Below are 144179 nucleotides of genomic sequence, written 5' to 3'. Positions count from 1 at the left end.
ACCCAGCTGTGTTTGCTGTTCCTGAGAGCAAGAAGATCTCTTTGTTCTGATGTTTTTCTGAGGAGATCTCAGCAGGGAAACCTAAGCACCCACAGCCCAGACTGTCCCCTGAGCCTGTGCCTGTATCCTGATGACAGTCAGTGAGACTGGATAACACTGGCACAGGTTTCCCAGAGAAGCTGTGGCTGCCCCATCCCTGGAAGTGTTCAAGGCCAGGTTGGACAGGGCTTGGAGCAACCTGGTCTAGTGGAAGGTGTCCCTGCCCATGGCAGGGGGTGGAATGAGATGAGCTTTAAGGTCCCTTCCAACCCAAACCATTCTGGGATTCTATGATTAAACCAATTTTTTTTCTGTCCAGTAAGTCAAAGCTAAGCAAGGCTCCCACAGTGGTGCTGGGCTGGCAGAGGCACTGCCAGAGTTGAGCTGGTTGCAGAAAATTGCCGTTTTTGTTTGTGGAGCTGCAATATCATCCCTGTCTCTTTCTTCTTTTTTGTGCTGTGAAGGTGCAGAGCGGGAGGATTTCACTCTGATTATATTTCAAGCATTTCAGGAATTATTTTTTGTGCATGGCCATAATTTGACACCTGAGCTTTGCTTTGTTCTCGTGGCAGTGAGTCCAGCTCTCCAATGCAGGTGGCGTTGGGCTCGTGCATCCTTCACAGGGCTCCCAGACCCTCCTATGGGTCGGCATCCCCCCAGCATCGCTGCCGCTGCCCCAGGTGTCCCCTGACCCACACACCCACTCCTCTCCTGGCCAAGGTCAGGACCATGGAGGAGGCTGCAGCCATGCTGTGTGTACGTGTATTTAGCAGAATTAATTATCTCTAATCTCTCCCAGCTGCAACCTGGCCAACACCGACTGGTTCCCTTTGGTTTTGCTCCGGTGGTGTTTTCTAGTTTGCGTTTTTTAACCAAGAAGACAGTGATTGTTATCTCTAGCACAAATTGTTTGCTGCTGATCAGCACCATGGTTTCCGATGGTTTCCGTGGGCTCTGCAGGGCAGCTGCTGTCGGGGATCCAGCAAAACCCACCTTGGCACAACAGGGCAGGGGCCGGACACGGTGTGCGGCGTGTTCCGGAGGGCTCGCTGCTCTACGAGGGATTGCTGGCAAAGGAGAAGAAGAAAAAAATTCCTCCAGGTCTTCTGCCTAAAAATACAACCCGTGCTTGTTTTCCTCGGCGTGGAGCAGTCCCGGCTTTGGCAGCCCTGTGCCGCACTCCCAGCCCTGCTGCCCTGCAGAACCCCCTGGGAACTGGTCCCCGGTGCTCACCATGGTGGGCTCTGTGCCTACGACTTCAGGAACCCACCAAGGCACCCGCATGGGGTGGCAGATCCCCCAGAAATGTGCTTTTCCTTGGGTTGTTTTCCTGGTTTCCCCTGAAGGTGCAGCCGGCGAGGAGGCTGACGCCTCTTGGCACAGCAGGTCTGATTTCATCCCCATGGCAGCTGTTTATGCTGCTGTCTGGTAACTATTCATTTGCTTGATTTATGTATTGCTTCCAGTAAGTCATTCTTGTCCCGGACATTCTGGAAATTTCCACTAGCCACTGAGGCCTCTGAGATGCTCTGCTCTCGTATGCTCCTCACCTGATTTGGCTGCCAAAAGCAAACAGGGAGCATTCTCTGAGCCAGTGTGCCCCGGACCAGGCAGTGATCCTCATTGCTGCCTTCGGGAATGCCATGTTTTTGCCCAGTGCCTGTTTTTGCTCCTTTTGGATCACGGCACTGCTGACCCCTGGGCAAAGCCCTGGGAGTTCGGGTGACCCAGAGGATCTGGGTACTCCCATAGGTAGCAAAAGGCAGGTCACATGGAAGGTGACTCCCTGTAGGCACATGCTGCCTTGCTGGAGATGGGAGAATCCTGTCTGGAGCTTGGCTGTCCTGGTTCAGGCTCATGTCAGGCTCCTGCCATGCTTTCTTTGCCCGTTTTTCCTTTTTCCCTAGTTGGAAATAGGTGGGCTTTAAGGTCCCTTCCAACCCAACACATTCTGTTAGTTCCATGATTGTATGATTTGTGCTTTGGAGCCAGAGGTGTCAGAGCCTCGTGGGGCACAGCAACACCTTTGGTTTCCCCTTTGCTCTCCTCTACCTCATGTGTTTTGGTGGAGGAGCTGGTGATGCTTCCACAGAGCCCAAACAGCACAGTGTGCCCTGCAGTACTCTGTACCTGCCTTCCCCTTGCCTGCTCTGCCTTCCTTTTACTTCTCTAGTTTTGTTTTTGAGACTCTGCAGAATTAAAAAGAAAAACCACCACAAAAAGCCCTGTAGGTGTTCGCTGGGTTTTTGGGCTTGACTTCCTGTAATGTTTAAATTAGCTATCTGCGTCTGCTTCTGCAAATGAACTTTTAACCCCCTCAGCCTGGATTGTCCATGGAACAGCTGTGTGTCTGCTGGTAGCATTTCCTTCCAAGCTTCTCCAAAAGGTCCTTATATTTTCTGCAGTCTCCCCAGTTTTTGGCTGAAGAGGAATGAGCTCTGGAGCCTGCAGCACCTCTCGTTAGGTTCTTCCCACACAAGACTCATGTCTGTAGGTATGATAATGGGGGTCTTGGACTAAAGCTGATGTCACCAACCTGGCATGATGGTTTAGAAGCTCATAATGCAGCACATGCCAGGTTTGCTGTGGAGCTTCTGTGGTTGAACATGTCTGCTGAGCTCCCACTTGATGCCCGGGATCTGCAGGAGCAGCACCAGGCATTTTGCATTCCTCAAGTGAGAATGCTTGTGGGCTTGTGTTTGAACATGGTGTGGTGGGATAGAGGTTGTTGATAGCACATAATTATAGCTGGATTCTTTTTAATTGTTTACCACAGTGAAACTGAAACTGTGTATGGAAACAGATTGAATTGAGAGTGAGCAAAAGATTTCCAATAACTGGCTGGTCTTTCCCTGGTGGTGTCTGTGCCGTTGCCTCAGACAGAGTGGGATGGAGACGTCTTAATGAGCACATCCCTTGATTGCTCGGTATGAATAGACCCAGCACTGAACCAAACTCAGCGATTTTTAGTCCAATCTTTTTTCAGCACAAGGAAGGAGACCAGAAATCACCAGCGCCAAGATATCTTTGAGCTGCAATTTTCCCCAGGATCTCCAGCTCACAGAATCACAGAAAAGTTTGGGTTGGGAGGGACCTTTAAAGCCATATTGTTCCAACCTATATATGTGTGGCAGGGTACACAGGACCAGGGGAATGAGGGGTGTTTCCAGTCATTGAGCAAAACCTTTTCCCACTGGCAAAGGTGGGACAAGCATTTTTCCTGCTTTTTTTTTTTGCCATGACTTATTCTGCAAAGCTGGTTATTCCTGTATTCCCTTTCTTCCAAAATTGTTGTTCTGTGAAATTCAGTATTTTGGAGGAGTGGGCACTAACCTTTCCTTTGTGAAGCAAATGTGCTCCAAAACACCTCTAAGGGGGGAAAAAAGTCAACCCCCCTCTTTGTTCTCCTTCCCCATGGCCACTGCACTTGTGTGAATGTACAGGTGTGCACCAGGCACCTCCTGCGTGTGGCCCCACGACCTGTCTCCAGCTGGGAATGATTCTCTGCAGGGATGGTGGGAGCTGCACTTGCTCACCCCAGTGCCAGTTCCTGACAGGAGGCTCCCAGGGAGCCCGTTTACTTTGGCTGTTTTCCACGCAGCAGGTTGTAGACTTCGGCACAGTGCTTACCGTGGTGGCAGATCTTTCAAAGGATTGTTTGTAACTTATACCTCTCCTTGGGGCTTTCATTGCCCTGCTGGCTGTGTGGGTTTCTTATTGCACTGTGACAGCACCAGAGAGTTCTGTTTTTGAAGGAAAACCTGCCTGTTCAGCAGGGGCTTCGCTGGGGCACTGGGACTGGGGATGGCAGTGGCACAGGGGATGGTGTTTGCGGCCGTGGCAGCCCCTATTCCACCCTTTCCCTGGGGGTGTTTGAGGGTGAGGCCCCTTTGGCTGCTGTATTTGTGCAGGTGGAAACCACAGTGACATTTAACATCAAGTTGTGGCCGTGCCTGTGGCTTTCATCAGGGTGTTGATGGAAACCTAAAGTGCTGCTGATGCCGTGATGAGGTGCAGGGAATGTGCCAGCCCGGTGCCACTCAGCCCTGGGCTGCGGGTCGGTGAGCAGATCAGAGATCCCTCTGAGATCCCCCATCAAGCTCAGCTTGCCCAAAGCCAGAGAGGACGGAGAGGATGGCTTTGGAAACCACGTTGGCTTGGTCTGGGAAGCCTGAACCGGAGCAGCGTTGCAGGTCCCTGCGTGTTTTCCTTGCAAGTTGCAGCACGTTTGGAATTCGCACTGATCAGACTCGCTGATACTGAACCTCACATTTGGCCTCGGCATCTTCTCAGTGCAACATGAGCCCTTTTTTTTTTTTTTCCCTGGGAGTGAACCCAAGCATCCAGCTGTGGCCAGATTCACCAGGAGAAAGAGTCTTGTTGGAGCAAGTCAAAGCACCCAGAATCAGTGCAGGCACAGGTTTGATCCTTGCCTGAGCAGGAAACCCGAGAGCAGCATGGCTGCTTGCTGAGACCCCTTTAGTCCTCAGTGTTGCCTCTGAAGGTTTTTGCTTTCAGGAAGTTTCCCCTTGTCATTCCCTGGTGATCTGTCCTCCTTCTGGATCCGCTGGCCTCCATCTACATTCCTCAGGCTTGGCTCTCCTCTCCGGAGCGGCGGGGCTAGGGAGGGTGCGGAGCTGTGAGCCTGTGGCCTGCGGAGCCTGGGCTGCAGGCAGCAGGGTTTGTCCATGTTCCAGATGTTCCCAATTCCCACAGATGTGGCTGACTGAACCCAATGACCTCCTGCCACTCCAGACTCCTCTGGCCCTCGCAGAGCTCCCTGCATCCAAGAGCAGCCCAAAGAGTGCAGTCATGTCCAGAGCCTCAAGAGCAGGATAAAGAGGCGGTTGTGCAATTTGGAAGTGTGGCAGTTCTGTGCTTGTGTGCTCCAGCTTGGGAATCATGGAATCATGAATATTGGAAAAACTCTCTAAGGTCATTGACTCCAGCCATTACCCCAGCACTGCCAAGGCCACTACTCACCCATGTCCCAGGTGCCTTTGGAACAGGAGATGAAGCAGAGCTGGCCAGGCTCCTTTGAGGTTCTCCATTGGTTTTCCCAGCAACCACTGCAGACCAGTGTCCCTGTCACCTCCCATGATACACATAGCCTGTTTAGGAATGTGTGATTGACCAGTTTAGCTGCCTGGGACACCAGTGGGTGCTGCTACAGGTGGAATTGCACGGGTGGTTTCACCAGCTCTGCGCTGGGCGCCGCGGTCACAACATGCCTGTAATAAACACCTGCTGTATTCCCGGCCATTGGACACGTTCCCAAGGCTGGGAGACCCACCGTGGGTTTGAGCAAGAGTGAGTCATCCCCAGGGAGCTGCAGGGCCACCATCTCCTGGGGCACAACTCAGCCAGCCCCTCGGAGAGGGGTGAAGCCGAGTGGGGGCCAGCCCGGTCCCTCACCCACTCTCCACCTACACACTCATGCACTGCAGCCCAATTAAACTCAATAATGTGCAGGGATGAGTTAAATGCACCCAGGAACATTTCCCAGAACTCATTAGGTTGTATCTGATAAATACCAGCAATTGTGTGCGCTCACAGCCGCCTGTGTCCGTCTGTCCATTCCTGAGTGAGATCCAGATTAAATGGCTGGAAGTGGGGGCAACTGGGAGCAGGGAGCTGTGAGGTTCCACCTGGACAAAGCTTGGCTGTGCTGAGCCTCCCTGAGCACGGGCTGTGCTGCCCCAGGGGGGATTTCTGGTTTGTGTCCAGAGACAGGCAGCAGAGCTGGGGAAGGGTCTGGAGCACCAGGAGCAGCTGAGGGGCCTGGGGGAGGCTCAACCTGCAGAAAAGGAGTGTCAGGGAGGACCTTCTCATGCTCTACAACTCCCTGACAGGAGGATGGAGCCAGGTGGAGGTCTGGTCTTTTCTCAGATAACAAGCGACAGGACAAGAGGAAACGGCCTCGAGTTGTGCCAGAGGAGTTTTGGGTTGGATATTAGGGAAATTTCCTTCATGGAAAGGGTTGTCCAGCCCTGGCACAGGCTGCCCAGAGCAGTGGTGGAGTCACCATCCCTGGAGGGATTTAAAAGCCATGTAGATGTGGCACTTGGGGACATGGGTTAGCGGTGGCCTTGGCAGTGCTGGGGGAATGGTTGGACTCAATGATCTTGGAGAGCTTTTCCCACCTAAATGATTCTATGATACTATGATTCTTTGAATGAACTGGGTGGGAACTTAGCTGCTGCCCTGGTGGGCTCTCACTAGCATGGGGTAAGAGCAGTTCTGCCACACGCCAACACCCCACCCAGGATGGTGGATCCACAGGTCCCCCTCAGATCCCAGCGTGCTGCCTCCACTCCCTCTGCTTTTTACCTCTCAAGCACATCCAGATTCAAAGGTGAGTGTTTAATTTCTGTCAAACTACTCAGAGCAGCTTAAATAATGTTGGGAATTGCTGGCCTCTGCGTGACTGGCTTTTCACATTAAACAGCTCTATTGGTGATGGCAGACAGGAGATGGATTTTTACCTGTAGCAATAGGAATTAGCTGCATTATTTTCCATCCTCTAAGGACTTGCTAGGCCAGCCACAACAAGCACTTTGTTTTCAAAGGTTTGTCCCAGGCATGGAAATAGAAACACTCCAGACTTTGCCTTTGTTCCCTTCAAATGCTGTTTGCTCAGAGATTTTGTTCTGAATCAGGGAAGATATTTGAACTAATAATGGCACTTTTGGCTGATACACAGATACATGTATTTTATAAATAAAATACATACACAAAAAAAAAAATATATATATAATTTTATACACATATATAAAATACGTACACAAAGTATGTATTCCAGACACAGGAAACAGGAGTTCTGTGGGGAGCAGAGCCAGGTGCCCCCATGGCGTCCACTGGAGCAGCTCCCATGGAGCTCTGTGGCTCTTGGTGCCCAGTGTGCTGGGCAGGGGCTTGGACCATGTCCACCAGTGTCAAGTGATCCCACTGGTGCCAGGTCAGAGCCCAGAAGTCTCATGCTGGTTCATTTTTTGTTGTCCTGGGCCCTGTGCATGATGTTCAGCTGCGGCGCTGGCTCTTACTGGGATGACTGGAAGCACCTGTGTAGTTTGCTGGAGAAGCAAATGAGTTCTTTAACTGGGTCTTAGTGAAAATGAGTCTGAGCCGTTGAGCAGGCTGAAAAGACTAAATTCATTAATCTTGGTAAGAGGAGCGAGGGCCCATGCCGTGCTGCCTGCCCATGGCACTCGCTGCCATTCTCCTCCCCTACGTAGTGCCGACCGCGAGCCAGCGCAGCCAGGGAATATTTACTGTTCCTGTGCTTTCCCTGCGCTGAACCTTGGCTACCAATTACCCTGTATTAAATTGTGTTTGGTCATGGCAGTGATTATACGGTATCTAGGCAACCTGGGCATAATCTAATTTAACACACAACATGGATTTACTCCGCTCCTGTTCTCCTTTGTTTTGCTGAAAGTGAGTGTAAAGTGAGCGGCGTCCACAGACACCCCGGGGAATGACCTGCAGGGATGGAGCTCCCACAGGAGCGCTGGGCTCCCGGCCCGGGGTGTCCTGGGCTCAGTCTCAGTGCCATTGGCTGGGTGCTGGCAGCATCCAGCACGGCTCCAGGGTCAGCACCAAGTGGGTCAGGCCTTCATAGAGCTGCTTGTTGGTGAGGCACTGCTGAGTGCAGATATTCCCATGGCCAAGGACTGTCCCACACTGCCAGGCTGATCCTGGAGGGAGGCATGTGGGAAGCATCATGTGTTGAGAGGAGGAGGCACAGCCCAGAGTCCAAAAGCCAGTGGTAGTTTGGCCCGTTGGGAGCCCCAAGCAGGAGTGAAGAGGTTCTGCGCGTTCCTCCATTAGTTGTTGCTTCTTCCCTGTGCTGGATGTGACTCCTCCAAAGTGGGTATGGAGAGGGAGTGGAAAAAGGACCCATCAAAGTTAATGTTAGTGCAGTTCTTTCAAAGTGCACTGAGGACCGGAAAGAAACAGCAGGTTAAAAGGAAAATACAGTGAATGCTTGGAAACCTTCTAAAAGGCAGCTCAGGAATGGCACTGCCAGTCCCTGCTGAACAGCCCCAGCATTAAGCTCACTTTGGGCTGAGAACATCCCATCTTTAGAAACTGTGGCATTATTTCCTAGTACAAAAGATGATGAAGAGGTATAATTTAGAGTAAATTATCCTGTGGGTAATGGTTGTGGAATTTGAAGGATGTGAAAGGTGAATCATGTTTTGGAGCACAGCTGTGGTGACCCAGTGTGGGTAAGGCTATTGCTGGAAAAGTACCCAGGATGCAGATCAGGAGTTCATGTGCCACTAAGGTTTATTCCAGAAAGGAGCCAGATTGCACAGCTGCAGAATGGCTCCCACACTTCCAGAGGCAAAATAAAACACAGTGGAGTTTGGTGATGGAGGCAAGGGACCACCCATGTGGACATTGCTAAGGCAGGTCTGTGGCTGGTGCTGCAGGACCATGTCCTGCCTGGGAAGCCATTAATAGCTCAGTCTGAAATAATCACTAGGGCCACGCACAGCTGCCTCGCTGTAATGAGCTGGTGACAGTGCAATTTATTAGAGTGATGTAGGACATGGTAACGGTAATGAGAAATGGAGGGACCTAATTTTGTATGACTTAGATCAATTAGGTTGTTTTTTTTATAAATGAACATTGTTTTACTAACTGCAGAAGATCACTAAAATTATTATTTTATTAGTACTTTTCAAAGCCATTTGAATTGCAGCTGTGTTTTTCCAAATCAAGTTAGGAGCACGTGAACGTGTGTTTGAAATGTAGATGTTGCAATGCAAAAATGTCTTTGGGGTTTGTAAGTGTCTTGGTGAGGAGATGGGTGAGAGTGAGGGGAAGGTTTGAATCCTCGTAGAAGTATTATGTAGTATATAATGTTTCTTACTGGACTTCTGCCTTTCTCACTGCTGCACGGGGGTTGTGACTCCCTTAGGAAAGTTTGCTCCCCCTCTCCCGGCTCTGTGGGTCACGGTGGGTGGTGCCAACGTCGCCGTGCACAGCTTGGTGTGCTCTTGGCTGTGGTGAGGATGGGAATGGGAATGGGGAGAGGCTCTGTGCCTGTCTGGGGATGGGAATGTCCAGCCTGGATGGGGTGACAGCAGCCCTGTGGGCAGTACATCATCTCAGCACTGGCAAGGTTGTCATCTCTGTGCCGGAGCCTGTCTCCAGGGCAGCCCATCTCCCAGAGCGCTTACTGACACTGGAGATTTCCCGCACATTTGTGATAAAATATTCAGAGCTTCCTGACAGTGGGGGGAGTTACGGGTAAGAGGGAGGTTCCACCAGCTCCTGAGGGGCTTTGGCCAGGACCTCCCACCTGTAAGCGCAGACTCGGTGGAGGTGACAGCTCTGCCTGTTCTCCAGGGATGTAACATGCACCAAAGTGAGGCTTCTTGCCTGGGCAGTAAGTAGGGCTGATGCTGCTGTTGGGAGAAGCTAGACCAGCAGCCCTGAGCCCTACTCTGTGCTGAGGTCCCCATCTGCTGCCTGAGGAGCTGTATATAGAGATGAGGAATGAGTTCTTTCTGGTTCAAGTGAGATTTGGATGGAAAAGGATGGAAAGCATCTTTTCTTTTTAGCCAGCCTGTGCTTACAGTGTGCTGAAATACACTGAGTATGCCCACAAATATCTTGGCCCCAAGATCAATAGTAAAAGCTCATGACAATGAATTTTTGGGGCAGTCCAGCCTCACTCTGTGCTCCTCCGCTGCATTTATCCATGGAAACAGGAGAGAAAGAGTGAAGGGAAAAGACACTATGAAGGGAAAAGACACTAAAACCCCCTTAGGCTAAAACTGTGTGAGCACACAGCCTGAAGCCGCCGTGTTTCCTGGTTGAAGAGGTCAGGAGAAAACCACAAGAAAGAGATGGGGCTGCGCCGCAGATCCCGGCTGTGCCACCCGCACGCGTGTCCCTGTGTGACTCAGCAGAGTCCGTGGTACCCGGCGAGTTCTGTCCATGCCACAACCAGGCTTGTGCCACGGAGCAGCCGAGCGCCTGGTCCCTGGCATCCATGGTCTGACATGGATGGGGGCTGCTGGGCTGCCTCCTGCATGCAGTGTGTCCTCGGTGCATGGCAGTGTGTCCTCAGGGTGAGACAGAGCACAGGACGTGCCCCATTAGGGCTGGTGGGGATTTGCGTCACTAAGACCAGGGACCAACTGGAGCTGCTCCAAGGTAACCCCTCAAACGCACTGTGTCCAGGGGGCCACGTCCTCAGCGTGAGCTGCTTCACTTTTCTGAACTGGTCTGTGCCCTCTTGTGAACAAAAAAGAGATGGAGGTGGCAGGGAGGAAGCTCGAATATTGGTGGGTCCCTGGGTGAGTGGGTGCTCATCTCAGGTGGGTTCCTCAGCAGGATGGAGAAGGGCAGACGTGGGACATGGGGATCTGGGGGTAAAGACACATTGTTACCTCCCAGCCAGGCTGGGTGACCTGGATGGGGCTGACCTCTGGTGCAGCCCAGCACTGGAATGGCTGAGAAGGAATTGGCCTTTGGAACATATGAGGTCACTCATTGAGTTGGAGAGCAGCGTGTGTCAGAGGTCCAACAATTTGTTTTCAGAAGGGTTTTAAGCATTAATGATTCAAGATGTTTTCCTGGGAGTGGTTTGCAGCATGAGGCTCAGTGGCTGGTGCGGGGTTGGGGTTTTGTGGGATTAGTCAATTCATGGAGGCTGAAAGGTCTCCAGGAACACAACAGTTAAATTTGTACTTTTCCACATGGCTGAGCCTTCAAGGAGCTCACCAGGAGTGTAAAAAATGTAAACAGTGTTGTAAGCCTTGTGCCAGCCACGAGTCAGGGAGAGCAGAGAGGGGGTTCCCTGCGGATTAGTTCCATCACCTACTTCATTTTCTTTCTCTTTTTTTTTTTTCCTCAGAGTTGCAGATAATCACAAGCAGAACCTGATGACTGTTGCTAATCTGGGTGTGGTGTTTGGGCCGACACTGCTTCGACCTCAAGAGGAAACAGTCGCTGCCATTATGGACATCAAATTCCAGAACATTGTGATTGAAATTTTAATAGAAAACCATGAGAAGGTAATGGCTTCCCTGGCTTCTTTCAGTGTTAATTATTTATGGGAAGGAATTGGTCTCTCTTTCCCAATGGGAGCTCCCTCTCCCAGGGCCCCCCTCATTCCCTGTAACCAGCAGCACTGGCAGCTTTGCTGCAGGCAGGAGGGCTGTGCCAGGGAAGGGACAGCTGGCACCTCCCTGGCACTGTCACCAGTGAGGGACACAGCTCAGGGGAGGCACAGAGGTGCCATAATTGCCTGTTCCTGGCCTGCAGTTGGGTAACCAAGCTGTTCCTGGCATCCCAGTATGAGTCAACATGTCTGTGTCTCCATCACAGAAATCCCCTTTCTCCCCCCTTTCCGCAAATTCCAGTAGGAATTTGTCCTTGGTTTCAAGAGAGGTGAGCACTAAAGGAACCAGTGCAAGATGTACACCTTGGCTGGCTCCTGCTTTACTGACTAAATCTGGGTTTATCAAGTACTGGCTTTATCCACAGCATTGATCTCCTGAATCCTGATGCATTTGTGTTTGTTGGCCATGAGGATGTTGTTTGTCGGTGGAGCAGAGGTGGCTCAGTGGGGCCATCGTGCTGGCTGTCCCTCCCAGTTGGCTGCATGGGGTAGCAGCATGTGCTAAAATATACCATTTTCTTCTGAATTCATCCAGTTCCATGATTATACTCTTTTGTTAGTCTGGTTTTGGTTGGAAAGAAGTAACTAATTTGTGCATTTGGGCTGCAAAGGTAGAAGTAGAGACCAGCTTGCCCTGACCGGGGTGGTGGTGCAGGGTGACATCACAGCTCTCACATGGGGCTTTCCTCACAGGCATCTTGGGGGACATCTTGGACAGGTTTGTTGTGTATTCACATGCAAGGCTGAGCCTCTGCTCTGTGTGGTGTGGGCAGCTGCATGGGGCTGCAGTAGGGCCTCAAACGTGCAGCCAGTGGGGTCAGGGAGACAGGATCTGTGATTCTTGGAGATATTGCTTCCATGGGCACAGAAAGGCTGTGGTATTGGTTTTGGATGGAGGAGCTCAGGCATGTTCTCCTCAGGAAGATCCCTATGCATCAAGGTGTTACAGCCCTTGCATTTGTCTTTAAATTACAGCTGCCATTGAGAACTGCTGCCCTTTGGGCCATCTCCCATGGACCTTACACCAGATCCTCTGGAAATGTGGAATAACCTTGGGATGGGAGTAGGATCAGGGCTTGAAGAGGAAGGGACGATGGCTCTGTTTGCCTGCCAGGTGTTGCAATGGAGCAAACAGGAGTCTAAGGAAGCTGAGCAGGAGCCACATGCCCTGCTCTGCTGCCCAGCACTTCCTAACGAACCCCAGTACCACTTTCCTTAACAGGATTTATCCATGAGCAGTTCTCAGCCTTTCCTCCGTGTGTTTGTGACTACAACACATTTATGTATTATAAAAGATATCCTAACTCTCTGTAATGCCTCCTGTGCTGCCCACACCTCTTCCTGCCTCCACAAGAGCAGCTGGAGAGCCTGTGTTGAGAGTGCAGTGCAGGCCATTGGATATTTGGGCTGACTGGGGGCTTTAACAGAAATGCAAAGTTATGGTAAGATCTCAGTGCTGAAGGTTTTAGCAAAATATTTCATAATGATGTTCCAGCTGCATTTGAAATGAGGCTGCTTTTAGTCACTGAGTTCCTCATTGAAGAGCATTTGTATCTTCTCCTATTATAAAAGACTAAAAAAAACCCAAAACCTGAAACAGAAACCTGGAAGTTTATTTTCAAGTGTGCTGTGGGAATTGTTGTGTAAAATGCAATTCATAAATCAATGCTTTTATCTTGCTTGGTTTATATATTTCATTTAATTTCCCAAGTTGAATTTATTACTGAAAAGCAATTTGAAAGCAAGAGCGCATTAAAGCAGGCAGTGGCCGAGCTGGGTGTGGGGAGTGGAGCCCAGGGCAGGCAGGGTGCCCTGGGACTGATTTCAGCCTCTGTGCTGAGGATCCTGCCTCCCAGGAGCTGTATTTAGCCTGCTGAGCACAGGGCTCATGGTGGGGTCCCAGAGCCAGGGAAGGCACCTGAAGCATGTGCAGCTGTGTGAGCCACGAATAGCCCGGCTAACTGGGACTGTGGGATGTGCTGGGCAGGGCTGGTGAGGTGCTGGGGTGGGCTGGTGAGCTGCTGGGGGCTAGAGAGGGCTGGTGGGATGCAGAGAATGTGGTGCATCATCCATGCAAGAGGCTGGGGAGACACAGGCCCCCAGACTCCCAATAGGGAGACTGGGAACCAGCCATTGCGGAGTGGGAATGGCCGTGGGCAGGCGTGTGAGGTGACAACATTTGGTGCTTCTTGCAGAGAGCGTCACTGGGGCAGCCTCTCTCTCCGCTAATCCCTGAGCCCATGAGAAATGTGTGAATGAGCACTGCAGAGCTCCCCAGGAAGGGCTCCATGATCTCTCTGTCTGTCCCACCGTGCAGTCAGATCCAAGTGCTCACCAGGCCGGTGCTGGGTCCTGCACTCGCAGCAGGAGCTGGACACAGGGATTCAGCTCCAATTCCTGTGCCTCGCCCCAGCTGCCGGCTCCAGGGCTGATCCCGAGCCCAGACAGAGAGTCCCTATGGACAGAGAGGCTGGGGAGCAATGTCCTCAGAAAGGCCAGGGAGGGATGTCCTTGGCCATATGGTGCTCGATCCACTGGGAGCGGGTCATCAGCTCCTCTCGAGGGCCGAGCACTGCCCTTCCCACTGCCCCTGTGCACTTTTGGGAGGGACAGGACATTGACATTTTTGACTGAGGCGTCCTGACACTTTATCAGGGATTTGTAGGAATCATCATGGAGGGCTGGTGTATGTATGAAGATGATGTTGTTTCATGAAACAAACCCATTAACTGCTTGCAGTGGCTCCGCTCGCTGGTGGCATGTGATGGCCACTGGAGAGGGCTGATGGTGACCGTGGTAATGGCTGTTGGTGGCCACTGTGATGGCTGCCCGTGACTGTGGCAACAGCCATGTGCTCCAGAGGAGCCACCCCATGCTGCAGCAGTCAGTGAACCATGCCAAAATGCAGTTTTCCTGTTGGGAACCCCTGTCCGTGCTGGTCAACTGTCTGGCAGGGGCAGGTAGGGCAGGAAAGACACTGAGGGATGGGGTTTAATGAGCTCTAGCGATGAAGCGAGACATTGAGAGAGCTGGTATGGAGGCTGCTGTTGTCTGAGCCTGGGGATCCAGAAAAGGAACAATAAATAACCAAATATCAACAACCAACAAAACCGCTTCTCTTTGGGTTCATGCAGTTTTAAAATTCCATCCCCTTGAGAAAAATGTGATTACTCAGTTTTCTGACAGCTGTGGCTGGAAGTTGCAAAGACTTTCCCAAGCTGGCCTGCAGGCGTGGGAGCGTGGGCGCCAAGGCTGAGCTGCAGGGGGCATGGGGGGAGTGATGGCTGGTCTGTCCAGGACACTGGCCATCATCTGCACCCCCAAAAATTCAGCTGAGTGCCAGAGTGTCCGGATTCTTCCCATCCTGCAATGTGCATCTTGGGTGAAAAATAGAGGAGTGCAGACAGAGCAAGAATGTAGAATTTAGGAAATTCTACCTAAAATGTTGCCCTGTTGAACACATGTCTTCCTCAGAGGCTGCGCTGCAGAGTGTTGTAGAGTGGTGCAGCCCAGGCAGGTGGGCAGCTGTCCTGTTCGAAGGATGATGCCAGAGAACAACTTGTTTATTATTTTTAACAGATATTTAACACGGTGCCAGAGACTCCGGCGTCAAACTCACAGCTGCTGTTATCCCGCAAGAAGAGCATGGACTCGAAGCCTCCCTCCTGCAGCGAGCGACCACTGACGCTCTTCCACACACCCCAGCCCAACGAGAAGCGTAAGTGCCCAGCTGCCCTCTCAGCCCTCCATATTTGCCCTAATCATGCCTAACAGATTGTCATTCCCGTGCCATTCCCATGCAGTTCTACTGCTGTAGTGGAAGAGATGATTCCGTAACAGGGTCAGGCTTCAGTTTTCTCCGCTGTTGCATCAGTGGGGAGTGTGAAGCTCTCCTGGCATCTGAACCCTTAACCAGGGCTCGACACAGGGCTGCTGTAGCACGGGATAAAGTGTTGCTGTCCCTTCCCCACCTGACGGGCCCCTGCGTGTTCCCCTTCTCATGTTCCTCGCCCCCATCATCGCTGTCATCAGCTGCCGGGACGCGGGTGCCACACCTGTGCCGAGGGTGGCCACCCGCCGACATCCCCACAGGGCCACCCTTTTGGGATGCCCTCAGGCACTTTGCCTTTTACAGACAGGAAAACTTGGCCAGGAGGTTTGGCATTTTCCTGAGGATTATGTACCAAGGCAGTTTAAAAATGTTGGAGCTCATCTTTCCATTTCTGTCACTAATTGATGCTCCAGATATGTGGGTGAAAGAGCCAAGGCCCCATCCCTGCTCATGGGGTGGCAGAAATGTGTCTGCTCAGGCTGTGGCTTCGCATTACAGCATAAACCCAATTCCCAGCTCTCTGGTTCATCCAGGCCATGTGCTCCTGGAACCAACTGGGAGCTCTCCCAGTTTGATCAAAAAGCAAGAGAGTGTCCTGGTGAGCAGGACAAGCGCGCATGGAGCAAGGAGCAGGGGAGGGCTGGAGGTAACCCAGCTTCCCAGGATGGACAGAGTGGTCACTGTGGACTTTGCTGACTCTCAAAACATGTGGGTTTGTCTGATTGAGTTACTGTTAATTACCAGGCACTGTCATTTCGGAGGGTGTCGGAACAATCCGTGTGAGTTTGAGGAAGCAGTGGTGGCACCAGAGCGTGCTCTGGGAACGGTGTAGCACAGCTGTTGGAGGAGCCTCAAATATCAAAAGTTCCTTTTGAAAAATTCAACCCCAGTGATTTATTTTCTGCTAACTAAGCAGTTGCTTGTCACACTCCAGGGTCAATGGGCTGCTGGAGCCCTTGTGTGCCATCCTCCCCATGCCTGGAAGAGGAACTGAGCTCATGTATTTATTTCTGCATTTATTTATTCCCAAATGAAGCAATGTTTTCACAGTTTTCCTCCAGTGTCTTTGGGAAGCCACTACCATTTTATTCAGTGTTTGCCATCCCTGCTGCACATGTCACTTGAGGAATAATGTGAGGTTTCTTTTTTCTTCATTTCTTCTTCCTTTCTTACTCCTTTCTTCTTCTTCCTTTCTTCTTTGTTTTCTTTCTAACTGGTCCAGAGATGGGCCAAGGCTCAAAGTCAGGCTGAAGCACAAAGGCTTGGGCAGCAGCTCAAACACAACTGAGCACCACAGAAACTGAAAGCTGAAAATTGAAGCTAGAAACATTTAAAAGGGGAACAAGGTGCACATTTTTTAAGACTGAGAATGATTTTACCATAAGAAGTGAAGTGGGACAGTGGATTTTCCATTACTTGAAATCTGTTTATCGAAGTCCAATATCTTTGTAAAATTTTCACTAGAATTCATCATACAAAGCTGTGTGTAAGTTCAAAAATTATCATGTTCAACAGACAGGGTAATGCAAGAGGATGGATTAGATCATTATGATTAATCTATGATTATAGTGATTATTTTGTTGTTAAACATTCCCATTTTTGCCCACAACTGACCCAGGGGGGTCTCAGAGAGAAGTTGCAGGTTTGGTTTATTAACAGAAGCTCTTCTTCTTCTTTGCAAAGTGGCTCTTCTCCCTTCTGCACTCTGGAAGTGCTCTTTAGCTGAAAGGCAGTTCTGCTCTTGTAGCTGTAAGATCAAATTAAATCTCCCAGCAAATAATCCTTCACATAAGCATTTAAAAACATGAACCAAAACACAGTTTCAGCCTTTTAAAAAGGAGGAAATAAAATAAAGCAGCAGTTTCAGATTCTGCCGTTCATCTCCCTTCCCCTTTAGCTGAAACACTTCCAGTTCCGTGGCTGACGGGGACTCTAATTTGATATTGGCTGGTGGCTGGTGTGGAGATTAGGCAGACAATCCACACTGATCTGTCAGGCTTATGGAGCTTATTCCTGGACTTCAGTCTTGGGGAGAAAATGTTTGGAAATAATAAGCTGTAGTGTTAGTCCACACTCTGGGGACTCGGGTCGGCCCTGGGTTCAGCCAGGCTCAGTGTGAGCAATCCCTGGGGGGCTTGGTTATCTGTGTTTAGGTGATCTGTCACAGGCTGCCCAAAACCTGCTCTGGCAGACACAAAAATAGAGGGATTTGGGGTTTTTAGGTCCTTAGGCAGCATAATTTCTCTCTCATTTCATCTGCTGGCTCCCATGTCTGCACGTCGATACTTGTGGAGCTCGCTGCTCTGCTTTTCTTTACTTTTCCATCTTTGTCTTCTGCATGGATAATCTTTTTCATCACAAGGTGCTGGTGCCCTCTGAACCCAGAGGTTTCAACTTTCACAGAGTTGGGGACAGGGAGGTGTCTGTGCTGCTTGTCCCCATGGTGACTCATTGCAGATCAAGATTAAGGAAACCCAATTTCAGGAACATGTTGATGTGTATGAACACAAGTAACACATCCTTGGCCTTGGCTCATCTCTGGCAGATAAGCTCAACCTCAGATGAACCAAGGTTTAGCCCTGTCCTGCTGCCATGTAGGTGCTGATTTTGTCCAGGTATCTGGGAAATGCAGCAGCTCCAGCAAAGGAGCAGGACAAGGAGTATCGGACCCTGCTCTGGACATCCACAAACCTGTGGCTGATGTGGTTTTTACCTTTGGAGCAGTGGCAGAGGTGCCCCAACACTCTGAGACAACACTTCTGCCAGGCTGTTTTACAGGCAGTTCCTTTCTGCTGTGTGCTCAGGATTAACTTTTCACATATCCCAGGAGTTCCTCTTGCACTCTTATCCCTCTTTAAATGTGCGCAGGATATGGATGAATATTGCACGTTCTCCTTGCACAAGCAGAGATAGCAATTAAGGGGGATTGAGAACGAGGATTTCCATATTTCTTTGTGCTTTTTAGTTGTAATTGGACCATGTTATTGTGCACTGGAAAAATAATTTTGGAAAGATGTAGGAACTCTCTGTGTTTTCCAGCAGGTGCCTGTCTTTCAGGAAAGCATCATCTCAGAAGCAGCAGTTCTCTGCCTGGGGTTGCTGTCGTGCCATCAGTGTTGCTAATTGCTTCTCACAATTACAATTACTGCTGTCATGGAAAAAGCTTCTCCTGGAAATGAGTTAATGGGATTTTAGGGGATCTGGGGCAGAGATGAGGAGGGGCCCATGCTGTGGTGTCAGCTTGAGATGCACAATATTGTCAGTGCTCACTGCTGAAGTTACACAAATAATGAGGAAATCTCTTAATGTGATGGAGAGAAACAGGAATCTCTGAGAAGCTCGGGACTGTCAGCAGAGCAATGATCCCCCAGCACTGAGGGATGCCCAACACATCCCATTCCTTTTCAGATCCAAAACCGGGTCTTTGTCCCACCATGGCTCTGCATTTTGAAAGAACTGAACTGAAATGGAGCAGAGACCCCCTTCCCTTTCCCCTTTAGACCTGGACAGGAACGAGCAACAGTAGTGATGTCAAGTATGAGACTGAAGCATTTTTTGCTGAGATAAACTTAGGTCCTTAGGCAGCTTAGGGTGATATGTCCTGTTCTTGATCTAAAGTGTTGTCCTGCTCTGTTGTCCAAACACTTCATCCCTTGGGAGCTGTTTTCAGTAACACAAATCCATTCCTGTGCATAGTTTGCATTTTAATTTCTTTCAGGGTGGGGCATTTTGGATGTCTTTGGGAATACAAAATATTAATGCATTGAGAAAAGTGCATATATTCTTACTAAAAATGGTGCTTATTTAAATGTACCTGCATCTTAAAACCAAAAGAACCAAAGAGTACCTGGTATTTTTTGTGGTTTAATGTATAATATCTCTGTAACTAACTCTGAGCTCTGGGGAGGTGCTCCCAGTTTGCACTGGGGCAGGGTTTGCTGGGAACACTCGATGCCTTCGCAGTCGTTTGCTCTTTACTTTGCCTTCAGTGGCAGCTGATGGTTCTTGGATTTTGGTGTTTTTTAGAGGAGAACAGGAACAGTATCATCAACTCCAGCCTGGAATCCGTCATCTCTTCAAATGTAAACAGCTTCCTCAACTCCAACAGCGCTCCCCAGCCCAGCCTGAACTCAAGTGATCTTGAACTAGAAGTAATTAAACCCAACAGGCCAAATTCCCTGTAAGTACAGTGGTAATTAGTGTTTTATAGACTCTCCATCCTTAATCTTTAATCAGGGTTGTTTCTTACTCGATCCCAGCAGTTTGCTGAAGAATACAATTTAACATTTTAATTTTTAATGGGCACCAAGCATGTGCCCTGCATTTTTAACTTGGTCTGAACGGTGGCATTAGTTACTGTGGGTTACATCTGCCAGTGAGTTCCAGCTCTGGGGGTTTTGCCCATGTGGAATATTTTTGAGCAGAACTTCCAGGGCTGCCCAGCCCATCTGGTGATAACTCCAACACACACAAAGGACTTTTCTTCTGAGTTCAATTCTCTGACTGTTGTCAGTACAGTTGATCTCCGGCCAAATCTGTGCTGTTGCTTCTGCTATTGCTTCCTTCATCTGGAAAGTTCAAGGGAAAAAACAGCGACCTTAGCAATGCCTCCCTGGGGATGGCCGAGTTATTTACGAAGTCCCTGAACTCTCCACAGCAGAGCCCTCGCGCGATGGCGGCTCCGCTGGGGGAATTTCCTTCCTGCCGCGGCTTGGCCGGGCCCGATAGCATTTTCCCACAGAACCTCCCCTCCTTGTCATGTGAAGATCTGCTCAGATCTTCAGGAGCTGAACCCAATTTCCCCCTGGTGCTCCTCGGCACGCCCCTGCGCATCCCTGCGGATGGGCCGGCAGGAATGCTGCTCCCACCACGGCAGCTCATGGCCTCGCTGCACGCAGCCACCTTCTCAGTTCAGGGAGACCTTCCTTCCCACCCCTCCAGTCCTCCCACAGGCCTCAAACACTTCCAGTTCCTGTTCATCCATGGCAGCCCCCGTCCTCTGAGAGCAGACAGGGACATTCCTGATTTAGCTGGATGCTGGTGGAGGGCTTGGCCAAGTGCCAGGGCAGGTGCTGCGGAGATGGTGAATCTCATTGTTGTTGGCTTGGCTGGAACCAGGGTTGGGTTTGGAGGTCTGGGGTCCAGCCCTCACTCCAGCAGGTGGGATGCCTACAGGCCCTGCCCATCCGAGTACTCCCAACAGGAAGGTAAGTGTGGAGCAGCCAAGACAGGCTTCATCCAGCTTCATCATCTGCTCTGCCTCCCTCCTCATCATCGCTGCCACTAAACCCTGAGCTGCATGAGCACCACACCGACCTCTCCTCAGCATTCCTGGGAGCAGGACTGTGAGGCCCAGCCCCACGCCATGCCTGCTCCCTGTGGATTTTCCCACTGTGGGTGAGCTGCCTGGCAGGAGCGCTGTGGGGGCAGGATAGAGCATCCAAAGGTAGGACACTTCCAAATCAAGATCGTGCTTTACATGTGTTATATGTGGAATAAAGATGCATCTCTGTCTCATGCCTGCTTGAAGCTCTGGAGTCAGTCACATCCCATTCCCCCAGTAGGATGGTTTTAGTTTATTTATCCTTTAAGGGGAAAAAAATGGTGTGGCTTATCATAGAGCAAGGTTTGTGAGCCCAGGTCTTGCTGGGACCTGGCAGGGATTATTTGCCACATTCACAGTTTTTCAGATTTCAAGAGTTGCCTCTTCCTAATAATTTCTTTCCTAACAGAAGTTATAAAGAAATTCAGCAGAATAAATCAGTTAAAGCTGTGTGACGCTTTGGAGAGCGGAAGCACCATGCTGTTCCCAAGGGATTAGGTGAGCAGCCTGGCTCTGAACCAGGTGCATGTGCCAGTTCAGGGGCCTCTAGTTCTGCAAAGTAAAACAGGGCCAAGCAGGGCAGCACTGGCAGCTTGTGGCTTTGACAGTGCTTGTGGCATTCAGTGATTTTCCTCAAATCCAGTGATTATGGGATAATTTGTGCACATGCAGGAACACGAGTTTTTGGTCTATGTTGAGTTGAAGTTTGAAAAGTAAGTGTTAAAGTGAATAGTACCACAAGGCAGATATTCTCCATGACCCCAAATATTTGAATCAAATGCCTTTAATCCAATCTTCCAATGAGGCATCTGACTTAATTGTATTGTGATTAAACTGTGTGTACAGACGTCACTCACCCCTCTGTGCCTGCTTGCCCAGGAGCAAAGGCTGTGCCTGTGGTTTTGACAGCTCTGTGGGGTTCTGCCCTCCATGGGCAGTGCTTGTGGGGGGGTGGCTTTGCAGTGGTGAGGATGAGGAGAGTGAGCAGGGCTGCCAGCAGTGGGTCTGTCCCCACCCCTGCCCTGTGGCTGTGGGCTGGGTCGGGGCAGGGTGTCTGAATGGTGCCAGTGTCCAGTGGCTCCGTCCCCGCTGCTCTGTGGGGCTGCCCAAATAATGTCTGTATAAAGCTGCTTCTGTTTTTCCAAGCAGCTGAGTAATCTGGGCTTTGCAGGAAGCCTCGGGCAGCCACACACTCTGCCACAGGCTGTGGCATCTGGTGCTGCCGTGCAAGGGTTTCTGGTGCTCCCCTGGAATTACCAGGCCCACAATTAGGGACTGTGGCCACAGGGAGGGTCTTGGGGTGCCTTGGCCTTTGAGCTCCTTCAAACACTCTGCCAAATTCTCTGCTGGTCCTGGGAGACTCGTCTCTGGGCTCTGCTTCAGGACTTTGGGTTTTTTCTTGCACTCTTCAGTATTTTTTGTAATTTTTCAGCTGTGGACCAGGGCCATCATGTTGAGGCCCCATTCAGGAGGGGTTGGCTCTCCTGGCAGCCCCCACGAGCTGACTGGCTGCTGAGCTGGGAGCCTGCACTCACCCAAACTGGGGAACTGCAGGGAAAGGAGTTGGATCATTTTGGTGTTTTTACTTCTTACTAAGTTGAAAACCAATGTTCTTGTGGAAATAACTCCCGTTGGTCTTAGTGGGAGGCTCCTTGGAGCACAAACGTTGAGGCCTGCAGGTCTGGGGGATTTCTTGTGCAGGGAGCACCCATGTTCCCAAGGTGGCCTTTAAATGTGCAACACTGTAAATTGTGAGCACCATCTGTGAAATGAGAGATGTTTGTTCGAGCTTCTGTTTACAAAAGCCTCTTGGCTCCCTGCTAAATGCTCATGTATCCCCCAGGTCTGCTCCACCGGGAGCTGCGCCAGTTCCTAAATCCCCCTCGTGAGTGTGTGTGTCACTTCTTCCCTGGTCTCTGGGCACGATGGTGTTACAGCAGTGGCTGTGCTGGGGATGAGGTCCCCCTGCCTCGGTGCTGGTACCCCTGTCCCCCTCCCCAGGGGAATGGGGTCCTTCTGACATGCCTTCCCTGGAGCACAGTCCTCCTTCACCAATCCAGAGGGAAATGGTTTTGCTGCAGGGCGCAGGCTCTTCCTTCCCAGCCACCAATCGGGCTTTTACGATGGGAATGCATTTATTTATTAGGGCTGGGTTTATTTTTATGGAAAAAACTGCTCTGGGCAGGAGTTGTACTGGGTGAGTCAGCGGGACTGTCCTGTGCCAGGAGCTGTCACTGGGCTGTGGGTGCCTGGAGACCGCAGCTGGTTCCCGGGGCCACCAAACCCCAGGGAGGCATTTGTGTCCAAAGCAGCAGTGTTGGGTTTCTGTATCCCACTGGGTTTCTGTGTCCCATCAGGTTTCTTTATCCCATCAGATTTCTTTATCCTGCCTGTGTAGAAAACATGGCAAAACCTGAAGGAGAAAGCACTGCGTAGCATAGACACATACTTCAGCTGAAATGGAGGAAGTTTTCAAACTAAAATACATGATCATGAAAATTGAAATATTTAAGACTATGGGTTTTAAACCTTTTAAGAGAAGCACAGTGCTGTGGTGGCTCTGCCTGGCAGCCTGTGGTTTGGAGGTATTGCTGTAGATAACCAACACCTTGATTGGAGTTTGCTTGTGTTTTTTCTCCTCTGTTTTATTTGTCCATTTGTCACCTGTATTGTTCAAAGCCTTCCCTGTGTGAGGGCCCTGCTGTGCTGGGGGTATGAGCAGCTGCTCGGCAGGCTGAGGGCAGGTCAGAGGTGGGTGCTGCAAACAGGAGCAGCAGTAGCCAGGTCATGTTACAGACACAACCTCCTTAAAATCACCTTCTAGTGCTTAAAATAACCATAATGCCTCAGTCTGAATTAGCTGTTGGGCAGTGCTGGGTGCTCCTGGCTGGCCTCCTGTCCCGCTGTTTGCAAACTGAGCAACCTGTGTGTGCAGCTTGGGGAGTAAACAGCAGCCAAAACAGGCTGGAGGGGTCAGTGGAGTCACAGGAATTCAGTGTGCTCTCACAGTCATTTCTGGCTGTGCAGGGCTGGTGAAGGTGGGCTGGGGCCAGCTGAGGGTCAGCCAAGAACTCCATGTGCAAACCGTACCCACGGGCTGCTGCCTTGACTTTTCGGATGGGAGGGAGTGCCAGAGGCACCCAGGGAGGGCTGAGGTGGGTGACAAAGCACTCAGGATTCCCAGCTGGCCCATGGGATGCTTGCCTGGGTCCCAGGATGCCCCATTTCAGGAGTAGCTGTGTACCCCTCTGTCAACTTGTCGTGGGCGAGTGCCAGGATGAGCTGCTCCATCCACCCCTTCCTGCTGCTGCTCCACAGGAGGGGAAACAGCAGTTATTTTATGCCCAGCAAATGGGACTGTAGCAACTTCCAGTGTCTGAAGGGGCTCCAAGGGAGCTGGACAGGGCATGGAGAGAGAGGACAAGGGGGAATCACTTCATACTGCCAGAGAGCAGGGTTAGATGGGATATTGGGAAGAAATTCTTCCCCATGAAGGTGGTAAGGCCTTGTCACAGGTTGCCCAGAGAAGCTGTGGCTGCCCCATCCCTGAAAGTGTTCAAGGCCAAGTTGGATGGGGCTTGGAGCAACCTGGTCTAGTGGAAGGTGTCCCTGCCTATGGCAGGGGGTAAAGGAGATACAACACCAGCCTAATGCCCCTGCCTGTGTTCAGCAGTGTCTCTTGCTCTCCACAGCTCTCAAGGCCCATCAGCATTCCCAGTGGTGGTGTCCATTCTCACCCATGGGCTCAGGGCACTGGTGGCATAGGGACCAGGCTGAGCCCCTCATGCTGCCAGCCTGCCCCACCCCAGGCTGTTTGCTGCCCCTCCTTCACCGCAGGGACTTGGCATTTAGGGAAATAGTAACCTTGGGAAACTCAGATTTAGTCAGTGCATGTCTATTTGCATTTAACTTTATTTTCTCACTGACCAAGTATGGCTATTTCTTACCCTCCATGGGTAGGGAAAGAAACGAGCAGCAGATCTAAGGTCTAGTGGTCATGAAAAAATAACCCAGTTAATCCAAGGAAGAGCAGTTATTCCCACATGCTTTTGATTTACAGGACTGGAATAAATCTTCATTAAGCATCCCAGTTAAAATTGAACATTTCTTCTTCCGTGCCTGAAGATGAGAGAAATTTCAAATATTACTGTATTTGCAAAACAGCCTCCACCAGGGACTTCTCTAAGTGGTTGGGAGGGAGCTGTGGGGCAGTGGGAGAGGGAACAGCACGTCGGAGCCGTGGGACTGGGGCGATGCTGCACCATGTGAAAGGCAGCTCCTTCTTCCCATTGCCCCATCCCTCTGCTCTGCCATGAAGTCCCTCGTCATCCCAAATCCAAGTCCAGCAGGAAACAAACCAGTGCAGAATCATGGAATCCCAGAATTGTTTGGGTTGGAAGGGACCTTAAATACCCTCCGTGGGCACGGACACCTTCCACTAGACCAGGTTGCTCCAAGCCCTGTCCAACCTGGCCTTGAACACTTCCAGGGATGGGACAATATATCAAACAGGATAGGGTAGGGCTGTTTGGAATAAATGATCCCTTAAAAATGCAAATAACTTTGTCAGTTATCAGCTGTGACACACAAAAGCATGTGAGGAGAAGTAAATAGACCTTTAAATGCTGCTGGTTCCTCCCGGGAAGAACTGGATGGAGCCGCAGGAGAGACCAAGCAGTGTCCACTGTGCTGTGTCTGCCCATCTGTCCTCATCCAGAGGGGCTGTGGTGTGCCAGAAATGAGCCCTTAACCTGCCTGACCTCCAGTTCCTTTCCCTTTGCTCCCAGGGCCTTGTTATGCTGAGGTTTCATGGCTCTCTGTTCTCTCGTTCCTGTTGTTTATATTCCTGAAGAATAATGGCAATTAGAGGTGCAGAGGCACAGGAGCAGGTCCCACCCTCATCCTGCCTTCCCAGCAGCCACTTTGGGAATGGCCCTCTGAAATGGTATCTCTGGGACTTCTGTTTAAGGAATCTGCTTATAAATCAAGTGCTCCTGTCCCCAAGGAACCTGGATTATCACCCACTCTTTCCCAACCTGATATTCCGCCCCAGTTTTAATTTGGAAAAAGACCAGGAAAACACACTGGTGTTATGTATTGCCATGTGTCATGATAAAAATGGGATGGTTTGTGCTCAGAAGAGTCCAATTCAGGAAGAATTTCTTTACAAAAGGGTTGTCAGGCATTGGAAGGGGCTGCCTAGGGAGGTGGTAGTCACCACTCCTGGAAGTGTTCAAGAAATGATTGGACATGGCACTCAGAGCTCTGGTCTGATTGACAAGGTGGGGATCAGTCACAGGTTGGACTCAGTGATCTTGGAGGTCTTTTCCAACCCGAATGATTCTGTGATTGTGTGAATTCCTCCTGGGTGGAAGAGCAGGTGCCCAGGAGGGGATTTCAGGGGCCAGAGGCTGGCAGGGACGGGGCTGCCAGCCTGCCTGGGAGGGTCCTGTATTTCTCTGGACCCTAAATGCCACTTGGGTGGTGCCTGCCATAGTAAAGACATTTCTTTTTTACTTCATTTTCTGTTTCTCTGACATGGGTGGAAGCTGCCTGGTGCATTTGGGGTGGAGAACGTGAGACTGCGAGGAAATAGGAACTTGATTAATTGCAAGGCTTTGGGTAAAACAAAGCTGTTTCTTCTTCCTTCCACTGCATTGTGGCCGCCTGGCCGGGAGCCACTGTGGCTCCAGAGAAAGCCAAGAGCTGGAGAGGCGTGTCAGGGCCAGCAGCACAGGGCTGGGGTCCCCCTGGGACCCTCGTCTGCCACTGTGTGTCCTGTGCTGCCCTTCGTCAGGGAAATTGATTCTCTGAGCACCCTTAGGTGGGGTACAGCGAACCCCAGATGGAAACTGGGGTTGGAGGGCAGTGTCTTCCTCTATCCCAGCTCTGTGCAGCCATGCAAAGCTCAGCCCAGACCCCAAAACTCTGGGTTTCTGCCTAATCTGGGTTTGGATCGCTAAGGCCAGCCCCGAGGGGCGGATCTTCAGGCTGCCAAACAATAAATGGCATTTTTTAGGGATTATGTGAAATCTTGTAATCAGAGCTGCTCCGGAAAAGCCTTATCTAAATTGCTTTATAAGAGGAACAGACCTCTTCCCAGCTGCAGTTGTAGGCTGGGACTGGGGGCTTTACACCTGGAATCTGTGGTCCCAGTGGGGTGGGATGGCTGGAGCTGGTGCAAGAAGTGCCCCCAACCCTGGCTCCTCAGCGAAGTTGCTGCTCACAGTGTTGCCTTCCAGGCAGTGTCACGATGCACAATTATTTTTTCCTCCCCTCCCCTTGATACCTCCTCGTGTGGCTTTTTGGGATTTGCATCTTTCCCATCTTCTCACAGAGGTCCGAGGTGCTGTTGCTTTACTCGTGGGAACAAGGAAGAACCCTGGGACACCCCTAAAACCAGATCTGCTCATCATTTTATCTGGAGGGCGGAGTGGTTGTGGCCAGGAACTGTCCCAGCAGCTGAAAGTCAGCCTGTGGCATTTGACATAGAGTGGACTGAAGTTACCCCAAATGTGTTTCCTCTCCTGTTTGGAGTGACAGGAAATATTAAAAGTTTATGAGGAAAGAATAGGGACAGCACAGCAAAAATGAGTTGTCAGGTTCTGCGTCCAAAACAAAACCGGGTTTGCTGCAGTGGCTCATCATGAGCACAGTGAAGGGTGGTTGGCAGCACTGCAGGGTGGGCTGGGGCCTGGGAGAGGGGAAAAGGCCAAATTTTGGGAAGAAAAAGGCAGATGCCCCAGCCAGCAAAGCCAACATCCTGCTCTGGTTATCTGCTGGAGGACCTGGGCATTCCCAGGAGCAGGGATGTTGCAGGTATGGGGCAGGGATGGGACAGAGATGGGGTAGGGGTGGAGCAGGCGGCGCCAGGCACTGGATTTTGTGTCTCAGACAAGGGTTGGTTCGAGCTCAGGAGGAGCAGAGATCATTGCCAGGTTAGAACAGAACCCGCCTATCTCCCAGTCCTCTTAGTTATGAAAAGCTCCTTAAATTCCCAGTCTGCTGCTTGGCTGATTCCAAATGACATAATATTCAAACTATCTTATGACTTATTTATTTTTTTTTGGTGCAGACTGTTTCGAGGGTGTCTGCATGTTTGTTTCTTTTAAAACAGTTTTAGCTTGGGAGTCCTAGATCGTGCTTGTGGTGAGAAAGCTCAGTAAACCAGAGTGATTCAGGGCTCTGGCAAATGTCCTTAAACCTGGCTCATGGAAAACACAAGCAGCAAACTCAGTAAACTCCACAGATAAATATACCTGAGGCTTATTTGCTGATGGCCATATGTCTTAAATTTTCTATATATATATACACATATATCATACAAAGTTTGATCTTGGAGGTCTTTTGCCAGATCTTAATGATTCTATGAATTCCTTCCCATTTTGCATTTAAATAATCTAGAATTTATTTCCTCTATGCTTCCATGAGGTATTTTAGGATGTGTGGAAAAGAAAGATGCTAGTGGGCCACAGGAGCCAGGATTTGTTTTGGGAGGGGAGGGGGGAGTGACAAACTTCCATTGAAGGTGGGATATTTGGGCAAGAGAAGCCCTGTGCCGATGGGATGCCGCCTCCACCAGCCCCTCTGGGCTCATAGGAGGAAAAGATGGGATCTGTTCCTTTGCTGTGTGGGATTCTCACATGCCCTGGAGTTTGGCACAACAACTGTGCAAAGCTTTGGCTCTTTCACTTTTCTGTTGGCTCTTGGTCTAGAAACTTTCCACAAATTGAACTTGAAAATTAAGCCAAATATTCTCATAAAACAAGTCTCCAGCCCTGTGGCCAAACCGATGTGATCCAGTGGTTGTATGTCAAAGTATTTTCTCCAGGCTCATCCATTAAAACAAAGGTAATTTGTCAGACTGAGAGCCCTTCACCAATGGGGTCAAGTGCCCATTATCCCTTCCCCAGCTTTGAATACACTGCCTTGCTGTGTCTGTGGGTGCTGTTTTCCGTGTGGGATGTGTGGGTGGCTGCAGGGGACAGACAGACAGACTGATGGCCTCTTCAGAAGCTCCACACTCCAGGTCATCCTGCAGCTCCTCCAGCCTGACTGCCATCATCCACAGCTTTTCCCAATGCTGCCTCTCAGGAGACTTCTCAGAAGTTTCTGCCTTTGAAGAGCACTGTTCTATTTGGGTGATGCTCTGGGAACATCTAAGGGTGCTTCTCGCAAGCTGAATTAAATTAGATTTCCCTCCAAGAGATCTAAAAAAAGGACCTTAAATTTCAGCAGCAAATGATGCTTAAAAGGCAGCTTTCTGGAAAGCCCTGGAAAAAAAATACAGACCTTGCACTCCCATCGCTTTCCTAATTCCTGTAATTAGTGTGGAGATGGCTGCATAGCGGCATCTTCTTCAAAGAAACTGCCTCAGACAAATATTGGCTACTGGGAATTTTACTTTCAAATGGAGCAGGATTTCAAATACATCCCGGTCATTGTGGGGGGATGGATGGATGCAGGAATCAAAGATGCTGCAGCAAAGCCTTCCCTGGGGCACTTGCAGACACTGTGTGTGCTGAGTGTGTGTGATGAGTGCTCTGCGCTGGTGTGTGGAGCTCAGGATCATCATCCTGCCTTTCCTTTTCTCTCTCTCCTCTTCTGCCTGCCTGCCCCCTTTTTGATTTCAGAGTCCCGGGATGTTCTGTTTGGTCCGGTCTGCTCAGCCCCCTTACCCAACTCCGCTCCCAGCTCTTCGCTCAGTCGGCATCTGAGTTTCCCTTGGGCAGAATCTCAAGTGCAAGCCCAGCCAAAATTTTTATTGAGCCTGCTGAAAGCAAAATGATGGTACATTAGGTCTTCCTGCCACCTATAAATGTCACCTTGGATGAAATATATTAGCGAAACGGCCGAACGCATTCTTTGGTTTCTCTTTCTGTGGGGAGATCGAATTCAAATTCGAGGATGTAGCCCAGACTCTGTCTTGTAAAAGTCTTTTGACGGCTGTGGGAGTGTTTTTGAGGCAGTGCTGGCCTCCAGCAGCACCACACAGGCTCTAGAAGTGCTGAAAACGTCCCAAACCTTCCCAGTGGCCCGGCAGCTCCAGCTGCCAGGGCTGGGAAGGAGCTGGGCTGTGGAGCGGAGCGTGAGCAGGGTTCAGATGGGGACCACCCCCGCGGGGCGGCTGTCCCGGGGTGACCACCCCTCCCGAGCGATCCGATTTCCCAGCAAAGGGCTGACAATTCCCCCTGAAGGGGCCGAGGAGAACAGGGCTGCTCTCTCACAAAGACATCCTGTCTCCTCTGAAAGGAGATCCCTGTGCCTAATTAACTTTATAAATTAGCTGGAGCTGTAACGGCACCGCTTTATCTCACCTGGGGGTAACCCAATCCCCTGGCCGTGCTCACCCCGCTGTGCAGACACTGGTGACAGGGCTGTGCTAAGCTGGGACATTGTCAGGAGCGCAGGAACCGCCGCCAATTCCCCGCCTGCCCCCGCACACTGGCACCGATCCCACTCCCGGCTCAGCACCGCGGCTCCGGAGGGAGTGAGGGATCCACAGGCGTTCAGCAGGGAAGGTGTCCTGGACGGTGTAGCCAGCAGTGGGAAAAGAACTGACAGGAGAAAGGAGCAGTGTTTCATCTTTTGTTGTTGCCTGCACCAGCACTTGCTAAAACATGAGCACCAGTGGCTGTGTCCCCTGCGGAGGAGAGGAAAATCCGTCTGGATTCTGACCACACCAGGCTGAGGGCTGGGAGCAGGGAGAGGGGAGGGAGGTGTGGGCACGGAAAGGGTTGCCTGCTTCAAACAATGCATGGGGATTGCACTAAAGACTGACTCTGTGGGAACCCTGAGGAGCAGGGAAAGTTTATCCCCTTTTTTTTGCTGCAAAGATGCTCTGAGGGTGGCACCCCTCTGCTCTGGAGACAGGCTGGGAGAGCTGGGGCGTTCAGCCTGGAGAAGAGAAGACTCTGGGGACACCTTAAAGCCCCTTCCAGTGCCTAAAGGGGCTCCAAGAAGGCTGGAGAGGGACTTTGGACAGTAACAGAATAGGGAGGAATGGCTTCCCACTGCCAGAGGGCAGGGTTAGATGGGATATTGGGAAGAAATTCTTCCCTATGAGGATGGTGAGCCCATGGCACAGGTTGCCCAGAGAATCTGTGGCTGCCCCATCCCTGGAGGTGTTCAAGGCCAGGTTGAACGGGTCTTGGAGCAACATGTTCTAGTGGAAGGTGTCCCTGCCCATGACAGGAGGATGGAACTGGATGGTCTCTAAGGCCCCTTCCAACCCCTACTTGAGGAGGAGGTTGTATTGGAGACCTCTGGGGGGAGTCTAGGCACAGCAGTGGGTACAGCACAGGGAGATTTGGAAAAGCACAAGGAATAAGAAGTGGAAAAATAACCAACCAAAAGAAGTGAATTGAATGTAATAATCTTTGCTGTATTTTGTTACTGGGAAGGGTTCTCCAAGGATACATGTCCAGCTTGGTTGTAGGGAGAGGAATTGAGGCTGGGCCAGTAAAGTGGGAGGGTTGTGGTGCTCACACCTCCCAGCTGGGCTGCCCTGGGAGGGGATGTGCGACTGGAGGAGGAGGAGGAGAGTTTTGCTGGTGAGAGATGGTGAGGCAAAAATGTTATTACAAAGTTTGGTGTTTTCAAGTGAAAAAAAGGATGAAAAAAGAAAGAACAGAACAAAAATGGGATTTCTTTTGATAAGTATGATAAAGTTGGATCATTTCAGTATTGTGGTTGTTGGGTTTTGCAGTGAAATGCCCTGCTCAGCTTTCGTAACTGATGTTTGCAGAAAGCTGCAAAACAAAGCAGCACGAGGCCAGATGAACAAAAGGAAATCAGGGAAATCAAGTAAATGCAGAAAATTATTATGCAGCGGCTTTACTCATCTGTTATTCTTGAATCACCTTCTCAGGCCCAAATAATCCCCATTGTTTTTCCCACTGTGTGTGCCCTACGTGGGCAGGTGTTGGCTCCTTACGCTGCAGGGAGAATATTTGTATGGTAAAAAATGAGAGTTTGAGCTTGTGGTGCTGATGAGGCTTAAATAAACTGTCTTTGTTTTCTGTTAGGATTTGAGCCTGGAAATGGCCTCCTATCAAGTTATGCAAGGAATATTCCTTAGCCAGGAATGAGTTTTTTATGGTGGGGAGTAGCTGTTCTGGTCATTTCCAGAAATTACTTAAAAAGTAAAGGGAACTTCTCTCCCTTTGGAGAGCTGGCAACACCAGCTCGTGGGGACGGTTGCTGCTGCCGTCCTGAAATCTCTGCTCTCCTTCCTCCCAAAATCTCTGCCCTCCTTGGGTGCTTGCAGAGCATGGCTTTTCCTCTAGGGCTCGTGGGAGAGCCTGAGACCCCCTGGGGCAGAGCAGTCAGCTCCCGGCATCGCTTCCCTTGGGCAATCCCTCCTGGCTCCCTGCAGCGGAATGGCTCTGCCAGCCAAAGGGAGACTTGTTTTTGGGAAATAAAGACCAAATCCCCTTGCCCTGCACTCAAAGCTGGGCTCCCAGGGCGGTGCTGCAGGGCTGGTCCTGACAGAGCCTCGGGCAGGGGTTTGGGGCTGTCGTCCCCCAGTGCAGGGTGATGGTGGCTGGCAGCAAGGACAGCATTATTGCATATCAGTCACCTTCCCTGCAGCTCCAGCTTCCCGAAACGAGGTCACCCTCAGTCACATACCTCAGGTCTGAGCTGCTTATGTCTGGCAAACCTGGCTCAGCATCGGAGCAGGGCTGCCCAGTGCACAGGATATGTTTAGCTCAAATATTTGGTCCTACCAACCCCTCCTGGCTGATCTGGGAGCTGTGCTCCCACAGGGACTTTAATTTCCTTCATTTTCCAAGAATCCCATATGGTTGTTGGGGTGGCAGATGGGAGAGTTTTCTTTTCTGGGGGGTGTATGATAGCAGTGCATTGAATGCCAGGGAGAATGAGAGATTTCTGGAGGGCTGTTGAGCTCTCCTTAATTGTGAACACAATTTGTTGGTGACTAATGCACCCAGACTTGCAGAATTACCTCGTGTTAGAAGCTGCAGCACGATGGAGAAACCGTGACTAAGATGCTGGCTCCTGATTTACCAGCACTTCCCTCCTGAACTGCCAGTTTGGCTTCCTACTGCCACATTACAACTTTTCTATTAATAATTAAGAGCTTTAACACAGTTTGAAAGCACTCAGTTCAACATAAAACCCTCCAGCTTGATTTTTTGTCTGCTGAGAGCCTTTTGGGCAGAGAGGAAGAGTTAGGGGGCATATTGATGGAGCAGAAAATACAGCTGCTGAGCAAATGGTGGAGCAAGGCAGAACATGCCCCTCTGCCCCACTCAGGTGAAATGCCACCTGCAGAGCTGACTCTAGCTCTGGGGTCCCAGCACAGGAAAGACATGGACCTGCTGGAGCGAGTCCAGAGGAGGCCAGCAAGGAGATCAGAGGGATGGAGCACCTCTGCTGTGAGGAAAGGCTGAGAGAATTGGGATTGTTCTGCCTGGAAAAGAGAAGGCTTCAGGGTAACCTAATTGCCCCTTCCAGTACCTGAAGGGAGCCAGCAGAAAAGATGGAGAGAGGCTATTTACAAGGGCCTGGAGTGACAGGGCAAAGTGGAATGACTTCCCACTGCCAGAGGGCAGGGTTAGATGGGATATTAGGAAAAAATTCGTCCCTGTGAAGGTGGTGAGGCCCTGGCACAGGTTGCCCAGAGAAGCTGTGGCTGCCCCATCCCTGCAAGTGTTCAAGGCCAGGTTAGGCAGGGCTTGCAGCAACCTGTTCTAGTGGAAGGTGTCCCTGCCCATAGGAGGGAGGTGGAACTGGGTGATCTTTCACATCCCTTCCAACCCAGGCCATTCTATGACTCTCTATCATGTCTAGGTTGGGTGCTGGGTAGAACCCAAAGCCCCATTAGTGTGGAACTGTGCTTGCCTCCATTCCCCTGCCCTGCCTGTTCCACTTCCAGTGCTGGTCCCACATAAGAGCAGTGACTGGTGGATCAGTAACTTGCTGGTGATGCTGGTAATTCTCTGTTGTAAATGAACTGTGTAACTATTAATGAAATACTGTTCCATGTTAAGATGGCATGATGCTCCCATCACCTGGATCTCACCTGCTGGGGAGGACACCTGTGCTGACACCACGCTGGTCCTGCAAACTTCCTTCCTGCAGTGCCTCCAACGCTTACTCATGCTGAAAACACATCCATTGCTTATTCACTCACTTTCTCCAGCATTAACAGCAGGCTGTAAGCTCCATGCCAGAATTCTGTACCAAACCAGCACAGTCATCACATCCCTCTGCACCACTGAGCACCATCCGGCTCCGTTTGGAAATGGGAATGTCTGTTAAGTGAGACAACAACTCCAGCTCTCCTTCCCAAAGTCAGAACTCATCTGGTCTCTCTCTTATTCCAGTAGAAAAGCTTTTAGATGGTTTATGAAATTACTAAAGCAGGGAAATATTTCTACATGTGGGAACTCAGCCAAGCAGCAAAGTGACAAGACACACCCATGTGCCGGGTGTCACCAGGATTACAGAGGGACACGTCTGTCCGTGCTATTGGAAAGAAGATCCTGTAATCTGTGCTGATGGAGATGGAAATGGGGAACTGGTAAATGGAGATGTGGGGAAGGTCCATGCTGAAGAATTTGAGCTTTTTTTTTGACCAGTTTGGTCAAGCAGTGCTGACCACAGAGCATTTTGGCTGCTTATTTCCCTAAATGTGTCATTGTTTTCACCCAAATGACCATGCAGCAAGATAACTCCTGAGAGAATAACTCTGGAGAGAATTTATCATTTTTTTGGTGTTAAAGTACCAAACAGAGAAAGAACCCTGCCAGTCTGGAGCCCTGTGAGCTGGTGGTCAGGCGTGTCACTGACCCACAGTGCAGCCAGTGTTCAGGAGCTGCTTCCTAGAACCCATCCATCTACTCCAAGCTTTGCGAGGACCTGCAGCACTGCATGAGCTCCATGAGCTTCCCAACCCGATTTCATTTAGGCAACAGAGCCATGTCTGCTGGGGACCTGCAGTCTTGTCGTTGTTTCAGCAGAGTTGAAGTGCCCTGGCATTACATAAAACTGTAATTTTCTTTTTTCTGGTTATCTTTGAGAAGAACCTTATGTTCTGCAGCTTTGTTCTAGAGGAACGGATCAGGGAGTAAAGGGCTGGGTGGTCCTTGATGTATTATGCTGCAGTCAGGTACTGATCATGTCAGAAAGGGAATATTGTTGTTTTTCTTGAGGTGATTTCATGAAAGGGCTTTAATCCCTCAGTGGGCTCTGCCCATCCATAACTGTGAGATGTTCTGTGTCAGAAATAGCCCCGAGTTCCACAAAAATAAACAACAAGTTGTAAACATGTTTGAAGTGGAACTGATGTCCTCTCAGCCCAGAGAACAAAGCAGCAGAAGTTGTCTGGAAACCCACTGAGAACAGTCCTTTAGAGCTGCACATGCCTGGAGGGCCTGAGCTGGGTGAGGAGAGTGAGGCAGCCGGGGCGGATTGCAGAGGAAGAGGAATGAAAACAGGTTAGAAGAGAGATTTTTTAGCTCCAGCAACTCCAGCAGAGTTTTGAAGCAAGAGTTACTGCTTTTTTAAACATGTTTGGGCAGCAAATTAAACATCTGCATGGGAAAGGCAGTGTGTATGGCAGGCACGAGAAGGAGGGAGGAGGATTTAGCTCCTAGATTCATTTCTAAGTACACTGTTTGCTGGAAGAGTGGGATTGCCAGAGGGGCACATGCAGTGAAAGGTGCAGGTGCCCTCACAGAGGCTGTGGCACAATGCCCTCCTCACCCTGCCTGTTCCTGGCAGAGGTCCCTCCCCACAGGGTCTCAGTCGCTGCTTCTGAGTGCACAGACGGACCAGCGGGAAAGGCGAGAGCCTCAGGATGCCTTGGGCTACAGACTCATGGAGTTCACTTGGCTGCTTCTGCTGAGGAAATGTCCATTCCCACCTTGGAAGACTCTAGTTTGAGCCACTTCTTTGTTTGCTGCTTCTGGTGGTTTTGGTTCTTAGCAATTTTCTCTGTTTTGTTTCCACTGTGCACCCAACAGGAAGAGCCCCTCGCAAAGCCCTCCAGAGTAAGAAGAAAGAAAAAAAGGTCCAGATGACATTTGCTGCCTGCAGGCAGCAGCCAGCACTTCCCCCCAGCCTCTCACCACCTCTGCTCTTTTCATGAGAAACAAAGGAAATTGGATCCTACAAGAAAACTGTTTTCCAAAATGCCAGAGATGCTGGGATAGTCCATTTGATCGCATGCGCTGACATCTCCAACGAGACAGGACTCGGGTCTTGCACTTAGATAAGCTCAGAAAGGTGATACTCAAGCAGCATCTTGAAAATAAATACCTGTATTTCATGGAAGGGAGATGAACCCTTTGTGTGCATCATACCCTGCTGGGCTGCAGCTCAGGTGGGTTCTGAGGTATCCATGGGTTCTTCTTGAGGAAATGTGCTGGATGGACTTGCAGAGCTGTGCAGGAGCAGCTTGGCCATTGTAAGACCATGTTCATCTCTTCTGTGAGCAACCTGATGGGAACAGAGTGGTCTGCACATCAGTTAGTTAACAGTTCTCTCCGCTGGTTTGGTGGGCATGGAGAGTGTTTTCTTTGCCGCCAAGGATCCAAAGACACCAAAATCCTGCTCCAAATTATTGATAACTTCTTAGGCAGAGGCTGGCCTGAGTGCCAGTGCTTGCTGTCAGGCTTTTTTACCCACTATTGCAGAGACACCTAGAATCCTGCTGATTGCATTCCCCGCTGCCATTAGTGTAGCGGGTGTGCAGTTGTGGAGTGATGACAGAGCGACTTTAGGGGAAGTGAGAGCTGCATTCTTTTGACATGATTTCATCTCAGAAAGTGCATTGGGAATTTCTAGTCCCAGAGCCCTGTGTAGTTGGATTTTCCTTCTGTCATGCAGTGAGGAGGACCAAGGTCAGTGGTGGAGGTGCTGGCTGTCCCATCGCTGGCACACCCCGTGGGATGTCACGGTGCCTATCCCACACTGACACACCCAGTGAGATGTCCTCTTGCACCCCAAGCCCTCTGCCTGCAGCCACGGTGGGTGCAGTGGCAGGAGGGCCGGTGGGTGTTGGTGGCCGCTCTCAGGGGGTCAGGCCCAGCCACATTTTGGTCACCAGCTCATTGCCCCTCCAAGTTCCACCTTGGCCAGGCTCCTCTTGGAGAAGGGAATTATTGTGCCATCTGTTCACAAGAACTGGTGCTTGAAGGGTTCATTTTGGCAATTTGGGATGACTTGGTGGTCTTGGTAGCACCTCCTTCTGTTTGGAGGTGAGAGTAGATTGAGTATCTGGTAAGTACCAATGGCTGTCAGGTTCGCTAAAGACCCAGGAAAACAGGTAATTACTCATTTTTCAAATGACATACAGTTTTATTGATAAAAAATGCAAAGAGATTGTTCTTAAATAATGATTATTATTAGCAGAACATTTTGAGGATCTCTGGTTATAGCCTGCCTGTGAGCATTCCCTGTTTTCCAGCCTCTGGTGCTGCACTGTCATATCCCATTTCTATACGCGTATAATCCTCTGACATAATAAAGGTGTTGCCTGTAATTCATCAATGTCTGTTGAATCCAGTGACACAGCTCCTACGAGGAGTAAAGCCAAGAGTTTGGCCTTAAGCAGGGATGGTCCAATTTCCAGGGGGAAAATGTCCATGTCATGAATATCCCTGTGCGGTGGCAGCCAGAGGACACTACAGAAGGTTAAATTGTTGGTCTGAACTGCTCCAGCAGGGCTGAGGCTGAGGTTCTCCCACATGTTCTGGAGCCCCCATTCCCTGTATCCCTTCCCTCTCCCCTGGGAGGCCCCAGCTCAGGGGCAGGGATGAGGACATCCTGGGGGTTGCCGGTGGGTCGTGCCCACCTCATCACAGACCTGTGTGATCAGAGGTACTGTCCCTCTCTCAAGGGAAAAAACATAAACCATGATGCTTTTGCAAAACTTCTTGCTTTTACAGAAGCATTTGCAGTGGAGAGATGATTTTCTGTTGTTTTATCAGGGATAGAGTTTATAATCTGCATTGAACAGGGAATACCAATGAGTTCCTAAACGTAGAAACAGTAGATGAATCAGAGTCAAATTGGTATTTTGGTACAATGATTGCTTTTCAGCGAACCAGAGAATGACCTGAATCGAACAGTTTTGAAGGAACCAAACACTTCTGCATGCATTTACCAGTTCAGTAAATTGATTCAGCTTCAGTTGACAGCTGTGTCTTGAAAGTGAAGAACTGTTTGCATGAGGGGAAAAAAAAAGAGTTCTGTGATGTAAAACGTGGAAAACATAATCAATGACATTTTTATAGCACCGACTGCATGAGCACTGCAACAAGTGACATACAGAGGGGGTGGAGGCTGGTCACAGGCATCATTAATGTCCAGAAATACCAGCAGCTATTTCTGGCAGCACTGGGGGAAATACAAGGCAGGTAAGTGGCTGGACTGCCAGCAGTGAGACCCCTCCTCGGCAGAGGGGACGATGGAGCGGGGGTTAATTGGAAGATCCAGCTCTTGTTGTCCAGAGAAATGCAGATCCGGCCTTGAAACACTTCCCAAGGTCTTGGCACTTCATTTCGTAGCTGTGTCTCATGCTCTGAATATTCCCAAGGCACTTGCTATCGTCGGCTGTCGTCTCACTGTCTCTCGGTTGCTGTTTGTTGCTGTGGTTGCACGTTGATAAGGTCTCTGGTTATGTCTTGCAGCCCTCAGAATCCAAGCCCAACGTCACCCCTCTCACCGTCCTGGCCCATGTTCTCCGCGCCATCAAGTCCTATGCCCACCTCCTCTACGTCCAGCGACTCATCCCCCATCAGGTCTGTTGCACAATTCGCTTTGCTTTTTGTTGCTTTTGCTATTTCTGTTTAATTTCCCTGGTTTCTCCCACTTCACTTCCCTTTCCCTTTGCATCCTGCTTGAACCCCTGTGACACAGCTGTCTGCACTCAGCAAGAGAGGAGCTTTCAAACCCTTCTGTCCCAGGAGAGACCCTTTGAACCCCCCTGGGCCTCTGGGGATCTCCTGGCCAGGCGAGCAGGAGCTGGTGCTCACAAGGTCGTGGCCACAGTGCCCGGTGTCGCTGCTGGTCTTGGTGGTTTTCTCTGGCCACTTCAGCTCCTGAGTTGGCTTTACTCTGCTCTGCAACAGGTAAGAAGTGTACTACATGGAGTAAAGAGCCTTTGAAAAGCACAGTCATCCCCCATTTTCTGGCCACTGCTTCATCTGGGATCTGAGGAGGGTGAAGGACATGGGGCAGCACAGGCATTTGCTGCTCTCTGCCCATGTCTGTGTGCTTGGGTATCTCTGGAGCAAATTGGTCCTGGAAGTTGCAGATGGACCAATGGAGGATTCCCAGTGGCCCCTGGAACAGTGGGTCAGGCTGTGCTATGTGCCAGCCCTGTGGAGTCCCCCCGGGGTGCCAGGAGCTGGAGCGGGTGCTGCAGTGCCATCGTGCCGTGGCCACACTGTGGACACAGGGCCTGCACTGCAGGTCCCAGCAGACACTCAGTGTCACTGCTGGGCCATGTGCTGGGTGCCTGTGGATGGAATTCCTCCTGTCTGAGCCCACTCTGGCACAGTGGAGCAAGAGGCTGTTGCCATTCCTGGCAGATCGTGGCTCCCAGCCCTTGGCAGGTGCAGAGCTGGGGCACCAATCCCTGCACTTGGGAGATGTGTCAAATCTCTTCGGTGGTGCCAGGCACAGGCGAAGCTCTTCCCCCACACCTGCAGCCACACAAACACTGCTACCCTTTGGCAGGGCATTGATTTGTTCTGCTGCACGTCCGCAGAGGCTGCCAGTGCGTGATGCCCTGCGAACAACCTTCCTCCTCAGGGACTGACTCAGCATCCCCCAAGTGCCCACAGAAGGGCAGATGGGTGACACTCTGGAGTGCCATGCTGGCCTTAGACCATGCTTGGAGGCAGGAACCGAATGGGAGCAACCATCAGGGTCCAGTGTTTTGGTCCCCAAAAGCCCCACAGGGCTTGACTGGGCACAGTGGCGGCCAGAGAGCAGCCAGCGGGCAAGGGGCAGGTTGGGCCCAGGAACACCAGGCTGCAAGGGTTGGTTTTTGGGGAGAAAACCAACAACTTGAATAATCAAGGTAGTAAACCTGAAAATACCTTTTGTTTTTCATCTGATGGTCTCAAGCACTCCACGTGAGTGGTGCCTCCCCGGCAGTGAAGGACCCTCTGGAGTGGGAGGACTGTTTGCCCATCCTGGGTTTTAAGTGTTTGGGAGCTGTTTGTGTCAGGCAGCTGGAATTTTGAGAGGAGAGACCTTCATTTCAGGGCTCTCTTTACTGCAAAACCAAAACCATGCACAGCTCCCCTGGTTTGGGGTTTGCTGTGAAAGGGAACTGGTTTTGCCACAAAGCACTACTGCTTCCCTGGGCTTGCTCAGAGGGAACTCTGAGGAAGCTCAAGTCCTTGGAAAGATAAAAGCTGGTGAAAGCAGTGACCTGAGGATGGTGACGCCTTGTTCCCCACCCCAGCAGCTCCCCAGGGCACTTCCATCACTTCTCTTGGCCGTGTCCCAGCCGAGCAGCCTGCAGAGTGCTGGATGGAGCCGGCTGGTGGGGTGGCCCAGCGCCTGGGCAGGTTGGCACTGTCACTGCCACCATCACCGTAGCCTGGCAGTGTCCCAACTTTGCACCAGCCTTGCTCCAGCCCAAAGCCAGGAGGCTCCATGTGTGGGAACAGCTTTGTACGCCTGCGCTTTGCTGGGGGGACCCTGAGGTCCCTCATTTTCCCTGCTCTGTCAGTGGATCGCTCCATTCCCGGCTCTCTGCACTCCAATTCCCTCCCCCGCAGCGTGGGCACGCTGACACTTCCAGCAAAATCTAATGGCTGTTAAATCTTTTTTACCTTCAGGTACAGTCTCTAAAGAAGTGCAGCAAATTCTTCATGGACCTGCTTGGTTTTCTGTTTTGAAATACCTTTCCCCCGGTGCTGATTTTTCTTTGAGAAATCTTGTGGTTGCAGCTGCACCCGGGAGTGATGGGTTTGGCAGAGCAAGGACTGGTGACATCTTTGCTCTGTGCCAACCTCTGGTTGGTGATGGCCCCCAGAGACTCACAGAACATTCCAGCTCCAGCCCAGTGCCTGGAGCTCTCCTGGGGACCTTGGCTTGGGCTGCTGCTGTGTGGGCACCAGTCTGGGCTCTAGTCCTGGTGGTGCCAACTGGGGTCAGATTGGGATTTACCTTGTGGTGAAATGTGGCTCATCCCCAAGAACCTTCAGCCTCATCTGGTGTCTTCCTCATGCTTCCCCCAAGCAGTGTAGCCATGGACCCTCACAGAACAGCAGAGGCCTTTGGACCCCTCTTCAACAAGCACGTGGCCACCCCCAGGCACAGCAGGGGGTGCTGATCTGTCTGGGTGGTTTTGTACCAACCTCTGCCCTCTCTTTGCAGCTCCCCGCTGCGCAAAGCCCGCGCGCTCTACGCCTGCAAAGCCGAGCACGACTCAGAGCTCTCCTTCACGGCCGGCACCGTGTTTGACAACGGTGAGTCCTGGGGGTACATGGGCTCATTTTTCAGTGCAATATTTAGGATGTAGTTCCTGGAGTGTTGGGAAAGCGGGATGGCAAGAGCTGTGCCCGGTGCCACCGGCAGAGCAAGGCTGTGTGACCCTGCCAGGTCCCTCCCATGGGTACGGACCCCTCTTCTGAATACGAGGGAGAACCCAGTGAGCTGGGACTGCTCCAGTGTTTGCCATACACAGAGCCATTCCTGGAGGGCTTCTGGGTAGAAGAGATTAGATTCCACGTACCAGCACCAGAAATATTCTGTGCAGTTGCTGTCATGTTTCATGCAGAAGATGGAAAAGTATCATGTGCTTTGTCCCTCTGGATACTGAGCACTGGAATAGGTGGGCTTTGCTTAGTGAAAGACAACATTAATGAACATAGATTTTTCTGTTTCCTGTACCAAGTATCTGTGCCCCATGGAACTGAGCAGCTCTGGCTTAGTTATAATCCCAGTGTAAAGAAAAGATTTTTTACTACTTTGCAAGTAGTTCTTGGTTTTTATATGTTATGCATTGTCATTTGGGAAGCTGCTACCACAGACACTGGTTTTGCCCTGGGATATAGAGGAGAATACAGCAGAAAGGGGAATATAATGATTCCATGTGAATTAAAGACAACCCCTCATCTAAGCAGCTCCATAGTCATCTAATAAATAAACATGGTCTCCCCTTTGAGAGCCCGTGGGAATCAGAGCAGCTCGGAGGGGAATTAGGAGGGGAACAAGTTTGAATTAAATACATTATGTTTGCTGATAAAAATCAATGGATTATTCAAGGGAAAAAGTACACAGTGTGTTCCAGTCACTCAGCAGCGCAGTTGGGGCTCATGTTGGCTGGAGTTAGAACCAGCACAGCTTGGTGGGAGTCTTGCTGTGACCAAGGGGCTTTACAAACCCCAGCAAAGGCAAACAGATCTCAGAAATACGTGCAGACAGGTACTAGTTGGACTTTAAGCTTTGTGACCAAGCAGCAGCTTAATCCAATGGGGACACTGGGGTACTGCTGCCCCCAGTGAGCAACACCCACATGGTCAATAATGGCACATTGGAGAGCTCCGGTTAAACTCGTGTCTTGTCCGGGTTGGTTCCAGGCATGGTGTGAACAGTCAGACCTGCAGAGTCACGGGAGGCTGGGGCAGCTCCGAAACACTGCATCGGTGTAACCCTGGCCTGGCTCCTGCAAAATCAGCGAATTTGCAGGAGTTGATTGAATAAAGAAAGGCTTTTGAGGACTGATCAGGTTTCTGGTTGCACACAATCAGATTGCGGGGTTTGCTTTCCCGCCGGGAGCGTTTGCTAATGCAGTTTCCCTCCCAGACTGGGCCAAGGCCGAGCCGGGATGTGCAGGGTTATGATGTGACTGTGCTCTGCAACCTCAAAGAGATTTTAGCCCAAATCTGGAGAAAGTTTTGAACCCCTGTTTTTATCCCAAATGCTTCACTTCCCTCAGCCCAGCAGCTCCAGGTACTATGTGGACACGCCATCTGCAGCCGAGCGTGCGGCTCACTTGGTTGTGTGGTGGGATTCCCCTGGGGAAGGAAAGGCCGAGGAGTCCCACGGGAGAGCAGGCACAGACAGCTGTCTGAGCCCCTTGGTGTGTTCACAGAATCATCTAATGGTTTGGGTTGGAAGGGACCCCAAAGCTCATTTTTAACTCTGTTAGTTTTCCTTTCTTAAAAATAAACACAAATTAAAGGTCTCACTCTCTTCCAAGAGCAGCTTTGATGCAGTCAGCACACAAGGAACAGCAGCCCCCATCCCCTCCTGTAGTGACCTGCCCTTTCCTTCTCTCCACAGTTCACCCATCCCAGGAGCCTGGCTGGCTGGAAGGGACCCTCAATGGCAAGACAGGATTGATCCCCGAGAACTACGTGGAGTTCCTATAACTGTGGGTTTGCGGCGCCACTGCTGAGTGTTCCATGGTATCCATGGCGGAGTCCTGCAGGCCCCTGTGTGACGTGGGGTGAGGACATCCCTGTGCCCGCTGCGATGGATGTTTGTGTGGATCATGACATGCTCCTCTCCTCCCGGTGTGTGCACCAGGGCTGCATGGGAGCAGTCCTGGGGAGATGGAGAGATACCTGAAGCCTGCATCCCAGTGATGAGAAAACCAGGAAAGGGACAGCTCCACACTGCAGCCAAGTGCTCCAAGGGGCCAAGGCTGCAGACTGTGAATGGCACAAGAGCCCCCGAGCCTGGTGTTCCTCACAGCAGGACTGGCTGCATGGAGCATCAGTGGGAGCTGGGGGACCCCCACTCACCAGTGTTCCTGCCAAGGAGGAACGACCAGCAGCGAGTCCTGTGCTCCCAGATCCTTCCCTGCATTCCAGCCGGCCTGAGTGACACTCTCCATGCTGCCAGGGAGCACCCTGACCTTGGGGGCAGGGGAAGGGTTGGGGTGCTTTTGGCTGACACCAAACCCCAGGCTGGGGCTGCAGCAGCGCTTTGAGGGGGCCGAGCCCCTGTGGTGGCTGGGGCAGCCCCGGTGAGGCTGGGGCACCCTCCTCGTGCCACCGCAGTGCCGGGTCTTGCAGGCGAGAGCGAGCCCTGGGTGGGCTCTGTGGGGGCTCAGGGCTGGTGGGGCTCAGCAGGTGCTGGCATGGCACAGTAAGGATATTTTGGACCAAACCTCTCAAGCTCCTTTTTTTTTTTTTTAAGGATTTCGATTTTTGTGAGATAAACCTCAGTGCTGGGCGAGGTGAGCAGCCCACGCTGCCTTCCTGGTGTAGCCCCGGACAAACCCTGCTCCTGTTTTTTGGCTGTTTGGTACCTCCACTTCCCAATTCCCATTGCACAGACACATCCGTGCTCCCACCAGTGCCCAGGCCGCTGATGTGCCGTGTTGAAGCTGTGTCTGCCACTCTCCAGCACTGTTTTTTAGGCATCTCCTTGCTTGCAGCCTGGTGTGTTGTCTGTCCGTGCCAAGTCTGTGCAGTGCTGCTTGTGCAAGGTGAATTATTTCCATCCTCACAGAGCATTTGCTGTTGGTGTGGCCAACCTGGGGTCTGTGGAGAGCAAAGGACAAGCCCTTTGGCTCCATCTGCCCTCAGAGGATGCTCCTGCCTTCGTGGACACACTGTGAGGGCTTGGCAGAGCGAGTGTGCAAGTCCCTCATCATTCCAGATCATTTTTATGGGGGAGGGTGGTAGAAGGAGCCCTGTTTGACTGCAGAGCCAGGATATTGAGAGCTGGAATTATTATATTTTATAAAAGAAAGTCTCAAAAGAACCCCCAGCTCGTGGTGGTGAGTCCTGCACCAAAGCGCCGCTGCCGCCGCCCTGGGGATGGATGTCGTGGCTTTTTGTAATAATTTTTAAGACTCTGAGTGACTGATTTGCTGTATGTGTCACTTTTTATTTTTGAAAGAATTAATGTATAAATAGAGTATCTTAAAATATTATGAGGGAAAGATCTATATTTGATATTTTTAGAAGAGCTGTAATGAGAGAAGTGAAGGACATTTGAAACCGGTCACAGAGACGCTCCCAAACACCCTCATCCCCCACCTCCCCCAGCCTTGGGCTGCTGCTTCGTTTGCTCTGTAGTGTCACTGAGCGAGGAGGGAGCTGAAATTTCAGCCTTCTTCACGTTTCTTCCACAATAATTAAACTTCCTGGGCTTTTGTCTTGGGGGAAAAAAAAAAAGAGGAAAAAATCATTTTTTTTCTGCTTTCCGGGGCAGGCAGCACAGATTGTTCCCACGGGATCACACCCTCTCCATAACACCCCAGTGCCTCGGGGGATGCTCTGTGCTCCTCACCTGGCTGGTGTGGTTTAGGCAGGGGTGAAGTTCCCCACCTGCCTGGTGGTCTCTGCTCTGAGGTGTTGGAAGAAGAGGGTGAGAGGTTTGTAGGGATAATGCCAGTGTTTCAGTGGCACATTGCTGGTTCATGCCCACCTTTGGATTTAATAGTCAACATTTGTGCTGTTTCTTGGTTTTCCTGAAGCTGAGGATGGGGCCGGTCTTTATCCAGTCCTGGCATCAGATGGGGCTGGGCTTTATCCAGCCCTGGCATACAATGAGGTCTGGCTTTATCCTGCCTCGGCATCACTCCATGGCTGTGGCTGGTGCTGGGACCTTGGGGCTGCTTGGAGCTGGCGCTGGCCCTGCCTGGGGCAGGTGTAACAAAACACCTTCCCAGAGGGTTAGGAGAAGGATGGGAAGGACTAATGGAAAGGATTTTTTTAAAATGCTTAATATTTCCTCTGTCATCACTCTTTGCTTTTGTTTGGGACTGTCCCGTCCAGAGCTGCTCCTCCATCATCACTCCTGCCTTCACGGGATGCTGCCAGAGCAGAGAATGCTGTGGATGAATGGGAATTGCAAACACGCCAAAACCACTCCAAAAGGCATTATTTAGGGACACGGTATTTAAGGGCCTGTTTAGCGATGCTGTGTGAGCACCAGCACAGCCCACCCGGTGCCAAGAGGCTGTTGCCAGCCGTGTCCCCACAAAACCTTTCCATGCAGTGTCCCCCTTTGGCTCCTCAGATGCTCCCGTTACTCTGAGACGGGAGTAAATTCCTTTTCCGAGGCACATGAGAGCTTTTGGATGTGCTACCTAGAGGGTTTCTGGGAACAAAAGTCCCATGCAGACATATTTACAAGACGTCTCCTGGAGGGCAGGGAAATCAAGCCTAAGTTATTGCTCTTACAGGACAGCCAGTGGAATATTTTTTTTAATTAAAACTTTCCAAAAAGAAAAATTTGGCTGGAACACTTACTAAATGTTCCTTTTTTGGGCCAGCTTTAATAGTGTCGTAAACATCAGTTTATTCCAAGACAAATTAAAGATAGGAAATACTTTTTTAAACCAGCCTGACAGGGCATTTGATGCTTAGTATTAAAGTCATCAGTCAAAGTGATGCGAAAGCTGGGTGGTGACATTGCCCATGGGCAGAGCCTCTCTCACGATCCCTGGCCCATCATTTTGGGCATTAAACCAAAAAAAAAGAGATGGTGCAGTAGTATCTGTTGGAATCGACGTTGGACAAGTCTCTTGGCACAGCCCTGCCATGTTTCAGGTCAAGGACACAAGTCTCACAGGTTGGCCGTGGCCGGGCCACCATGGGCCAGCCTTGGTCTCAGTGTCCCAGTGGCTACTGACACGTGTGGCATTTCTGAGGTCCCCACAGGCCCATGGTCAGGCTGCCCTTGTCTCTTTACTGATTTTCTGGACTTTTGAATCAGCAAGTGAAGCATCTCCGATGGTTTGAGAGCACCCAGACTGCTGCCAGCGCTCCTGTCACACCTCCCAGTGCCCTGCTGGGGGCTTTGGGTGGGGTGGGTTGGATCAGGTTGGGTTTGGGATTGTGTTGGGTTGGGTTTGCATTGGATTTGGGTTGGATTGTACTCAGATTGGTTTCGGCTTGGTGTTGGGTTGCACTTGGATTGGGTTCGATTTGGGTTGGGATTAGGTTGGGTTGGATTGTGGTTGGATTAATTGGGTTGGGCTGGGTTTGTTGGGTTGTGGTTGGGTTTGGTTGGGATTAGGTTGGGTTGAATTGGGTTTGGTATTGGATTGAGGTTGGATTGGGTTGTGTTGAATTGGATTGGGTTGGATTGGGGTCCCAAAAAAAGCATCCAAACCCCCTGGTTCATTGACAGCAGTTCAGCAGATCGAGGGATCAGGTGGGTCTGTAGCCAAGGGAAGACTTTACCTGCACAAACCCAGAGCCTGGTGGTGGAGGGACGTGGTATTTTATCAGCGAGCGTGTGGTATTTTAATTATTCTAATGAACCATAAACCTCAAAGCAATTATAGTTTGTACATTTGGGCTAATTCAAAATTTTAGCTTTTGGGAAATAAAGATTAAAAGCAAAGGGTTTTTTTTTAAGAAATAGCTGTTTAAGGCTCTATTCTCTGGGTGAGGAGCTGATTGTTTGCAGATGAGCTCGGCAAAGCAGCTGGTAATTTAGCACAAAGCTAACGGCTCACAAGGTAGCACCTACCTATTACTTATTGTAAATCCTCTCTCCTGCTAATGAAGCTTATTCTGCTTCTAAACCTCAGACAAAAAGGTCTAGAAAAATCACACCTGGGCTCTAAACTCACTGACGCACGCAGGAAGGGGAAAAAGTCTGCATCAGCCGGGTGTCCTGGAGACCAGCCGTGGGCTTGGATTAGGAGGGGATGGCAGAACAGGGTTTCGGGGGGTGGGAGCGAGGTGGAGTTTGAAGAAACCCATCTCCACAGGGAGATTGTGTCCCTGCTGCCGTGGGTCCATCTCTCTGGGAGACCCTGCAGCCCTCATCACCTCCTGCCTGCTGCTCCCCCCTCCCTGCCCTGTGCTGAGGTCCAGCTGTTACCCAGGGCAATCAGATAATTAAATATCTACATATTGGTCAGAGCTTTCCTTCACAACCACCTGTGAGTGAAGAGCAGTGGAGGAGTGATGGGTGATGAGAGAGACTCTGGGAATGAGCCCCAGAAGGGCTGGAATGTAGGAGTGAAGAAACCCTCGATGAGAGCGTCTCCCTGGCACAGGGGGCTGGAAGGGGCCTCAAAGACCATCTTGTGCCACCCCCTGCCGTGGGCAGGGACACCTTCCACTAGAACAGGTTGCTCCAAGCCCCATCCAACCTGGCCTTGAACACTTCCAGGGATGGGGCAGCCACAGCTTCTCCGGGCAACCTGTGCCAGGGCCTCACCACACAGGAAAGAATTTCTTCCCAATATTCCATCTAACCCTGCTCTGTCAGTGTGATGCCATTCTCTCTTGTCCTGTGACTCCGTGCCCTTGTCCAAAGTCCCTTTCCACAAACACACCTAAAGGTAAGTTCTCCTTTCCAGCTGATGGCCCCGTGGGCTGCCTGGGCTGGTTCCTGCTGCTCCAGCGGCCAGTGAGGATCTTTTCCCAAGGCTGCACTGGGAAGTGCCGCAGCGGGAGGTGCCCACGGCCAGCTGAGGGGTCGGGGCTGTGCCGGTGAAATTCCATGGCCCTACAGCCCATCCGGCCGGGATGCTCTGCTGCTGCGGCAGCTGCGGGTTGTGGGTTTGGTTGTAACTCGTCCTTCCAGCCGCTGCCGGAGCAGCTCTTGTGCAAACAAGCTCATTCTAATGCTGTTTACCTACAATGACTCCTGAGGGAGAGCTACCGGCCTGGACGGCAGCCAGCGCTGGGCTGAGCAGGGAGTGTCTGCCGCGTCCTCCTCACCCAGCTGAGCCGGACTGTGACACTTCCACCGGGATCCGGTTCCTGTGCAGGGCTGGGGGGCAGCGGGGGCACTGCGGGACGGGGGCTTGGCTGCTCCTGCTTGGCCCTGGAGCTGCTCCTCGAGCCCCGTCTGCCTGATGTGCAGCTGCCTTCCCTGTCCCACTCCCATAGATCCCGGAGATGTTACGTTGCTTTCTAAAGCTTATTAATTTTGCTGCAGCCATTACCTATAATAAATATTTCTGGGTCTGGGAGATGCACGTGCTGCTTCTGCCTCTAGGGTTTTTTTGTTGTTTGGGGTTTTTTTTGGGGGGGAGGAGGGGATTGTTTTGGGGTTTTTGCGTGTGTGTGTGTGTGTGTTGGGTTTTTCTTTCTTTTTTTTTTTTTTTTTTTTGAATTTGGGGTTGGTTGGGTCTTTTGTTCATTAACTGTTGCTGTGTTGGTACCTGAAGTGCTGCTGCTCCGAGCGCCGGGGCTGCCCTCCAGCCACCCGGAGCAGAACCAATTACACCACCAGATCCTAATCGAGCCGCTGTTTATTATTTATTTCCCCAGCAACGACGATATATTTAGCCCAACAGCTTTGAGCTGTTTCAGCCCCATTATGCTCAGCAAATCCCAGCAGCGTGACGGGAGGCAGCGCTGCCCATGGAAGGGACAGCCGAGGGGCACCAGCACCATGAGCCCCCCGGGACCCCAAGGGGGAACCTCCGACCTCCCCTTGCCCCGGAGAGGGTCTGGGTTTGCCCCAGGGCAGTGGGTGTGGGTGAGCGAGGGACTGACCCACACGGAGGGAGAAGCATCTCTGCACAAGGGGAGGGTGTGAGAGCCTCGTCCCTCGGGTTTTCTTTGGCTTGCCAAGGGTTGGGTTGGGCTGGTTGGATTTTTTTTAATTATTTTTAGTAATTGCTCTGGTCTGAGCCTTGTAGGCCAGTCCTGTGTTTGTTTGGGGTAGGAACACGTGCAGCTTGGCTGCAGCTCGGCTGTGGAAGTTCTGCCTGCGAGCCAAAAAGGGAAAAAAAGAAAAGGGTGTGAGAGAAATGAGGAATTAAAAATGCTGGGGTTTAATTTTGGATGGGTTAGCAGCCTCAGCCCCCTCCCCATGACCTGTGTCACTGCCTGTACCCCTGCTCTGCAGCAGTTCCCTGTGCTCAGCTCCTCAGGGATGCATTTCTCCCATGTCCAGTCCCTCAGAGATGCATCCCCCTTGTGCTCAGCTCCTTGGGGACACATTTCTCCCATGCTCAGCTCCTCTGGGACACAGCCTCTCCTGTCCAGCCCCTCGGGAACACAGTCCCCTATGCTCCGCTCCTTGGGAACACATCCCCTGTTCCCAATACCTGTCACTGGGCTCACTGGGTCACTTTTCCCAGTATCACCCCATTCTCCTGCATCAGCCATGCAATTAGTGCCCACACTGGATGCTGCCTCAGCAGTTTTCCCCCTACCTTTTCATGTGGTTTGATCTCGAATCAGCAGATCCCATAATTAGAAGGACTCCACTTGTCATTTTTTGAACTCAGAAGTTCCCTGATGTGACCTCGGAGAATATCCTTAATTATGCTTTGGAGCTGTGCCAGGCCTGTAATGGATTGGATAAGGATATTTGCCCCTCCTCCAGGTTGATTTTTATCTGCTGTTCCATGGACTTGGGCATTGGACATCAATGAACTTCTAATCCCTTCAGAGGGTTCCTCTCCCTGTGGCTCCTCCAGTCTCACTTCGACAAGTTCAATATTTACATGTTTTTATTTTAAAATGGACATTCAGTAGATATATTATTTTCAGGTCTGCCAATATGAAAATTATCTGTAACCCTGACAAGGAAATGAACCAAACTTGTTGACATGTGACCCCATTGCCCAGAGAAGCTGTGGCTGCCTCATCCCTGAAGTGTTCAAGGCAGGTTGGACAGGGCTTGGAGCAACCTGGTCTAGTGGAAGGTGTCCCTGCCCATGGCACGGGGGTGGAATGAGATGAGCTTTAAGGTCCCTTCCAACCCAAATGAGTCTGTGGTTCCATGAGACGGATCTGGCCAGTGCCCTTGTGCAGTTCAGCATCCAGTTGGTGCCAAGATGGGCAAAGGTACCAGCAGAGACACCCCTGGAATGAGGGTCAGCTGGGTCTGAAGGAATGACTACATCTTGGATTTGAAATGGTTTGGATCCCTACGGCAGCACTGCAGGACCTGAGCTTGCAGAGTCCTGGGTTCCCTCCCAGACTAGTCCCTGATGGTATCTCGATAAGAACACTGGCAATGTCTGGGAGCCCCTCTGGAATAACCAGTAACTTACAGCCAAGGAGTCTTTTATTCTGTAGAATCCCAGTATTTGTGCATTACATGGCACAGCTCTGTGAGCTCCCACTGCAGTGGGGAGACACCCACGGACAAACTGGCCCGCTGGGGACTGTCCCAGGGACAAACACGAACCCAAGAGCTCAAATATTAAATGTCAAAATTATAAAAATGGCATTTAATGGCATCTTTTCCAAACCAGTCTGAAATGCCATTGTTTTATTGGGATAATGTGAACACAACAGAAATCATGAGTTGCCATTTCATGCTGGGCTTCATCCGAATTTCTTGGAAGCTAAGGATAGAGCTCCAGAAAGCAAGTAATTGCAAAATAAGGCAGCAGGTGAGGGAGGGCTGCAGCCCCATGGCCCCCAACCTGCCCTCCCAGGGCAGGGCAGCACCATGGCCACGCTCCAGCCACGGCCAGTGTGGAGGGACAGAGCACAGGAGGGGCAGAAATCCTGCAAGGAATCAGAACCTGGTCCACAGATGTTTTTGATGTCAATGATTTTATAAATGGAATGGGACAACTGGGATTTCATGTGGAACATGAACACATTGAGGACTTGATGCACTTGCCATGAAACTGGAGCTCATGAGACACAGAGCAGTCATATTATCCTAATATCTGATGTCGCTCCTTAAAGAATCTTTCCACAATTGTTTCACAAATAAATGCAGTTATCATAAATCCCATTCTTGTATTGCCTCTGACCCCCATCCACAGCCATCCAGCTTGGGAATTACCGAAGGGAAATTTATGTAAGCTTTGTTTTAATTGCAAACAATTCAAAGAAATCATTCCCTGCTGGGAACTCGGCCTTTTACGCTGCAGTTAAATGAGATTTTATTACAGCACGACTCGCTCTGCTGCTCAGGGGGTGAAGGCATGAGCTGTGCTGAGGTTTTAGTTACTGAAGGGTTGGAGAGACGTTGACATTCGAAAACTCCAATGGCCACATGGCAGGGAAGGAACTTCATGACTGCATTTTCTGTTCTTTATGAAACCAAGTGCAATGTTGTCCCAGCCAGACAGAGGCACCTTTCAGTGTTGCTGATATAGGAAGTCCTTTTCCACAATTTGGGTTAAATCCTGCCTTTGGGAAGGTATGATCCTGCTGCACAGGGCCCCTTAGGCTGGATTCCCATAGCCCATCCCCTGCCCAGGACTCCCACCCCAATCCACATCTTCCCCCCTTGGTAATGCCCAAGACTCTGTAGTACATTTTGTTTCTCTCTATCACTACTAACATTTGGCATCCGGTAGTTGCCTTGGGAAGGAGCTTTTATCACATTCTGACACGAATCAGATAGTTGAGAACCACTGCAGTGACAAAATACATTTTAAAACATAGAATTACAGAGTGATGTGGGTTGGAAGAAACCTTAAACTCCTCTTGTTCCACCCCCTGCCATGGGCAGGGACACCTTCCTCTAGACCAGGTTGCTCCAAGCTCCGTCCAACCTGGCCTTGAACACTTCTAGGGATGGAGCAGCCGCAGCTGTTCTGGGAACCTAAATCAATTCTTTATTTAGTTACAAAACATTTTGTGCTGTTTTCCTCAGTTGAACTGGCCTGGCAGCTTTAGCCCTTCTCTGAGGTGGGCACAGGTCAGGCTGCTCCACGGCACGTTCCTGCTCTGGATTACATTAGAGAACCATGGTGCTGATTTTCCTCCAGAAAACGGATATTAGAATGCAAAGGCAAAACATAGGCATCTGTGATTTTCAATTAAATTGTTAATTTGAACTTCATGATCAGAAATTCTCCTGCTCCAGAACTTCTGCAGCAGCAATTCACTCTAGTACAAATAATTCCTGCATATAAGGTGAATAATGAGACCAATGAGACCACCACAAATGAACCGACTCGCTGTCGGACCCAACCCTCTCCAGGATCACAGCAAAAACTCCACAAAAGCATTTTGGAGCCATTTAATGAAAAAAGCAGAATTTTATTATATGGTTTCCGTCCATTATTCGGCATTGCTGTAAATGGCTCACATTTACTGCAACTTCTGTACAGATGTGTGGCTTTGTATTACCAGAACAGCAAATTTAAATGAAAAAATAAATGTTCAACAATTCCACACAAGCTTTTACAGTCCAACATTTCACTGAGTAGGTGAAAACTACAGACTTGTTACTACAGAATTATTCAGCATGAATAAAAAACTACAACTTTTATTTTTAAACAGGAGTCACTGGTTTAATTTTTTCTTTTATGCTGTTTAAAATTGCTGTGATAAAAATAATGATTTTTTAATAATGCCATACACCGGTATGATATAGGATTTGTCCCCAGTATATATCTTTTTGTTTAATATACAAAATAGAGTAATGACCCATCGCTTGACTCTGCTGTTGTGCAGGTTGTTGGAGGTGGGATGTTTTCCACACACACACGCACACACACAGCCTTTCCTTGGATACGAGGCCTCTGGCTGGAGAGGTTCTCGACCTTCCTGGAAAATTTGGTTCCTATGTGATGTCGATGGCTCAGCAACCCCTGGTTGCAGACTGGGCTAACGATAGAGCGTGACTGGCATATAATCATGGAATCCCCGACTGGTTTGGGTTGGAAGGGACCTTAAAGACCATCTCATTACAACCCATGGGCAGGGACACCTTCCACTAGACCAGGTTGCTCAGAGCTCCATCCAGCCTGGCCTTGAACACTTCCAGGGATATAAGAATACAATCTTTATAAAATCTCACTCTAAGTCATGTCCCTGAAGTCCTCCCTCGCTAAAACTCGACTGCGGGACGCTCCCGCAGCCAATGTTCATCCAGGCACTTCCTCCTCCTTCCTACCTTTCTCTGTGAAAATGGCGAGGTCATTTTTCGGCATCAATTGGCACCTATTCCCAGCCCCCCTCCCTCTGCCCTCCCTCGTGGCGGCCCCCCAGCGCCCCCCTGTCCCGGTGTCCCCCCGTAAGGCCATTGCGAGCGCCCGGCGCGTCCTGAGCTGCCCCCGCCGTCCCTGGGCGGATCCGTGCACTTTGTGATAAGGCACTGAAGAGCCAAAGTCAGAATTCTCCCTGCTTTATCCAGAGTGCAGGGACTACCCACTGCTACACGGACTACGGATAACAGGACATGGACTTCTCACCGCTGACTAAAGCACTATGTTTTCTCACTGGTGAAGTTTAGAACTGAACAGCACGTACAGGACGATTCTTTCTCTAACATCACAGTTTCCTTTGTTTTTCCTTAAATCCACAGACTAAAAATGAACATACAGGCAAACAGACACAAGGGGCAGAGAGCCTCTCCTCCTACATGACCAGTTCTCTCATGGGGGGATCACAGAATCCCAGAATTTGGGCTGGAAGGGACCTTAAAGCTCATCCAGTTCCAACCCCCAACTCCATCATCATCTGTTGGAGTTCACTGCAGTTGCTTTTGCTGGCAAAAACGCCAAGTTTGGGGTCCGTGCACCCCGACCCGCACACACGCTGTGCCCCAGGCTCTGACCGAGGGCTCTGGGGATGCAAGTTTATAAAACATTCTCAAAAGTAAGAGCAGGTTTCCTTTGAACCAAAGAGCCCCCCCAAAACCCAGTAGCACCAAACTCCTATCTGTATCTGTATCGCAATTGGGCACGTGAGGATTCCCATGGAATTGGGCTGGATGTCATAATTAAAATCCTGACCTTTAACTGTTACAAAATGTACATATTCTGTACAGATCAAAGGAGAGAATGATTATTTATTTTTATTAAAGGTGCTGTTTTACTCCAAAGTACTGAATATAGGACCTTTTTTAATAGGTATAACATTCAAAAAGAGATTTAAGAAAGGAGAACTGAGTTTCCTCTTTCAGTTGGAAACCAATGTTTGCTGAAAGTAGAAATGTGCTGTGGACACCTCATGCTCTATATTTACATATTGCTGGCACCTGGATGTGGATTATTGCCCAATTTTGAAGCTGTTTTTGCTGTGGGAGTGAGGCTGTGTATGAAATTCCCCCGGGAGGAGTTCAGAGCTGGGTGTCCTGGCTGACAGTTTTTGCAGTGGGGGTCTGGTTCAGCCATGCCTCGGGAGCAGTTCCCGACCATACAGATAGGAGCATCCCACCCAAAAGCCAACGGGAATTTTTACACAGTGATTCAATAAACACAAACCCAACCCTACAAACACCCACGGAGCACAGGTTTTCCCCTCTGAACAAAGCACTTCTTTGGATACGAACACCGACGCCTCCGGTGCTGCCTCCAGCCAAACCACACAGAACGGGTTCCCACTCATCATATTTGTGACCCCTACAAAAAATATAATTACATGTATCATGATAAAGCAATCTGTCATCTAAAAATCATCCTTATTATACACTATACAAGCTATTTTACAATCATTTAATAAATTGCTTTTAAAGCTGCAGTAGCCCTTCCCTTCTTTTCTCGTATCAGCGAATATACCGATTATACATATTTGAAACTATAACTAAATATAAAAATATATTAGGTTTTGTATTTTCTCAGATGATCTTTCTCATTTCTATTACACAAATAATCTGGCCACTTTGAGTAAAAATCAAATTTTAGAGTGGCTTAGTAAATATTTCAATTTTGAGATACAGAAAATTGTTAAGGTGCACGTAGAAAAGGCTACTACAGCTTCTAAACATCGGAAAATATCCTCATCAATGGCAACAAGGAGAAATCCACATGGCCTATGGGAATTTATGGCACGCCAGGAATTCAGTGTGAAGGGCTGCAGCCTTACAAAGACAGAAAGTTTGACGACAACTCTAAGACCACGAACTCAGTAGCAGAGCTTTCCTGCTCTCCAGGAGAGAGGATGGAGCAGTCAGTGATGGGTGGAGATGTGGAATTGGGTCTCTAACCAGGCGAGTTTGGAGCTGGGATATCCAGTCACAGCCGTGTGGCCGCTCGGACATCTCCCCGAAGAGGAGGACTCTGGAATCCGTCCAGGAGAACAAACCCAAACCACTGGGTGCAATCACACGTCCACCTCCTCTGTCCGTGGGGGTTGCCAGATATCCTCGTGTGATGACAGGTTTAAGTGTATAGAAAATGTGAGTTTCTCCACACAGAAGTAAACTTTTCTGCAGCTATGCATATTTTCCTGAAAATTTCCTGATGGGCAGTCAGGACTGATCTTCTTGGCATCAATGCAGCCCATGACTCTTTGCGTTATGGCTGTTGCATCATATGCAAAAATCAGGCTTTTTTTTTTTTCAATATATAAAATAACCTGCTCATTTACATCCAGTGAGGACTGGGTTAATTTTCTATGAATCTGCATATCCAACACTTCTGCAATATACCAAAAGGATTTCATTCGGATCTACTGAAATGAGATTTGAGAGTGTTCTCCCACCCACCCTGGCCCTTAAAAAAAGCCAAATTATATTTTATAGCCGCTTTGACAGTTGAAAGCGATTAGGTTAGAAAAGCCCAACCCTTTTTCACATGAATCTACTCAAGGATTTACTGTCTAGAGGTCGTTTAGGAAAGCTACGAGCTGCCCCACCTTAAAAAACCAGCTGTACAATAGGCATCTTGAAGTATTACAAAAAAATTATGTAAGAAAAAATGAACAAGCCGAGTTCACGGTATATAAAGTTAAAGGAAATTGCTAAAACCAGACAGTAATAGCTATAAAAGGCACAACTTCCCTTTTCTGATATACACTTGTAAACTTTCTTCAGGTTACATGCATAAACCAAAATGCTACCTTAACTTTAAAAAAAAAAATCCAAAACACTTTACTAAAATAAAAAAACAAAACGCCTAAAAAATTGTCTCCAGCCAACTGCAGCAATTAATTAATTAGCAGAATGTTCGTAACAGCCTCAGAGCTTGTCACTGGTGGTTTGATGCATCCGGGGATGGTGCACGAGGGGAGAGAGAAAATTTCTAACAAATACGATTTACGATTTCTTTGCCTTTCCTTTCTCCCCAATTCTTTCCCAAATGGGAGAAATCCGCTGCTTCTCCAGCCTAACTCTTGGCCCTCTGTAAACCACATGTAGTGCATAATTACAAAAGAAACACCGCTGCGAGGACAAAAGGAACAAGTTCTGTAGGTTTTCTCTTTACAAAACAAAGCTATCGAGTGACGGTTTCTTAAGGCAACCCTTTGTGTTAAGGCAGTCACTTCTGATGAAACAAGAGCTTCTTGATATTTCCATTGGAATATTTTGGTATCTGATTGCTGATGATTTCTGCCAACATTTCTGGGAACTCAATACTCATGGATTTATCCAAAAATGTCTGGAAGCAAAAGCTCAGAAGATTTTCAACCACCTACAAGTGATAAGGCAAAGAATTACTTGCACACGAAGATATATAGAAGAATCACTCACATCCATCCTCCTCCCACCCAACCCCTGCCCACGGATGAGGCACATCCCAGCACCCCTCACCCCTGCTCCAACAGGACAGGCACAGGTATCCTCATTTAATTAAGTAATTCTTGTCAATGCCACTCCAATATAAACTAAACAAACAGATGCAAACACTGAAGAGATTCGGTATCAATTCCCATTCCAGCAGATAAGTGACATACACATGTATAAGCTTAATTAGATCTTTCAGGTGCCTGGTACAGTAACAAATGAAAACCAGTAGTTTTGAGGTCCCAAAGTTTCCCCTGTTTTAAACATTGCTGGGACTGCTTTGTGTAATTCAGAATTAAATTCCAAAGGAGACAGACAGACTGAATTCGGAAATTCCTTGCCAAATGAATCCTGCTAACACCACACATAGTGCTGAGGAATTATTTCAATGCAATTTCAACTACTCCATAAATTCATAACAGGTTTTAAACTTCACATCTCTGCTACTACTGCAAATCATTTACAGTTTCTGAGTTCCTCCATTTTAAAGCAATATAATTTTTAAAAACTAAAGAGACTGAAAATTAGATGAATTATAAAATTAATTGCTGCAGATTCCACTGCAGAAGCAGCCTAAGAGCAGCATGTTCACGGCTGTCAATTCGCCTTTCGTTAGACAGTAGGGGGGCATGACCTCCTCCTCCCCCGCGATATTTATCCCTTTAAATAATAAAAGCCTAGAGGAGATCACTGTCACCGCCCCAACGTGTTTATCTGGAATGCCTACAGCATTCCTTTCAGGACTTACATCATGCATAGAGTCCAGCAGTTTAGTCAGTTGATAAAATCGCTGCCAGTTCTGGCTGGAGTTCCCTTCCCTCTTCACGATGGCCTTGCCCAGCTCCTTGATGTACGTCATCCGGATTTCTTCAAACAGAGACTGACTCTTCAGGCCTTCCTTGGGAACTGCAACATTGATATGAACCTTTAAGACATTATAAAACTATGAACTGTGTCACTATTTAAGTTCTCGTACATCAGGAACTGTAGTGATAGGACAAGGAGTAAGAGGGGAAATTTAATTTAGAAATACAGAAGAAATTCTTCCCTGTGAGGTGGTGAAGCCCTGGCACAGGTAGCCCAGAGCAGCTGTGGTTGCCCTATCCCTGGAAGTGTTCAAGGCCAGGCTGGAATGAGATGAGCTTTACGGTCCCTTCCAAACCAAACCAGTCTGTGACTCTATGAAAATGACCAGAAGAAAAAGGACTTGGACTGATTGAAATGACAGCAGAGAGACAAGGAAAGAGCAGGAACTGGGACTGATGACTAGCTGAACAAAAAGCACAGGACTGCTGCAAAATAAAAACAAAACCCCCAAAGGTATTGCTCCAAGAAACAGAGGGAAGGGAATCAGTCCATGAAGGCAACAACATCCAGCCCTCAAAGTGCCTTGATGAAGACTCATCAGGGCTGGAGCTCCCGTGTTCTCCGTGTCTGGGGAAACGTGACATTAGAAAGATTCCATAAAAATTCTGCATGCCAGCGGAAGAGCAAGGGCAGAATCACAGGATGGCTTGGCTCGGAAAGGATCTTGAAAGATCATCTAGTTCCAAGCCTCCTGACACGGATCAAGTAACGCGTCCAGGCAAGGACTGACAGATTGGACAACCACCTGATTGCCCTAGCCATGAAGGAATCGAGGCACGGACAGAGCTTTTTGGAATAGGGATGGGACATTGAGACAGTGCTGGGCAGATGAGGATCTGGGGGTCAGAAACCCAAGGTGTGAGGACTCTAATCCAGGTTAAGTCCCTGTGCCTACATCCTCCTATGAGGATGGTCCTCCTTAAAGGCCAAGGACTAACATGGACAAAGGAGAACATGGACTCCAGTGGTCCATAACATCCTTCATTTGAAGCCTTTGATCGCCTTGGTGAAGTGAATGGAAAGAGCTGAAGATAGAGAAGAGAAAGAGCTGAGACAAAAGCAACTGAAAGCAAGAGAAGAGGACAGAGGCCATAAAGCACATTCCCTTCCTCAGAAAACTCAACCCTCACTGCACTGTCAGCATCTGAGAGATGCTGAAGTCTCTTGTCTGCCTTGCCTACACAGGAGATGAAACAAGTCAACTGTGGTTTCAATAATTCACATGTAAAATGTCCGTGAGCTATGTCTGTGTGTGAGCTACATGTCCAGACCCGTGTGGGATTCCTGTTTTACTCCTCCTCCTCTTGTCTTGGAAAACTTAACACAGAAACACAATAAACCAATTAAAATTGCAAAGTCGTGGATTAAAGAGCTATACAAATTTCAGCCATTCAATTTGCACAAGTTCCACAATGTACCACATACACAATGTATGTACTCAACAGAATATGAAGATATATTGTCTTTCACTGTAAATCGAATGGAGAGGCCTCTCTGGGCAGCACCAGCGCCTGCCTGGCCTCGCTCCTGAATGGGCTGAATTCTGCCAATGCTGCCTTGTCACCACTTCTGCCATGGAAATTTCTCTAAGGAAATTTCCAATTCCTGTCAGGAAAGTTGGCCTACACCACACCCAAAACACTTAAGGAATTTCTGGGAGAGATTTCAGAATCAACCAGAAAATGTTCTAAATCTGCAGTTTTGGGGAAGTTTTAAGTTCCTACAAAGCCCGTGGCTGTGAGAGGCTGAAAGTTTCCTGTGAAAAGAGCCCTTGTCCCAGTTCTGGGCTTGGCAGTGAGGCTGTGCCGGGTCTTGCCAGGCAGATGGGGCACTGGGCCCTGAGGGAATGGGCCATGGCAGCCCAGTGCCCCTGCCCACACCAATCACTCACTGCCTTGAAACGTGAAAGGCGCTGGGGTGCACATTCCTCCTGCTTCTATCAGGGAGAAGCCCAAAGTGAACAAAGTTCTCATTTCTTTGTAAGAATTAATGCTGTTATTTACTGGAAATATTAAAGATATGGAATGTTTACACCCTCTGTGTAATAAACTGTTTAAACTTAATAATATTTACTTTTCATCCTGTTCAAGGTCCCTTCCAACCCAAACCATCCGATGAAGATGATGAAGTACTATGCTGAAAAATCTTGACTTGCACTGCTGCTCTTGCTACTTTCAGAGCACGCTGGCACCTGTCACTGTGCTGAACTGAAACCAATCTGACAGGCAGAAGCAGGAGCATGTCAGCAGCTCCCTCAGCCCCGTGGGACTGCAGGAATCGCCATGACTGCCGTGGGATGGGATTTCCCAGGACACACAGGCACAGGCTTTCCTGGTGTGAGGCGAGGTGCCCGGCTCACACCCACTCCCAGCACACACACACGTGCTCCTTGCTGGGTGAGTCCCTGGACTGCAGCCAAGCCAGGGCTGCAGCTGAGATCCTCAGGGAGCTACAGCCCCACAGAGCACAGCGAAAACAAAGTCACTGGGTAACAGTGATGTCAACAGAGGGCAAAAATAACACTGTAAAAGTTATTTACATACAGTAACCAATATTAGTTATGTTGTCTCATATTAGTTTATTTCTGTGTATTCTGAAAGGACTATTGTGACACCACATTTGACCTTTCATGCAGTACAGACAGAATTTTACTACGCTGTGACTTAACTCCAGCATATCTTACTGAAAGATAAAAATCATCATGCAGCATATTATATAAATCTATCTTACAGTATTTATTGCAAATCCACCACATACTTTTGTAGATATAAATGCCAAAAGCTGGGAATTGAGTTGTTCACCTACTTGTAGAGAGGAGAAGCAATGTCTTCATGCAGAGATACTCCTCATAGGAGACTTGAAGCCGTGAGAGCTCTCGGGCGACCATAAGCATGTGTTTGCATTGTTCATACATACATGGGAGATTCATCCTCTGCCTGAGGAATAAAAGCACAGAAATTAATGACATGTCCAGGTACCTGAGAGTTCTACATCTCTGGGTTTCCACGCTGCACTCAAAGCAGTGGGGGGTGCAGAGGCAGATGACAAGCTGTACGTGAGCCATCGCACAGCGAAATGACGCTCCGTTTTCTTGTGAGCCCATGGAGGTGATTGCCTTGGTTACACAGATAGACACCGGCCCGGCACTGCGGAACGAGGCAGCCTGACGTGCTGAATCCCAGAGCCACAAAGGGAGCCTGTCTCTACCAAGGACTGTCAGCAAGCTCTGTTATCAACAGACGTCAGCATAAACTTGACATGATGGTGTGCTACCCTAGAGATGAGATTTCTCTAATTCTTTCAATACTTTTGCAAAGTGCACCTGATTTAATACATACTTCCTCACTACTGACAGCAGCAACTTTCTGTAACTTCTCAATTTCTCATACTTGTATCCTTTCACGTTCATAAAGCGATGACTAGCACTGCAATTAAATGTCATTACCTTTGTAGTGTAATAATCAAGTTTCTAACCATAAATGGAAAGTCATGTTGACAACCAAAGGAAAATCTTGGAATCAGAATAATACATTATGTTTTCATATATTCTTTTGGGGTTTTTTCCCTGTTTCAATGAAACCTTGCATCAAGATGGGAACTCTTCCTTTCATTTAGTAGTACCTCATCTGACACAACAATCCCCTTTTACAGCTGGGTATTGTGAATATTGCAGAATTAGTTTTGGGTGGGAAACGAAGAACAGATTAATTCTGAAGAGTGTACAACAGATTTGTGCTTTTCCGTGTTTTTGTTTTGGTAAAGAAAGGCAAAATAATCTGTTTCCCATGCAGTGAGTACACAATCTCTCTGCAGTGATGTCAGCACTTTATTTTTCATTAACGATGTGTCACCTTCCCAACTCATCACCTATTCAATATTAAAATCTACACACAGAAAAAATGGGATCCCTGTGAAAGTTAGAAGTAAGATTCATTTATGAAACTACAGTTCCTTCAAAGCTGATCAGTTTTCCGTTCTCCCTTCCTTAGCCCTGCAGGAGGAGTATGTGATGCACCCTCACAAGCATCTTAAAAAACCCTGACTGGAACGAAGAACCACACCTTTCTCAAGATGTAAAAACCAGAGAATAATAGGAATTCCAAGGGGGTTTGAAAGACAGAAATACAAGCTATGAAACAGTATTAAACTAGAATGAGCACAAGTGTAAAAACCCACTGTTTCCAAATGGAGCTGTTGGACAATTCCTTCCGAGTGGAACAGGACACTGCCTTGTACCTACAGCTACAGTCTGTGGGCTCACACATGAACCCAGAAACACTGGATTTATGTTACATTCCATGATCAAGGAGTAGCAGCACAAATATAAAGTGCACACAAGGTAAAGCTGCATGAAACAGGAGTAAGTGCAATGCTGGGCTGTGGGATGTTTCTCAGGGCACTTGACACAAAGCCACCATCTGGCTGCTTGGCAAATGCTGTCCTGACCCCTCCGGGCTGTATCAAAGGGCATCTCAGAGATTTCAAATTGAGTAATTTAAACACATTCTCTGACAGGGCTCAGCAGTTTTCCTCACGTAAAACTATGCCCATTTCTGGGCAGAAGGTTAAAATAAACATTATGAAATGGGTCAGCCTGTCGTTTGTTTCTGTCTGCTGCAAATGCAACCATATCCATAAAGCTGAGAATCCATAGGAAGACACACCAAGTCTGGGCAGTACCAGGGCTATGCAAACTGTAGTTCCAAAAAAATGAGAGCAGGCACAGCCCCCTCCCTTCAGTGAGGTCTGAGCACACAGATGAGCTCTGCCCTGTGCCCCAGAGGCTGCGGATCTGGCTGTGTCAGAGCACGAGGAGGCTGATTCACTGCCTCGTTCTAAATGCTGGCAGATGCTCTGGGAAGAGGTCCCAGCCATTCCCATCTCAGATCTCTTGGCCAGGGCACATCAGATGATCTCAGCTGCCACAGGGAACCTGCCCGGGGACAGGGCTCAGGTCACGGACACAGACCCGGAGAAGGGCAGGGCTCAGGGCTCTCTCCCTGCCTGCCCAGGATCCTGGTTCCCCTCCCTACACAGGCCATTTACCACCTCCATGGATTAATTTACCCACAAATAGACCAGATGTAACACTTCAACTCAATGCTATATTTAGTTAATTAAAATAGACATTGTACTCAGTGAGGACACCACAAGCGCCGCCTTCTTAGCTGAAACTACCCACAGAAACATGCTGGCTCTCAAGCAGAGCTTTGGGATACCCAGGACCAGCAATCCCAGGGAAGCTGCACCCCATGGCAGTTCAGGAGCCATTGAGCCTGGACTGAGCCACAGGAGCTCCCCAGGGACACTGGCAGGGCCGCAACAGCTCAAGGCTTCTGCAATTACTGCCAGGCACATAAAAAGACTCAAAGAGGTGACTGGCAGCATTTGATCACTGTGAAGGCATCCTGCTGTAATGGCTGCACATTTGAGTCCACCCTGAATCACCTCTTTGCTCTGTAAGTATCCAATACCCCTCTGCTTTAGGGACCAGCTTCCCAAGGGGCACAGGTGGTGTTCCAGCTCAGCACAGACCATGGAACACATGGATATACGTGTGCTTGCTCTGGGGGACGTGTGTGGATGATAAAAGCACGTGATGAGTTTTCAACACTGCTGTGAGTCACTCAGTTCAGTCAACTCTGTGAGAGACTAAAACCCAGTAAACAGGACGCTGGTGTTCTGAACACCAGATGACACTGACTCCACAGAAGGAGTTACAAAAGAACCTTGGAGAAAAAATCTGGGGAATAAGAGAACTGACAAAAACTGTAATCACTTTGCTTATAAAACTGTAATCACTGTTATTTTTCTAATCAAATACATGAATACAGCTATTCTGTATGGCAGATGAGATTGGAAAGACAAACAAGACCATGGAAGTGACCTCACACCTCAGAGCAAGGAGCTATGATGATGAACATGCAACTGGAGTCGAAATCCCAAGACCCAGAACTTCCAGGAACTTCTTTCTCAAGCTGGGCAGCACTTCAATGGCATTTGCTACTTGATGAACACAACTGTGCACTGTCACTGTGTTCACTGTAATTTTGGGCACATTGTGACATACCCAGAGGCCAAAACTGATCCAGTACCAGTGCCTGTTCCAGCAGGGCATGTTTTGAATCACAGACTGGGGAAACAGTTATACAATACTGCAAAATCACAGGTTTAAACCATTTCCAAGTACTAAATAATGGCCTAAAGCCTAAGATTTATTCAGCTGCCACACATTTCAATAACTTGAACTGAGTTTTGTGTTTTGTGTGTGAACACATATATTGCCAGCTAGTATAGATATACCTCCATTAAAAAATAAATAAATTATAGGAATACAGACATAAAAGTGAAATATTCAATACATATTCAATTTTTAGGAGAAGACTGAGCAAATGGCTAAGCTGCCATCCTAAGATTTAAGAAGAACAGAATTTAATCCTCTTTCCCACCACAGACTGCATGAGCTACTTGATCTTGCTACTCCATGTAAGTAAACTGTAACTACACAGGATGATACTGGCCAGGGCTGGCACAAGGATAAATGCATGAAAGACGGATGTTGCTCAGATGCTTGAGCGGATACATGAAGCTAAAGAAAGTCTAATTAATCCCATTAAAAAATCCATCTTAAAAATGTATTTTGTAGTTAGGTCCAACTGAACCACCATTTCATTGGAGACCCTTCCAAAATGGGAGTTTCTCTTCCTGAAGCGGAAGATACTGAATTGCACCAAATATAAGGACAAGGCTTTAAAGTTCAGAAACTGAAAGAATGGTTTCTAGAAACCCGAAAATTAAACCAGAAGTAACTGCACTTCCCTGCAACCATGGAAGTAATTCTGCATGCTCTGGTCTGTGTTATCCCCCTGCCCCATTGTCAGATACCAACTATTACCGAATCTATCCTACGTGGCCACATTTGATCATTCAAATCCAAGGGCATTTTTTTCTTGCAGTAAAATCCAAGTGCATTTTTGCTTAAGTGCCCATGATGCCTCTCCTGTCCTGCCCAACATCACAGCCCCAGGTGCCCCTCCAGCTTTCCCTGCTGCAGAACCTTCTCATGACTCCTGCAGCGGTTTTATTGACAGTCAGTGTTTGTCACATTGAACTCCAAGGTGGCTCTCTTTTATTGAGGGATGGGACTCAATAAAAAGTTACGACCAGAGAGTTTTATGGAGAACCTGTAGCTCACTGGAGAAGAAACTGCAGTTCTCTCAGTCAATGTGTTTTATTGAAAACAAATGTCATTCTGATCTACAATTTATGTACCAAACTGTAACTGGAAGGAATTTAAGAATTACTATTTGCTATAACAGGGTTACCCTTGCAGCTTTGTGTTTTTCAAGAATATCAACACCTGGCTGTGAAGATCTGTGGTTTTGAGTCACTGATAAAACAGCAGGAGATCTCTGATGTAAGGCAAAGTAGATGTTGCTACACTTAGTGACATCAATTATTTCAATTCCACCACACAGAGATTATTCTGCTCCAGAGACACATTCTAAGCACTTTAATAAACATAAGTACACACATGGGCCCTCACCTGCCATCTCCTCCACACCTTTTTTCTGAAGTTATTATAAGGCAATGATTATAGTTTATAGAAGTCTGAATAAACATTTACACAGGGGAAAAAAAAGAGAATAAATAAACATGACAAAGGAATGTAAATGGCTGATCCCACAGAAAATGTAAAAACTGTTATTTTTTTTTAAAACACGGAAAATATTTGGGAGATCTGATTCTGAAGCACAACAGAACCAAAAATACCGTGACTGTGTCATCGTATTGCCTCCACTGCAAGGCCATGAAACAAGAGACATGAATTAGATGCAATCACTTCAACAATCCCAAATTCCCTCTTTCCCTCCTCTACAGCACAGTTGCTGCACAACACAAATTTGGAAAAATACAAGGATAATGATGTGTGGTGCAAGAAAAAATATATCTAAATATTCCACCAAATTCAACTTTGTTTGAAAATTGATAACAAAGTTCAACAAGAAAATATAAATCAGGAAGGCTGTCTTTTCAGCCCTACTTTAATCAGGCTCAGATAGAAATGTTTAAGGAATCGGGAACTCTGGGAAACTGGTAGGACCATATTGCCACTTTTATACACTAAACAGACAGAACATTATGCAATTTGCCAAAATTTTCTCTCCATCCCAAACATATTTTTAGCTCTGACTGTGTTGGCTCTGATAACATGAATGATTCTAGTGAATGGTGCTGGAACAGTCACAATATGGAACATTTAAGCACAAACACCTCCCACAAAAACTCCTGGATATAAATACACTTAATATCTCAATTACCTTTCTTTCATTTGACTTAGTTAAAAACGCTAAGCAAGCTGCTGAAAGAAAAACAAGTTGCAAATGACAGGCAGATCTGGGATCTCTGCAATGATTTGTTACCCAGTGATTCACCCCTTGAGTGCAAACCCCAGAAACGCTGTGGCAGGTCTTACTCACTCGTTAATGATCAGATCTGGTGCGAAGCACAGGAGATTGCCATTGGATTGCTTGTAGGATCTCCAGCCTAAAGCAAAAGCCATTAGGAACATCCAGGAGTACTGCAGAAGGGTCATTTGGTCATCCAGGTGCAAATTTCGGAAACCTAGAAAAATAAAAAATTGAGGGGAGGTGGTGTCAGTTGCAAAAAAAAAAAAAAGGACAAAAAACTTGCATGAGTTGGAAAAGGACCAGGGTTATGAGCAGCACAACTGCTGTGTTATCAGTGCATAGGCACTACAGGGAGTAAAAGGGGATGTAATATTTAAAAATCATAATATATGTGTATGTGGTTATCTGGAACTGATGGTCAGTCAGATAGATCACAAAAGGCAACAATTGTATTTCATATACACTATAATTCACTGGGCTGCCTTCCAAAAATAACAGGGCTTGCTACTTTTCACAAGAGCAGTCCACCAGACAATAAATAGCTTAATGTAAAATTCCGTTCTTATTCAACAACTGTACACAGAACTTACAAAATAAGTACTGCATTAGTTACCAGCATTAACTGCTTCTGATCTCATATGCAGCATTAACACAGCCAAGTGAACAAGGAGGAAATGGGTAAAATCTAACAACTGGTCCCTCAAACAGTCTGAAAATGCTGGCAGCTTTGGATTTACAACACTAGTTCCTATCAGATCCTGCCTACATTTAGCAGGAATTTATCATGCCACACTGAATCATTATTAGAGCCTGAATTCAAGTTGATTTTATCTAATTTTATTAAGCATCTGACATCTAAAGAGCTCAGAACATCTAAAAAGCTGCTTCCTGAAGATGTGCCAACAGCCAGCAGTCAGTAGATGAATACAGAACAAACTTGGTTCGTCTGACAGCTTCAAACACAGCTCCTGGCTTTGGAGACAGCAGGAACAACCAGGTACTGCTTCAAAAATACCAAGGGTTTCAAAGTGATTCCAATCTTACGGGGTCAAACCTTGAATCTGTGCTCAAACCCTCCTCAGGAAAAGGTTATTCTGAAATCCCAGCGAGAGGATTTGGCAAGGAATGCTGGCATGCTGTCAGCATGGCTGATGGGCTACAACCAGGAGCAGGATATACAATTAAATACTCATGAGGAACCACCCCAGCAAACAAAAGAAAGGAGATAAAAATGATAAGTATAGTTGCTATTAATGTAGTTATTAAAGAGAAGACTGGCATTTCCATTGAGAGCATATGCTCTAACCTGAAGGGTTTGGCTAATTAGGGAAACTGTTCAACAGAGACGATGAACACAGAAGTGTTTTATAAAATGGAATCTAAATTTGGATTTGGGAATACCAGATGGTCTCCCAAAGACCTGTCCCAGAAGGAAGTGTGTGCATGTGAATCTCTCCTAGAGCAGACTGAGCTAATCCCGTGTAACTTCCCAGTGTGAACAGCCCTGACACAGAATCACCGAAGTTGGAAAAGAACTCCAAGGGCATCAAGTCCAACTTGTGACCAATCACCACTAGAACAACTAGAACACACACAAACCTCTCCAGTCACATATCTGCTGGACAAAGATATATTTGAGTTTTCCAGCCTTTCTTTCTCACTGTTAATTTATTTCCTCTGCTCAAAGAGGTACTATTATGATTCATAAATCTCATTATCAGACTCTTTTTCCTTTTTTTTTTTTTTTGGCAGACCTGTTCTGTGATGTTATTTTTGGGCAACACATGCGTCATGGAGGTGTTTTTGCCAGCGTTTCTGAGAACAGGTAGGTAACAGTACTGACACGAGTGAGAGGGAGATAAACACTGGTCTTTGTTCTGTAGGAATAAACAGATCTTCAGCTATCCTTGGCCCTGGCCTCTCCCGAGACAGATGCCATGTGTTATGTCCTAGGCTGAGATCTGACATCACTTCTTCCGTGTCTAACTGTGTCTTCAGGTGGGAGCCAAAATAGCAACAAACCGCCCCCGTTCCCCAGGTAAGAGTCAGTTTAACTGTGCTGCTACAAAGCTGGGGAGCAAATGAACACCTTGACTTCCACCCTGGAATTCAACAGTCAAACACCTGTTCCCAGTCAAGAAAAAACTGCAGATACAGTGAAGGGGAGTGAAAAAAGAACCATCCATGAACGCAGACCCAGAGAAGCAGCACAGCAGTGCTGGTCTGTAAAAGTCAAGAGGACTTGCTAAAAATATTCAAGAAATAATTATTTATTGCCCGGAGAAGCTGTGGCTGCCCCATCCCTGGAAGTGTTCTAGGCCAGGTTGGATGAGGCTTGGAGCAACCTGGTCTAGTGAAAGGTGCCCCTGCCCACAGCAGGGCATGGAGCTTTAAGGTCCCTCCCAACTCAAACAATTCTGTGATTCTGTGACTCTAAAAGGTGGAGATAGAGCTAATAAAAACAGTCCTCTATATTACTTTTAAAATGAACATTAAGATCCAATGGTCAAAATGTTCAAGTAAAATGAGCTCATCTGTAGTAAATACATTTCTGCATCTGCATTTTTTTCTACTTTTCTACTCCAGAAATAATTGAGACATGAACAAGCCAGATATTACTAAAACCTCATCTGTACAGCTCTGAAGGAAAACAAACACGGAGTTTAAGTACAATAAGACTGCACTCAGCAATTAACATATTTGTGTGTTACCTGGGATTGCCTTCGCCCACTTGACTGCAGCCACCACCTGCCGCCCTCCCAGCATGTTGAGGGTGGAGAGGATCCTCCAGCTGGAGTCGGGCAGGGTGCTGTCGTATCCCGAGTACAGCACCTCGGGCTCGATCACCTCCAGCAGCGACACCAGAGTCGGCGTCAGCTGCGGCAGCGACGCGGGGACGATGCTCTTGTTCCCGGATGCCTCGGGAGCATCCCGTGTTCCCGTGGCACTTCCCTGCTGCAGTCCTTTGATCTTCTTCTTTGTTTTGCGAGCTAGGAAAGTTTGGGTAAGTCACAGGTGAGGTGATGGAAAGTGACCGCACTGCAATAAAAATGCAGCAGAGGAAGCGCTGCTTCCCTCCTCCCAGCAGCTGGGACCAGGCCACTGAAACCTTCACAGCATTTGTGCATGAAGTAAATAATTTCACATGAATTCTAATTAAGCCTCCATTGAAAGTAAGTTTGCTTCACATTTTAATAAAAGTCACATTTATGTTACTGTTTCCAAATGTTCAATAATGTCTGCAGATACCTTACAAGGCTGATCCTAAAATACAAGGCCAAATCCTACCATTGGAAATATGTGCAGGACTTTAAAAGTTCCTGAAGATACTAAGTATAGGAACCAGGCAAAAGAAAGGAAAAAGTATATTTAATGGGTAAGAAATTACTGGATCTCTTGAGCCAGGGAAAACAGGGGGTTTTTTTTGAAAATGCTGGGCAGGAGGAGGTTTTTCTCTTGCCAGTTTCTCCTGCATATAAATCACTGCTGTGTAATTAAACCATAAAACTCATTCGCCAAATAAATAAAACATCACACAGAGATGTTAACTGTAAACTACAAAAACTTGGAGCAACGATTTTATTAGCATCTTGTCCATAATGGAGTCTCCTGCTTGGCTCTGGTTCTCCTGGATGGAGGCGGCCACACAGAACACACTATTTAATGGAGACCAAATGAAACCAGTTCTTTCCCTGGGTGCCTCAGTTAATTAATTGATTTCTGCTCTGGAACTTCTGAGATAAATCAGTAGCCCATAAAAGCATCACGTAATGTGGTTTCACATTCAAAGTTCCTCCTGACCCGTTCAGAATCTCTCAGCATCCAAAATGCACCAACCCTGCAGTGTAACAAAACAGGAAACTCTCTCCTGGACTCACTGGCTATGACATGGCCTTCAGAAACCAAATGTTAAACACAAGGAATTCTCTACAGATCTTGTATAAATTGCATTTTCCCAAATATTTGTAGACTTGGCCACATGTGCCAAACCTGCCGTGGGGGAATAGCAACAGTTATTTCCTTGGAGCAAAGACCTTCTTGTTATTGTCTTAATTTTGCAATGGCTGCTCCAAAATCCTTTCCACATTCTGGTGGTTTTTGCCCCATTATCCATGTTCTGAAGAGCAAATGAACTGCTTTGACTTAAATTTAGAAGCACATGCCTTCAGCTTCCTGCAGACACCTGGATGGAGTATTTCCAGCCCAGAAAGCCTAATAAAATTATAATCAAAATAAATAGATCTGATAAGGCAAATTATTATGCAAGAATTTTTATTAGGCTGTGTTACTAGTCTTGACTTAGATATATAGCTGTAACTCACAAAAAAAAAAAGGTTGAGATAATGTATTTCTGTATAATTTATTTTCAAATATAAAAAGACCACTAATTTAACCCCAGCTCCTTAGGGCATGTTACAGGAGATAACCCCCACAGATAAACTCAGCATGGAGAGAAAAGCATCCAAAATTTGCTGTTAAAAACAAACAAAGCCCCCTCAGCCTCCTACAGTCTGGCATCCACCCAGGCTGCACAGGCTTCCTATTCCCTGCCCTGTGGGCAGATGGTCCTGCACCTGAGCCAGGTGGGCAATGGGCCTGCCACCACCACCCTGGACAGGCAGGCACTTTCCTGCTAAACTGGGATTTATAACAAGCCCACTGCAGTTAGAGCGGGGCAGGGAATGGGATTAGAAAAAAGAAACGATCCTTCAAAAATCTGAAATAAATTCCAAGTGAAGACTGCAGAAAAAACTCATAAATTGCCAAGTTTAGCTGTAAAAAGCAGCATGAAAAGCCAAAAAAATTATAAGACAACTTTTTACAGGCATAAAACCTAACAATAAATCTTTTCTTCCAACACATCACAAAGAGAAAGGGTGCCAAGGAACACCAATTAACGGTGGGAGCGGAAATGAGAACTCAAGGAAATAAAGGCTGGAGTACAAAATATCATTATTCTGCTGTGTAAATCTCTAGTACCTGCAGCTTCATAGCTTGATTTTTTTCCAGGCCCCTATGCCCAAAAAAACATGGAAAAGAAAAAAGAAAGTTCTAGAAAAGGGTGATAAGCGGGGCCAAAGGGATGACTTGATGATCTTGGAGGTCTTTTTCAACCTTACTGACTCTATGGATAAAAAAAGGCCAACAGAAAATTAGCAAGTAATATTTTTCTAGGGTAGAAGGAGCCATTTTCATCTCAGGACAGGAGCAGGTCAGGATTCTTTTACTGATTTGAAAATAATTAGTCTTCTACCCAATACCTAGCAGTGCAATTCACTGTAGGTATTAGAAACTGAGATACCCAAAATGTGCTGGGGCAGGTTCACAGAAGAAGTCCAGCAGCACATCAGGTGAGTGCAAGGGGCCAAAAGACTGACGGGCTGGATATCAGGATCTCTTTTGATCACTCACTGGTTTGCTATAACCATTATTTATGCACTGAGGATGCAGCAGGGGATTTGTCAAAAAGAAATTACTGTCTAAAAAGTATGCAAATTTAATTTTCTTTTAAACAACAGTAATTTCTGAACTGTGACCCTAAAATAGACAAGATAAAAGAAACTGCTTTTCAGTCTCTGCTGCACTTTATGCTGCCTCCCAGTTTGCTTTTCTGCACGACCTATTCCCCATCTGTTCAGATCTGTCCCATAAATCCTTGTTTTCAGGGTGTTTTTCACCCTTTCACACTACTCCAAGTTCTTCCATTTTTGTGTTGCTGAGTTTCAAGACTCCTTTTCCCTCTCAGACATAAAAACTTCACCCCCCCCGCCTTCCCCAGCAACTTATATAACAACCTCCATCCTCCAAAACCTCACTATTCTCTAGGATTCTCTGTGCCAAAACTGAGACAAACTACACTGGAAGGGCTCCAACCTACATGCAGAGAAGTGGCAAATATCCGATGTCATTCCATTTCATTTTCTTTGCTGCAGAGGGGTCACTCAACATGTCAAGGCTAGGCTGGACGGGGCTTGGAGCAACCTTGGTCTACTGAAGTGTCCCTGCCCATGGCAGGGAGTAGAACAGGATGAGCTGTAAGTCCCTCCCAACCCAAACCATTCCATGGTTCTCTGCTTCTGTGTCCTGGAGCCTGACACAGCGATATTGGTGTCTACTTAAACTGATGCAGGAAGGGAAAGGCTTACTATGAGAGTTCTATAACTTAGTATCAGAATACTAATCCTAATAAAGTGCTTTATTCATATAAATAAATATATGAATATCATAGATGTATGTTGAAAACAACTATGAAGAGAAAAATTAGAAACAAGCCTTAAACCAAAACTCATTCTTTTCCACCTCAAAGCAAAAACTCTGGGGTTTTGCATCATTTAAACTGTCTTTAGTCTTTGCTGTTCCCTGTCCTTGCTCCCGGCCACACCAGCCCCAGCAGGGCAGTGACCTGTCCTGAGTGGGTACCCAGAGTAGGCTCTGATCTCTGAAGTGTAAGGTCCAGCCCACTGGGAGTACCCAAAACCTAAATCCAGCTCCTGGGAGACACTCACTGATGACCTCGTGCTTTAGTGATTTATTTTAGAACCCACTATTGTAGATCTTGGCTGTACCTTCCCATCCTGCACACGGATCATGGTAACACCTCAACAAACTGAGCAGCAACATCCCTTCCTCCAGCATATCTCCATCCTGAAGGAGGGGATGTGCCTGTAAGTGGGTCACAGAGCATTTCAGACCCTCGGCTTTGTTCCCTCTGCTCTGAAGGAAGGGGCAGGTAGAAGCACCTGCAGCACAGAAAACCTTGTGCTGTGTCCTGCTGAAGGAGGTTGGAAGCAGAGGAGGAAAAAAGGACGTGCTAACATTGACTCCAGTATGTGTTTCATCTATCTCTTTAACTTAATTCACCACTTACATCTTACCAAAGGATATTATCACTGACTGAAATGGAATTCTGTTCATCCTTGGGAGCTGACAAATATACTTTTGACATTTTCATTTTATCTGACAATTTTCATTATACAAATACCACACAGATAACTGTGTTAGGAAGTACTGTGTTAATCTCTGCTGCTCAGGGAAAAATAGCAAGCATAAAATGTAGCTGACACTAATAAAAGTGTTTTATGCCATTTTACAACTGCTGCTAAATCCTTAGTTGACATGGCCTTCAGATTCTCACAAGCCATTGAGGACTCAGCAGAGAACAACTATGTACTGGTACGTTAAATTTATTTACTTAACCGACCTTTCCTAGAGAGATTTTGACAGGTACTGAGGAAGAATCCACAGCATCAACAAAAATACTTCCATTTTCTTCAGTTTGAAGATATAATCCCTGCTCCTGCCCATCTTCTCTGTGGTTTCAGTGTCAAGTCACTCTCCCGAGTGAGGATGAGCAGACAGCATATCTCCCTACAGGTGTTTAATTTCCCTCCAGGTGTTCCCCAAGAACTCTCCTGTCTCAGATTCCATGAAAAAGCAACGAGATATATATGTGCTGACAGGAACAAAAAATAACCCTGGCTTGTGTGTATGATTCACTTCTACTGAACATACTGACAGACAGAGCAACTGAGCACAGAAAGGAGAAACAGCATAATAACCTCCTGCCTCTCATTAAAATGCTCATGAAATGCAGCACTTGCTTTTAACATATTAAAGTGCTGCTCCAATCATTGCTTCATTAGCAGCCTGGCCTTTATTGGGCAGGATTTCAACCCAAAGCAGGGATGTGGACACATGGTTACCTTCAAGGTTCATGCCAGCCTGCAGACATTTCCGGTAGCGACACGCCGGGCAGTTTTTCCTCCGGATTTTGTCAATAATGCAGTCGTTCCTCCCAGCACACAGGTAGTTGTGCTGCCCTGTGTGCACAAAAACAAAACAACCATAAGCTCCCCGAGTAGAGCAGTAGCTGAAGCCATTCATCCTTTCAGTCATTAAGGGTCTGGAGACAATGTAAGACCTTTACCTACTGCACTACATGTCTTGCAAAAATATCAATATACATCTGATTTCATGTATCCAAACAGATTTCTCATAATTAGACCCTGAAGTCAATAAATTTAGTTCGAAATCCTATTTTTAATTTGTTAGTATCAGGCAACTTCTATTTTTAAAACTGTTTTTCCCTTACATTTACCAAATCTTTCTTCTACAGCAGGTTTCCCATTTCTCTAAATAGTTTGACATGAGATACAAATAACATTCACAAACACATCTTGAGAATACACTTGGAAAGATTTCTACAGAGGACAGACACAGCTTCATCAGTTTGAAAGTCATGAAACCTTCTCCTTGTTTAACTTGCAGCCTGACCCAGACAAACCGAGTTCTCTGATATTTTTCTGGATTCACAGATTTAGAGCAAAAGTGACCCTAAAAACACAACTTGAACTACAGAAATTAAGTAACTATTTCTTAGCTATTAAGAGCATGGCAACAGAAGAGTATATAGTCTTAATTATTTGAATTATATGACCAAATGCCTCAATATAACTTACTAAGGGAAAGGTATCTAAAGGATAGATCCTTCTCCCAGAGAGGGATCAGGAAATATGTTTCTTCAGAGGGCAGAAAGCTGCAGCCTGGGCTTTTACACCACATTGCAAAGTTGTGACAGCACAATATTGTGAGAAACAAATGTATTTTCCAAATACACAGTTATTAACAACAGAGTTCAAGAGTCTTCTCACAGTAAAACAGCTTGGGAAGGAATTTGTTTCAAGTCAGCTGTGAAAATTATGGGCACACAGAGTCCATTCCTATGGCTTTGGTCAAACTTATCCCATGAAGTGTCTCAAGTTGATATTCCAAGGAAGCTCTTAACATTTTTTTGCATGAACTCTCCCACCTCTTCTGTTTGGGGAAGAGGAGCCTTCCTGACCCTTGTGTAATCTTTGTGTTTAATCAACTTAGACAACAGATCCAGGACTCACTATTCTGTTTGCCATTAGCACCCTAATACATATAAACAAATATGAAATACACACACATGAAATATAAACTGATGACAATTTGTCAGCACTGTAGAGGAGCAGAGACCACAATTCCATGTCTCTCAAAGATGTTTAATGAGACCACAGTTTCACCCAACAATACAGATACTTCAAGTCAAGATTTTCCTGAGCTGTTGTTCCATTTTATTCCTAACAAAGAGGCTCCTCTCCATGACGGTTTGGTTTCTTCTACTTACTTCTCACCTATTCTTGCCTTTTCTGGGGGCAAGCTACACTATTTCTTTGACTTACATTATATTAAGCCTTCTTGCCACGTGAACATCTCATGGGAAAATGAAGGGAAATTAATCTCCATGCCTGAGTGCTGCTCAGAGGACGCGCCAAAGGAACGTACTTCAGTTCTCTTCATTGCTCAAAACCCAAAGATACTTCACAAATACTCTGGTAAACACCAGTAGTGAGCCAATGGAGATGTTTCCAAGGGGATTTGGGGCACACGGGGGCATTTTACAGAGAGGTTGGCTATTCCACAACGTCGCCCTGCCTGCAGCACCCGTCGGTGCCGGGGTCTCTGATGCTCTATGACACTGAACAACTCTTTGCTCGTTTGAGCACAGTAGCCCTATAAAAAGGTTAGAAATTGCAGACAAAGGACTTTGGAAGATGGAATTAAAACTGCTGACAAACAGGGCTAATCTGGAGCACAGCAGGAAGGAGAGGTGTTGGGGGAATCTGCAGTGGAGGGAGGTGTGAGGATCTGCTCCAAGGCGAGGAAGCGGACGTGGGAGGAGCGGTGAAGATCCAGGTTGGTGTATTGGGATAACATGTTGGGAGGTGAACAGGGCTGGTTCTGCGACAGGAGAAACTCGATCACGAGGGCTCTAGACTTTGAAACACCATGAAAATCAGAGCTAAAACAAGATCTCTGGCCTCTCTGGGTTCCTGAAGGCCTGTTTGTGTGAAGAACTGTGCATAAATATACAGTTGCTGTCCCACCTTCATCCTCCCTCTTCTCTAGTTCTATTCTTTGCTGAAAGGAATACACTTTACATGGACTTTCTAGACACTGACACTTTCAGTTTCTGTGACTGTTTCTGTCACAGTCCACAGGCCTGGAGGCAAAGGTAGAAAAAAGGGCTTTGGCTAAAGGCTGGATAACCAGTGTGCAGTCAGCTTGATCTGAATACTAACAGGTGCCTGGCAGCTACTACTAAAAAGGATATTGCAGAAACAAATTCCTTTCACATGTGTTCCTAATAAAAAAAATGCCTATAAAAGACAAGAGCAAATTATTTGTTCCTTAAAGTGAAGACTAAGACTAACAGATCCTGGAAGGGTTCCTGAAAACATCCATGATATCTCATGGAAGGATTAAGGGTCCAGTTCACAAGGTGGTAACCAGTAAAAGGCCAGACTCTATGATCTTGGAGGGCTTTTCCAACCTAAACGATTCTGTGATCCTGTGAAGGGTGGGATAATTTGTGGAACAATAAAAATGGAAGCAGAGTAAGCCCTGAGGATGTGATTGCCATTTTTCAGCCACAAGCTTGCTTACATTTTTAATACCAATACAGCTGATATATGATGAGTCAAGCTGCATCACTGATCAGAAGGAATCACTGCATTGCTTCTTTCCTATATCAATATTTTTCTGATTTATTTAAGCTTGAGAACAGGCAAAACCATGGCTATGCCACATATCCAGCTGTCATATAATATATCTCCTGAGGGATCTCCAGTGACCTGATTTTAATCAAAGGTACAGATGATTATTTGCTTTAAATAAAGTGCTTTGCACTTGAGCTCCCATTGCCTCATTATACTTCAGAACAGCTTCAGCTCCCCCAGGGCCAACATCCCTCCCCTTGTGACAGGCAAAAACTGTGATGTGAACTTGACTTTTCCGATCCCTGTGAGAGCTCCCCAGAGCTCCCCATGGCATCCACTGAGCTGGGAACCGGGGGAAAGTGCTGCTTCTAAAGACTGAATGATGTCTCGTCTTTATCAAACAGCCTTCTCTCTTCTCCAGACATCCCAGCTCACCAAAATGTCAGCACAAAATGAGTCTGGTTCACTGGAGGATGCACGAGGAAGGCACAAGACAGGAAGCCCTGGAGGCTGTAACTAAGAATGACGTTCTTATTCAGAACTCAGGAACCACCATCCTTTAAGAGACACTGGGAATATGCTCCAACCTTACTGCATCTGATATTGAAGCCAAGAGTCACATACTAAGGTACAACCTAGTCTGTCACAAAATAGCTACTGATGCAGCCCCAAAATCACTGAGCCCTTACTCACATTTAGTTTTCCATCATCTCTAGTTTCTACATAGATTTTCTCCCTGTGATTAGTCAGAAATCTTAATCCTCCAAAACCACACACACGTCTCTGTTACCCAGATACCTGCAACTCAAACCGGGACATGGATGCAGTTCAACCAACAGTGCTTACAAGACAAACTGCAAAAATACCACAACCTCACACACAACAGATTTACCAAGTTTTTATGCACAATTCTCTATACAAACCAGCTAACCTTCAAATGAAAAATCACAAACTTTACAAATTTAAGGCACACAGACAAATATCTGTATAAAAACAGGACAAATAAACAAAAACAACAGTGAAAGAACATGAAACAGACAAAAGCCAAGACAACAATAAATCCTTTTACATGGAGTGAATGGGAGCATTTTATCAGTGTGAATGGAATCCACGCTTCGGATAATGCACCATTATCAACGTGATTTACTATGACAAGATCAGTGATCTAATGGTTTGAACGTGGATGATACGTGCAGGGATTTCACATCTTTAACAGCAAACTCATCAAAGCATGGCCTACCTTCCACCGCCCTTTTGAAGAACACTTTGCAGCTGCCACACGTCAGAACACCGTAATGGCACCCGGAGGCCTCGTCGGAGCACACCAGACAGAGCTTGGGAGGTGGTCCCGTAGTTGCTGAGGTTGTGGATGGAGAGGAGCTTACATCTGATCTCATTCCAGGGCTGAAACAAAGCAGAAAAGTACTTCATTAAGATCTATGGGATAGAGGCAAACACAACATTGGTACCTGCAGAAATGGCTTGTCCTCACCCTCCAGTGGGACAGTTCTGCACACAAAGTGCACCAGACTCTGAGTGAGTTAAACAAGAAATTCTGTAAAACCTAAGGAAAACTGTATGGATTTTTCATGGCCTATTTGGCTGGGTCAAGATTCCTTCCCTTACACATTTCTGAAGCCAAGTTTCTTGCACAATTATCCCAGCCTTTAAAATTGACTCTTAAAACACGTTCTTACTCCATATTGTTTCCATTACTGTCACATTCCCCGCAGTCTGCACAAGGGCTCCGCTTCCAGCACCATCACTGAGTTTTCTACTGGGATCCTGTTATGCAAGAAGCTGTGCAAGTTGGGCCATATACTGATAAATATTCACGGTAACAAGTGATCGCTTCACCACAGCAGTTTAGGAGAAGAATATATATACATTCCTAACATCAGGGCCTGGTTTTCCAATGTACACACAGCCCAGCTACAAACGAAGGGTTAGTTCGTTAAGAAAAAAAATAAATCCCCGTTAGAACAACAAACATTCCACCGTAATCACCCTGGAGCTGCTCCTAATCCTCAGGGTTGAGCCAGCAGTGCTGGGCCAGAGTTCAGAGGTTGATCTTACTGAGCTGCAGCCCCAACCACAGCACTGCCTGCCGGAGGCTGCCCCACACCTCCTGTAAAGCCCAGCTCGTTGAGTTTATCCACCTCAAGGTGAGGAAGAACTTCTTTCCATGGAGGGCGGCAAAGCACTGGAACAGTTGCCCAGGGAAGAAGTGGAGTCTCCCTCTCTGGAGGCATTCCAAACCCACCCGGACACATTCCTGTGTTACCTGCCCCAGGTGACCCTGCCTTGGCAGGGCTGTTGGTCTGGATGATCTCCAGAGGTCCCTTCCAACCCCAACCATTCTGTGATTCTGTCATTTCCAACAGAGTTTTAAACTCCTAAAATGCAATTTCTATACCGTCTGCTTCACTTAAAATGCTTTTCACAGAAAATCCTGTTCCCCAGGGTTCCAGCCACTCTCCAGATGAAGCTAGAAAAATGACACTTTTGTAAAGACTTTGGTGCCTTTCCTTGGAAACTCTCCAGACCATCCACGTTCCCCAGTGTGGGCTTAACATTCGTATGTGGGCTAGCTTTTGCATGGAAAATTCCTTTTCCTCTCCTCAAGAAAGTCTGACCAGATTTGGTCACACATTTCAAAAACCCCACAGATCTTAAACATTCCCACAAACCTTAAATTCCAGCCCAAATTAGAACATTTCAACACCTGGGAGGCTCTGGTTTTGAACAGGTCCACATGTCCCATCCCCACAGTACCTGAGAAATGCCCCATCTAGCAATTCAAAGGACTTTGCCATTGTGTTTGTTCTTTCCAAGAGGGATTTAGGCAATAAAAAGACAAGGAAAAGGAATGCTCCCACTCAAATACAGAGGGATCAAAGTCAAACCAGAATAAATGTGTCAATGAAGTCCTCGCTTTGACAAAAATGGAACCAGAGGGCAGAGAAAAGTGAAAATTACTTGGGTTAGGGGAAAAACTGTGAGAGCACGGGCAGGCAAAGACCTAGGGTACACGTGGATCCCCCTAAAAAACAGTGTCTGAGCTGGGTGAGGAGCTGAGCTGTCTCTCAGTTAGAGTAGAAGGCTGAGCAGAAAACAAAGCACTGGACAGGGACACAGCAACAGCTCCCATATCCTAGAAGAGCAGTGGGGAGAAGAGAGCAGAACAAGGGTAGTGCAAAGGCCTCAACAGGAAAGGCTGGCAGTGGGAATACAGGAGAATGAGTGAGCCTTGAGGAAAAGGGAAGAAAAAGGCCCCTCTTTTCCCAAAGGAAAGAATGTTTCTTTCCAGAACTTGGAATGGAGCTCAAATCTATCACATTGCTCCTCTGCATTCAGAAAATATTTGTGGAATGCTGCAGCACTTCTCCTCTATTACTCTACCAAGAGGCTGACAACCACCATCAGCATGTCTGTCAGCTCACTGATGGACTGTATCCCTGTTTATGAGCCATGGGATGCCGTTGCTGGGTTTTCCAATTAATTTGTCTTCTTTTAAAGAACAGAAATAATAAAACCCTACGGTTGCACAATCCGCCCCTCAGCATCCAAGCCATGGTGGAATGTAATTCAACCCAGTTCCCTCTATTTGATGTCCTTACAAACATGCATCTTTAATTACACGCTCATCCTGATTTGTACCCAGCACGTCTGCCTTCCTCAAGTGCAGAGACCTCTAGGAATGAACACTGTAAGGATGGAGGTTTGCTTCCTCTCATGTGATACATACATTACTTGCTTCTTTCGTGTGTTTCCCCACCACCACCACTTACTGATCCATTTGGAAAAAGGAACTGAACTGTTTCTTCACTTTGTAGTGTCCTATGCAAAAAATCCCAACTAAAAAACCCCAACACCTACCTCAAAACCAAACAACCTCCCTTCCACAATCAGTAATCACTGGCCAGTCAAGAGCTACTCTAGGATGCCTTATTTTCTCTTAAGTTTTAGGCCCAGTAGCTCCTTTTCTTAGAATAAAAATCTCAGACTAAGCGTTGAAGTATAGGCTGGGAGCCTATGAGTTTAAATAAGGAATATATAACTTGAAAACTTTGCTTCACTAAAGTGATTAAAAGCAGAATAAGATGGAAACATCTTTCTAGGTATAATTTTGAAGACAGCTAATTTAGATACAAAAATAAAACCCTTTATACCTCTGAAATTTCTGACAAAAGCATTTTAAAGGAAACATTCATCAGCTGTCAGGGAAACCATGGCAGTGCCAAACATATTCCAATGAAACTTTTCAATCACCTTTAATTTTTAAACAGGGCTCATTTTCTGTACCAGCACCAAAGAAAATGTAATATGAGAAAGAAAACAGATGATATGACTTAGAAAACTAAAAATAAATGATTACATTGATTAATAAAGCAGTAGCCAGCAATCTAATCTGGGCTCCTGGCATATCTTCCCAGCCTGGCTGTATCAGATAAGGGCAATATTTACTAACCATGTGGAGAACTGCCAGCCACCAACAGCCCCTGGTTGTAAAACACAACCGGGAGGGATTACAGTGCACAAGGGCTCCTGCAAGAGCCACAACTAACTAGAGCAATGTTTAATACAAGTATTTTACTTATAAAGTTATATGCAGTAAAAGACAAACAACCACTTCCTAAGGAAGAGGTAAGACAGGGAAATTACACTCTGAGATAATATACTAATAGAAAAGCTACCTTGCAGTATTTGCAGAAATGGTTTTAAATGCAACAAAAACCTACCAAATTATCAGTCTTACCTAAATTTAAAAAAGTCAAGCGCGATAGATGAGAGAGGGGAAAATCCTCCCAATTTTAAGGGTTCCAAATTTGCAAAAACTTTGATGAAATTTTATTTTGAGAGGCAAGGTGTTATTTGTGATGCAGGTTCCATTCCCACCTACTTTCAAAACTATTTATATACAATCTGATTTTATTTATTTGTATAGATGTAGTTATCATTTCCAGTCAAGGAAACATATGGGGGCAAAATGGAAAGCCTTAACAAAGTGGTTAAAATGGAAAACCTTAATGAAGATGCAGCCCCGGTAACGAGCTCTGCAGAAATCAAGTTGTTTAACTAAAGCCATTTTGGTGTTAATCATTCACCAGAGACTTTCAAACCCAGCTCAAGGGTCAAACTGCACTAAAGCCGGGTGTGGTAATGTTTATGGTGGTGGGAGGTTTTCCTGTCTCGGGGTCTCCATTCTCACAGGTCCCTCATCCTCCCGCATGGGACAGTCCCAGGGCCGGGCGAGTCGGTCACTCCAGCACCTCAGTCCCTGGCCAGGCTGTGACAGCCAAGACAGCAGGGACAGGGACCACCACACTCCCTTCCTGCTACTTTGCATTATTAAAAGGAAAGTCACAGAACTACTGAAGTTTCAAGATTAGGTTTAAATTAGATGTTGGGAAGATACTCTTCGCTGTGAGGGTGGTGAGGCCCTGGCACAGGTTGCCCAGAGAAGCTGTGGCTGCCCCATCCCTGGAAGTGTTCAAGGCCAGGTTGGATGGGGCTTGGAGCAACGTGGTTCAATGGAACGTGTCCCTGATCACGGCAGGGGGTGAAACAGGATAAGCTTTAAGGTCCCTTCCATCCCAAACCATTCTGGGATTCCATGATTGTATGGAAAACAACTCTAGTGAGCTAGACCAAAATTACTGGTCATTTACAGTCTAGAACCTGCAACTCTTTTTACCACCACATGAAAGCTTGGGATAATCAGCCTGGATCACATTCTGCCCAAAATGTGCCCTGCCCAAGCACAGTTCTGGTGAAGGGTAAAGTCTTCTTAAAAATGTGAATTAAATTAGCATCAACAACAAGTTACATATGTGCAACAGAAAGAGGACTTGGTTAAGAACTGTCTGCATTTAAGGAAAATGGCTGCAAGCTGCAGAGTAGGAGCAGCAGCAGCTCAGGAAATCTGGAGGCTGCCAGTCAAAGAGGAGCCGTCAGCTTAGCAGTCATCACCCTTAACAAAAAGAACTTCAGGGAAAATGCATAATGGAATGTTTTTTCAGAGTTACAGACTACTAAAATATACCCTGGTGCTGTTAGAAATTACAAACCCAGCACAACTGCAACTGGCTCCTACACACCTGCAAGAAAACACTGTTCATGCTCAAGTGCCACCTCCAAGGAAAGCAATGAATGCAGCATATCTAGGATGGGCAGAAACAGCTCAGAATTTTACTATATTTATTTTGACTAGGCTTTTGATAGGGCTATTCATTTTACTCCTATTTCTAATCTAGTGTTTCAAATCTCTGAGTTTCCTTCACTCCTGATACACCCAGACCCCAAAACACAGCCCACTGCACGTCCTGGCTCTGCAGCACAACTCACCTCAGGAGTGAACATACTCTTAAAAGGCAGTTACTTATCGGTGCAAATGGTATCACCAAACTAAGAGTAAAGAAACCATTTTCAATGTCATTGCCAGCTGGGCCTCCTCCTTATCTTCCAGCAATGAGAACAATGTAAACACTCGGCTGCGGACACCAACTGATTACATTTTTTGAATTGCTTATTTATTTCTTCATTAACTAGAGAAACTATTAATTATTATTTATACCCACTTAGGCAGGAAAGTAGTTTTCAGTTCAAGCAGGAAAAATTTTAAACCCAGGCTGTTGACACTAGACTTGTCATGACTATTAAAACAGAAGTGTGTTTGCCAATTGAAAATAATTCCAAAAGTTCGTTTTGCTGAGAAGCTGAACCACTGGTTTCTTCTGTCTCTTGCAACGTTCTTACTTCAGTTTAAATAGACTAAAAATTGGTAGGAATCCCTGTTTTCCTCCGAGGCTGCCTGTGAGCTCTGCAGACACAGAGCCAGACCCCAGTATGGCCAGATGCCGCTGAGGGGGGACACAGGGACTGTCAGAGGTATTAAACACGTGGTCATGAACTCCGAGCCAAGGCATCTTGGGGGGCTGACAGCACTCAGCACCCATAAACCCACCCTCCAAACAACTTCCTTACGGACCCATCTATTCTTCAGTTTTCTCTCCTGTTTCATATTTAAAATGGAGACCTGGATTGCTTTGGTAGGAGTGCTGATCTCGATGACAAGCATGTCCTCAATGATGCCATAATAAATTAAAAATTTACTCTGGATTACAGTATTTAACCAAAGCCTGTAAATAAAACCCCCCAGCATGCCTGGTTTCCAGCTGCTCTGAGAGCCAGGACGATTAACACCGTTTCCTTTATCACACACCCAGATAAACACTGTATTAAAAAAACCCGATAAGCCAGGAAACCAGATTTTGAACTAACGGTCTCATCTTGTGCAACATGTCTATGACACGGCCAAGATAAGGCCAACATGAGGCATGTGTCACTCTGGAAGGCCATGGACAAATTTCCTTTGTTGCTGGAGACAGAAACTCGAGGCAGAAAAGCACCTGTTGGGCAGTTGGAGGGGCAGGTACTATTGTGCCTCCTCCTGACACCATCAGGGTAAATGATCCTGCCAATGAAGTACTGGGATTCTAACTCACAGAAGAAATTAAAATATGAGACATTACTAAAGCAGTAAAGTGTCAGAATTACCCTCCATCTGCACAACACACATTTTATCATCCCTTCATGCAACTAAAGCTGTAGGACTCATGGTTCTGTACAGTCACCTCAAACACCAACACGGTTCTGCTTATGTTTCCAACAGCACAGGTACATCCTAGCAAGGACCTTGACCAAAGTATCCACACTGAGCTCAGGACAAAAAAGTGACTTCAGTTCACACAAAGGAAAGGCTTTACATCTATCCTTTATGTAGGATTTTATGTATAAAAATACTTACTATTGGCAAACAAAACGAATTGAAATTAATACCTTTCCTGTCAAACTAGTCACACCTTGGCACTGGTGGGGTTCAATCCCTGTACAATCCAGAGGTCTTAAGTACCTGTATTGCAAACATAAGCTCTGCTCTCCTTAAGTATATGACTAAATGGTATTTAACTAGAAAACCCAGTACACACAGGCTCTGAATGCACAGGAAGTCCTGCCTTCCCCTTGCCAGTCCTGAGCCCAAGCCTCCACTCCCAAGGGCTCTCGGGAAGCTCTCGGGAGCACAGTGATCACATCAGGCTGGGGATGCTGGAGAAGGGACACACACACTCCCAGGACAGGAACACTGGACACACAGAGACCCCAACATGTAATGCCTGACACCACTGGCCGCTCTGGAGAGGCAGAGACAGCAATTCCCTTAGTTTAGTGGTGCTTCAGTGCCAAACACATGTTGTTGGGAACAGGTTTCCCAGGGAGTTGGTGTCTGCCCTGGTCAGCAGAGGTTGCAGGGACTATTCTGAGCACTGCCAATTCATTTCTCATCAATCAATACTCTATTAAATAAAAATAAATGGCGAGAGCACCGGCAAGTACCAACAGCACAGAATCAGAAATGGAGTTTGTGGAGATTCCCAACACAGTGCATGGAGCAAACCCACCGTGGGACACAGCAGGGCTCCCCAGGGCCACTGGGCGCTTCCATCTCTCTCCAAGCCTGCATGACGTCTATTCCCAAACCTGCCGAGGAGACACAGGTGACTCAGAGCTCTCTGGAACCAACACAGCAGCGCCAGGCGGGCTCAGAGGAGCCGCTGGCAGCTCCAGAGCCATCGGCACCGAGGACCCACCATGAAATGGCGTCCGCTCCCATCTTGGAGCTGCTCGGGAGGAGAACGGAGCACGAACGGAGCGACGCGACGCCTTGTTCCCGTTTGGATACTCTCCAGAACGTAAAGGTTTCAAGGGCACAGGCAAAGCTTTCTTGGAATGGATAAATGGTAATTGATGTTGCAGCTGCAACCTCAGCCAGAACTCTTGGGATTTCAAATGTACTACAGACCTAAAGCATTTATGGCCAGAATATGATAATTAAATTATGTGTTCTAAACTTTTATATTTATTACAGTGCTCCAGTAAAGCAGCCAAAAAGTCTTACCTTCAAGGGTAGAATTCATTTCTATATGAATCAATTTAGGCATATTTTTCCAAAGCTTTGTGTTGTTTCTTTTTTTTTAAAATTTCATTGTGCACCCTTGCTTCCTTAAATGAAGAGGAAGCAAAAATAGAGCCAGACAGAAGTCAGCACCTTTATACTTAAATAAAAACTTTACATGAGAATATGGAATAAAATCATCCTGGTCTCTCAAATTCTTTATGTTTTGCTGGATGACACATGCATTTGATCTATACATATTTACAGGCAGGCTGTGAATCGTCTAAAACCGGCCCTTCAAGAACTCAATCCTGCAGACACATCCTGCTCCCTATGCACAGGTACACACTCGGTGCTCACAGACTGAGGTGCACATGAACTAGGATGGCTGGAAGACTAATGCACCCTGTAGAATAAAGTGCAAAAATCTTGAGTAGAATCAAATTTATTTTATTTTAAGCGCACCCCACGAAACAGTTCCAGTCCACTCAGTCTGTGACTGCAGAATGAGGAGCAGCTGAGGGAGCTGGGGGGGCTCAGCCTGGAGAAAAGGATGCTCAGGGTGGACCTTCTCACTCTCAACAACTCCCTGACAGGAGGAGGGAGCCAGGCGGGGGTTGGGCTCTGCTCCCAGGGAACAAGGGACAGGACAAGAGAAAACGGCCTCGAGCTGTGCCAGGGGAGGTTTAGGTTGGACATCAGGAGGAATTTCTTCATGGAAAGGGTTGTCAGGCACTGGAAGGGGCTGCCTAGGGAGGTGATGGAGTCACTGTTCCTGGAGGTGTTCAAGGAACAACTGGACGTGGCACTCAGTGCTCTGGTCTGGTTGACAAGGTGGTGATTGGTCTTTTCCAACCTCGATGATTCTGTGATTTCTGTTTTGGATCTCAGAAGCCCCAGAGGTGCATTTTACATTTATGACACTGTCTTGGAAGCAGTTTCTTAGTTTTCTGAACTAACCAAGAGCCAATATACCCTTCAAAACTTTATTGTCTTAACACAGGCCCTTTAACACTAATTCCACATGCCAACACACTGAATTCAGCAACAGCAGAACTCCTGCACCGAGATATTCTGTGGTTATTAGAACAGACCCATGAGCTCAGACCAGCCACAGCATTTTGGCTCATCCTACATAGTCAGCATATATCGGAAAAGGATCTGACCCCTTAACTCCAACACACATTAATGTTGTATCAGAGGAACTGAACTTAAAATATTTAACAGGACTTGTTCCATTAATGACCTCAGTGTGAGCCATGTATAGTGCTTGTGTCAATCACAGGACTGTATGCAGGCTGCCAAAATGATGCTGCTGGAAAGGAGGAGAGACATCTGGAAAGCTGATTCTAACGTACATGGAAAAATATTAATGGTACTGAAAGAAAGGCAGTAAAAGATTAAACTAAACTGCAATAGAATCATATAATCACAGAAGGATTTGGGTTGGAAAGGACTTTAAAGATCATCTCATTCCACCCCCTGCCATGGGCAGGGACACCTTCCACTACACCAGGTTGCTCAAAGCCCTGTCCAACCTGGCCTTGAACATTGCCAGGGATGGGGCAGCCACAGTTTCTCTGGGCAAGCTGTGGAGGGCCTCAGCACCCTCATGGGGAAGAATTTCTTCCCAATATCCCATCTAACCCTTCCCTCTGGCAGCTGGAAGCCATTCCCCCTTGTCCTGTCACTCCAGGTCCTTGTCCAAAGTCCCTCTCCAGCTCTCTTGGAGCCTCTTTAGGCACTGGAAGGGGCTCCACGGTCTCCCTTGAACCTTTGCCACACTGAACAGCCCCAAATCTGCAGGATAATCCTTCCATAGTCAAGTAAATAGTCACAAAGCTATAAATAAATTTAGACTGGTAACTAGAAAGTTCATTTCTGCTATTCTGAAAGAACAGAATAAAATTGAAACTCTTCTGCTGCCAATAGAACCCTCTAACAGAGGTCCAGACGTGGATTTTTATGAATTTGTACACACAGACTTACCCACAAGTTTGTGCTTTTAGCAGCACTGCAGAGCTAACTCCCGCTGTACAACAACAACAACAAAAATTAAATATAAAGAAAGAAATTAAAAGCAATACAACTCAATAAACACAAATAAATGAGTAGAAATAAAACCTTAATTCTGAAGAGGAGGAAGAAGAGGAGAAAGGAAAGATGAAGAGAGGGCAAGAGAAGCAGAAAGGAATGTTCCTTCCTTAATTCCTTCTCCAGCCGTTCCAGGAAGCCCCGCTCAGAGAGGAACTGATACTGAAGAAACTGAAGCTGCTGAATTCCTCGGTGCACAAACCCCATTTCCTCGTTCGTCCAGGTGAGCCTTGCACAACATGCCCTCATGGTTTTTGTCAATGAGAAACATACATTTACATGTGGAGCAGTTTATTATGGAATATTAACCAGCACGTTGCATCCTGGGCTCTGCTTCAGTGGAGATCTATGGAGAAGAGGGACAGGGATGCATGCCAATTTTAGGTTTTGGCCTCAGTCCATTTGGTGCAGGTCCAGGATGACTCGGTTGACTGTTGAGTCATAGGTTGATTCAATTGACATTATTTTACATTTGACTGGTTATTGTTCTTTAAACTTTGAACAGGAGTCCAGAAGCTCAAAAAACGCCAGTGAACCAAAAAAGAAAGAGGCCAAACCAGAGTTTAAACAATGTTCTTAAGCAAAAAAAATACTCTCCTTAAATGACATTTGCTTTTAGCAGAGACAGCTAAAAACCCAAAACCTACCTCACAGTAAAAAATGTCTGTTATGTTCCCAATGTCTGTAGGAAGGAGAAGCAAACCTTTTCCCCTCCAAAATAAATGAACGAGTGAATGAGGATTGTATTTTTAACAGTGACATACTCCTTAAATTTTGGATGGTCAAAATTCCTTAAATTCTTTAAATTTTGGATGGATGTGCACACTGGTCATTCGCTTCAGCCAATGCTCAACCTAAAACTGAAAATGAAAAAATGTACACCCCAGAAGTTACTCTTTTGGTTCTGAAGATAGACTTCTGTTTGGGAGAAGAGATGCCCATAAATACTACTGGTGTATGTTTTAAAAACACAGGTGTGTTTCGCATGGATGTGACCTGAAATGAACTCACGCAGACGCTCTGCATTCACCAATGGGAATAGTGGTGTTCATTCCTGTTGGTTTCAATTTGACTCATTGTTTTTCCACTCCATTCTACCCCAATTTTAGATGTGTTTTCAGTATGCTTTGATCCCCTGTGAGGGAAATTCAACGTTATATCCACTTATTTTCAGCAAACTCATGAGCAGCTAAAGACATGAGCCTGAGTTGGCTTTAATGAGAGCAGTGCAATGGGAAGGGAGATTGGGCTTTTGCAACAATAATCCAGTGAGGAGGGAATCGGCTTTCATGACAGCCTTCAAGAGCACAAAAAATAAACAAAACCCAATAAAATCATCATATCTTGGGTACTTTGCTGGAAGACAAAAATATTTCTGACGATTTTGAGATCTTAGTCACAGAGGATGACGACTGCAATATGTTCTCAGCACCAAAGGCCCAAATTGAGGTCCAGCACCAACTCATGCGGATTATGTTCCCTACTTAGTCATCAGTAACATCACTTGAAAGGGTAGATTCCTTTTTTACCTCCTAAGAGAGGGAACAGGAACACTTGCAGGAAAGGTAAGGAGAAAATTCAAAATTCCTGGTGACTTAAAAATCAGGAATTTGCCAACAGCCAAGCACCGTGATGGCTCAGGCCCCCAAGGGAAAGGTCAAAGCCTCCCCCCAAATGCTACCAAAAGGTTTTTCTTCATGATTCACGTTTAGTTTTCAGTGCATATTATCTTTCATGTCCAGATCTCTGTGTGTACACAACAGAGCTTAAAAGCAAGCAAATCTGTCTAAAAGGCATTTCCCAAACTCTTATAACCACTTTTAACATTCTTCAGAACACCCTTTCACTTCATTTTAACTGGTCTCTGACATAGTGGATGCAAAGAACAAACATGAAACCACTCTTCCCCACATGAACAGAAAGAAAAGCATGTCATGAGTTTGTTTATTGACACAAAATCAGACACCTAAACTTGTGTAATATTCTCAGAAGGCCAAGCAAGGAATAGCACACCACAGACCTGTATGACGTGTATATTGTATGTATTTTCCATGGCACTTTTAAGTCAACTTTATTGAATTATCTAGTAGAGGGCTGTAATTACTTTTGTCAACACTGTTAAGCAATTACAGATACAATTTGTGCTATAACATGCACACATAGTAGGTTATTACCTGCTTTTATTTCCACTTGGCAACCATGTCACACACTCAAAGACTATAAAAATGTTTCACCACATCCCTCCTGTTGCACACGCCCGGACTTTACAAGCAATTCTTGCCTTGGTGGTTTGGGGTTTTTTGTGGTTTGTTTTTTTTTCCCCATGATACTTCTAGTTCTTGCCTTCTTTCTCTCTCTTGGGTTTCTCACATTATTTCACCCATTTTCCTCCGTCATCTTCCTCTCCCCCTCCCTGTCAGCTGAAGGAAGCTGTATTCCTTCCTCACTGAACCCCGCACCATTTCCTGGCCACATTGTTCATCTCTGCCTCTTTGTGTATTTTCTCTTCCTGAGCAGCACTGGAAACCCCTCCCAACTAAACTCCATCTGTAAACTTCATTAATGGGCTGTTTACCTCTCTCACACAACCCCCACTACAGTAATAGTCAGACAATCCTCGGGTCCTACACACCCACCTCCACTCCATCCCTCTCCTCTCAGAGCACCTTCTGTGTCTTTGTGGCTGCACTTACTGCAAGTGTCAAACAGTGGGAATTCCATCATTCTTTCAGAAAAGTATTAAAAACTTCCCTGCTGAGAAACTCTCTTTTCTTTTGGTGAATTTCAATATCCATCACAACCAGCTGCGCTCTTAGAAAGCTCCTGATGGCCGTGACAGATCTTTTACGACCCCTCACTATCCACCATTATTTTTCACTGACAATTTGGTCACTCAGATTTGCCACAGTGGAAGAGGCCACGGTATCTCAAATAGAACATTTTAACTATGGTCATTGGCCAGGATTTACTCAATGTAGAGTATATTGCATCCACAGCTCCTGTAAGTTTTAAAGTCATTCCTGTTCAGTTTAGGGTTCTCTTATGCTCCAGGCTATAAGAGAACACGTGTGGCATTAGTTTTCCACACGACTGATGAAATCAAACAATATAAAGATACGAAAACCTGTTTCTTGAGCTGAAGCTACGAAGAGTTTCAAGCACAGACAGTGCTATGGGCACCTGCAAAGAGCATGCCAAAGTCTGGCAAAGCTAAAGATGTGGGATAGGGAGATAAAAAAATGAAGGTTTATCTGCCAATTCCTTCAACTCGTCAGATGATCAGTCAATTCATCCATCAGTCAAATCCTACCTTTAAAAATATTAACATAAAGCAAAGGAGCAAAAAAGATCCATTTCAATCAGACATTACTGTGAAGACCCCACTGTGGTACACTTCATTTTCCTCAGTCCCAGCTTTAAAATCACTTTTTTCAGCAGCAAGTACCACAGAAACAAATCAAAGCAGCACTGAAAGCTCCCAGGGTGCAGACCCCGTACAGGCACAATCATACACACGGAACAAGCTTTTCACTCCAAATAAGGTTAGTGAAGCTTCAGAGGAATTAAGCCAGTAACAAAACACCTTTAGGAAATGGGAAACTGGTTAATCATTCCTTATTCTAACGGCAGTTCAGACCAAAGCAGCATGTGAGATTCCAAACATGTCAACACAAACAAGGGTCTGAAAGCAGAGGACACAGAATCAGCCTGGTTCCTCCAGTACTGCACTCCCAGCCCAGCTTCTCAACAATCCCTGGTAAGGTACAATCAACAACAAAGACTGTATGACCAAGGCCTTGCAGCATTTCCAGGCTGCACTAAAATCTGTCGGATTATTTCTTAACTGCTCTTATGTCACTTACATGTTCCATCAGAGAAACATTAAACAAAGGTCACACCGACAAACACAACGTTTGCAACGGGAACAAACCCAGAACTGATTGCACACTTGACTCTTTGTGTGGGGAAAGCTCTGCTTAAACCTGCAGATAAACACGTGTTTGGAGAGGGATTCATCTGGCACAGGTTTGTGGTTGCATTTGCAGGACCACTGGTGGTACCCACTGGGGTGTGAGATGGGGTTCTGCTGTGCTGGCCCTTCCCATGAGGAAAGGAGCTCTTCATTTTTATGGAGTCATCCCACTGCCCTTCCCAGGAGACAAGGAACCCTTTGGTTTTATGGAGTCATCCCCATAGGGCTTCTCCTTTTCACCTTGCCTGGGGAAGCCTCCTCCATCTAAGCTACTCGTGACACTGCAATAAAGGATCTGGCTGAGAGACAAACCAGGTTAAGAGTTAAAGCAATATCTGGATCATACAGGATGGACACAGTCGTAATGTTTCAGTGTCTCAAACAACCCATTTTTAAAATACAACTGGGAGTATCAGCAAATTAACCACCATCACAGAAAAGGAAAAATAAAAATAACTGAGAACTAACGCATCCTAAGAATAATAAATATATATGTGAAAAAGTATATGTAAATTGAGGGTCAGACTTACCATCCAAATTAATTCCACCCAACTTCAGGAACCAAAGGAGGTACTACATAGGCAATACAGAGAGACACTGAACAGCAAAGAACAATCCCACACTGTTTCTCCTCCCCACTGCTTCATGCAGAAAACTAAACTTTGGATAATTATGCTCTTGAGTTTGAGACCTCAGCACACCTGAATTTAGATGTGATTAACCAAGGTCTGAATATAAATTATACTTAAATTGATAGGAAGGAATGTCTTAAGTTTTATATTTTCTTATTCCTGACTGTGAACACATCATCATTAATACAGCTTTTCCTGTCTGTAATATAGATTTTCCTGTCAACCCCTATTCTGTATGTGCAGCCTAAGAATTGATTCTCCAAGGTGTGCCCTCTTGTCACTTCCCAGTGGCTTCTAAAGCTGTGGACACTGAGGACCCCCTGGTTCCGGAAGAAAACCCAAGCAAGCACCATGAGAGAAATACAATAACTGTTTCTGACAACACAACAGTAACAAACCCACCAACTTCCATTATTTATGCTACTTCTCTGCATTTTGGAAGCTGTGGTGCTTCAAAAAGCTTGGAACAGTCACGACTTAAGCCATTTGTCCCCTGCAATAATCCATAAAGAAGTAACAAATCAAGCCAAAGGGCTGTAGTTCTTCATCTCGGTTGCAGCCGGCGCGGGTGAGGTCAACGCCGGAGATAAGCGGGCCCGCCTTTCCAAGGAAACAATGATAAGTGTTTTCCTGGATTGCTTATTCTTGCAATTTTAATCATGAATCCTGCAGCATCTGGCACTTTTCCTTTAGCTTCACTTAAGGGCTGACAATTAGGAGAATCTCTCTTTTCTCAGAAAATCTGTTCTGGGTTGAGAAATGCGCAAGCAGAACGGTAAAAGAAGAAAAGCAGTACTTCTGACTTGGAAAATAGTGTTAAACTGCTCCACAAAGAAAAGAAAAAGAAAGCAAAGGTGATTTCAAGCCCAGCTACTTCCAAGCCTGGTATGTGAGGTGTTCAGCCTGAAAAAAAGGAGGCTCAGGGGGGACCTCCTCGCTCATTACAACTCCCTGACAGGAGGGTGGAGCCAGGTGGGGATCGGGCTCTGCTCCCAGGGAACAAGGGACAGGACAAGAGAAAACGGCCTCAAGCTGTGCCAAGGGAGGTTCAGGTTGGATATCGGGAAGAATTTCTTCATGGAAAAGGTAGTCAGGCATTGGAAGGGGCTGCCCAGGGAGGTGGTGGAGTCACCATCCCTGGAGGTGTTCAAAGAATGACTGGACGTGGCACTCAGTGCTCTGGTCTGGGTGGCAAGGTGGGGATCAGGCACAGGTTAGAATTGATGGTCCTGGAGGTCTTTTCCAACCTCAATGATTCCAGGATTCTGTGATCTGCATGACTGTTTCTTGAAAGCTTCTAAGACAAGCTCAAAAGCTTCCTTCCAAATTGCCCGAGACCCAATATCTGAGGAGCTCTTTCCCTAATTTTAATATTTAGGCCAGGAAAGCAATTTAATTGGAGAAAAAAATATTTTAGTATTTGAAAGGAAATTACCTACTAAATCTCATTATTAAGCTGAGCTTCAAACCATGACCTGGTAGTGTTTTCAAGCTTTAAAAGCAAACTTGAAATATTTTAAGGACTTTGATGAAGGAGGAAACAAATTCCATGGCTCAGTGCTAACACCGGGTGAGAAATCCTGGCTCCAGAAAGACAGAGCACACCATTAATGGGCTGTCAGAGGTTAATCAGCAGCCACGGGGGATGTACCTGTGGCTGTGTCCACCTGCACACATCCTACACATACAGGCACATATTTTCCAAATATTCTGTGTATTATGGGAATATAACATGTTCAGATGCCTGAAACCCTACAGGGTTTGCACATGGCACAGCCTGGCAAAGGACTAATTACAGCCTTAACTGCAGCCAGTGATGAGCGTGATCAGCTTCGGTTTTCTCCCCCCCAAACCTCTCAAGACATGGAATAAACCCACTGTTACTGCTCTCCTGCTGCAGCACCAGCTCCTTCCTGATCCCATCGAGAACCACCTGAGAGCACTGCAAAGTCAGAAATAACCAAATTCATTTCTTTTGGACTGACTTTTTCTGTTCAACGTTTTTTAATAACACCACCAAGTAAAAAACAGTGTTTTATAAATATCACAGGGGCTGTCATTTACAGAAACCAAGGCCTTGAGATCAGAGAAACCACCAAGTAATCTTAACACGATCAGGGAGATGGGAAATGGACTTGATATGCTTTAAAGTGTTCCAAATGGAAAATTAATAATGGAGAAAAGCATTCAAAATACTCAAAACTTTCTACTAAGCCTTACTGCTTCCAAAATAGCCTTTAAATTCAATCCTGAATTACAATACGAAAAGAAAGTTTTCACACACTTTTTAAAGGAGAGCTCCCTCACACTCTTCCTGTGTAAAATAAGCATTTTACTTCACTTATTGGAGGCAGCTGGAAAACAAGGTGGTTCCTACCATCAGTCTTCAATCTTCTAAAAACCTCCACTACTTTGATTTCCCAAGATACAGAACGTTGAGTCTCTTCCTTAGACTTTCTCAAGCCTTGCAAGAGGCTCAGAAGACATATCCATGTGTTCATATCCAAAATTTCCCCCTCACCATTGTCACACTGAGCACGACTGGCAGGGTGCAGAGGCAGCTCCTTCACCACCAAGGAGGCAAAACCAGCCCAGTAGTTGCCAGAAGTGCAACTGCTATTGCAAAACAGCATTACATGAACAAAGAGTCTTCTTTTAAACAGATCAAATTAAGCTGGAAATATTGTTCTGTAGAAGAAGTAAATTAACCCCAAGAATACCTGTGCTGCTGTTTCAATTGCATTGCCAAGGCACCCTCTGATTTCTTTTTGACCTCAGACTACAGGCCAAGAACAGAGATTGTATCTAAGAGTGTTATTTAGGAAACAATTACTGTAAAGTTCCTTGTAAAAGCAGATTAACATTCAGTGATAAATTTCTTGGTATATGTTGCACTTGGCGAAATGAGGCCATCAAGAAAACAGATTCACAGAATCACTGAGGTTGGAAAAGACCTCTCAGATTATTGAGTACAACCTGTGATCAATCACCACCTTATCAACCAGATCAGAGCACTCTGTGCCGTGTACAGTCGTTCCCTGAACACCTCTAGGGATGGTGACTCCACCTTCCTGGGCAGCCCATTCCAAACCTGCCCATACATTATCCCAGACTGAAGAATCCACAAGCTGGAAGGAATAATACACACATTGTGTTGGTGCCCTTGAAAAAATCCCTCTCTGGTCAAAGAATGGAGCCACAACCATGACCCTCAATCCACGTGCTGAGGCTTTCTCAGCAGAAGGATTTTGTTTTGGAGTTTGTGAGCATGTTTTGAGGGGGGAAGGAAAGAGATGCAGGAAAGGAAGCAGATTTCCTGGCAGATCTTCAGTATAATTACACCGGCAAAGAGATCAATTACAGACACGCATTCAGTCTAATTATTCTCCAGCTTACAGCACAGATATTTTCAACTCAACATTATAGAAATTTGATCATTCAAATATTGGAAGAAAAGTAGTCACAGCAGTGCAAAATGCCAGGTTACTGTGGCCAGGTGTGTCCTAGTAATTTCGTGTTACCAGAGAGCTTCATGTAACATTCTGAGCTGTCTTCTGCACCTTGCAGTTCAAAACATGCAGAAAATATTCTTGTGAAAGGTGATTTTCCAAGCAGAGTAAGTTCAGGGTCAGGAACACAGACAGCCTGTGGTCAGGAGCTGTGCCCGAGTTGGCCAAGGGGCAGGGGATTGGCCATCGAGGGCTGTGTGTGTCCCAACACCTCCCACAAACAATGCAGGCCTCAACTAGGGAGAGAAGATCAGTGTTAAACTGCTCCACAAAGAAAAGATGAGAAAAAGATGAATTTCAAACCCAGTCACTTCCCAGCCCGACATCTGCACAACTGCTTCACGAAGGCTTCTAAGCAAACTCAAAGGCTTCCTTCCAAATTGCCCAAGCCCCAATATCTAAGTGGCTCTTTCCTTGATTTTAATATTTAGGCCAGGAAAGCAATTTAATTGGAGGAAAAAAAGTTTTATTTTTTGTATTTGAAAGGAAAGGAAATGACCAAGCAAACAGGCATTCTTTGGGGCTGAGCGCAAGTCCCGAGCTGCAGGGGGACGGGGCCAGCTGGCCGCCAGCCCGCGTACAGTACGTGTTTACTTGTTGACTAACCACTGATAACTCCAGAGAGCATCCATGAATCCAAAAAAGAACCAAGTTTTCTGTTCAGAGAGGAAAGAAGAACAAAGCAGACAATGATAAAAGTATTCCCCGCTGATGTCTATTACAGCCGCTTCTGATTTGGTACAGCTTTTATTTAAAAAATGATATTAAAAATTTCATGTAAAATTAAAATTCTTACGTATCAAATAAGCAAAAGCATTTAGATACAAGCAGCAATTGTACTATTATGAGAAATAATGCTGCTATGCACATGCTCCCCATTAAAAACTCCAGCTTTCAGGGCTCTGTGCTCCTTGAGCAAGCACAAGTACAGAGCACATTCAAACCTGAAACAGAGACATGTCACAGACATTTGTTACCTTATTTAAGACCAGGTTTAATCTTATGATTCAAGAGAAAAAGACCCACTAACGGGTGCTGGTAAATATTCCAAAAGCTGAAAGCAAAGTGTTATACTGTACACAGAACACTGTCACGTCAGTTTTACTGCACAGGAAGTTTGGGAGTTGCAGTCCTGGTGCCCAGGTCCTGGCTTCACTGGATGGCACCTGCCATGTGCCAATACGAGCTGAAGCCTCAGGATGGCTTTGGGAAGTGCCTCTGTTCTTCCCAAACCGAGAAGCAGTGGCTTTTCCAAGCAGCTCCTCCTTGCTTCTACTTGTATAAAGCAGATGAAACTTTGGGGCCTGCACCCCTCGCTGACCTCAGGCACTGGGGGAGTGTCTAAGGGCTCTTTTGGGAGAAAGCAGCTGTGGAAGGACCACGGTGACTGACAGCATGGGCTGCTGTCACCAGCACCCCCACCTCGGCAGGCCGAGCCAAACGCAGTTACTGCATAAAACCACCACAGATTCCAAAAACCACTGCCAGCACATGGATATTCTGATAATCAGCCTAAAAGGCATCGCAGATGTTCAGAGACAGTGAGAAGGTGTTTGATCCTTGCTCTGTCCCTCATGCCCAGAGCAGCTGGGTTGGATTTGCACCTGCATGTGATGCCCATCGGCAAGTGCTAATCGTGCTCCCGTGATTCCAGCTGGAACCAAACTGGGGGAGAGGTGATAAGGAGCTGGCCGGATACAGCGGCTGAGATCCCTTCTTGCTTTAGATGGACAGTTACAAAAATCGAAGTTTGTTAATGAGAAGACTTGATCCTCGACCATCTCTCATAACCAGACACCCTAATCTTGTCCCACAGGCTGGGACTGACCAACGGTCTTCAAACTCGTGACTCAAAGTGTTTGTCTTAAATTTGCATGTCTACACTGAGACACCACTGGCCTGTTACTTCTCTAAAAAATACTAAATATGGCCCTTCTATATGTGCCTTTTAATCTAATTAAATAGAAGTTTTGTAATGAAGAATGTACAGTTTACTTGCATGTAGTAAGTGATATAATCACAGCTGGTGATATAATGGAAACAAGCATCTCTAGGATGGGAAGAAGGAGCTTTTATTGGTGAAAAGGCTTCAGCAAGTCAATTCCATCATGCCTGTCCCGTCAAATGCAAACCCAGACACTGCTTATTTACCAAAGGCAATTACAAAATTTACACCAACTGGCCTGAAAGCTGAAATCTGGAGTGGCAAAAGGTAATGTGGAAGGAGACAAAAGCCACTTTCCTTTTTAACGTGGGCATAGAGTGACAGGACAAAAGGGATAGGCTTTAAACTGCCAGAGGGAAGGGTTAGATGGGATATTGGGAAGAAATTCTTCCCCATGAGGGTGCTGAGGCTGGGCACAGGTTGCCCAGAGAAGCTGTGGCTGCCCCATCCCTGGAAGTGTTCAAGGCCAGGTTGGATGGGGCTTGGAGCAACCTGGGATAGTGGAAGGTGTCCCTGCCCATGGCAGGGGGCTGGACCGAGATGAGCTTTAAGGTCCCTTCCAACAAAACCCATTCTGGGATCCTGTTTTCACTGTGCCACTAATAATAAAAAAAGAAAGTAGAGACTTGACTAACTCAGGGATCCAAAATAAAAGGTGAATGTGTCAACGTTAAGAGTGCTACAAAATTATAATCAAATATTTGACTCCAATATTTCAGAAAGGGGATGGTAACATCTACAGCACCCCCCAGCAAACATCAGCATTTAGTGAGTGTGGTGCTCTGAAGGCATTAATAAAGGCATGTGACAACTCAGTCACCAGAAGAAAGACGACAGTAATAACATTCTCCTGTACTCTTCTGTAAATGGAAAATAATGGTGACAAACCAACATGAATATGTACTGTTGGTCAAAAGAGGGTCAAAAGAAATTCAAATGCTCAGGCCAAGAGACAGGGTTGTGAGAAGGAGGATCTTGCGTAGCCCAGGGCAGTGAGGATGGTAAAACAGCTCTTCCTTGAGAAACTGCCCCAATGTGCAGTCACACAGCTTTGCTTTTCTACTTCTGTGGACAAACGGTGACATATTCCAGCAAGGACATCATTGCCCAAAAACTGACTTAAAAAAAAAAAATACTTCTTTTGAAGTTATCTGAAAACACTGCTTGACTGAGCTCCAGAAATAAGAGCAAAGCAACGTGCCCTGGAGCAGAGCAGCAGCCAGGGAGGACGAGGCCACTGGCTGCTCCCAGTCTGGTCTCACTTACAGGCATGAAAAAGCCTTCAAAGTACCAGCTGGAGAAGCCAATAATTCACATTTTAACAGCAGCCTCTACCAATGCAGCATCTAGTCGTCAGCTTGTTTATATTACCCTTAATTTTCACATGTTGTACAAGGGTAAGTCCAAGCAATTAATGCTCTGCAGTATCTGCACGATGACTTTCTATTGGAAAGAACTGGAAAAACCCTCAACACCATTCCCTGCTTCAGCATCAAGAACAGCTTTATTAACTAAAATTACAATTCTGGGAAAACTTACAGATTCATCATCATGGGAAATGATGATGAATGTGTTACAGCAGTAACACAATGTACTGCACACAAGGAGAATGTATGAAAAGGGACCTGGTCAGGCCTCTCAGATCAGCTGGTGGGATCCCACAGATCTTCCCGACAGCACGGTCTGCACCTCCAGACTCAACCAGAACATATTCCAAACATACACAACTGCACATGGGAAACAAGAACCAGCTCTTTCCCCACAGCCAATTTTCTCAGCTCGGAAACCCCCCACATTAATGCACCCATGAAATGAGGAGTTGGGAAGTACCAGAGCACATTGCTACCACAGGAACAACAAACACGATCACCTTCCCTGGGAAAGGGTGATTAGAGATAAGAGAGCACCGAGTTCCATCCTTTGCTGTTAGAAAAAAAAACTATTGGAATGGCTAAAACATGGTCAATGTCTCATTTCTCCTGAAGGACAATGTATGCTGCATTTGGAGAAATCACTTCTTAAGATTACATTTGAATTAAAAATTTGTATTAATCCTATTAAACTTATATTTATGCTATTTACTACAAATATATTGCAGTTAAGCTGGAGAGAAAGCAGAGATGTTAAGTGAGAAGAATTTTGATTTTTGTCAGACTGGGGTCTGGCTGCTTTTGGTGGCAGATCCACAGCAGCAGCACAAGAGGGAAAACAATTCCTCAGTGCTGGTACAACAACCCAAAGTGTGTGGGGACGACAGGGACAGCCCAGGAAATTATTGACGATAATATGTATGACAGAGTAACCCATCTTTATAACAGAAGATTTTAATTTCCTAGATGTCTCTGGAACGATGACTACAGCATGAAACAAGTGAAGGATGGCTTTCAAGCCCGTAGGAATTTCCCCAGGCAGCAGCTGGAAGAGCTTGCTTCCCATAATCACCTTGATTTATTTGCAATTTTAAAGACAAAATGAAGTATGGAATATAAAACACAGGGTAGGGGGAATACACACCCATGTATTAAAAATGAGGAAAGGAAAAAATGTTGTGCAGGAAGACATCACCACAACCACCCTGGATTTCCCATTCTCTCCCCCTCCATTTTGGCTGTTTATCTTGATGACATTTGGGGGCGATTTCTAAAGCACTGGAGACAAACACATCAACAAAACTGTTCTGGTAGCAAATTAAGAACTTATCGGGTCCCCTTCCCCCCAGGACCAGGCAGTACGTAAGGGACAGCACTCGGACAAGCACACCAAGGTTTATGGAATACAGCCACGGGTTGTTCCCTTCATCCTTCTTGGTAATAAAACCCTTCATCCTTTTGGGCTGCTCCTGCATACTGAGCTAAGGGCTTCCCAAAACTATCAGTGACAACCCATAACCCCCTCCCGAGTCCCAGCTGCCAGCTCCAAGCTCCATACTGTGCAAGCAGTGCATAGATAATATTCCCCAGGCTCACAGCCTCACATTTTCCAGCTGGAGCTCCCCCTCCACTCGACTCTGTGCTCACGGTGCTTTCAGAGATTTCTAACCTGGCACTCACTACCCAAAATAGCTCCATATCAGCTAACCCAGAAATCTCTCCACATGCTCCCTTTCCAGGCCCCGGCTCAGCACTGACCCTCAGGGAACCAGGCAGGTGACTCCTCATCCTGAAAAGCCACCACTGAATCCTGCCCTTCACTTCCGACTCTCTCCGGACAACAAAAGAACCGCTCTTCCAGTCCCATGACAACTTGGGCGAGGCAGGGGTTGTTGGGTTCTTTCTTTTTAAATGGCCTCTGGCAAGGAAGAGGGTCAAAGTCCCAAAGGAAAAAAAAATAAATCAAATCTATTCAGGTCAACTGGATTTACAGCTCACTGACAACCTCACAGCGACCCAGGACGTTGGCTGAGGTGGTGTTTTTCTTCCAGGAGCAAGGATGGCTCTTTCGCAAGAGACTCCACGTGCTCAGTGACCTTACAGGTTTGCAACCTACTCTTCTGCCAAGGGATGAAGTTGGGCTCACCAACCCACAGCGCTCCAGGTCCTATGGAACTTCAGGTCCCCCAGCAGCCCCATCACGGTGGCTGGTTCATCAAAGAGGACATCTTTGCAGGCTGGCAGATCCTTCAGGGCTGCTGGGCAAATGCCACCCAGACTCAGCAGATCCCTAACACTGCACTGACCCCTCGCAGATGTCCCTCAGCCCCATGGAGCTCTCCCTGCCCACACTGAAGGACCCCAGACCATCTGCCAGCAGCTGCATCAGGCTCCGGGCATCCCTTGTCCACTCACCACCCCATCTCCTTCCACTGCTTCCCACTCCGGCTGGTTTGCACATCTGCCTGACGGGTAAAAATAGAATGTTTTGGATGTTTTTGATAAAATTCACAACTGCAATTTTGCTATTTGCATGAAGTTTTAGGGCTTCCCTTGTTCCCTCGGTTTCATTTTGAAATCAGGACAGCAGTTTTATGATGTCCACGCCTTGAAATGCTGCATGCAGGAAGCCAGTGCTGGTAGCACTTCTGAATGCTTGGAAAGATTCAAAGAGCTGAATGTTGCATTTCCTTTAAAGCTCTTCCTCGGTTCCGAGGCTGGGGTCAGCCAGGAATAGAAACCCAGTCACTTCCTCCTCCCCACTGGTATGGTGTGTGACTGAACCGGAGCTTTGATCTGCAACACGGAACAAACTAAGGCACAAAAATAAATGGACTTAGCAACCTCTTGATTGTTATTTAATAAAATATCAGCTGTGCCAACCTTAAATGTGTTAAAAGAGTCTTTAAAAATTTATCTCTGAAGTGATAAAATAAGTCCAAGCTCATTTGTCAAACCAGTTGCTCTGGTTGGAAAGTAGCTGTCAAGTACCTCGATGACTCAGGATGTCGCCATGCAGGCATCCTAATATTAACCGCTCTCTTCAATAGGAACTGAAAAAGGAAAGTTCTGCTACCCAAAATACAGAACTCCGAGCACGCAGGATTTTACAACACTTACATTTTATAGGAGGGAGTTTGAGCATTAAATTTCATTTTTATTAAATCATGCACACAACTTGCAAATCACCTGGTACCACATTAGAACAGACTTGTCTTCTCCAGCTATGGAGAATAATTCAGCACAGAACTCATTAGATGGATTTCGTTAAAAAAGGTGTCCGAGGAGCTTCCTTGGCAGTTCAGAAAATGGCAGATGTGTGGGGCTTAGCAGAAACACGTGGTCAGGAAGGGCAGAATTCATAAAGTGACACGAAAATGAAACCAAGGGACCTCAAACGACAGCAGGACTCAGATCTTACACCAGATAACCTCCCACACAGTCAGGGTGGCCAAATGACCTCTCAGAAGCCTGGGCTAGGCTGGGACAAAGTAGGTCAGCAAAAAGGCTTTTGGTGAAATACGGATTAAAGTAACAGCTCTATTTCAGCACTGAGGGAGAATGAGGGAGAACGTATTTGTGATCCAGGATCACGTCCGTGCTTTGTGCTGCTTCAAATAACAGAGAGCATAAATTTAATGTTCAGTTTTCCTTTAAACCTGAAGCTTATCAGTATTGTTTTGTCAAAACAAATAACCCAAAAAGCATTACAAGTCTCCCCTTTCCCCCAAAAGGGATTACATCATTTATAAATCAAAAGGCAAAGATGTAAGATCATTCTCTACAAACTGATTTTAATCTATGTTTGAAAATCCCAGTAAGGTAGTGAAAACAACTTGCTTAATTTATTTTCATGTAAGTATTAACTTACAACCTTTCACTTTTTGTTTATTTTTTTTTATTTTATTCCCTTGTCAACTACTCTTTTCACATACAGCATATATCACTCTCTTCAATACAGTAATTAAGCATATTAGTAAGATCTAATCCTACTGAGCTGAATGAAAATACAGTATATTAGTAATTTCTTTTACAGAAATTGAAGTATTAAGAAGAAGTGGTGTGAAACTTCAGCGTCATCACAGTTGTTTTCTGCTGGAATCTAGAGATGAGATCATCTAACCAGAGATGATCACAGAAATAAATAAATGAAAACAGCACACTAAAAATAATTTGTATCTCTTTTGGAGTTTCCTTATCAAGATCTTAAAACATTTTAACATTTGAATTTTAAAGTTGAAATTTGGTAACAGTTTCTTGCATTCATGAAAAAACTGTTTCACAGAGATGAATCTGTTTCTGACTGTACTCACAGCAAAAACCACCTAATTTCTTTAGGCCATTTTAAACCATCCCCCCACTGCCAGATATAACTCAGGATAGTCTTTAACTCCATCTCTTACCACCAAAATTTCCTTATCTTCTGGTTTTGAGCAGAAACTCCTCCCCTCATCCACCTCCTCCCACCCAGTCATTTCCCGGCCTCTGCCCAAGGCAGACGTGTCCATCCCCTCCGGCAGGGCTGCAGCCCCTCTGCACCAGGAAAGGGCTGTACAACCACACAGGGCCCTAAATCTGCAGCAACACAGCCCTGACAGCACTGTCTGCTCTTCCCACTTTTAGTTTCCCTTTGAACACACGAGGTACAGCCCCATCTCTTACATATAACCTGTTGCCCTCCATACTTCAGTCTCACTCGTGTTATGGAGGGCCGACACATCTGCCCAGAAACCGCCGAGTCGGCAGCTTGGCCAGACTTGGTTTGATGGGCTCCAACACGAACACCTTGCTGTGAGCGATGGCCCCACCACCTACACACACGGATCTCACCCCAACACACCAGCAAGTGTCAGTCTCCCCCCGTCTACCCCACAGGGCCATGGCCATTTCAGTTTCTGTTTGGTGCAAGCTCTGTCTCACCACTTGTTGACACAAAAAAGGTCAGTCGGGAGGAATTTCTTCACTGAAAGGGTTGTCAGGCATTGGAAGGGGCTGTCGAGGGAGGTGGTGGAGTTACCATCCCTTGGAGGCGTTCAAGGAACAACTGGACATGGCACTCAGTGCTCTGGTCTAGTTGACAAGGTAGTGATTGGTCATAGGTTGGAGTCAATGATCTTGGAGGTCTTTTCCAACCTCAATGACTCTTTGAGTCTTTTTGGAAGAAGCTTCTATTACAGGGTACAAAGGCAGAACAGGCCAAGTTTAGGGGGCCCCAAAAGCCCCTCTAATGGCCTCGCTGGGGTCAACGCCAATGCTTACCAACATCCCTCCCTCTTCCTTCTCTAGGCACGAGCTTACACGCTCTGTGTTGGCACTGTCTGGTTTCCACCTTTCCCGAAAACTCAGCTCCCGGCCCAATAGAGGGCTCCACAGCCCCCTCCCACCTCTCTCTTTTCCCACAGCTCCCGGCCCAATAGAGGGCTCCACAGCCCCCTCCCACCTCTCTCTTTTCCCACAGCCAACTTCTGACTTCAGCCAACTCACCTGCTGGTTTAACCCTTGTTTCAAGTAAAGTTTTTCCCACTGATTAAAGACCAATTTACAAGGAATTCTAGCACCCAGAAGGAATCTGATTTAGTCATTCATACATAGTGCTATTATTTCAATAAACATTTTATTATTGTACTAAAATTAAGGTGTGAAGTGAAATTCCATACTCCTTCACACATATCCAGCATCCAAAACCTATTCTGGATACCAAGTTTGCAATCTCCAATTTTTAAAGCCTTTTAAATGCCTGTTATCAGATAAGACTGTTTTTCTTATATTGGCTTATATTCTAACCTGCTCCACGTTTTAAGAGAACCACAATGCAGAGTTCTTTATTAAAAAAAAAAGTCTAATTATACCTACAAGTGCACCACTTTCATAGGGAACAATGCATTTAATTTGGGAGCAATTCATACATAACACAATATTAGCAGAAATTCAACAGGCAAAACAAACCATCAAAGGTCCCAGAAGCAAAGGTAACCCACAGAAAACATATAACAGAGAAAACAACATCCAGGTATAATATGAAACTGCAATCAATATGCAGACTGAAATCAGACATGAAACTATCAAGTCTGCAGGTCCTTTTTTTTTTTTTTTTTTTTTGAAGTTAACATGCCTGGACTGTGTTCTTGCACAACAAATCCCTACGTGTGCATGCAGCACATGCACGTTTTCAGCACTGACTTATTCAAAGCCTTTGCTGATGGCTTTAGGAAGTTAATTGCTTCAGAAAGGTAAGAGTAAACTCTTAGAAAAAAAAAAACTAAAATAAGCAAAATCTAAAAATATGTGGTACACAATAATGGACAGAGTGCCTGTGATAGGTCTGCTGTTTAAAAGATATGGTGTAAATGTAATGCGTTTACACCATCTGAACAAATGAAAAGCTACAGAAATCATAAATAAAATGTAGTGTTTAACACATTACAGCTGTATCCACACACGTCTTGTTTTCAAGCGATGGGAGAGATCCCACAACCCTTTCCTGACACCGCATCCATTGAAATGTCAAATTCCTCCACAGCCAAACCATGTGTTCTCCTCTCTTAAAGGTGTCAGTGGACGAATTACAAGAAGTCTGGCACAGCAGCAGCTCCAGCACAGCCTCCTCAAGTCCAATGGCACTCTCTGTTCCCATTCCCCACCCCAAACACCCCAGAGAGGCTCCTGTTCTCCTGATGATGCTCCATCATGAGGCCATTGGCACTCGCGGCATTGGACATGCTGGCAGTGCGGTCCTGGCACAGCTCCCCGTCGGCACGGAGTCGTACCAGACCCTATTACCACATCCCTACACACAATCCCACCAGGCAAGCAGGTTCTCCAGGCCATGACAGTAAAAATAAACCACATGAGCTGCTCTTTTCTGTCACTGATTCCAGGCTTGGCTAAGGGCAGAGCAGCACGCAGCAGAGCGGACCTGCTGGAGCTTGGCAACAAAAATCACACAGGACCCCAAAACTTTGCACTGGTGCTCTCAAAGCAGGTGGTGATGACAGGGGAAGCCATGGAGATACCACGCAGAGCTTGGAGAGCTCCTGAGAGGCTGAAGTCCAAACCAAGGCCAGGTGCGCACACACCCTAAGCAGCTGTGTCCTTCACAGATGGGAAAGAGCAGAGCCACCAAAGTCTTCTCTCGTCATATCCAATTCACACAGCTGGAAAGGAGCCGTGTAATGGCTGGAGGATCCTCATCCAAGACCAAAACCTCATTTTCTAAAAATTTTACAAAATTTCTAACCACACACATCCCGTTTTCACACTCCTCTCACCAGTGAGATGCAAGCAAGCTACTGCCCACTTGTGAACAAAGAGGTCATCCATGTTCCAACCCCTCTTCTCCATGAGCACAGCCAGGAGAAGCAGGGATTCAAATATTCAGAGACAGCAATACACACATTAAACTCCCCAAATCACCCTCACCCCCAAGTTTCTAATATGAAAAGACCAAAGTGCCCGATGCAGCCAGACCACAACAGATCTTCTGGATAAGGACAACAAGACCTTTCCCAGTTTTCCTTTGGTCCTGAGATCAAAGTATCAGATCTCAGATCCTCCAAAAAAACCCAAACCAAACAAAAAAGAAAACCAAGCCACTCTTATTATTTGCTTACTTGAATCAACTATGTACCTCATTGATACTCCATTATTTGCTCTTCCCTGACACGATGGCACATTTCTGAGTTTCCCAGGCAGTATTTTGAGACAAACTACTCATTTGTGCCCTCATTTCTTTTTTAAACTCACATCCTGAGCAGTACTAACTTTAAACTTAGCTACACAAATAAAAGCAACCAGAAATAAGAAGTATCTGAATGAAGCAACACAAGAGTAAATGGTGCCCTGCTGCTCCCAAGTTTCACATTAAATCTTCTGTGACTGTGGTACAGAAATTTGATGATCTCCAGCTGTTTTCTGACACACAGTAACTGTACAAACATATTACAAATAGTATGAAGAATGTATTACTGTATAATCCAATATGAAACTCAGTTTCTTTACTAAATTACAGTAGCAGTGAACTGAATTCAAGAAAGATGTGATTATTATTTTAGAAATCGTTCCCCAGCAGTTTTGCCTTTGCAATCACAAAAAAAAAAAAAAAAGAGAGATTTGATGAAAGAGTGGAAGTTGTGTATGATATTGCATCTCCACAACAAAGTATCAGTAATTTGTTGGATATCTATTTTCAAAGTGCCTCAGGATTGTCATTTTCTAGGACGATTTAGTATGGACTGAGAGCTCTGCAGGTACAGCTGGAATATGGAGGTTTCATGGTGACCAACTGACACAAGACCATATTAAGAGGGCAGTTGGCTGGTACAGAAACGTTCTCCGCACAAGATGTCGATATGACTTCTGAAGAGCACAATTTCCTCCAGAAATCCACACAATTGTGGTGATTATTGATTTAAGGCACCGGTATTATAAAACTCTACGTGATATCCTGGGTAAGTAACATCGTGTTCTGGAATCCAAACTCGTGTCTCACACACGAGCAACAAGCAAACCTGACATCATCTCCATTCCAAAACCCAACTCCAGGTGCTTGCCAGCATTACCTCTCCTGAAGGAAGAGCTTGGGAAGCTGCAGTTGCGTGTCCCTGCTCCTGCCAAACGCACCTCTGGCACACGTGAGGCAGCCGGGTGATACACCTGGCAAGACAGGCCACAGGCAGCAGAAGGAAAATCTTTTGTCATGGTATATATAATTCTATTTCAAGCAGTACAGGGCACGGCTTGAGCAGGAGGAGACACTGCTTCAGCCAGGGATGGAATTCCAGCAGAAAACATCACAGTAGAGGTTAGTGTGAGCTGAGTCAGGTCAGAATGCAGGAGGGATGGGCAGAACATCACACCTTTGGAGTGAAGGTGAGGTAAGAAGGTAAATCTCTAGAAGAGACACAGTAACTGTGCTAAATTGTCTTCCCAACTCAACATGACACTTCTAGAGGCACAATTACTCACCCCTCCAGTAACTACTACAGTGCCGGGCTGGTTACACATGGGACAACCCCCACGTCCGCATTCTCCTGGCCAAAGGCACCAGGAGCTGCACACCCAGAGTCTCCCAGTTTCCTTTTAATTAAGTCTGTGATACCCAAACTCCTCCAACACATGGATGGAGCATACTCTGTGCAGATCACCCTCTGCTGACATCCTTTCGCAGGTGGACCAGCAATGCCACGGTCACAATTTGTCTCACCCTCACAAATGGGCAAAGAAACTGTAGATTTTGCATTTCATTTTTTCCCACAGATACCCAAATGAGCTGCTCCAGAGTCAGTGCCAAGACAATGAGCTGAAATTACTTTTTTTGCATGTGTCATCTATTCCAGCTGTACTGGTTCACTCCTGTCCCAGGGGGATGAGGCCATCCACTGACAGCATCTGACCAGTATTTCCAGAACCCAGCACTGAGAACAGGATTAACTCCTGGTCTGCGAGTGCCTTGGCTATTTAAGCAAAGGTTGTATTATAAATGGGTATCAATGGATATCACACTACAGCGAATCAGCTAGAAAACCACTGGGATGAGAACAATAATCTGTACATGCCACAGTGCCACACACTAATACTTCAGTAAATAAGATTAAAGTCTGTGTATACTGGAGACTCTGGGAGACAAAGGCTGGAAAACTAAAGACAGCTTAACCCAAGCTCCCTGAGCCTGGTGCACAGTGTTCAGCACACTGAAATATTCTTCCCAGAAATTACACTGATGCACACACGTTCATTCTGTGTTTCTATGAACAGTTCTAAGTTGATCACTTTCAGAAGGCATTTCCAAGTTCATTTTTGTACGACAGAGGTGACATGCAGTTATTTTAACAGCATAAACCCAAGACAATTGTAACTACGGCTCTACAAAGCCTTCCCATTGCTCATAACTTGGATTGAAAACAGAATTTATTGGAATGTTGTTTACCTCAAGACTAACGCCTTTAGAACTGTCTGAAGAACACATATGCTAGACCAGAATATTAGGGTGGGACAGCGGCCCAGGCAGCATTCACCTACCCCAAAAATGAATAGAGTTGTGTCTCCAATACTTCACAAGCAAGAGTTTGGGGAGGAGAAGAGTTAGTACCCCGCTGAGCAGCAGCTATAAAAGGGGATCCAGGAAGACAGAAGGACTTGGGAACCTTTTACATCATAAAAATAATCCCACTTTGCAGTTACTTATACATGTAGAAGAGGCACAGCTTGTTCATTTCCAAAATGAGCAACAACAATCAAAGAAGGGAAATTTGCTTCTCAAGGACAAAGTGCTCTCACAGTGTAAAAATCACACAGGTAAATATACCAATAAAGTCATCATGGTAAATATATAATGTAGGAGTTGTGTAACACCTGTATTTCACATTTCTGAGAAGATTCGTGAGTACGGCTCGTTCAACTACAGCTCTGCTTTCGCTGGCAGCAGGAAAGTACAAGAGGTTCAACCATGAAGAGAGATTAAAAAAACTGAATGGACAACAAAAATCAGCTTGTTTCATAAGCTAGAACTCAGTTTCAAATAGAGGTCATTATAAAGGGAAATAAATTAGCACCATTTAACAGTTTGGGTTCGACTACTCAGCAATCAGCTCAACGAGAGGATCAGCCAAAATTTGGAAAAGCGGGTTACATTTTACATGACCTCTCATTTACCTGGCTACCTTCTCACAACACTTTAGAAGACACTCTGCAGGACATTCCTGATTCACCCCTTTCTGCCAAAACAAGTGGACTTTTTGCCATGCATTTCCAGACTCAAACCCCAAGTACAGTATTACATTAAGCTGACAAATCACAACACAGACTGCTGGAACTCCAAGCACTCCAAATAACATGTCTGGGTTTCATATCAAAATAGAATTATTAAAAAAGACCCAATTCCGGATGTCCCATACATTATATACTGCTGAGTCAGGCAGCACTTAAAGCACTGCATCCAGCCCTGCCAAGCCACCAGCCTTGGCCACCAGCCGAGTGAAACAAAGCGGGAAGACAAACGGACAACTGACCTTTACCACTGCTGGCAAACAAGCCCTTTTTTCCCCTTCCTTCTGGTACAACACCTGAGTCCAAGAAGAATCCCAGTTCAGGAGTGAGGACAGAAAGGTAACTTCTGGAAGCAAGGCTTTGGACTGTGACCGACCAGCAAAACTTCTCACCCTTCCAGACTTTCCTCCTCTTTAACGGCTTCTCTCAGCTCTTGCCCTTTCTTAAACTTCCTTAATGATCCTTATCCCCCACAAGCTTAAGTACTAGGAATGATTTCAACTGTAATAAGAGAAGCCATAACACTGCCAGTGGGGCCCAGTTTCTGTGAATTCTGGCTGTAGACTCAGAGCAAGAACACAGAGCAAACTCTGCATCGCTGGGCCGGTTCCCTGTGTCCTTCGCTCTCACCGCAACAAGCCACATCTCCAGGAAAACAGAGGAATAGGAGCTGAGCAATGGATTTAATGTATATACCACGCAAGAGCCCTATGAGTGTGTGTTGCTAAAACCATTTCCTTAAAATGGAAGAATTTTACCTGCAATAAATCACAAATAACATCCCATTGGAGACAGACCCCAGCAAACCCTCCAGTTCTTCAGTGAAGCATTTACCAAACGCTTTCAGTGCGATTTACTCCTCTCCCAGCTGCTGTCTCACAGCCATTAAAGAAAATCTAAGGCAAACTCCCTCCATTAGCCTACTTTTTTCCTCCCTTCTGTTCTATCCACCTTTTCTGTTCTCAATGCTTGGAGACCCCAAAGTGAGCCCAGACAAAGATCTGGGGTTTGAGGAGCTGCACCTCAGTGTTTTACCATCAAAATTTGCACATCAGCACAAGCACTGGCTGACAATTCCACAGGCAGCAATTTATTGATCATTGCCAATTCATTCCCATTAATCAAATTCCTGAAGTTTGCATTCTGCTTGTTAACTTTAGAATCCCTCCTGCTGCTCTCTAAAATTGATTAGTTTTCTCAGGCCTGATTATCGCTTGTCTCATTAAAGCCAGCATGCTGTGCTATCCTTAGAAGCAAAACCACTCAAAAATGGCATGACATCAATTCCAGCTTGTGGGGATATAAAGAGACATTCCAGGCTTCCCATTAAACAGGCAGATTAAATACAACCTGAACACCAGGACTGAACCGCAGCTTTTCTTCCCATATGCTCAGTCTATAATTATTATGTTATTAATAGCCAAATAATTCTCCCAACACCAAGAAATATTTCCTATTGGAACCTAAGCTTCTCAAAATCCTGGCCTCCACCTCTCACAATTAGTACCTAAAAAAAACAGACCACGGGAACCTGGCAAGAGAGTCCTTCCTTTGTTTCTAAAACAAATGCCAATTTTGTTAAGTCTTCTGCAAGAAAAACAAGCAAACCCACAATACATCACCTTAAACTAACCCAGTTTAGACCAAATATTTCTGACAAGGTTCAGGAAGAAAGAGAAATCCTGCATCAAACCCAGGGTTCATTAGCATCCCAAACATTGTAAAAAAAAAATGGAATTGCCTGAATGTTATGGAATAAAAATAATAAAGCAAACCCAAACAATACTGGTTTTAGAACTGGACGTTGCAGTTTTAGTGTATAAAAAATCCTCGGGAAGGAAGAACAGCTTCCATAAAGCCGAGAATAATGAATTTTTATGCAAAACTCAACTCGAAGCCACCTCAAAATTCTTTACACATTCCATAAAGAAAAAAAAAAATCCATTATCTTACAGCAAAAAGGAAGCAATAAAATATAAGACGACCTTGCAGGAAGCAAGAACGTCAACACTTGAGGCCCAGCGTGGATAACACCCGGCAGTGGTGGAGGCAGCTGGTGCTGGTGCTGCCGGGACATTCCCAGGACGTTCCCCGGGCTGTCCCGGGAGCTCCTCCAGACTCTGCCCACCATCCCCACACTCCTGCCCATCGCAGCCTGCCCCCGCCAACACAAACACCCTCCCCAAATTGCTCCACAGAGCACTGATAACATCTCCCGCTGCTGGCCCTTTCCCTGCAGGATCAGCCCACATTAGCAGCCTGAGTGGGATCTTCATCCCTCCAGGATCAGACACACAGGACAGAATACTGGTGCTTAAAATTCCCCAAAGCTGGACAAACATCTCCGTGCGTGCTGGGCTCTGCCCACACAGCTCTGCAAAACACAACCAATGCAGCAACTCCCAGAATTATTCCCAAAACTGACATTTCCATTATCTCCAGGGAATCTGCTTAGTTAAACAGTCCCTGAAATCCTCCTCCCCAATGCAGAAATACTTCTTACTTTGATACAGAGTTTATGATTGTCATTAAAGATACAGCAAGACCAGGGGAAAAAATATCCACCAAAAAAATCCCCATGAAACAAACTAAACACAGAATTGCACTGATGATACAAAAGGTGAGCAGAAAGGATTTCTACTCTCTTAAAATAAATAATAAGGCATGTTCAATATTCATATATCAGGGTGGAATCTATCCACGAATTTTGATTTTCTTTTCTGGATCCCTTACATTATAAATTGCTTTAAACACTTTGAAGAAAAAAAAGCACACACTGGTGACAAAAATCAAAATCTATGAAAAAAATTGAGAGTGAAAGCAAGCTCAAAGTTGCCCTCCTGAAACAAAGGATAAATCCTCACTCACTTCATTCCAACCATGGGAAAAGGGAGCAAATATCATGCAGGGAGAGCCCTGGGACTGGCAGGGAACACCCTGGGGATCGACTGCCAGCAGGGCAATAAAACCCAGAAAGTTAAACCAGATACTTAATTAAAAGCCTACAAATACTGGGTTTATGTATAGGGACTTGTAGAGCCATTTTCTAACAGACTCCAAAGCAAAATCCTCTGCCTCCACGGAGGCCAAACATTGCTCTTTCAAGTAGTTGTTCAAACACAGGACAGCTGAGGAAAACATACAAGTGGGTATTCACGCTGAAAACTTAAAACTAAGAGTTCACACCAAAATCCTAAGGAAAACTTGCAACTGGGTATCCATACTGAAAACATACAACTGGCTGTTCCCACTGGAATCAGAACAGAGACGGGCACAGCTGCCCACTGAGCTGCCACAGCCATGTTCACTCCTCCAGGAGTGTTCGACTGGCATATCTGCACCTCTGGATTACTTGTAGAAAACACAACTACCAAGGCACTTGCCACAGGTACTACTAATCAGGTCCCCTAATCCAACTTGCTCCCAAATCCCTCTCCCAGCAGCCCTTCTACCATTCTACTCAAGAGTTTAAATCTGACTGCAAATACTCTTATCTCTTTAAACGCAGTTATTGAACAAGCTGCTGAGTATTTCCCACTCGGAATCTTCTTGTCCATGTAAGGTAAATGTGATACTGAGCACAACGAAAACTCGAGTTCAGCTTAAATGTAATTCTAGAAATTTACCCGGCAACCAAGTTATTTTTGTGTATAACATTTAAGTAACACTAGGAAGGAAAAAAAGCCCACAGTGATTGATCCTCTAACCCTTGGGAACGAAGCAGCTTTTGTATACACTTAAATACTTCCTTCCATACTGTCTGCATATGGATCCTGCTACCACGTACTCAATTTTCCCTTCAGGCAGTATCCTGGAAGTTTTATTTTTATTTATTTACTTTTTAAAGCATGCCAGCTCCCTTTCTCTCTTTATCCCTTTAATACCAATAGTTGAGTAGTTGATTAAAGCTACTGTTGTACTGTGGCAATAAATACATACTCCCCACAGAAGTCTGATCAGCCACATGTACCAAATAGAAAAGGAAAAACAGGAAAAAAAGGAAAAAACCCAAACAACAAACCAGCATGCACACAGTTGTGCTAAACACACTTGCAGCATTTTAATAAATAGCAACAAAAACTAATTACCTTGAATAGCCATTAGAGAAAGCAGGTCTGCCAGAAAGGTTGAGCGTTCCCAGAGGAGCCAACGCCTCGTCCCCCGATCCCTGGCACCTATTCCAATTTTCTGACCCGGCAGGAAGAGATGGAATGATATTAAAAATTGGTTTTTGATCCTGCTGCTGAGAGAGCGATGCAGTATTTAAATCATAGTGGTACATCTGTCCCCCAGAGGTGCTGACACCGTGGATGGAGATGGCCGAGACTTTCGTACCCAGCAGGTTTGACCCGGAGAAGTTGGCCTGGCAGTAAAGTGGGCCCATGTTTTCCTGCTTGATGCCAGGAGTACAGAGTTCAATGAAGTCTTCCTTTTCTGTTTTCACTTGAGGCATTGGCATTTTGGAACTGGGTAAAAGGTCACCATGGTCATTAATTTTAGGTTTAGTGTCAGATAAAATGGGAGGCTTGCAGTCTTCGCCGAGATTTCCTTCCAGGAGAAAGGCATCATCTGCAGATATGGGGGACAGCAAACCACCATCATCGAGCAACGGGTCCAGCCGCCACGGGCTCCCGTTGGTCTCCTTGCCAGGCGATACTGGCGGCAATTCTAAATCCTGGAGAATATCCAGGGTGCTTTGGTCTTCAGAGAACAACTTCAAGTTGCCACCATTTGAGCCAACCTGGCTTTGGACTGCAGTTCCCGACTCTAAAGGGACGTTGCGGCCGGCCATGCCCGGGAAATCCGGCTCGAGCGGCACTTCAGAAGACGCGGATCCCTTCGCGTCCTCGGCCAGGCTCGAGGACTTGTTCAAGCTTGCAATACTTTCCTCCAAGAGCCTGAAGTCCGTTTCTCCAGAAGAGATGCCAATTTGGCCCTGGTGCGAAAATCCAAGGTCGTTTCCCATCACTTTTGTGTCTGTTTCACCCATGTACAGTCCCATTGAGAGCGACACTGCCTTGGAAAGGTCTGGCTGAGGCACATTGTTTCCTAATCCTTTCGAAAAGTCAGGCAAAGCAGGTTGCTGACTGGAATCTGACTGAGAAGACGCAGGGAGAGGAGATGTAGACACAGGGGCTTGGACAGTAGCTCCACCCCTGAAGGGTGGATGAAAGTCCATCACGATCCCTCCTTTGGTACTGATGAGAGCATTTTTCCTTGTTTCGTCTTGATCCGACGGGTTAAGCAATTCTTTGGAATCCATTACTTTACCATTAACTATAAAAAGATCAGAAGCAGTCAAAGTTAGCACAGCAAGGACACATTAATAACAGCTTAAAAATAAGAACTCTAAATCTTTCGCCTGGCGAGCCTGGTTCAGCTGCTCTGAGAACGAAGGCAGGGCAGACTGCGCTATGAGCTGACACGTGCCACGTCCCTCAAACAGTGCTTGTTTTCAGGGGTTTTAATTTTTTTTTTCTGTCTTGTCAGGAGGAAGTACATATTTTAAAGTTTTGCTAAATCTGCACACAACTCAGAATCAGCCTACAGCACATGACATCTCTCTGCACGCACTCTCCAGCTCTGTCACCCATCCCTGCATGAAGGAAGTGTAAAGATTGTTAAAGGACCTGGTTCACAAATTTTGCAAGGTAAATTTCCCCGGTATTTAATTACACCTTGAGCATGGGAGAAGCGCATTTATCACCTTTCCCAGTCAGCTCTCTCACTGCCTGCAGGTCCCTCACTCACAGCAGTACAGAGCCTCCGGAGCCAGACAGACAGAACCTCCGTGGTTTATTACTCTCCAGATGTCACACAATCTCCCCACCACAAAACAGCCTTTGCCACCTTCGCACGGGTTCATTTTAAAATGCAACACACTAATCTTGCAAAAAACCGTGCACAATCTTTAAATACATCTCCAATTTATAAATAAAAGCTAGTTCAAAATAAAGCAGGATTTTTTGTTAGCTTTCAACACTTTACCCGCTCACGGCTACTCTCCAACAAATACACCGAAAAGAAATCTCCCAAGTTTCGTCTGTTTGTATTTACTACATTTTCTTCCAGCAGAGAGCATAAATATTTGGAGAACCACTGTAAATTCTTCGGCAAACTTCCTATACAGTTTGTGTACGGCCTCACACTCAGCGCTCAGCCCGCACCGCCCCGTCCCAGCCCGCGGAGGGGCAATGCCCCAGTTCCAGCCCGGCCACGGCTGCACCCCCTGAGCGCAGTGACCCAACTCACAAGTTTGCAGTCGTCTTAATCATAAACCCGCGGCTCTGCCGCCCATTTTCCCCAGCCCCCGACACCGCTGCTATTTCTGTGTGCTAGAGTTAAGGCTCGATAAACAAAAAGGCCCCACGTGTAAAATTTTAAGGTGACCCCGGCGAGCTCTGGTTTGGGGAAATCGTCCCGAGCGGGGGAGGCTCGACGCCAAAACCCTTCGTGGGCCTTCGGCAGCACCGCGCCCGTCCCTGCCATGAGCCGGGATGAGGGTCCCGGGTGTGCCGTGCCCCGGTTCCCGGGGCGATGGGTCTCCTGGTCGTGTCCAGGGAGCCGCTCTCCTGCCAGCCGGGACACCAACGGGAACGGGGCACCCCCGAACTGCTCGGCTGTTTAAGGTGGACGCCGCAACAGCGACTCGAAAAAATATAACTATCTACCTCCAGCTTTGCCTATTTCTTTTTCTTTTCTTTTTTTTTTAACATGAAGGGGAGGAAAAACGTAGTTATTCCATCTGACAATTCCCCCAATGTCAAAAAAATCCCCAAGGCAGGGAACCATCCAGCGCAGGAAACGTGTCAAAAACCAGCTGCGAGACTCTGCCTAAAGGAGGAAAACGCTACAAACACTTAAAACCACCGGATTGCAGTAAAATCGCCTTTACAAAGTACAGTTTTCAGAGAAATGTGTCGGGACCTGTTGAGCCGTCTCCTGGCACACCCACTTCTGCAAAACCAGTCCAGCCCGGGGCTCGGCTCCCGCTCCCCCTCCGCGCCCCCCGCTCCCCACGGACACACGCCGGGGCCAAGGGCCGGGGGTCCCCGCTCCCCGCCGCCGGCCCCTGCTCCCGTCCCGCCCCGGGATCCTCCCGGGGGGCGGCTCGGCTCGGCTCGCCCCCGCCCCGGGCATTCCTGCGGGGGCGCCGCCACCGCCCCCCCCTCCTCGCCTCCTCCCGGGAAGTTCCCGAGGGGGAAGCGCAGCCCCCCGCGGGACCCTCACCGCCCTTACCTCGTCCGGGGGAGGGCGCTGGGGCTCCTTCAGCCGCCCACGGCCATCGCACCCGTGGCGGGGGGCGGCAGCCGGCTGGGGGGGGAGTCAATAGCTGCCCCTCCGGGGGCCACGGCGGCGACAGCACCGCTCCCCCCGCTGCTGCTCCTGCCGCTGCTCCTCCCGCCGGCCTCAGACCCTGACCCGACCCCGCCCGCCACCGCGGCGCCCCCTCCGTTAATTAGCGCTAATTGCCTCCGCGGACCTCGCCCCCCCCGCGCTCCCCGCCCCGTCCCTCCGCGGGCAGCGCCGCACTCGGCGGTTCTGCCCCCGCCACAAAATGGAGGACGGCGGCGGCCGCCTCCTCCTCTTCCCCTCCTCCCTCCCTCCTTCCCTCCCTCCCTCCGCCTCCCCGACGTGCAGAGGGAGTGGAGACAGCCGGCTGCTAGAGGGGCGGCCACCGCCGCACGGCCGGGCTCGGCTGGGCTTAGCTCAGCCCGGCTGGGCTCGACTCGGCTCGGCTCAGCAGGGCTCGGCTCTGCCCGCCGCCGCCGCTCCTCGCTCGGCTCCGCGGGGCAGCGCCCGCCCGCCCCAGCCGAGGGGGAACGGTGCGACCTGTTGGCCGAGGAGCGAAAGTGCAGCCCGCGGCCCCGCACGCCCGGTCCCCCCTGCCCGAGACCCCCGGGCCCGGCTGCACCCGTGCCCCACGGAGCGGCTGCTGGAAGAGTGTGGCCAGCAGGTCAGGAGGGCGATGCTCCCCCTCTGCTCGGCTACATCGGGAGTGCTGTGTCCAATTCTGGGCTCCTCAGCACAAGAGACAAGGAGCGGAAGCCACAATGATGATGAGTGGTCTAGAGCATCTCTTTTACGAGGATAGACTGTGAAAGCTGGACCTGGTTAGTCTGGACAAGACAAGACAAGACTGAGAGGTGATCTAACTCATCAATCCATAAAAATATGAACAGGTGTCAGAGAATGGTGCCAGACTCTTTTTGGTGGTGCCCAGTGACAGAATAAGGACCAATGGCCATAAACTAAAACAAAAGTTCTACCTCAACAGGAGGGAGAACTTCTTTCCATGGGAGGTGGCAGAGCCCTGAACAGGTGCCCAGGGAGGGCATGGAGTCTCCCTCCCTGGAGACATTCCAAACCCATCTGGACAGGTTCCTATGTCACCTGCTCTGGGGGCAGGGGAGTTGGACTGATCTCCAGAGGTCCCTTCCAACCCCAACTGTTCTGTGATTCTTTCCTCTTTTGCTTTGCCAACTGTCCCCACCACAATGGATGGATGAGGCCTCACGGGCCACCTGCTTACCCAGGGCAGCGCCTCAGCCCCCAGCACAGTTCACAGAATCCCAGAATGGTTTGGGTTGGAAGGGACTTTAAAGATCCTGTTCCAACACCCTGCTGTGGGCGGGGACACCTTCCACGCCAGGTTCTGGTCTAGTGAACTGTGTGTTCTGGGAATGGGGGTCTGTGCTGGAGAGGGGCATGAAGCCATGGAGAAGGCACCTCAGGGCTCATGGGCAGCTCTGGAGGCAGGTGTCTGCTTAGATGGATGTTTTGGGGCAAATTCATGAAAAGAGACAAAAATCTCCCCACAAAAAAGCTGAGGGGCCGAGACCCTGCAGGGCAGGGAGAGGCACTTGTTTGTCCCCTGGCAAGCACTGGACGTATGGATGTTTGCATTAAGACAAATGAGTGAACACCACAAATTACGGCAGCATTTCACTGAGAGGTTAACAAATTTTGACATTTTTCAAATAAAATAAAAAAGCAAATGTATAGTGCACTGGTGTAATGTTGGATGTTGACTGCAAACACCTGAAGAACGAAGTGCTGGTGGTGGGACATCCCCAGTGTCTGGGTATGCCCATCCAGGGACAGCCATTTCCACCCACTATGCCTGAGGGACATGAGCTGGGCAAGAAAAGACATGAAATTGTCAATACAGAAGCTGACCAAGAGTTAAAAATGTCAATGAAGTAAAACAGCAAAGTAAAATATCCTGCTGCCTTGGAGAAGTAAGAGAGGGGGGGAGGAGGTTGTCCTGTCTGTGTAGAACAAGCATCCTCTTGGCTTTGACAGAAACTCTGGTGACAGAGAAAAAGCAATGGCAGTTGTCCATCTGTGAAGATCTGTTGTTCTGATTTGGGACCATAAATTGAGCTTAGAGATAGTGACTTGGTAATGCTGGCAATGGGACTGTGCTGACCAGCAATGGGTACCTAAAGATGGTTATTGTGGCACCCCATAAATTACACAATATGGGTTCTGTCAGTGAAAGATGATTCTGTCTTATCAGTTGTTTAAATGCAGACTTAGGGATTCTTCTACAAAGAAAGAAAAAGCCAAGTAAAAGAATGGCTTTTACAGTACAATTATCTGCTCTCTTTTTTTTTTTTTAAGTTTTAAGTTTTTTTCCAGGACACATTGACTTTTGGAAGATGCTGTTTAAAATGCAAAACACATGCATGCAATGTTAGCTTAATATTATTTTTTCCCCAAAAAAATTATTAAAAATCGTTCTAAAAATTGTAGCTCTTCCTCTGCAATCTCCTTATTCTAATACATTTTTGAAAGATGTTTTTAAAATAACCCTCAGAACTGTCTTGTGGTACATTTTAAATGATGCAATGGATTTACAGCTCTCAGGAAACACTTCTTCCCATGCAAGGGAACCGGAATAGCAGAAGTCAGAGTGTTCAGATACCGTGAAACCTCTGTCACCAGCATGGGGATGTTGCAGAGGTCCTGGGTGTTAAATAAAGGCAAGGATGTGTCTTGAAGCATGAAATACTAATGTGCTCCTGGGAATATACCTGGAAATTTTACTCTGTTGGTCTGTGAATATTTTACTGCAGAAACTGTCTTGCATTTGGGGACCCATCCTACCCCTGAAATTAGGTCAACTCAGATTTGAGAGTGCATATGGGAGAACATCAGCCTGCAGAGGAGAGCTGTAACTCTGCTCAGTGCCAGTGTCACATCGCTTTCTGTGGTTTGGGGGAACTGGTATAACAGAGCTGTTTGTTTCTAAGACATTTAGATGAGAACATGTGTTTATAAACACCCGCTCAGATGCTTAATTACAGCTGGGTTTGCGCAGTTATGGGTTGGACATTCCTTCTCTAATGAATAGTTCCATATCTTAAATGTCATCTTTGATCCAAAATTACTTGATTTTAGATTTCTATACAGAATTTTACTCTTCTCTGTGAGGGTGGTGAGGCCCTGGCTCAGGTTGCCCAGGAAGCTGTGGCTGCCCCATTCCTGGAAGTGTTCAGGCCAGGTTGGATGGGGCTTGGAGCAACCTGACCTAGTGGAAGGTGTCCTTGGCCATGGCAGGGGGTGGAATGAGACGAGCTTTAAGGTCCCTTCCAACCCAAACCATTTGATGATTCTGTGAATATAGCCACCAGCATCAGCCTGGGAATCCATACAACAGTGGGAAGCAGCAGCAGAGTCCATCCTACAGGCTCTTCATGCTGGAATACAGGGGGGGGCTGGAGTGTGGTGTGTGCAGGAGTGAGCTCTGGCCAGGGCAGAATGATTCCTGTTCTCCCTCTCCTGAAGGATGTTTTTCCCTTGTTGCTAAGCACAGCAGCATTCAGCGCAAGGTCGTTGTTGGTGAAACTCATGATCTGTAGCTGTAGCTCCGGTTGTGTTCAATCCGGCATCAGAGTCATTCATAGTCTGCTCGTTCCTGCATCCGCATGGATTCTGTCTCTGAGATTTGTTCCCTTTTAAATGTTTTGTATTGAACTGAGTAGATGAAACGTGTCAGATATTTTCTGCTTCTCTATATAAAACTGGGAAAAGAATGTTACTGATTTTCACTTCTTCATCTACAAGTGCTACTGAGCTGGGAGGAGCCAGAGCCCATGGTGTCACACAGGACAGTGACCAAGGGATGCTCCACTGCCTTTGGCTCACCTGGCACTGGGTAAATCCTTGTGGCTTCACACAGTTATCCTCTGAGGCTGAACAACCCCAGCAAACCATGTTCCCTCATTCTCCTCCAGTCAGAAGTGTTCCCTAGGGCACTCCTACACTGTAAAAATAAATGGAATGTAAAAACTGGGTAAGCTACGTGTCCTGGCTGTTTAACAATAGTAACGTGTACCCAATGCATAACAACTTAAAATGTGTTATATGGTCATGGTCACAATTAAATAAACCCCATCTTTGCTAGTTCATAAAAATGCATGAAATAAGTTAGGCTTTAAAAGACTTGCAATTTTTGTTTTTTCCAAAGTGCTGGTCTGGCCGGAACCCAGTGCCCCAGGAGTTCTGGGGAGCCACGGGGAGGGTGGTGCCAATTGTCATACAATAGATTTCAAAAATCTATAAATGACCGCACACTTCTATGCCACAATGTAATAAACACTAAATATAGACATTAAAATATAGAAGGGCAGTAATTTACTAAATCATTAATATATAATTATGACTCTCATAGAGGGTATCAGGCAATTCATGGAAGCAAGAGCCACTTTCAGCTTTGTGTACAGCATTCCAAAGGTCAGACAGAACATCTGAAGCACCGAAGGGAACTCCCGTGGCTGCCAAATGCCGACATAAATCTGCCTAGGGACAGCATGGACAATGTGGGGGACCCAGAGATAAGCAGATCATGTCACATCTGACTTTGAAGTGAGCGTGCAGAACATACTGCGCAGGAAGCATCCAGGTATGGAGTGACACGGGGAAAAAATTAACCCCCTCGAGACTCAAGGAAACAACTGTAAATGATCACTCAGCAGTACGGTCTCAATATGGGAAATCTCTTTGGTTACGCACTGTTGACAGCCCAGCAGGAACAGAACAGACACGTGAGTCCCTGTTGGCAAACACAGATGGGCCACTCTGGGTCTGCACTAAATCACTGCAGAGCTAGAAGCAGCCTAGGAAAAAAGGATTGAAGTTTTTCCAGATGAAGTGATGTGCTCATGGATTAGAATAGCAGAAACTTTTCAGAAATCTGTGTATGAGATGGTGCTGCTCAGTGGAGATCAGGTTCAGCTGAATGGATCTCCTTTACTGTGGCAGGGCAGAGAAGTTTGCAGGCTGAGGGACTGACCTACCAGCATTTCACTCAAAGTACTGGAATGGACACAACTGATGGATTCGATCTCTGAAGCAATCAGTGAAGATAAGCTAAAGGAGCAGATGCTGAAGAACCAGAACTACATCTCAAAGACAGTGGGGAATGGAATTAATTTAGTCAAACCAAAAACATGTTAGCACCAGTGACCAAAAATCACATCAATGAAGTAAAATCTTACTAAATAAATATTTGGAGAGATATCAGTAATTGAAAGATGATTGTTCAGAATTACACAGAAAAAAAGAATTTGCACTTTTGGAATAAATACTGTATGAAGACTACAAATAACAAATCATAGTAGACCTTAAGCCTACTTGGAAGTACTCCCAAAAATAAGGATTGCATTGCCTTTTCCTATGAAATACCAATTCTGTAGCTGTGCCATGGACAGGTTCAGGTGGAGCACAGTTTTATAGGAAGAACTGCTCCTCCCTTTGCAATCTGCTGCCTCTTACAAAATGGCAGTGACATGCCCAGTGTCTAACGCTGTTCCCAAACCCAAATCTTTTAATATCTCAGTTGCCTTGTAAGGAGCTCAGTTTTGTTTCCTATCAGCTTGTGAGTAATTCTGTTTAATTCTTAAATATCCATCAAAGGCTCTCGGCCAGTGCCTGCAGCCTGTCAATAGTTTTGCAGCTAAGACCGAATGGAATAATGACATTCCCCAGCTGTGGTTTCCACAGGCTCAGGAGGGTGCTCCCTTATGAGCAGACCATCATCATCATCCTCATGGCTCCAAACTTATGTGTCAGAGGGGACTCCTGGGTCCGAGCTCACTCTAAGTGTGCTTCTGCCATTAACTTTAGTAGGTCACAAACTGAGGCAAAGAGGGGCTGTGTTGTGCCCCCACGTGCCCTCCTCAGCTTAATAACTTCTTGTATTTTTCTACTTTTTCCATTTTTTTCTCTGTCTGTAATTCCCATGCTAACCTTTGGCTGTTGTCATGTATTTCTACATGAATCACTATTCTAGTTCTTCCACTGTGCCATCCTCCTTCATTGTTTTTTCAATACTTTACATGTATTGGTCTACTTCATCCTGAATTCCTTTGTTTCTTCACCTTATAGAACCACAGACTGGTTTGGGCTGGAGGGACCTTAAAGACCGTCTCGCTCCAACCCCCTGCCGTGGGCAGGGACACCTTCCACTAGCCCAGGTTGCTCCAAGCCCTGTCCAAACTGGCCTTGGACACTTCTAGGGATGGGCCTCAGGGTTTACTGAAGCCCCAGGAACAATTGTGAGCACTGAATCCTTCCATCTCAGGATCCACAGGGACAAACAGTGAGAGCCGCTTCCTTCTGCAGCTGGTTTGTGTAAAAAAGAAATCACAGCTGCAACTGGAGATTCATCAGAGGAGGTTACGGTACTGTGGAGCTTTTCTGAGTGCTGGGGCTTAGATCTGTGACAAAGGGCTGAAACTCCAGAATGCTGTGACAGACAGTGGAAATGCACTGGTCAGAAATAGGGGTGTTAATTGAGGAGGAGGAGGAGGAGCACTTTGTGACAGGCATTGGGGTGAAGTCATGTGTAAGTACACACAAACAACTTTGTTTTGAAGTTTTCCAGAAACATCTGGCAACAACATGCAAGGAAGAGGAAACTTTTGGTTTATGCATCAAGACCTCTCTGTGAAGAAAAGAAAACTTGAGCTAATTACAGGATGCCTGCAAGAAAAGAACCACCTTTGATTGCACCCTTATTTTTTCCTGCAGCACAATACCAAATAAAAACCAATAGCCAGTGGCACACAGATTTTAGTGGAGTCTGGGCTAAGTTGGCATCACCAACACAGATGCTCTGTGGGCAGGAGGGTTGTACAGGCTCCTTGTGTTACAGGCACCCAACAGCAGTGTGGGAGCTCCCTGTGATCCTACAGGGTTATCTTGGCTCAACTGTTGTTTGAGAATTAGGTAGAATTACCTGGACAGGTAAATTGTACTGTAGGATGAAGGACTGACCGCGCTCATCAGTTCTTGTGAGAGGTCTGCCAATGCCATGTGTAAAGAGCTGATCAAGTGGAAATGATTAAAAAACAGGATTTGATGTTCCTCTCTTTGCTCTGGAGTGTTTTGGTGGTCATGGTGCTGCAAAGGGGCAAATTAACACAAAATTCCAAAGCAGCCGCTGTGCCAACATGCTGGGAGAATCTGAGACTGAGGAGGTGTGTATTCCCTGGGAATCTGGGAGAACGGAGGTGTGTATTCCTGTGTAATTCCAACATGGCAGATTCATTGCAGGAGTGCACCGCACAGGAGGCTGACACCTATTTTGTTTTAAAGCAAGTCCTACTTCCTCATGTTCATGATTTCAAATCATGTTCTATAAATCTAGGGCTTGTCAGCAATAAACCAGAATTATATGCAACCGGGTTCACTAATGAAACGAAATTCAGGCTGTGACACTGTGCAAGTTTTCAGCTCAGACTCAGGAGTGAAATATATAAGTAAAGGTATGAGAAAAACAAAAATGTTACCACTAAGAATATGTTTTATGAAATGTCATATACCTTTTAAAACATCTGCCTTTACTGCAAGAGATATGACGCCTGTTCAAATTGAAAACATAATTCCAAACTCTGCCATGTTTAGTACCCCAGATGGGTCCTAATTCAGAGTGTGAGCCAAGCCCAGGAGCCAAGGGGAAAAATTCTTGGACTTGCAGTAGGTGCTCTGTATGAAGAAAGGATTTTTAAATCTTTTCCTAAATATCACACACACAAAATGGAGAATTCAAAGGCAGTTGGTAAGAAGATGGGACATGAAAATTAAAATGCTTTTCCTGGAGACAAGAAGAGAACACAGTATAAATGAATAAGGTCTACATATTTTAATTTCTTATGGAAAAAGTCTTTGTAGACAATTAATTGTCCTTATCCTTTGGGTTCCATCCTACTGACTCCCTGTGTTGTGCTGTTCTAGTATTTACATGGATATAACTTTTAAAGGACTTCAGTTTTAAACAGGCTTCTTCTGTGACTTTAGATGGGAGATCTAATAAAAAACCAAAAGACTTACCAGGTATTTCCGTGGTAGGATTGTGCTTGGCATCAGCCTGAACTCACAGAAATCGGTGCTGACATTGCAGTGCTGGATAGAAAGACAAATAAAAAGAAAATCATATTGTCTCATGTATTTAAAGATAAGTTTAGAGACAACCTAAACATTCTGGTAACACTTAGCCCTTTAGAAGAGGTGGTTATTTTGACACCTGAGAGTTTCTGCATTGCCAGGAGCATTAAAACTCAGGCTTATGAGTGGTTCTGAAACGCTCCAGTGTAATGAACAGCAACTCTGTCAGAAACAGCCTCACATAGAATATTTTTAAGAGTAGGGCCTCTCCCACTTTGTTCAGAAATAGCCTGAAACCAGCACCTTCAGCTCCTCTTTTTCCCTTCCAGATGTGTGCCTGAGGCAGGGCTAGCTGGTGCCCCCTCATCTGGGCTGGCAGCGCAGAGTTCCTGACATGTCCCACATCTGGGCCTTGCTGCAGCCAGGATTTAGTTTAAGTTTTATCGAAGGATGTGGGAACAATGGCCCTGAAATGGGTCCAATGTTTCTCCATGTGTCACAAAGTTCACTTGAGGTAGATGCACAGTGACAGGAGCCTCCTCTGTATTTCCAGCTCCAAGGAATCAAGCAGGAATGCGTGCTCTCCAAAGCTGTTCTTTTGCCTTAATGATATTTCTCAACTTTTTCTATGCCTTTTAATTCTAGAATATACTTGCTGAGAGGGGCAACCAGACGTACATGGTAACACAATGCTCTTCTCTCTTCCTTCCCTCATCATTCCTAACATTCCAGTTAATTTTTCTGACAGCCAGCAGTGAGTTTGTTTCCACAGAACTCTGTATCTCCAGTGATTCTTTCCTCAGTAATTAGGTAATACCTAATTTACAGCTTGTCATTGCACATCTTCATATATTTTTCTTTGTGCATTTTGCATTTCCTTGTAGTATTATAATTTTCTGGCAGTAAATTCAGCCTGGCATCTGATCACCTGCTCCCTCAGTATGGTCAGGCACTTCTGCAACTCTTTACAGTTAGATTTTGGTTTTATTACTTTGAATAACTTATTTTCAGCAACCAACTTTGTCACCTCCTGCCACGTCCTCTCCTTTTCCAAGTCATTTGTGAGTATTTGGAATGGCACAGATCCCTGTGGGACTCCACTTTGCTGTGAAAGGATCTATTTCTCCCTACCTTTTGCTTCCATATTTTAAACACTTTTTGACCCCTTAAAGGAACTTCTCACTTTCTCTGGATAGCTCAATTTGTCTTAGATAAAAGCTGCCTTGAAGGAGCAAGAAAGTAGAGGAACGAATCTGACCTTTTATTAAAAACCAGCAAAGACAGATGATGGGCCCAGTTCTGCATTAAGTGTCAGTACAAGGAAACCACCAGATTCATGCTGACATGAACAAGAACCTGGCTTGCCCTTGCAGACAGACAACAGCAACCCTCAGTTTCTGGCTAATTAGGAGGAATCAGGTATTTTGCCCCAGCACAGACTCACTTGCAGGATTTAAACTCCTCAATTTGCAAACTTCTACTCAAGAGAACATGAGCAAGGTTAATTGGGTTAGAGGCACTAATGAAGCTGCAGGCTTGGACTCTCCTGAATCAATGCAAAGCTCCCTTAAAAAAAGGGTTCTCCTGCAAAACAAGTTTTCTCTGGTTTTTCAGGTATGGTGTGGAACTTGTTAATTTGCAGGTAAGAGCCAACCCCACCCCTGCTGTCACAGCCGAAGGGGGTTACGTGATGGCAGAAGTCCTACAGGTGTGATAATTTATGGGATTTAGCACAGATGAAGAAAACTTGAGGCTTAGCACTCGCTAGGAATTATTACAAATATTTCTCGCAGGTCTCCCAGGAGCTGAAGCTCACTGGGTGCTTTGAACAGTCAAATATTAAACCTTGCTGCATCATTTGGCTGCCGGAGATGGTCTGATGCCACCCAAACCTTGACATCACTTCCCTTTGGTGTATTAATTAGCAGCCCTGCATGTCACCTGCATCCGTGAGCACAGCCTCCTCGAAGCTTTCCAAGTGGTCACAGCATTCAGCTCATTGGGAAAGCCAAGGAAATGTTCATAGAACCACAGTGAGTCCGTCTGCCCTGACAGGAAAACATCTGAACCACTGACACAGCCCAAGAAAGGAGACAGGGAGAGATTTACCCACTTCAGCTTCACAACTCAGCACTTGCCATGTCGGTCACATCTCTTTGTCAGAGAATTTAAAAATGGGAGGAACACGCTGGATGATTGAGGCTGAAGGAAGAGAGGCTTGACACGTTGGCTCTACCTTCTCTGAACTTGCATTGCTTCACAAGTTGGTGCAACAATTTTGAATTTCCTTGTGGTGCACAGAAGTTGCAGACTGGAGAAATTTTTTTTAATAAATAGTGTTTATAATCATGAATCTTTTTGTGATCTGCAGAAGGTAAAGACTAGAGAAATATTTACTAATAAAACAATAAATACTAATTTTAGAATAACTTTCAGTCATCATCAGAGGGGAAGGAAAGAGCCTATTATAAACAGTAACTTTTTACAGACTTGTGTAGAAGCTACAGGAATCCTCAGAGGTTTTTATAATGCCCCAAAAGGCTCTTTTGTGCTTATACAAAAGGTCAGTATTTGACTTCTTCCATTACTGCATAACAAGGCACAAGTCTTGAAACAACTGCAGAAGGCAAATAAAAAGGCGTTACATATGGTCTCCTTGCCAAAATGCTGCTGTGCCTGTAACCCTCAAAAGACTGAGATAAAGAGACAAGAAAATTGGAGGGCAGATGACAGCAAATGCCATTGCTGCTCTGATCAGCCTGAGCAGGAGCTGAGGAGGGGTCAGGGATTTCTGCCTCCCACCACCCCTGGCTCCTCCAGGACAGCCCTTCCTAAAGTGCTAAGTGGGCTCATACATGAGTTTTTAGCAGCTTTATTAAGGTATTTCTATGAAGTGAAACTATTTTAGAGCATCTTTTCTCCTCACCCAGAATGAAAGTGAAACTCAACAGGTTATTTTTGTCCCTCCTCTCAGCCCTTGGTGTGAGGAGCCACCACCCTGCTGAGTTCCAGTGGGGCCAGGAGCTGCTCCCGACAGCAGGATCCTCTTGGGCACACTGGGCTCATCAGAAGGCATCTCCTCAAAGGGACCTGTGGCTGCTTTTATTGAGAGACCTTTCTGAATAACTGACGGAGAAAAGAGGAAACCAAAGGTCTGTGGAGCGGACGCACGTTCCACACGTCCGCTCCTTCCTGACATTGCCGTGCTGCTCTGGCAAGCCTGGAGCCATGGAAAATAATGGGGATACTCATGAGGACATGAAGGAAACATATAAAATTGTCTTATCTTTCTACCTGTACTGCCACTGACCAGGCAGGATGTTCCCTCAAAATTAGAATCATGGAATCCCGGAATGGTTTGGGTTAGAAGGGACCTTAAAGCTCATTCAGTTCCATCCCCCTGCAGTGGGCAGGGACACCTTCCACTGGATGAGGTCACTCCAAGCCCATCCAACCTGGCCTTGAACACTCCCAGGGATGGGGCATCTGTTCACAGCCAGTCCTCAAGAGTTAGCATTTCAGACAACATTCCCAGTAAATTATAAAGAAAAAGCCTTATTAGAGCTGAACGGGGAGGAAGAGTCAGAGCAGATGCACAGCTGATTGCCTGGGCAGGGACAGAACCAATGGGATATATTAACTGGAAAGCAATTTGCCATCAGTGTCTTCCCAGTGCATTGCATACCCTTGGCATTTGGTAAACAGTTAATAATAACTGGTCAGGAGAACAGTAACACAAATCAATGTACAAATTCAATTAGGAAGAGAAAATAAAAATATTATGTGAATTACTAAGCTAACCTGATATTTTAGCCTTGAGTTTAGAATTTGTTTGCTTTAGAGGAGACGTTCTAATCAGATTAAAAGGAGGTTTCAAAAAAATTAATAGCAGATGTGAATGAAATAGATAATGATTTTCATTCCCAATTTTGTGACCAAGGTTATAGCTGGGGAGAGGGAGTGTAATGGAAATAATGTGGCCAGGGTACTTATGATTTTCTGATAAAGATTAACTCTTTACAGCTTCTTTCCTTTAGCACCTGCACAGTGATCAATCCTCAGCTTACCTGAACCCAGGTATAAAAATTGACAACCTCAGTTTCTGACTGCTTTCCTCAAAATTTAATCAGTATCTGAATGACGTGATTTTCTTCTGTTGAAGGCTGAGATACCTTCTCCAGAGGGATGCAGTATCAGGGTTATCCTTCACTATGGAAGGCCGCTAAATCTTCAGCCTGACCCATGAAGAGCTGTGTGATGCTTAGATCAGTAAAACTACTCACTGCCACATAAAAGGAGAGAACATGGGTCAGGCCCTCAGACAAGTTAATCATTATGTTTTCCTAACATGGAGCTACACACATTGGGCATTTGAATTTTCCAGCTCAGAGGCTGAAGGCACACCCACAGCCCCAGGACCTGCTCTCCACAACAAAAGCTTTCCTGGTGGACATACCTGTTATAGCCCAATAAAGAAAAATTAAAGAAATAACCTTTAGAACCATGTACAGCAGAGTGCATGAAACCCTGAGATGATCTGGGAATGGTCACTTCAGGATGGAGGCCCAGGGATAACTGAATTTCTGGAACTATTTCATTCTGCATAGAAGAGAATCTATGGATTGTTGCATTTACTAATAAGCACAACTTGTGGAGGGACCAGGTGGACTCACTGGTGAGACACTGTCATGCATCTCCTGTCATTCCTCCCATGTCCAGAAGGAGAAAAAAGTGATGGTAAAACATCTCCATCACCCCTGAAATGGCTGAAGAACTGTGATGGAGGAGACTGGAGAAAGCAGAGAGTGAGAACAGTGCTGCAGAGCATCCATGGAGACCTCAGCGAGCAGCTTCAGGTTATTGTGGTGTCAATAATTAACTTGGAACAGCACTGCTGCCTTTTATCCTTGCTTGGAAAAGCCTCCATGATACCCTTGGATACCAGCATGGGTACATGTATCCCCCTCCATGGCTCTGATGGCTCCACGCCAAGGAACTCAGCCTTGCATTTGAGAGGACAAGACTGACCCCTGCCCTGTCAGATCAATTCCTGGAATTTACACATATTGCACTCTTCAGATGTTCTATAAATTTTGGAATGTCTCAATTTCAAGGAGGAATTTTGGTAAATTAGTGAAATCATCTCTTTAGAACCTGTCCAAGCTAATATCCTGAGGGGTAAGAGATTTCAGCCTTCCCTTCCCCTCCCACTTCACATTTACTTGGTTGCGTTTAGCATCTTTAAGCTTTGGAGTGAAAAGAGAATACAGAGACAAATATGTTGTTTGTTTTCCCAGTGCCAGATGGATGGATTCAATTTTCAGATTCCTTAAACTGCCAACACTGCAGAATTGTAAAAAAACCCAAAAAACTCCAAACCAAAAATCATTTATTTTAAAGATCTGTCATGGCTTCTATAAACTGCATAGAATTTTTTTGGCATTTGTAACAGAATTGATGTCACATGTACATTCCACCACTCATATCTGATGATGTTACATTGGTGAGATGGTTAAGTAAGGTAAACAAAATGTGAATATAGTGCTTCTTTTTTTCCTACCTTCATTTAACCACAGGGATAACTCCATCCAGTACCTTTGGATTTTTGAAAGAAGCCCCTTTACATCCCCTCTATTAATATTTTGGATGCACAGAGGATACAAGCCATGATACCAAGTTGTTAGTCAGCTTCAAAACACACTTGTTTGATTGGCCTCTTTGGTGAATGCATTCCATGTGTATTCGTGGAATAAGAGAATCATGGAATAATAGAATCATTAAGGTTGGAACAGCCCTCCAGGATCATTGAGTCCAACCACTCCCACAGCACTGCCAAGGCCACCACTAACCCACGTCCTCAAGTGCCACATTTACACAGCTTTTAAATCCCTCCAGGGATGGGGACTCCACCACTGCTCTGAGTAGCTTGTGCCAGGGCTGGGCAACCCTTTCCATGAAGAAATTTCCCCTAATATCCAACTTTAACCTCCCTTGTGACACCTTGAGACCATTTCCTCTTGTTGTGTTACTTATTCCATGGGAGCAGAGCCTGACCCCCACTGGGTCCACCCTCCTGTCAGGGAGTTGGTCCTGTGCCTGCTGGAGTTCCTGGTGCCCCTGGCACATCCGTGGAGTTCATGGCCAAGTGGAACCCCCTGCCCATGCTGCTGATACACTGGAAGTCCTCAGGAAGCTGAAAAAACTGCATGGGAGACTGATTTCCAAATGTGAATGTTTTACTCCCAAACAGGCTCTGTAACCCGAAGAGCATTTGTAAAAGGAGTTCTCACTAACAGTCTACTAAAGTCTTGTGTGAATCACTAAACTATCACAACAATCTGGAATAATTGGCAGTTTTCCACTCAAAAACCCTATTTTACTCTGCTTGTGTCTGCTGGGTCTGAAAAGAGCTTGTACAACATCCAGAACTCCAGGAAAACCTGCCGTTCCCATTACACAGCCATTTCTCCGCTTCCAGAAACAATCTGCCACTACCACAAGAAAAGTCTCTCCAATAATTCTGCTGGGTTGTCACTTTTGCCTTGTAACTGGGCAATGTTTGTACCAGCTGAGACATTCACCCTTCCTGTTGTAATGGAGCTACTTAATGGAGTTTAACTCCTTCTCTTACCTCTCAGACTTCAACCGGTTCCTGTCCACATCATCCCATCCTTTCAATCCCTGTTCTGGTTGGAAAGGGTCTCACAGGGATCATTAAAGTCCTTGCTCCACACAGGACAACCCCAGGAATCCCACATGTGCCTTCTTGGCACCTGGAGTGTTCATGGAGCAGTGCAAAGAGTTAACCAAGGGCAAGTACAGGAAGGTGATGGGGAGGAACAGCGAGGAACATTTGGACTCCAGTAATTCATGGGAGTTTAAATAGTTGCTGAATGACATTGTGGACTATTAAGTTAATCGCCTAAGTGACCTTTGGGAAAATGTGTAAACTCCCTAGGGAAGGAGTGAATGGGAAAGTGGCCAAGCATGGCACACACACACCCCTCTGGACATTTGTACACATCAGGTGCCTGCAGGCAGTGCACACAACAACCTGTCTGGAGAGGATCAGACCCCCACCCACCCCGCAGACATCTCACCTCCTCTTCAGGCACTTCTTATTTGCCCCCCCAGTTTGATAAATTTTCCCTGGAAGGGGCTTATCAGGATGATTTGCATTCCCACCTGAAATATTGGTGTTTTGAAAAAGTCCAAAGTTTCCACCAAAAAAATAAGTATTTTCTTGATCTGTCTCGTTCATTAAAACTCTCTTCACTTTTCCAATTATAGCCTGAAAAATCTACTGATTTAAGGCCTGATCCTGTATTTTTTCTGTATTTTTTGTGGAGACAGGTCTCAGGCCACTCTGCTACTAAGACAATGTTGAAATCATTTTCCTCTCACTGACTTGGGGCTTTGTTAACCAAGAGTGACATAGCAGCAGAGTCACAGCCCGGTGACAGAATCAGAAATTCAGTTTAATTTACAGTGTGCATTGAAAATTTAACATTTCCTATGACTGGACCATTTGAATGAAATATAACTGCAATAATTTAGATAAAACAGTGAGGATTCTCTGGGTTGCCCCTGAGGTTCCAAGGGTCAACCAGTTCTAAGCAGGTCTGCAGGGGCTCAGCCCAGAGAGTGCAAATTGCTGCAAAACAATGCTCTGCTGTTGGGGTAGAGTTCTATAAGCAGATTTATGTGTATATAATCAGATAAAAGTGCCAAATGCAAAGTGCTCTCTGGCTGTTTGTATCCACAGTGTGGATTGTTTCCCCTGGGAAGAGCAGTCGTTCAGCACAAAAGACCTGTCAGTTCCAATGCTTGTGTGTGTGCTGGGGAGCTACAGGAGGACCTTTTAGGGGTTTGGTTGTTTTGTGCACTAATTGAACATTTCTAAACCTTCGAGGCAAAGGGAGCACAACTGGATTTAAATGCCCTTATTTAAATTTAACAGCCAAGTGTTATTTTTTTTAATCAAAAAAAGGCCTGACCATGCCTTGAGAACGAGGGATTACTACTGCCTTAAGCAGCAGTAGCTATGAATCAGACTTACATGGTTTCTTCACTTATTTTCTGATTACATCAAAAAAATGCAGGTTTTCCATGGCAATCTCTTCATCACATGTCAGGACACCCATTCAAACATAAAGGGCTTCTCTTCCAGAGGCCTTCTGAGGTCACTGCTGCTCTGAGATCTTCAGGGACAGAATGTACACAATTCAATGAGAGGGGCTTTTGACATATTGTAAGAGCAAGATGGTCTCTGGCTGCAGAAGTAATCTAATGCCAGTCTTCCTTTGGTAGCTTGTTTTTCTTCTTTTTTATTTTTTTTTTCCCAAACATGGTAGGAGAATATTTTTAAAGGCTCTTGCCTGGCTAAAATATAGATGAAATTATATAAATTCCAAGGGATAAATTAAAAAAGAAATAAGATCAGGTCATTTAAATTAGTACCTGAATAACCTTAATTTATGATGGGAATATTTGATAGAGTCCAGATATCTGATGTAGGTGTCAGCTCCATCCCAGTACACTGAGGCTCTGGACAGCCCCTGCCTTGCAGAGGCATTCAACACACAATTACCAACTCATGTTAATTTTCTGATTCCTGTTGATGTCATGAATGAGTGAGCTAATTATCTGCCTGAGTGACTGTAGCAGCAATCCTAACAGCTTGGCACCTGAAATTTTCTAGGTCCCAAATACCACAGTTTACAATAAAGCACAGGTCTGAAACTATCTCCATCCTCCTCTCTGCCCAGTGTCCAGCACAGGACAGTTCCCGTCCTTACCCTGGGACATGATGATGGCCCCAGCCCATTTATTATGAGAAGGAAACACAGCAAAGTCTGAGGCCACAAATGCCTGAAGAACCTGCCCAACACTGGGACATTTGCTTTGTCTTTGCAGTAATTCCCATCCCAACCTCCCTGAGCCAAAAGCACGAGAAAACAGCCTTTGACACCCACGGAATTCTGCAAAAGTTAAAGCACTTTGTAGATCAAGCACGAACAAATGTGCGATGAAAGGCCCAACAAGTTAAAAGCAAGATAGTTTTGCTCAACAAGATTATGCATTTAATAAGAAACTTCTAAAGAAACTGCTCTTTTCATCTTTAAGAAAAAAACAGATCGTGTGTCAGGGTGATAGAGCTCTGCAGACAGATCTGCACTCAATGGAGCGCCCACGGTGCCGGGACCTGCCGGCATCGCTCATGGGAGTAGGTGAGGCAAGTGCACTCCATGGGATGCTTTGGACTGAAAACAACATTAGTGAGTAACAAAAAGAGTAAACATAATGGTGACAGGTCTCAGTGCTCAAGAAGGAGTTTCAGGGGTGGAAGTGACAGCACCTGAGACATGAGCACAGCGGTATTTTCACTGCGAGATGCTCCACAGCGTTCCGGTGCTCGAAGTACAAGGCTTTCCCAGACCAAACCCCTGCCTGATAAACTTCAATGAGAACCTTGCAGGGATGGTAAATTGAGCAGTAAGTTGTCATTTGGAATTTCAGATGACATGTAAGCTATAAAAAAGGAAAATTAACTCCTTGCCCATATATAACATCAATCAATGGGAGCAAGTTGCTTTTGGAAGAGATTAGGCTAAACTGCACAGCCTTTGGCATTGGTGGAAGAGGCAGTGCCCCAGCTCTGGAGGGAATGCTGTGGCTCTGGGATATGCTGGAGAGAAGCTCACACAGCAGAGCTCTGGGGGATGCTGTGGCTCTGGGGGGACGATCTCACAGCAGAGGATCACTGCTCTGTTGGGGGAGGCTCTGAGGCACCCTCCACAAACATTCCCATGGGCAAGTCCAAATACCATTGAAAAACTAAAAAACTCAGTAATGCCTCCATAAGGATTAATCCAAGGAAGTTGTTCACAGCTGCCAGGTGCCTTTTTCTGAGGGTCACCTGAGCTGACCCAGAGCACCCAGGGAGGAAACTCAGCACCTCTCAATTCCCACGTGCCAGATGGATGGTTTTGTCCAGCTGATGCCCAGTCCTCACTGCCTGGAGTTCCGCATGGATCTGCCAGTATGGTTTGGGAGTTGCAGTAGAGCAAGACATGTAAAAACAGGTGCCCATCCCTGTGTACCCCAGAGGAAGAGGAGCCTCTGTGTGGCTGTGACGGGCAGTGCAACCCCAAAGTTCCTCACAACCCTTTAAAGACCTTGCTCTTTTTAATATTTAAAGCATTACATGTTTCCTTTCATCTCCCTGGCCTCCTTCAGCTGCTAAAGCTCAATCTATTTTGTGTTTCTGTTTCTTTTGCACTTACAGATTAGCTTGTAATTATGGTATTGCACTTTTGGGAACCAGGATGCTGGTCCAGAATGTGTCTCTATATTTCTGTGCACCAACTCAGAGAAAACAGCTTTTACCTCTCAAGTACCTACAATTTGCCTTCGGAAAACAAACACAAGTGTTTTTAAATAACATCTGCCACTGGCCTTAGACTAACAGTAATTCTTGGATATTGAAAAAAAAATATTTTAAAATGAAACCTGACTCCATGTTGCAAACTCAGTGCTTGGTTCGGAGTCACTTTGATGTTTTTAAAAAAATCAATGCTAGAATCCACTCACTGATCCCAGCTTTGTTCCCTGAACCTGAACAATTATGTGGTTTCATTTTCCTTTTTCCAATCCTACTTTAAAAACAACAACAACAACAAGAAACCAAACCAGAGAGCAGGCAACATAACATAAAACAGAAACCAAAGGGCTGAGACAGGGAGTGCTGGGGGGGTAGGACCCCCCGGGGCCCCCCTTATCCACACACCAGGAGCTGTCACTGCATAGGGAACCAGCTCCTGCATCTCCCCAGGGTGGGGGCACCACAGGAACGATGCTCTCGGTGTTTCCTGCTGCCTCACACACACGATGGTGACAGAAATACCTCACAAATCACTGAGAACATTTTGTGCATCAGCCCCAGAACAGAAAAGTACAAATGATAGGATTTGATCTTTTTTTCTTCTCTCTGAAGTTGCTGAGAACAACTGACTACAAACAAGCTGGTTGTCCTTGCAGTGGTCTTCCCAACACATCCTGGCTGGAGGAGTGAACAGCAGGCCAACATGTCCCTGTCCCAGGAAGGTTGGTGCCTTCAGGGCAGATACAACTCAGGTACAGCCCAGGCTGCAGTTTGTCCCATTCAAGGTCCAGCCCTTAGGTCGTGTGAGCTCAGTGGTGGGGCTTTGTTATCCTCCAAAATTCCCCCAGGGCCAGCTCTGGGTGCCTCAGCAGTTGGCACAGTTCTAGAAGAACGTGGGAGAATCCCCTGCCACCGGCTTGTGCGTGTCACCAGCACCTCTTCAGCCTGTGTGCTCAGTCCCAGGCACAGCCCAGGCCATGAGCCAAGCCTGGGCTCCCCAGCACTAAGGATCATCTCTCCCTGCCTCTGGATATTTGTTTACACAAGCGTAAGGGCTCTGGAAGACAGAGGAGCTTTAACTCGGATGGCCCAAAGCCCAGCTGGAGGAGCCCTGGTTTCCTCCATGTGTTACAGGCTGGGGCATTTACCAGCCTGTTTCCCTCTGCATCTGCTGTGGTGAGGAGCAGCTCAGGGGGTGATGGCAGAGCCCCTAAAAGCCCAGGACCCCACAGCCCCGCCCCACCCTCCCCTCGGTCCCCGACACCGGTACCACTCAGTGGCAGCTTTGCAGAGTGTGACACAATGTTTATCCTGAACCCTTGGTCCCTCCTGCAGGTCTATGATATAAACCCACCCACAAGTCCTTCCTGATCTAAATACAGATTATTTGATGCTATACACCCATGGCCTGACCCTACTGCAGCACCAGAAGATGGAGGAACAAGCCCAGGTCAGTGCCAGCTGCAGGGACACATCTGTCCCTGCCATGGGAGAGAGGGACAGGGACGCTGCACAGCGATATGCTATTGACCATTTCAAGTGTATTTTAACATTTGTTTCTGGAATAATTAATCTCTGGTGAGGTAGGAAGTCACTGAACAGGACTGTGCTAGGGAAAAATAATTGCCTTCTCATCAAAGTGAATGCAGATGTATGATCAAGACGTGGTATTTATATAATATTCTCGTATCATATAAATAGAGTCGCTGTGGAGAGACAGAGCCTGTGAATCACTCATTTGCTTTATGAGATTGAATAAAGCTTTGACTCCATCACTGTTATCAGCTCTGAAGAAACAAGACTGACACTGGGATGAACTATTTACCACAGATCCATTTACTGGAATTATTCTTTCCGAGTTATCCCTAAACCAAAATACATTATTTCAAATTATGTCTAAAAATAAATACTTTTAGGTTAAGCATAACACAACTGATACTTCCTAGTTCTGAGCCATGTCTTACATTCCTTAGGAAGGGTTTACCTATGCTTAGGGCCAGGGGGTCTCTGAATTAGGTGGAATTAATCATTTCAACAAAAATATGACTTCTAAATTATGCAACCATGGTTTTACAGGAAGGTGCATGTCTAGAGGAACACTATGGCAAGTGCCACCTTTTGGGATCACAGCTCACGCTGCCCCTAGCTGCAAGAACCAGCCAAAAAAAAGGCAATTAAAAAACCAAAACAAATCTGTACTCACTGATCTAGAGCTGTATTTGTTTTTTGGCTTTATAAATAACCACACTTGGATATGAATGCAAACAACCCTCCCACAGAGCTACCTGACATAAATTCCCAGAGGTAAAGCCCACAGAAGGGTTGGAAGCCTGAAATGTGCTTTATTTCCTCCCCAAGTATAAAGGTGTTTGCTGAAGCAGGGGATGCCTCGAGCTCTGGCAGGTTTGCCTCCAGTTCCCTAACACCTGAGAGGCCAATGGCTGAGGTATTTCCGTAGGAGCTGGACCCCACTGAATCAGGGAATTCACTCCCTGCACCTAAGCAGATTCCACAGGCAGGACCAGTGGGAGAAACAGGCTATGGATGGAAATAAAACCTGACAGAAGGTGAGATCTGCAGATGTAACCAAACCAGGGTCACTCGAACCAAACCATGAGTGGGAGCTGCTGTTTGCTGGATGAAATGGGATCCCCCCACATAGGCAGATCCGGATGCCAGAGGGGGTTATCCCGCATCCCACACCCAGGATGCATTCAGGTGGGATCCCCTCAGGATCCTGCTTCCAGCCTGGAGAGCCAGTCCCTTAATCTCTGTGGATGACACTGCAATGTGGGGAAAGCTGTGAAGAAATTCCCTTGGATTTCAGCACGAGCTCTGGCCTTGCTCCCAGTGCTCCCTGTGCCAGCAGCAGCCTCCTCCCACCCCGGGAAACCTCAGTTGTGCTTCTCTGTCACAACATCCTTCCACTGAACAGGAAGAGCTCCAAGCCCTGAGCCCGAGCCCCAGTAATTGACCTGCCTGTGGTGGTTGATGGGCTCTGTGCTGCCATTGGCTCTGCAAGGGCTCCCCCCATTCCCTACTCCCAGCAGGACACTGGGGTTTGGCTGCTGCCTCAGTGTCCCGGAAACCCAGGGGTTACCAAAGGGTCACGGGTTTGCTGCAATCCTTTACCGGCAGCTTGTGAAAAGAACAAGAGCACTGAAGTGTTCAAACTTTCATCATCACAGGAAACCCGGCTGCAAACTGAGCCGGGAATCGCTCTGGTTCAGACTCACTCAGCTGAGCTCGTGGTTCTGTTTCAACTGTTCTTCTATTTGACTACAAATTTTGTGATACCTGCACAGACTCATGATGTCCATGGGAAGCCCGGAATGTGGCTCCAGCTGAGACAATTCGCAGACAGAGGGATGCATATTCCCCCTCTGCTTTCCAGCTGGCAGGAAAATCCATTTCACTCAATTAACACTGATCAGAGTTATTTCACCACTGCTTCCACTCCCACATCAGGAGCACAAGTTGGGGGGTCAGGCTCCCAGACCCCTTGGAGTCTGTGCTCAGGTACATGCTCGTCACAGCTCCGTGAAGGCAAAGCCCTTGGCATACTTTTAAATCCCAGGATATTCTTAAATGATTTCCTTAATTAGGGCCTGGAATTTTTTGAAATTATTTCTGGCTGCCTGGGATAGATGTTCGTTACCAAAAGAAAAAAAAAATCTTTAAATCTGCAGTGACTTACGGTACAGTTTTACTGACTTCATACTTTGGTGTATATTACCTGACTCCAACAAGGCTGCAGAGGGAATTATAAGTCAGGCCAGAACATATTTCCAACTAAGACAAGCATAAAAACTTTTTAAAATCCATAGTTCAATACCAAATGCATCATTTAAAAAGAACTGCAATAATTAGCTGAGAGGGGAAAAGCTATGGAGCCACAGGTGGAAAATAAACGTCATAGCTCATATACTTGGAGGGATCTAGAGACACCAGTGCTCATGTTCTGCAGAAGCACCAGTCAGTATTTTAAGAATTGGCAAAAAATATTCAAGCAAATATTCACGTATGAAGAGACTTCGATATGATTAAATCCATCTGTGTAGTCACTGAGGATTAATAAACTGTGCTCAGAGCTTGGTGGAGGTTCCCTCCCAACGTCATCAGTGCCACAGCTCAGCCCTGAAAGTGGCACCTCTTCCAGTCCCCTGCCAGGGACACCACCAGCACCTGCCAAAAGGGGATTCTCCCCCAACAGACATTAATAGCACCCAGTCCCATGTGACAGGATGGAGCTGGGGGCTTCTCACAGCAAGGAACAAGCACATCTCACACACCATCTTGACATCAGTGTCAGTGCTGAGCCAGACAAGCACAAAATGCTGATATTTGAGAGGCTGATGCACACCCAGGAGTCACATATTTTCTATTTTTCCCAAAAGTACTCTGTTGGGTTCAACGTGCACTGCAAACAAATTTCAAAGTCTTAAAAGTCTTCCAAAAAATTATGTTCTTGTGTTCCAGCCAGTCTTACTCGCTTCTTGCAGTTACAGTATTTTGATAGCACGGTGAAGGCTGAGCTTGGTGCAATGAGTAATAACTTGGCCAAGAAACTAAACTGGTTTTAAAATCACCCTTCCTGAAGAGATACCCCTTGGGAAACTCTTTATGTTCTCCTCAAACCTGCCTGAAGAACTTATTTGAATTTCTTACCACTTTTATTACTTTACACAGGCAGAGAAGAAAACCAGTGTTTTATGAAGGCAGAGCTGCTCACTTCAATGGCAGCACATGCTGAAAATCTCTTTCATCAACTTTCTCACAGCAGGGGGAACAGAGACTTTGCAGACGGTCACTAAGGCTTTCTCCTTCCTCTGTGCTGCAAAAATGTACCCGAAGATACCTGGATAAAGACTTAATTGGCAGAAATAGTTTGTACTTTGCTCAGCACAGCAAGAAATCGGTCACAGATCCCAGATATCACAACAGGTGAGCAAGGGGAGGCACCAGAGCCACACAGGTAACTACACACTAGGGCTGCCTTGGAGAGAGGGAAATTAAATTGGTGGGAATGTAGGAAGTAGTAGGAAATGGACTGGCCAGAAGGAAAGGTCAGGTGAAAGTTCCCAAACGCAGAACTGGGAAACACCCCTTTCAGCAGTAAGAGAGATTTATGAATAAAAATTATTTATTGTCTGCCATGTCCCCACATCTCTTGCAAGGAAGAGTTGCCTGTTTGCCTCAGGTTTAGAGCAAGAAAATCTTTCCCTTTCATTTAGGAGTATGTGAGAGCACAAGATAGGAGCTGACAGAGGCTGCAGAGGCAGATGCTCACCCTGAAAGTAAACTCCAAAAATAACAGAAAAACCAACATGAGGTTTGGAAGGTCAGATCACTGGGAATAACTCTTCATATCCCCCAGTAACCAGAAACTGGAGACAAACCCAATTCCAGCCTTGGTTATCTGGAATACAGGCTAAATTATAGAAATTATATAATCCAATTGATTTATGGTCCACAAGCCCCAGTGATGCTCAGGTCCTGCTTCCCCACATTTGACTATACATGGCTGGGATTAGAGGTGCTGCAGATCTGGAAGAAGGATGGGACTAAGAGAGGAAAAGAGACTTTAGAGCTGAGTGCCATGAACTCGGCATCGGTGACACACTCCAGACTCCTGTGTCCCATCCCACTGGAGCCTGCCAAGCTGGCAGGAGCTCCAGGAGCTCCACAGCCCAACCACAGCACAGATGAAACCTTCTGGAAGATGTACAGTACAGGCGCTCGCCTCTGCCAAGGGGTGAGGTCATCTTGGAAGGAATTTTATTTATTCAGGAAATATTTCTGGAAATATTTACATGTCAAGACTACATGTTTAAATTCTTTGACAAAGCAAGCTCTGGGCCACTTGCAGAATTTCTGAAGAGCTTTGCAAGTGTTTCTGTAGGTTTTCTACAGTCAAAAGGCTTTAACTGTATCACCATTCTGATGGAAGCAACAGTCCCTTTCCTAAAATAACGAGACGAAGCTGAGCATTGGAGACCCCAGGCTGAGCAGGAGGCTGCAGTTTCTTTTCTGTGCAAAGACAAGGAATGGGAGTTGCTTCCTATGCACGGGCTCAGAAATGTAACCAGAGCCTATTTATCAGTGGAGAGATGTAAATGTAAAATGTAGATGTAAAATTCCTGCATAGGAGAGGGAATCCAGGCCTGCCAGGGTTCCCACATCCAGGTGAGGAAGCCCTGGGAAGCTCCAGTTGCCCTGGGCATGGTTAATATTTAGTGATTACAAGATCTTCCAAGTGTTTTAGATTTTGAGTTACTGGCAGGTCTAGGCAGTAGCACGGGAGGTAAAATTCTATCCTCTTTAAACATAATATATATTAAGTAGTTTGCAACTTTGCCAGACTATTTCGAGAACTAAGAGCAGCCACTTAAAGGGAACACTCCTGCTCTGGAAAAGACATAACCAACCCCTTTATTGCGTGTTCTGTACAGGAGAGTAGCTTTGTGCTTCACTTGGTCACTGTAGGAGAGCAGAATGAGATGAGCAAAGGTACGAAAGAGCTTCTGTGTGAGAAATGACTGAGCATGACTTCAGGCTGCAGGAGCCATTGCTGGGGACAGGGAATGTGACAGAGCCTGTAAAATTGTAAGTGGGAAGAGGAGACCAACAGGGCCCAAGTTCATCACTGTGTCTCACAGCCTGAGCACCAGAGGGACAAAATAGTCATCATGTGGTGGCTCCCACACAAACAGGAGGATGTGGGTCTGCACAAAAGGCAGGCTGGGGACAATGACACCACAGGCTCACGTTTGCTCAAAGACAGGTTTTTATAAGGGTTGGGGGGGAAAGGCACATCTAGAGTTACTCAGCTGAGAACCACCAGCCTGGGTTAGGAGGACCCAAAGCTGCACAGGGAGGGACATGCCAGCTTCTATCCACCCTGCTCCTCCCAGAGAAATTCCCTAATTTGTGGCAAATCAGAAGGAGTAAGTTATTTTAAGCCAAAAATAAAGACAGCGTGAACTGGCAATAGTGTGTGTTGGTTCTAATTTGCCAGCATACTGAGACATCTACTCTACTCTTCCTCAATTATTGCCAAATTCATGAGGTGAAATTCCCAGAAGCACAGAGGAATTGTGGCACACCACCATCTTTTAACAGATTCACCAGAGTCATTCCTGGAGTTACATATAGTATTTCTAAAGTTACAGCCAGATCTATACTCTGCCTGAAGGTCAAAAAAAAAATAAAAATTAGGCTAATTAAATACAGGAAGAGAAGACAACTCAAGATAGGGGAGATAATTCAGAGCTTCAGGCAACACCGCTTTATCTGGTTAATGATAAAATCACAGTCATTGGCACGAGAAGGAAACACATAAACACTTCTCCAGGGTTGAAATCTTTAGACTCAGCCTCTATCCATGGCTCAGCTTCACCAAGCACAAACTCACCTTGAACAGACTCAAGTATATACAAAGTATTCACAGAAATCACTTTTTTTTTTGAAAAAACCCAAACCCACAACAGACACGGCACCAAAGTAACTTCCATGTTTTCTAACACCAGGATGGTTTTGCTTTGCCCAGGAATTCATAGGAAGGCATCCAAACTACTCCCTGAGGAGCTACAGTTCAGTGAGGATTTTTCCCCTGGAGCTCCCAACGTGGAGACTGCAATAAGCATTAGGCAACTCCTCTCTCCAAGGCTCTTAGAAAAGGCAAAATCACCTCTGGACTCTTGTTTGCCAGCCTTAACCCTGAGGCTTTCTGAGAATCTATGGATACCTGTGGCCCCTTCCAAGGCATGCAGACTAACAACCTGCAAGAGCACAAACAATAGCTCAGCTCTGTGTTAGACCTGCCTAAAGCAATGGCACTCACACGGGAATCACCTGAAAACAATTATCTCGTGCACAAACACAGTTTTCCTTTTTACTGCCTCTTACCTGCTCAATAGCTCCCATTCCAGGTCTTTGGTTTCCACCTGGAGAGGTGCAGCTCTCAACACAGCATTTGGGCTGGCACTCATAGTAGCTTAATTTCCTTCACATCTTGCAAATCTGAGAAAGAGACATTGGGAAAACACATTAGAAAAGCATTTAATTCTAGGGCATAGGTTTTGGGCATTTGACATTGGGAAGACACACTAAGTTGTTCTCCACCCTCTCCAAAGTGTGCAACCCAGGGAGACTGTGACTAACCAGTCTCAGGTTTACAAAACAAAATCATTTAAACAATTCTTGGCAAAACAAGAGGCTACACAAAGCCTCATATCATGCTGTTGTTCTTGTTTCAGCAGTTGTTCAGCCCACATTTTTACCACTTTTGGCAGCAAGAGGAGAGGGGTAAGGAGGTCCTGTCTCCACAACCACCACCACTCCCCTCTGCTTCTCATTTACTCCATCCCTGATTGCAGGGCTGGGAGGCTTTGGATGGTGATTTCCCCACAGTAGCCTAAAGCAAACCAAAGACAGTTACCTTGTTGCTCATCCTGTAAAATGCCTGTGGATCCCTTCTCAAACCACCTTACAGAAATGTAAGTTAGTTTACATGAAGGGTGATTCAAGAGTCTGAGCTTTCAAATGAAGAAAAGATTTTTGCATAAAGATTTTTACCTTGTTTCCCCAACTAGTCATTTCCTCCAGTTTTCCAAGTCCTGCTATGTGCTCTGCAGAGAAACACCACCACTGTCTGACCTTCATCACAACCATTTCCCACTCAACTTTAAGGCTTAATTTATATCAGCTGACCTG

The 144179-nt window shown here is 46.6% G+C and overlaps 2 protein-coding genes across 4 annotated transcripts in view; one reads left to right on the top strand and one right to left on the bottom strand.

The window, feature by feature from the left end:
• The window catches only part of ARHGAP26 (Rho GTPase activating protein 26), a 113521-nt gene extending 69302 nt beyond the window's left edge, over positions 1 to 44219 (top strand). The window contains exons 18-23 of one of the 3 annotated variants that reach the window (XM_027682606.1): positions 10916 to 11075; positions 14762 to 14900; positions 19041 to 19194; positions 38001 to 38111; positions 40708 to 40799; positions 42619 to 44219. In XM_027682606.1, the coding sequence (XP_027538407.1) occupies positions 10916 to 11075; positions 14762 to 14900; positions 19041 to 19194; positions 38001 to 38111; positions 40708 to 40799; positions 42619 to 42707 (745 nt within the window). In that variant the 3' untranslated portion in view covers positions 42708 to 44219. Of the gene's footprint in view, positions 1 to 10915; positions 11076 to 14761; positions 14901 to 19040; positions 19195 to 35330; positions 38112 to 40707; positions 40800 to 42618 lie in introns of those variants that run through there. The other 2 variants (XM_027682607.1, XM_027682608.1) reach the window with 2 other exon arrangements.
• Positions 44220 to 55925: 11706 nt separating this feature from the next.
• On the bottom strand, positions 55926 to 117087 carry NR3C1 (nuclear receptor subfamily 3 group C member 1). Its single transcript, XM_027682609.1, has 9 exons — positions 116924 to 117087; positions 113773 to 114961; positions 77682 to 77845; positions 73622 to 73738; positions 68630 to 68908; positions 65988 to 66132; positions 60313 to 60443; positions 57389 to 57546; positions 55926 to 56548 (listed from the first exon to the last, which is right to left on the bottom strand). The coding sequence occupies exons 2-9, from the start codon at positions 114945 to 114947 to the stop codon at positions 56396 to 56398; spliced, it is 2322 nt and encodes a 773-aa protein (XP_027538410.1). The 5' UTR covers positions 114948 to 114961; positions 116924 to 117087; the 3' UTR covers positions 55926 to 56395.
• Between the last annotated feature and the right edge of the window lie 27092 nt (positions 117088 to 144179).

This window comes from Neopelma chrysocephalum, unplaced genomic scaffold, assembly GCF_003984885.1.
Source record: "Neopelma chrysocephalum unplaced genomic scaffold, ASM398488v2 Primary Assembly neopelma1_63, whole genome shotgun sequence".
NCBI classification, from domain to species: domain Eukaryota; kingdom Metazoa; phylum Chordata; class Aves; order Passeriformes; family Pipridae; genus Neopelma; species Neopelma chrysocephalum.
Note: the sequence above shows the minus strand (reverse complement) of the source record. Positions and strands in the feature narration are given on the sequence as shown.

Coding starts and splice junctions, on each gene's coding strand:
- NR3C1 (XM_027682609.1), bottom strand. CDS start 114,947: ATGGATTCCAAAGAATTGCTTAACCCGTCGGATCAAGACGAAACAAGG. Junction 77,846..113,772: donor TTCTCTAATGGCTATTCAAG/GTAATTAGTTTT, acceptor GCTTTGTTTCAG/CCCTGGAATGAGATCAGATG. Junction 56,549..57,388: donor TGCTGGACTCTATGCATGAT/GTAAGTCCTGAA, acceptor TATCACTTGTAG/GTGGTTGAAAATCTTCTGAG.